Below are 144,179 nucleotides of genomic sequence, written 5' to 3' on the forward strand. Positions count from 1 at the left end.
TTCTTGTAAACACTGGTCTGTTCTTCTTTGTTTTAAACTTGATAGAAGAGGTTTTATTGAACTACTTTTGTCAATAATATATGTAAACCCTAAAATGTTAATAATTGAAAAAATGCCTTTTGTCCATGAATTTGTATGAACTGTTGCTTTATAGATTTTGAACACCAGTGTATTTTCAGAGGTAATAATATGGTTCCAAAACTAATTATGCTTGGCAAATGTATTCTTGTCCATAAAGGTAGTCTACCTAGTTCTGCTCTGCAAGGGGCATTGGTAGTTCTACTGGGTACACCTAAAATTCCTTAATAAATTTTATGTGAAATTTTTCAATAATATAATTTTAATCAAATTTGGTAAACAAACCCCCTATTTTACTAAAATACAGAAGGACTAGCTGATGTTACTATAGAGTCAAATAGTTTTCAAGTTTTAAAAGTTTACATGGGTTATCGAGTCCAATTGTTTTACTTGATCTTAAAGTAAGCTTTTCTAGGGCGCCTGTAAAGTGCGAAACGAAATCGAAACGAAACGAAACGAAATCGAACGAAACGAAATCGAACGAAACGAAACGAAACCAATCGAAACGAAACGAAACGAAATCAAACGAAACGAAACCAAAAATCGAAACGAAACGAAACGGAATTTAAACAAAACTAATATCAATTTTGACTACATAGAAGTGAAAATAAATTCATTGAAATAAATGTTTGAACCATAAAATATAACTACCTGTATGTTTCAGATTGTCGCTGTAAGTTTTTAAGCCGATTATCCGAAATTTGTAAAAATTATATAATTATGTAAATAAGTGACGTATATTCCTCTACCTTTTATTGTTTCTAATTTGTTTCATTAAATGATATTCAGACGTTGAGAGAGAGAGAGAGAGAGAGAGAGAGAGAGAGAGAGAGAGAGATGCCTTATCAGCGACATCACATAGCAAAGTATATACGCAAGTTTGGGAGAGAGAGAAAGAAAGAGAGAGATAGAGATATGATGATGATACTGAAGGGGACATTCTAACAACAATTTTCTTTCCATCGATTTGAAATATTGTAAAAATGAAACGATCGAATACAATGTGATTTAGAGCATACTGGTTGGTTACCAGTTTCTGACATAATATAAGAATTGTTGTAATACGTATAGCATGAATTTGGACGTCGTAATTTGACAAAATGTTTTAACATAAATCAAAGTATGATATGAAAAACGACCAGTACTTACGTATTTTTGGAATATTTTCCGAACACTTATACTTCCACTCAAAATTTCACAGGAACTGAAAAAATCTCGGGGAAGTCTCGTGAACTTTAATTCGAGCACCTCTTGATTTATTACATACTTAGGATAAAGTAAACATTCCGAACACATTCTCAGGGATGTAAACATTAAAAACGGGGGGAAACTTGGCCAAAAATCGTGATCATGTCCCTTTAAAACCAAAAACTGTGCTCTAAAAACAGTGCTGCTTCTTTCCATTTTGATACGGATTGATGCACTCATCGGTTGATTGCAATGAAATGATTATAAATTTGTTAATTTGTACCATACTGTATGGATTGCAAATTTTGAACGTTCGACTCGGTCAACATTTCCAAGAATGCATTACATACTAGTTCGAGATGCTTCAGGAAAGGTTCGAGAAAAATGCAAAAGGTTGTCGGGATTTCAATAAAAAAAACAAAACGGTTTTTAAAAAAAATTTAGATTAAAAAAAAATTTGTTAGCACGTGCTCACAGTGCTTCAATGTACTAGTAGCTACGCCACTGCGTTACTTAAGGTAGTCAATCCATAACTAAGGTGAATTTAACAATTTTGATTGATCTATACTACATCAAATACATATTTTAAAGCTATTATAAGGCTGACATAGACCAAACTTGGGTGTATGTATGTAGTCAATTAAATGAACTTTGTGCACTTAAAACTTTTTTAAAGAGTTGTCTGCCCTTTAGGAAAATTGATAAAGTCATTTTCTGAAAATATGTATGGTAAACTATGAATCATTTTCGCATATTCGAATACGGAGAAAGCTTTTGCAACTTTTTACCATGAGAAATGTGAGAAAATTACTTGTACTAAAGAAATATATTTAAAATTGCATTTTCCCCATAGACTTCAATGTTAACTTCAACATATGATAAATTTATAAAAATTAATTTTTTTTTTAAAGATTTCAAAGGTGCAATTTTATTATTTAATAAACCCCTTAAAATCACACTAAGATTTTAGTGATCAAACTTGCAATCTATTAGATATGAAATGTGATAGTTATGGATGGACTACCTTAATGAACGGAGCAAATTTATAGACCGTGGATTCCCAAATATATCTCATAAAACCAGGATTTAAAAATTGCAAACGTCATTTATTACTATGCATTAATATATTAAACATTTAAGAATAAAAAATTTCCGTAACTGCAGAGAACCAGAAAAACTAAATTATTAATAAAATGCGCAATTTTTTACACTTAAATATATCTCCTCTGCCTTTCGACGTCATGTAGAAAGAGTGTGAATCCTACGTAACTAATTGCCAGGTGAGTTAAACTCAGTTTAGTCGATGCTATGCTTGTTCCTGTGTAACTCACTCAGAGTTCCTACTCGAATTCCAGCTGAAGTCGCCCATTGATGTCCGGTGTTGTATAGCAGTGTTTCCCCCATAATAGCTTTTCCCCCCGGAAAACCTACTTTATAGTAGTCTTTCCCCCCGGGGGGAAAAGCTACTATATAGTAGCTTTTCCCCCATAGTAGGGTTTCTCCCACGTTTTTGGTTCATATTCTATAAAAAATAAATATGGAAACCCAGTGAAAATTAAAATCAATGTTCCTTCACTTCTAAGTTGCATATATATCTGCATTCATCTGTACAGGTTAAGTTTTGTTTTGCCGTTTTATTATTTTTTTTATAGACAATGGTAGGGGCCCTTAATGTTTCAGAGCCCGATGTTTGAAATCCAATTATAATGAATAGTATATTTTTTGGGGGTCCCATATCTCAAAAACTAAAGATGACCACATCATCATATTTTTCGGTCATTTAAAAGTAAAAACATCTTTTAAATATATATTTCTTCATCAAATCAAAAATAAACAACAAAAGCGCACATGTTTGCAACTTTTTTTTGCCAATTGATTAGAAGAACAAGCTTATATCTAAAACAAATAAGTCAGGTCTTAAAAAAATTGTGAGTTTTTTCTTCTAATTACCCTTGTTTCATTGTTCGAGGAAACAATATGGTACACAAGCAAAATCTTTATTGCAAAAAAATATTTGAAATAAATAATATGATTACATTTTTGGTGATTGAATCGTATACATGTATCTTGTTTTATATGGCATCGTTTTCAAAATTGTATATTTATAAATCACGTTGCAAAATAAAAAGCAGAAAAATTAGCATGCAGTGAATGATATTATATGCATAAGGGTAGTTCAGGCTTCGTTTTACATTTTCCAAAGTAACCAGCAAAGTTACCGATTTCGTTCTGGTTGTGAAGCCATTTCATTTAAAAAAAAAAGTAAAACATTTCAATTTCGCGACATATCATTGCGCTCTGTCTCTCGTTTGATATTTAAAAGTAGAAATATATGATTATATTTAACGGTATTAATTTAAAATTAGTAGCCTTTTGGACGAAGGGAGCAGTACGTTAATTTCCACTTCTTATTCCCTTTCTCCACAAAATTAAGACAAGATTGGTCGGTTAGTTTCTTTGGAGGAGCTTACACATATAGATGATAATGCATGGGAAAATTAAAGTTCCAAACCGGCGTAATTTCACTCAAATGTATTTTGACGTGTTCTGTGAAAAATGTCTATGTCATAACGTCGAAGTCATACCTGTAGATAAGCATCGATTAGATGAGAAAGATTCGAGGTATTCCGAAATCCATGTAAAAGGTGTTCCAAAAAGGTGTAACAAAAGGTGAAATAAATGGTGATGACACAGTAATGTTATGAAGGCGCGTGCCTTTATTCATATCAGAGGTGAAATAACCATATATTTTATTCTATGTGTTGATAAATGCCATAATTATCCTTTTATTATGAGAAATTCATGTCATATCAGTTATTGCAAATTATTGCCACCTATGGCCCGCCATAAACATGACCGGAATGTAAACAAGAGGCCCAGGGGCCACATCGCTCACCTGAGCAACAATTGCATTAATTCTGATCAAATTAGCATTACAGTATCAAAATATCCTGACAATTCAGTACAGTAGATCTTGCTAAAAAAAATTAAAAATCTGCCAATTTTATCCACCTCTTATTTTTTGGTAAATACCAAGCCCCTTTTGTTGTTGTAACTGTAAGAAGATTTTTCTCTATTCCTATATACCCCCCCCCCTCCCATTTCGTGGCCCCACTTTTCTCTAGGGAATCATGGTTTCATCAAACATAAATCTGCATAACCTGTGCTTTCACACTAAGTACTGAGTTTTGGACCGAAAACTTTCCCAGAATATGTTTAAAGATTTTCTCTATATCTTCCTATGTAAAAATTGATCCCCCAATTGTGGCCCCACCCTATCCCCTGGGACCATGATTTGAACAAACTTGATCTACACTATCTGAGGATGCTTCCACTCAAATTTGGGCTTTCCTGTCCTAATAGTTTTGAGAAGAAGATTTTTAAAGATTTTCTCTATATATTCCTATGTAAAACTTGATCCCCCTCTTGTGGCCCCACCCTACCCCCGGGGACCATGATTTGAACAAACTTGAATCTACACTTCCTGACGATGCTTCCATTTTAATTTGAGCTTTTCTGGCCGAATAGTTTTTGAGAAGAAGATTTTTAAAGATTTTCTCTATATATTCCTATGTAAAAATTGATCCCCCTCTTGTGGCCCCACCCTACCCCCGGGGACCATGATTTGAACAAACTTGAATCTACACTTCCTGAGGATGCTTCCATTTTAATTTGAGCTTTTCTGGCCGAATAGTTTTTGAGAAGAAGATTTTTAAAGATTTTCTCTATATATTCCTATGTAAAAATTGATCCCCCTCTTGTGGCCCCTCCCTACCCCCGGGGACCATGATTTGAACAAACTTGAATCTACACTTCCTGAGGATGCTTCCATTTTAATTTGAGCTTTTCTGGCCGAATAGTTTTTGAGAAGAAGATTTTTAAAGATTTTCTCTATATATTCCTATGTAAAACTTGATCCCCCTCTTGTGGCCCCACCTACCCCCAGGGACCATGACTTGAATAAACTTGCATCTACACTTCCTGAGGATGCTTCCATTTTAATTTGAGCTTCTCTGGCCAAATAGTTTTTGAGAAGAAGATTTTTAAAGATTTTCTCTATATATTCCTATGTAAAACTTGATCCCCCAATTGTGGCCCCACCCTACCCCCGGGGACCATGATTTGAACAAACTTGAATCAATTCTACCTGAGGATGCTCCCATTTTAATTTGAGCTTTTCTGGCCTGATAGTTTTTGAGAAAAAGATTTTTAAACATTTTCTCTATATATTCCTATGTAAAACTTGATCCCCCTCTTGTGGCCCCTCCCTACCCTCGGGGACCATGATTTGAACAAACTTGAATCTACACTTCCTGAGGATGCTTCCATTTTAATTTGAGCTTTTCTGGCCGAATAGTTTTTGAGAAGAAGATTTTTAAAAATGTTCTCTATATATTCCTATGTAAAACTTGATCCCCCAATTGTGGCCCCACCCTACCCCCGGGGACCATGATTTGAACAAACTTGAATCAATACTACCTGAGGATGCTCCCATTTTAATTTGAGCTTTTCTGGCCCGATAGTTTTTGAGAAAAAGATTTTTAAACATTTTCTCTATATATTCCTATGTAAAACTTGATCCCCCTCTTGTGGCCCCTCCCTACCCTCGGGGACCATGATTTGAACAAACTTGAATCTACACTACCTGATGATGCCTTCACACAAGTTTAAGCTTTTCCGGCCGAATAGTTTTTGAGAAGAAGATTTTTGAAAAATACCAACAAATTTTCAATAATTCTCAATTATCTCCCCTTTAAAGAGGGCGTGGCACTTCATTTGAACAAATTTGGCTCAGGTGAGCTAAAAAAAATAGAAAATCTGCCAATTTTTATCCACCTCTTATTTTTTGGTTAATACCAAGCCCCTTTTGTTTTTGTACCTGTAAGAAGATTTTTCTCTATTCCTATATACCCCCCCCCCCCCACCATTTTGTGGCCCCACTTTTCTCTAGGGAATCATGGTTTCATCAAACATAAATCTGCATAACCTGTGCTTTCACACTAAGTACTGAGTTCTGGACCGAAAACTTTCCCAGAATATTTTTAAAGATTTTCTCTATATATTCCTAAGTAAAAATTAATCCCCCTTTGTGGCCTCACCCTACCCCTAGACTATTGTTTAAACAAACTTGAATCTATATGATCTGGGGATGCTTTCACTCAAATTTGGGCTTTCCTGTCCTAATAGTTTTGAGAAGAAGATTTTTAAAGATTTTCTCTATATATTCCTATGTAAAACTTGATCCCCCAATTGTGGCCCCACCCTACCCTCGGGGACCATGATTTGAACAAACTTGAATCTACACTACCTGATGATGCCTTCACACAAGTTTAAGCTTTTCCGGCCGAATAGTTTTTGAGAAGAAGATTTTTGAAAAATACCAACAAATTTTCAATAATTCTCAATTATCTCCCCTTTAAAGAGGGCGTGGCACTTCATTTGAACAAACTTGAATCCCCTTCACCTAGTGGTGCTTTGTGCCAAATTTGGTTGAAATCTGCCCAGTGGTTCTTGAGAAGAAGATGAAAATGTGAAAAGTTTACGACGACGACGACAACGACGACGACAGACAACGGACAAATTGTGATCAGAAAAGCTCACTTGAGCCTTTGGCTCAGGTGAGCTAAAAAGGGGGGAAATTCCATTATATAGTCAGCTTTCCGTGGGGGTAAAACTGCTATACAGCCATTTTTCCGGGGGGGGGGGCTGCTACATAGCCATTTTTCCGGGGGGAAAGATGGCTAGGGGGAAAAGGCACTATATAACACCGGTACTATAGTCTGTCCTAAGTTATTGCTTTCATCACTTTTTGATGATTTTTTAAATAAAAATACACATACCAGTGAAAGAAATACAGTTGAAATAGATAAAAGGGAATGTATCGGAATCCAAGATATCTTCTTTGAGCAATTATCATTTTTCACTCATAAAAGTTCACAAGAACGAAAACAAATTTCTTACGGAGATTTATAATGGGAATTTTTACATCTTTTCTCCATTTGGATGTACTCGGGATACCTGGCGCAATTTAATGGCTGATGCAATGCAAAATACCCGTAGACTTGTAGATGTGTATTGAAACCTGAAGCGGTAGAGGGGGCGTTTCAAAACAGATTATCTGGACATTTTTCACATTAATGGGTGAACGTAGTTTGAGCACAAAGGTATTTATGATTATAGAAATATCAAGCAAAAGTGGTGGAAGCAAAAACTTGAGACAGAGTATAACACTGCCGAAGTGTTTGAGACTACTAGACGCATAGAGCACTCGGACCAATGACTGACACAAAGTTTGATTATGGCTGTCTTCCGTGCGGTATATATTTTTTGGAAATACTTCTTATAAATACCTACAATAGGCGTGACCTAAACTCCTTCCGTCTCCGAAGCGAAGAAAATCGACTCCCCCATGCGTTGGAATCGACTCCCCCCTACTTTTTGTCGACTCCCCCGCGTTAGGGGTTAATGTTTACGGTGTACAACTACCTAGGAAAAATCACGGACTGCACGAAATAATCCTGACGACGTCAGACTCAAAGTCTAACAGGAGACGATTTGGCTGTTTCTTTTAGATAACGTACTTACGTACATTAACAGTATTAAGTGAATTTTACTTACTTTTCATAATCAATTTATCAATTGGCTAAAAGAAAGATGTTAATATAAACAATAAAATGCTTTCTTTGAATATTCATTCGGGATATGAAGGTAGCGATCAATGTCGCTACCTTCATATCCCGAATGAATCACCAAAGAAAGCATTTTATTGTTTAAATGTTATATTTTAGAAGAGTTGCTGTAAAATATATTTTTCACCTAATTATTTGATTTATTTGCACTCACTGGCAGTGTATAACGTCAGAAGTGATGCTATTTCTATAATTCAAGTTTCCTCTTTTTCTCACGGAAAAATATAGTCAATTCATAGCTCTATAGAAACAGCCAAACTGAAATTTACACGCCCAATTTATCGATTGGTCGAAATCTACAGCGGCTGAAAGTGACAGGACTGAAATTGACACGCCCTGTTTATCGATTGGTCTGAATCTACAGCGACCTAAGTAAACTCACGGACTGCACGAAATAATCATGATGATGCCAGACTCAAAGTCTCACAAGAGACGATTTGGCATTAACAGTACTTTAGTGAATTTTACTAACTTTTCATAATCAATTTATTAATTAGTTAAAGAAAGATGTTAATATAAACAACAAAATGCTTTCTTTGATGATTCATGCAGGTTATGAAGGAAGCGATCATTGCAGTAAAAATTAACATAATTTTTCCTGCAATGTCGCTACCTTCATATCCCGAATGAATCACCAAAGAAATCATTTTATTGTTTAAATGAATGGGAAATATAGAGCGCATGCTTGAATAAGGAAAATTTTTTGGTCACTTATTAGCCCTGGCTAGATACATCTCTGATTAAAATATTTTGTTTGTCTATGTTTTCTGAAAGAAAAACTGCTTGAAAACAAGCTGTTTTATGCTAAAAATGCAAAAATGGCGGGAAAAGGTTGTCATTTCGATGTCATATTCTAAATTGTGGGCAGTTGAATCAAAATGAACATTATGTAAAAACATCACATATATATCTGTACAAAGAAAACAAAGAATTACAGTAAAATGATAATGTTCATTTTAGGGGACCATTTTAGGCCCATATCATATATAGTCCTTTGATAAAGATTGAACTAATAATACATGTAACTAAGATTTGCTTGATGGTTACACTAGTATCTCAGTTATTACTGGTCCCAGCTTTACCAAACTTGCATGGGTGGTGCGTTTTGTGATACTTATGCAACTGAAAGGCTTGAATGCCGAATCTGAGCCATAGGTTTCGGATGCTAGATGAGGTTAAGGTTTTTGAACTGGTTAAAGTTTTTAGAGCTGGTGCCCTTTGATAGACAAATCTTAGTTATTATTGGTTCAATCTTTATCAAATTTAAATAGATATTGCATCTTTTGATTCCGATGCACTCCAAAAGCGTGAATGCTGAATCTAAGCGATAGGTTTCAGATGCTGGAGGTTTAGTTTTTTGGAGCAGGTCACATGTTAAATAGATAATATAGTATTATTACAAATTTGCTTGGTTGATTTAACTATATAAATGAATCGCAGAGGTACTAGTAGCTTCAGATACAGAGCCTGATTGGTGTTACACTAAAAGCAAGAACGCACACTTTATTGTATGATGAGTTGGTGTTACAACAAAAGCAAGGGCACACACTTTATTGTATGATGAGTTGGTGTTACAATAAAAGCAAGGGCACACACTTTATTGTATGATGAGTTGGTGTTACAATAAAACCAAGGGCACACACTTTATTGTATGGTGAGTTGGTGTTACAACAAAAGCAAGGGCACACACTTTATTGTATGGTGAGTTGGTGTTACAATAAAAGCAAGGGCACACACTTTATTGTATGGTGAGTTGGTGTTACAATAAAAGCAAGGGCACACACTTTATTGTATGGTGAGTTGGTGTTACAATAAAACCAAGGGCACACACTTTATTGTATGGTGAGTTGGTGTTACAATAAAAGCAAGGGCACACACTTTATTGTATGGTGAGTTGGTGTTACAATAAAAGCAAGGGCACACACTTTATTGTATGATGAGTTAGTGTTACAACAAAAGCAAAAACACAAATTTTATTGTATGGTGAGTTGGTGTTACAATAAAAGCAAGGGCACACACCTTGTGTTAGGTGTGTGGGTGGTTACATTGTCTTGGTTTTTTCAGCAAAAATAAAATGTACCTATATCACACCTTAGTTTCAAAACTCTAACTTTTTGTGCCTTTTTTATAGTAGGGTTTTTAGTAGTTCAAATCAAGTTTGAATGTCGATAAAAAAAAATGCCGTCCTGGTCAGCTTTTATTGTTCATGTAAATTTTGATTTGAAAAAACAAGATCGGCTTAGATTTTATACAGAGCCTGATCTCCATTATCAAGGATGCTTAGATATCCTGGCCCTACTTTACTCAAATTTGCTTGATGTATATGACTGATGATTAATGATGTATCGCATGATTCAAAAATTGATACCTCGTCTCAGCGGGGTATGTAATCTTTAATTATCTATGTTTAGGAGATTGAACGCAATAACATAAACACGAAATGCAGATTATGTCTTGCGGGATTCTGAAAAAAAAAATTCGTTATCCATTTTCTGTTCTTTGGTGGGTGCTAAATTATGATGTTTTAATAAAAGAAAGCTTTGTAGAAGTATGCTTTACAAATTCACATAAAAGAAAAATGTTTTTGAAATGTTACAAAAACAGATATCTTCGGTGTTATTTTTCTTAATTTTGAAGAATCCATTGTACCAATCTACGTTTGTAATAATCCAATTAAATATATAGCAAAATTGTGTGTTTTTTGATGTCCTGAGATGTTACCTTTTGAATTAAAGGGGCATGGTCACGATTTTGGTCAAATTTTATTTTTCTGTTTTTATTATTTGCAATGCTTTAGGAATGCATTTCTAATGATCAAACGAAATTTGGGTGCAAGCCGTTGAATTTTAAGCAAAGATACAGGGCTTACAATTCTTCGTCATGTAAACAAGGCTCGTGCCCTGTTTTTGTTTACATTGGTTCAATATACCATTAAAAATCTTTTTAAAGCTGGTTTGTCTATCTAATTATCCATTTTAAGCATAAATAAACAGTTCCTAATGATTAACACATTCATTTTAGGTCTAAAACTAGAATTTTCACTTCAACATTCAAAATGTAAACAAACGTTTTGTTTACAAAACGAAGAATTGTAAGCTCTGTAACTCGCTTATAACTCATCAAATGACACTCAAATTTTGGTTGCCTATTAAAAATGCTTTACTGAAGCATTGTAAACATTAAAATCGAAAAAAAACATTTTTGACCAAAATCCTGATGCCCCTTAAATATCAGATGTGGAGAAAATTATATTTCTTATCAACATTCATAAATTACAATTTGAGGAAAAAGTAGTTTTTATTATAATCTGCTTGGAAGTGCAAAAAATTGCAATTTCCTATATTCTTTATTCTCCTAATGTAAATTTACCCTGAAAAGAATCAGATTTTAGATTTTTCACAAAAAAAAACAAACAACAAAACACCAAAAAATGACAATTCATAGGTGTCGGAACAGGGGAGGCTGGGGGGGGGGGGGCTTAGCCCCCTCCCCCCCCCCCCCCACTTTTTTTTGCAAAGTTAGACCTAACCATTAGACACATAGCATCCTAGAGGGTTCAGCCCCCCCCCCCCCCCCTCCCCCACACACACGCACACACACTTTTTCTCGCAGCAAACATAATTGTTCCTAAAGTTACCTTGAAAAGATTGAAATATTGAGAAGTGAAGTTGGAATCATAGGTATATAAGCCCCCCACCCCACCCCCCCCCCCCCCCCCACCACGTTTTAGGATTTTCATGATTTTGGGAATTATGTTTTGTTTTTTTTTGCTTGTCAAAATTTCTGAGGATTAGTCTAGCCCCCCCCCCCCCTCCCCCACCCCCCACCGTTAGTGTTCAATTTGCTTCCGACGCCACTGCAATTGGTGAAAATTACACATAGTTACGAAAAAAATTTTTTTATAAATTTTACGCAAGCAAAAAATAAAAAAGCAACAAAAAACAAAAACACCCCCCCCCCCCCCAAAAAAAACCCCACATCAAACAAAACAGCAAGAAAAGTCGAGTTTCCGAAATCAGCAAGAGCAAACATTTCTTGGATCAAGTAATTCATCGAATTAGTTTCAATCGTTAAAAGCTAAAACATAGTACGCTAGGATCGTAATATATAGACACAACCCCTTTACTACGATAAAAAAAAAAGTTATTCAACTCTGGGCGCTCCCTGTGCCAGATTAATGAGTGAAATTAATTAGATTTCTACGTCTAAATTAAATAACCCGGGGCTTAAACAGCGAACGCAATCTTTATGAAACAACGGACCTAGGGGCTATTTGGCTCATCTTAGCAACTGATACAATGAGCGTAAGTCAGATACCAAAAAGCATTGGTTTAAATACACAAGTACGTCCTTCATTCAAACAACATACATGTAATGCTCTCTTTACGATTAAATTAGGATATGACAGTAGCGACACTAGAGAAAAAATGCATAACCCGCTAACGCTAATGTTAGCGAGTCTTGGTGGTGGTGGTAGTGGTAATGGGGGAGAGGGGAGGGCTGACCCTTCATTCCCCTTTCACTCAAGAATGATTCGTGCCAAATTTTATTTAAATTGGCCCTGTGGGTTTGGAAAGGAAGGGGAAAAGGGGGAGGATACGCATCACAGGCATAACCAGACAATGAATAATGAAGAGATAGACAAGTGCACGCAGTAATAGTGATATTTTTAGTTGCCTCGTTTTACCATGCCCAAGCCCTGCTGTAATAGCGAATTTTTAATACAGACTAAATTAAATATCAAACTAATGGTTTTTTCATATTTATTTAAGGGGGGGGGTCTCCTATGATTAAAAAACTCCTCGTATGATGAACGAAGATATGTATAACAAATGCATATGTATATTTTTCTTATTTCTGTTCTAAAAGTCCGGTTAATTAAAAGCAATGCATGTGAAGTGTATTATTCTTTTTTGCCTTCATCATTTGTTTTGAAACGACTTCTGAAATAACCAATAAAATTGTGGATAATAAATTTCTATTGGTTGTATTTTAATTGGAATGCTGACAATTACATGATTGTCTGTCAATACAAGACTTCTTTTCCCTTATAATTATTTTAGTACAGAAATCTAAATTTATGGGATATAATTTAACTATTTGATTTAATTTTATTAACATATACGCGCATAAAACAGTTACGTTACAAACAAAATATTCTCTTATCAATATCTCGTTATATGACAAGAAAAGATTTCGTAAACACGTGACGTTTATCTGGTAATTACAATGTATTAGAAAATAATCTCGTTCTTACGAAAATTATCTCGTTCTTACGAAAACGATCTCGTTATTACGAGAAAATTATCTCGAAATTAACTGTAATTTTAACTCGTAGCATTTTCAAATAAAAGGATCGTAGATGTCATTTATACATGTACCTTCATCTTTTTTTATGGGATTGTCTTCATAACAGACGTGTAGCAAAATTTGAATTAAATCATTTACCTAATAGTGTATCAGTCCAAATACCCGTAATGTGTGAGACAGCTGTTTCAAATATATTATATCTTCATGTGTTAAAAAATAAATTATAAATGATTTTTTTAAATACAAAGTAGGTGAAGTAGTCTGATTGTCTCGCTTTAAACTCAAATTCAGTGAATGACCACACCTAATGAAATACTAGTACTCTCTAAGGGCTACTAAATTTTTTTTAATCAACTACAAATCTACATATTCCATGTGCAGGCACAAAATAGGACTTCAGATGCTGTGCCCCCCCCCCCCCCCCCCAAAAAAAAAGACAATTCGATATAGTCCATATTTAATAATTCCACCTTTCCATCAGATTTGATACAGTTTACACTGTTTTCATCAACAAAAATAAAGAAATTCATCTGGAATGTTAATATACTAATGGAATGATTTGTTTAACACCACACATACATAAACCAAATACATGTTCAACTTAATGCTTTGAAACCATAAATAGGGACAAAATACATATCAGATCAACAGTGTGATGGGTGAGAAAGATTTAACCAGAGGGGTTATAAACCCAGACTCTGAATTAAAGCATTATTTTGTTCATAAGAACGAATCATCAATGGTAATTCATCTTGTACAATAAAACCCTCATAATATTTCATAAAATAATCAAACATGCAAACAGTACATGTAATATCTAACAACAAATACATGAAAGTAAAAGTAAGTAATTGAATGAAAAACAAAATGTAATTGTAATTTACTTTCTACACATCGTCACAGTGCAGCAGCTGCATAATATTGAAATCGGTTTCGATGGAGGAAAAAATCTACAAATATATCATTTATATTCTAAATTGACACAAAATAATCCTGAACAAAAAGAGTTCATTATAACACCAAACTCATTATTAGATTATTATCAAGTTAATGTATATCCCCCCTCCCAATTTTTCTCCTTCAACATCAATGACTGAATTGCACTAATTTGATTTTCACCCTTAATAGCTGTCTGGTCTCTAATAGAATGGGAAGAACAATTTCAAAAGTGTTGAAAGATTTCATTGCATGTATTATTAAAGCAATATGAGCTGTATTTTTCAGAATTTTATTTTGCTGCAAAAACCTGCTAGTGTGATAAGTCTGCCTGTAACTTAAACTTTCATGATAAATAAGATTTGTAAAAATCATTAATTTTTGTCAGGAGAATTAAGATTTCACTTATATAAAGGAATATATAGCAGATCAATTTTTGTACAGGACGACAATAATTCAATTTTGCTCCAATTAAGGCTTCTTAATGGCTTTTCCCACAAAAACAGAGCTGACAGAAATTTAAAAACTATGATACTTTTTGCCATTTTAGTAGAAAATAACATTTTCTTTAAAAAAAAATTTCAACATGAAAATTGCAGCAACATTCAGCTTATAAAAAACTTCAGGTTCATTGTAGACCTACACAATAATTCTAATTTAACCTTTCTAACTGCCACCTACATCAGATATACTCCCTTATATATATGAGGGCAAAATCAATAAAACTAGTTTCTCAAAATATGCATGACCACACAGAAAGAACAGTTAACATTGTTTAATTCTTTAGTATCTCAGCACAACTGTGTGCGAATTGATAAAGAATTCAAGCACAAAATAAAATCATATATTGACAATCATAACAGACATAGGATACAAAATGCTGATAGTTTGTAATACATGTATACTGTAACAGCAGTCCACTATTTGACATCTGATCCGTTTCGTATTCACCTTGCAACAATTATACATCATGTCTTCTAGAACTATGATATGTTAACATATTCTCCAAATTACACAATGGGACTGAATTGGGAGTATAATTCAAAACTTGGAATTATAGAAAAAAGGGAAATAGAAAAATATAAGAAAATATGGATTTCTCAAGACACATTTATGCTACACACCAAAGAAAAAAATGTTTACATTTAAAACCTTTAACATGTTTAAATCAGTTGGCATCGCTTGCAAAATGACAGTGCTGTAGTAATAGAAGAGAACTATTCATTTGAATCCTTTGTTCATAAATATACAGATATACTTATATGTACAGTGTACCTATAGTAGGTACAAGTACTTCATGCACAATGCAATTTTATCTCCATCCTAAACCAGGCCATCCATAAAAAAATGTTTGTTTGGAATTGCCGACTGGAAGTTTCTAGACCCAGGAGGTAGAGGGAATTTTTTTTTTCAAACTTTTTCAAAAGTTTTACTGATTAAAAATTGAAAAAGTAAAAATCTCCATATATAAAAAAGTTCTTTATTTTTTGCTTATAAAATTTTATCATAAGGGGTATTTCAATGAGGCAAGAGGCAATTCCAAACAAACAATATTATAATTTTATTTTGGTCTCATACGAGACCATTCAGATTATGGCATATGAAAGGTGGACGGATAAGCGGAGATTCTACAAATGTGTTTGTACCCCGGTAATACACTTATTTTTCAAAACCTCCTTCTAGTTCTGATTTGACCAGCAGGCAAAGATATCTCTCCAAAATGAAAAAAACAGTGAGCCCAAAGTGATAAAAAACATTTTGCTGAAATGATCAATTTCCAAACCCAAGACCATATTTGTTAATAATAACATTGTCTCTAGTTTTGCGATTATCCCGCCACCGTGACTGACCAATGCAGACACCTGGGCCCCGCCACCAGCGGTCCAGATCGTGATAAACTAACGAGTGATTGTTCTCCCCCACTTCATGAATCATGGAACATATCCGGCACCAGAAGAACGTGTTGATATTCTCACCCGTGCCCTTCCATCGGAAATATTCGTTGTACAGAGTGTCATTCTTGTCTACTTTGTGAAGATATTCTGCAAGATCTTTGGGAGTTTCAAACTCGTCTACATGGATAAATGAATGATACGGCGCGGCCCTCTTGTAATCTTCAGGAGCAGCGCCCATGACAATTGGCAAAACATCGTTCCTAAAAAAAGAAAAACACTTACAATCAATGTTTCAACTTTTTTTCTATCATAATCTGTAAGACGATGCATATAAGGATACTCTTGTACCAAATGTTCCTCCTGGAATATAGAGGGAATAGAGGCGTAATATAGAGAAGGATTTCCGACATCAGTTTTTCTCTCTACATATATGGTAATGTAGAATATTTTAACTTGCCAATTGACAACTGGAATCTGACTCTTCTACTAAGGCATCAATTTTCAAAATTCCATCTCGATTAGCCTCAAGTACGCCCAGAATATACAGATTCCTCCCAGAATCCATCAATATTCCAGGCGAATTCCACCTCAAAAATTTGTACAGGCTAGTACATATACTATAGTTATATTCGTGTAACAATATTTATATTAAATTTTGCAAATATGTTTTCTTAAAGGAACCTATATTACCGGTAATCCAAAACATTGAATTCTGCGTGAAGTTTTTAATGACGTTACAATAATAACAGCACGCACTTACTGTTTGACGATTGTATTATTATAAACATAAAAAATGCTGTTATGTTAGTAATTCTGAATGATTTGCAATTTTTTAATAATTCTGAATGATTTGCAGTTTTTCAATGATAAATATCAGTAAGAAACAGCAATGTTAAAAATTTCACCAGGATACAAACTTGGTTTGTTCTTAATCAAATCTTTCGAAAAGCCCAAAGCAATCAAGTTCATATTCTGGTGAATATTAATGTAACATGCCATTTCTTACCGTAAGTAATTTTGCCCTTTTTTTATATATATATATATATATATATATATATATATATATATATATATATATATATATATATATATATATATATATATATATATATATATATATATATATATTAAATAAATAAATAATCAGAATCATGTTTTTGAAAGGATGTACATGTTCATATTCTGGTGAATATTAATGTAACATGCCATTTCTTACCGTAAGTAATTTTGCCCTTTTTTTTATATATATATATATATATATATATATATATATATATATATATATATATATATATATATATATATATATATATATATATATATATATATATTAAATAAATAAATAATCAGAATCATGTTTTTGAAAGGATGTACAATACTGACCAGTTACTGAACCTTACAGAATAAAACCAGACCCAACCAAATCCGGGTCAGCTTTCTGTGTCCACTGAGGGTCTGCTTCAAGTCCACTATGGCAGACCCATAGCTTAACCCCAAGCAGACCTCAGGGTGACCCAGAGTAGACAAAGAATTTTGCAAACTTGATTTCAGAAGCAGACCCTTAAATTGCTACTATTAAAAACTGCATGATCAAATGCCTCTACATGTGTATTTGGAGTATACAAGGGCAGGCTTACAGGCGGGAAGAAAAAAACACAGGTCTGCTTCACATTTCAAGCTTTTGGTGTCTACTTTGGTGTTAAGTTGTGTCTGGTTGGTACTGTATATATATATAAGTAATAAAAACAGACACAACCTTTAAATGTGTAATCAGATACTGTATTTTCGGTTTGTAGAACTGCCATTAACTACAATTAGAGAATGATATACAATTATTGAAAAGCCTTTTTCAGCATGTCAGTTGTGTTTAGGATCTATTCCATCAATAATTCACCACAATAGCAATATTCCCTATCAACACAGCAAATGTTCTCAATTTAGATAAGACACCAAGCCAAGCTATTAGCAGACTAATAAAGAAAAGCGTACTATCTTTATTAGAAAGCTGTCGCATGAATATTTCATGAGGAGGGGAGGGAGAATTAGCTTAAAGTGCAGGAACCACTTTGACTTGATCTTCTGACAATGTAGTATTATATTAAAATACCCAAAGAAAATAAAGGATTTTTCTTTCAAAAGTAGATGAGTTATACGACAGCCTAGCTTTGTGTTGAGCATTGGAGATCTAGAGTAGAGTGTCAAGGAATGCTAGAACCTGGAACCTGCAATATTATGATCAATACATTACGTTTACCTAATTTAGCAATGGATAGATAATCGATAGTTGAACTTGGACAGATGATCTTTCTGTCAGTGGTAGCAGCTCATACATGCAATGTACATTTTAAATTTTTACAGTAATATAATCTTAATATAATTTAAACTTCATGTCTAACAGCTTAATGTGTGCATTATGGCCATTTATTTATGGGTGTCTTGATAAAGATAGTTTATATTTTTGGGTTTCCTTCAAATTGAAACATAATTTAGAACTTTTCCAATAGATCTTCAGCTATGAAACTATCGATTCATTAAATGGAAAACATAATTATAAAATTAAAGTATGGGTTTTGATGGATTTTAAAAAATGAATCAGACTGAGAATTCTGCAACAGTTACTTGTGAATGATTAAAAAGACATTCATTGTTTCTCTATTAAATTTATACTTTCTGATGTAGTTAAATTTTTATTTTATCACCATGATGTACAATTTATGAATGAAAAAAGTATATATAGACATGTTTCTTCTCACTAATACTAGATGTAACAACTATAAGAAGTACAATATATATATATATATAAATATATATATATATATATATATATATATATATATATATATATATATATATATATATATATATATATGTTGGTGTAGTTTTGATCTTCATGTACTTGCATTGATAATTAAAGTACACAGGCCTACTGGAAAGGTTGCTTTTCTTTACATCAATATAATGCTCTTTTTACAAACCAATGTCAAGAACAATTAATGAACAGTGATTACAGTATGGTATGAATAGGAATTCTCTCTTATGACATCAGATGTGTTGTAACACTTGTTAATAATTATTTGTATCTTGTACCATACTGACTGGTCTGTCTGCAGTTATAAGGCAATCATACTTTTGTATAATGTCTTGTACTGAGGAAAGATAATACAAAAGGTTGTTACAATACCCAATGATTCCCACCCAGCCTCTGAATCTTGACCAGTCCTGTGTTAGTCTGTCAAGTTCCTGTGGCTGACCATCAGAGGGGTGCAGGATGGGAAAATGCTATATGGTGGCTTAATTAATTATTATTTTACACATGTTTTATTAAAAAACAAGTTTGTGAATTGTTAACGATGACATTGAGTCCCATTGGAGCTTTTGTTTTAAAGAGATATATAAACAAATTTTCACAAAACTTGATAGTACCTAGAAATACATCACAGCTAAAGCAGAGAGGCAAACATAACCCAAAGAGGATAGATTGGTAATGCTTTGTATATCAGGTAGCAGAATGGACAATCCATCAAAAGGATATTTGCCATTTTAGCATCAATTATGACTATGTTTTCATTATCATGTTTGATTATAAAAGCTTAACATATCAGATCACCCAATACTTACATTAAGCCATTCACAAAGAATTTCTCAGTGATGTAATCTCGACAATTGGAATTCTCAAATGATAAATAGAACTTGTAGTCTTTGGTGAGCATTGTAAAGCAGTCGTTGGCCTTATGTCGTGGACACCTCAATGGTCCGCAGGCACCGTATATATCCACTGGAATATACTTTGCTAACTCTTCCACATATTGGCGACGCCCATTCCTGGCACCACAATTGGAAACAAACCATGCAATTTTTTTCGTTTTGCCTGCAGCATAGTTCTTTTTGAGCGGTAAGGTCCTCACTGATTCATTAAACAGAGTGAAACGTTCATAAGGTGCCACAATCACAGAGTCATGGCGGTATGTTGCCGTCCAGTTAAAGACGTCATTAACGCCGGTCAACCCTGGGGTGTGGTATGGCGACTCCAGCATGAACAACAACCATATCTGATTAGGTGGCCTTGCCGCCCAGGGCCGAGATGGCGAGTGATGAAACATGACAATGTCAGCATCATTAACGCGACGTCGATCGTCTGTCACATGACAGTTTTGAACCGGACATTTCTGATCTTGAAATTGTTTTCGTCCAGGCTGAACTCCCCAAGACCCGTAGCCATGGTAAGCTAAAATCACTTTATCCTTAACTGATTCACCCTTCTTTTCCTTTTCAAGCACACTTTTTGGACGATGGGCCATTTGGGCCAAAATTCTATCATCATCATAATAGTCTAGAGTTGGCCAAAGGCGGGAACCTAATGGTCTGGGTTTTTCTGTTGTTGGGGGGCTAGATTTTTTAGCTCTGATGACGTGCTTGTGAAATGGACCCTGTGGGTCTACCTTGAAGCCATTGGGTCTTGTTTTGCGGGAGGCTATCCATGGGGGTTCCTTATCCACGCTGGTCAGGGTATTCTGATTGTACAACAGGAACACAAAAAAGACAACCAGTGCAAGAAGGCCATATGTCACGACCTTGCGCGGGTGAATCCTCATTGTAGCGTGCCTTCTGACATTGTCTCCTTCCTGGCCCCAGTCTCTCCCTACTGCTTGTCACTCAGTCTCTATAAAATAAAGCAATCATTGTAAGACATCACACTTATGCACACATGTGCATTTTTAAAAATTGCACTAAACTCCAGAGCACAATTGAATTCAATAGCTTGGTGTACTATTACTTCATCAATATTTGCTGAATTTCATCATTTTAAAAAGAGTTTGCTGTTGATTTGATCAATGAAATTTACTGGGTTTTTTTTGCAGTGCAATATATGACTGTATTGATTATAGCATTGTCCACAAGTTAACCAATCCTTGAAATTGATTTTCATTGAATCCATGAAAATTCAGGCCCTCATATGATGATGAAACTGCAAACAGTAATATATCTTTTTTGTATGTATTTCAATACAATTGACTTCGGCTCTATCTTGTCCTTATAAATTGAATAGCTTAAATTCCAGGTCATATTATTTTTAAAAAAATCATTAAAATACAATAAAACTTTTATAAAATCATTTAGTCAGGCTGCAATGGAATTTAAGTTGGTTCTTGGAAATTAAACTAAAATTATCTACATTTTTGTAAAATACTGTTCATCATGAGGAAAGATAATATGGGTTTTATGGAACCGAAATTTCTTCTTATTAATTAATAATTTTTTTTTCTGCAGTAGCTTAATTTAATGATTTCTCAAATTGTTATCAATCTAACTGTCCAATGGTGGAAAGGTTTTGTTGAAATATATAGTCATGTACATGTTTGTATTATAATAGTATTTATATGTTAATTCATGGATCCCACATTGTGATTCCATGTGGATATATCTACAATAGTTTTGGAATAAATAATGGTAAATAACTTTTTTATTTTACTTCAACATTCAAAATGTAAACAAAAGTTTTGTTTACATAGCAAAGAATTGCAAGCTCTGTAACTCAATTATAAACTCAAAGAATGACACTCAAATATTGGTTGCCTCTTAAAACTGCCTTACTGAAGCATTGTAAACATTAAATCGGAAAAATAATTTTTTACCTAAACCATGACCAAGCCCCTTTTAACTATTTTCTAAATCAAGGCACTTAATCAATATTTAAAATGAATTGTATTTTTATATTGTTCCTGTATCATTTTAAGATAACTTGTCTCCTTTCCCCTCCTAAAAAGTTGTTCATTATCCCATATATATTGATCTATTAAATGTTGAACCCCACTGAATTGTGGCCCCTGTGAGTCAATTGATTTAAAAAATAAATATTCATATCATCTTGTTTTCATATCAACAACCATTTAAACAATCATGTCTTTGACCCTACTCCACAATAACACTCACTCATGAGAATTCTTACCAACCAGCCTCATATATACCCAGATTTCCTTACATTTATGTTTTTGTGAACAATCAAACACTTATAAAGAGTTCATGAAATCAGGGACGTATATATACTAAAGGAATAGGCAACTCTCGCAAGTCTCGCCGAAATCACGCGGTACATGACTTCGTACGTCATTTTTAACTTGACATATCTATGATATTACCTGATAAATCGATATAAAACCTTTAAAAAACTATCTTGAAATTATTCTAGAATTGTTATATGTACTTTATAACCCTGATCTGATCATAATTACGACGGAGTTCTCAAAACCCCGAGACCCATTTTTGCCCCATTTCCGAGAATACGTAAAAATTGATTTTTAATTTCTTTGTATCTAAATTAGTTAACTACACATGAAAAAAAATGTATGAAAAAGCTATTTCTTTTAACAAGAGAAAATAAATAATGTAATTAAAATAGACATATTTTACTGGAATTAAACAGAGTTTTAAAAACTTGTCAAGGCTCACATGATAGTTTGGGAAGTAAACATGGTGAATGTAGAAGTTACCTCTCCTCTTGTATATATACATCTCTGATGGAAATCTTTAAAATGATTTCAAAGAAATCTCTAAAACTTTCTTTAATGAATATTTGAATGCATTAAAATACACAGATAAATAAATTCTTAATTCACATCTTGTTAAGATGGAATCCTTTCTTACAAGTTCTCCCGCACCATTTCCTCACATCTGAAGACTTAACATTAGCATGATGTCATCTATCTCCCTGAGAGAGAGATAGAGAGAGAGAGAGAGAGAGAGAGAGAGAGAGAGAGAGAGAGATTACAAGTACATTTTGATCTTTTGTGGATTGATAAAATCAAATGGACAGCATCTCTGTCGTTGGTTAGATAAAAGTACATGTATTTAGAAAAAACATGTGTTTCACTGTACCATTGTCAGATTGTGACTTACGTGAAATCATTGTTGATTAGTTCTGATCTTTTATTATCAAGCTGAAGCTTGTCGGCAATGAATACACTATGTCATGGTTAGAGTATACAAGTCTATATATCTTCTCTAACCCCGTCACAGCCTACACGAGAGAGAATGCAAATAAACCACCCGCTGTTTACATCGATTTCAAAATCGGTAAACAACGGCATATTAACAATGTGGCCTAATGGATGCGGTTCGTGACGAACCATTATAAATTAAGAAATGACCGATCATACTCTGATACTACAAAGATAATTAAAATTCACTAACCTTGCACCTTGCAAACCGACTGAAAACGATATGCGTTGAGCCATGTTTATATAGGCGACCCTACTGTGCCTATTCACCCGTGAAACTATTTTACCAGGTATTGGACAAATTGACCAAATTGCCTTTGTATCCCTGTTATCTAACTCACCTGCACAAAACTCCAACCGGTTATAAATCCATATTTGATGCAAGGAGGGCGTCTGACTTATTTAACACAGGTATATTGAGAATTGACGTGTACCTGGTATCCCTGCACTGTATTATCACATCCGCTAAGCCTACCTGTCGCAAACTTCCCCACAAGATCAAGTCACGTGGTTCTTACCGATTTTTTTTTAAAGCTCTTGTTCTTTTCTCTTGATACGTCCTAGTATAGTAAAATAAAATGATTAAAATCCAGAGAGAGAGAGAGAGAGAGAGAGAGAGAGAGAGAGAGATTTTTTTCTCAACTGCCAATTGAATAACATTAATTGAAGTGAAACTTGGTATTTTAGCCTTTGGTACAGGGAGAAAATTTAATCACGTTTGTTCATCTTTTTGGTTGTTAATTTTGTATAGCTTCCAGCTAACCTACAGTGCAGATTTGATAAAACGACACCGGGCCCTGTATATGTTTTCACTGTGAATTTAAAATGCGGGAGTGTATTCAATTTGATGATATACGGATCATATAAATAGCATCATTGTCCCCTAATATACATGTATATACCATGTAGAAAAGAGTAAATAGATTTGAACTGTCACACATCCCCCATGTCAGGAAATAAACACTTGATGCCATCTTTTAAATCCATTGATAGAGAGAGGGAAACGTGGCGGAGAAAGTATCAGATCCGGCCCGCAACGTGTGAATTTTGCAGTTGTTTATTATTAAGAGTTTTGTTTTCTGATGGTCTCCAGAAATGCATGCAATACTTGCAGTCTTCATTTGCATTGTGTTCATTTGAGTTGAATTTGATTTCATGAAAACAAAAAGAAAATATAAATAAAGTGTAAACAGCACTGATAGAGATGAATGTTACAGTTATCTTATGTACTTACATACAGACATAAGTAACAATTTTGTAAATGTCCGAGAGGAGTTGTTTCAACGCAAATTCACATGCATGTATATGTACTAATTAAGTACTTATTTCATTATAGTGATGAGTATTTCACACAAAACTTCAGAATCCATGAAAACCTAAAGGCCATTTCTGTCCAACCCACATATGAAACATGCAACATTCTCACAATGCCGTTTTGAAGCAGTATTGAGTATAGATTATTGAGTGTAGAACTAACCTGGTGACTTCTCACAACCTTAGGACCCTGATAGCGCCCCACTATGTACAGCCCGACATAATAACAATATGATAGAGATCAACTTCCTTACTGTGACCCCCCTAACAGCTGTCGTATGCTTCATCCATGGCCTTGTACTATGTACATGCACACTTACGGAAGTATATAAGTATATATATATATATAATTCAAACACTTACATTTTCCTTGACGCGCCCAACTCACTATAAATATATAAATATATACAGCTGCTGCTACATGTACATGTGAGATCTTTCGACTTAATGTTTAATTAAATACATGTTCAAGGGAAGAGAAATGTAAAAGTTTGAAAAAGTCATTAAAACTCCCCAGTATACATGCACATGTACATGCGGAGGATCCGTAGTTTTAATATATTCAACGAAAGGGTACTTTATCCATGCCCAGAAACGGTTTGGGAGGATGGTGTTAGAAGTAGTCTCTAAAGAAATGACACTCGAATTGTGAGAAATAGTCTGGTAATGCAGATACTGACACAGTTTATTTGAATTACAATGTTTATGAAGATAATGATGTATCATTATATTGCATTTGATTTTTTTTTCTAATTTTTTTGGGTGCAAAATTTAAATCACTTTGGATTTTTCTTCAAAGTTCGTATTTTTTTTTTTAAAAAAGGCGCTGCAATATGCATGTATTCTTATTATCATTAATCATTATTATCATTATAAAGCAATACCTATCATGTAATCATTTTAGAAAAAAAATCTTTATTTGGTAGAAACATTACATTAAATTTAGAAACTCGTCGTATATCATGTTAAATTATAGAATAATCAAAGAAATTTTAGTAACTAAGAGAAACGAACAGAATTGCATCTATATAGGCAGTGTTAGGCACCGGTATTGTTGAAGTCTTATCTAAGTATCAATTCAGATAAAAAAAATGAAAAAGAAAAAAAAATGAAAAAGAAAAAAAAATGTAGTTTCATAACCGCAACAGTCTGTGCACACAAATTGAAAAACGTGCGATCGATGTAAGAGTTACTGGTATGAGACTATATGTACATGTATTATATCATTCAAAATAATTTATTTAATGCTTATATTTGAAATTATTGTAGCAAATCACATAATGTCAACCTCGAAATTGTCCCTTCAAAACCCATGTTCACTGTTACGCATCCCCCCATAAAGTGGGATTCTGGGATTGTAAGCGGTCTAACCCCCCCCCCCCCGCCCCGGGATATACCATCAAATACACCGTATAAATTTAAACATTCAAGATTAAGATTTTTTAAGGTATAGTGATGTTAATGTTCATATAAACGAGTTGTTTTTTTTTAGTTCTGCCGCAAGCCCAAGATGTTGCGTTTACTTTTATTCATCACATGTACATTGTGTGTCTTAAAAATGATATCCATGTATGATGTTACGTTTGCAAGCAATGTTATTTTGAAAGAATTTATGTTTTAAGCTGTAATTTAGAAGAAAATAGTTTAAATCTTTAATTTTCAAAAATTTGAATAGTAAGAAAATGAAATATACCATTAAATGCAAATTGCCAACCAAAACAAAAAAAAGGGGGGGGGGGGAGGTGGGAGTGTCAGACATGAAGAAAAAAATAAAATCCATGCAGTCGATATGTATTAATTAGAATTTGATATGTTTAAACCTGACAAAAGGACACACAACAGCTTACCTCTAACAAATTCTTTATTAAATAAAAACAAAACAATTAATAAACGAGTGTAAAATTCAAATAACAACGAAGTAATTTTTTTTTATTCGAAAATAGCGTTCTCTATTCTATGAGGCGCATGGATGTGTGCAAATATTCCAGCATTAAGCAAATTGTATTCACATTGCAATGTTACCCCAAAATAATATATATATATTGTTTACCACTCATTTTTGTATCTTAGACTGTAATGCATGGGTATGAGTGATTTCGACTGATGGTTGTACAAATGTAAGCTGTACTAGTATACACGCACGGTGAAGGCGCTATATGTACGTAACATGCATAGAAAGTTCCATGTAAGCATGCGCAGTTTTATCTTTGAGAGCACTATAGTCGAGTGTTCATTTTGACAACGTGATTCCCAGAGGTACAGAATACAAATCAGCTGCAACGCCCAATGGGACGATCAACGCTTAGACGACATTCGTCGCCGTCAAATTAATTTTCCATGCTAAATGTTGATACATGATACATCACACTGTTTTGATGTGTTCATGTGGACAAGTTTTTTTTTTCCATTTACAGAATTAATTAGTCAAAGCTCGGGGATAGAAAATGCAGAGTGTGTGGGCTTTCACAAGGGGCGACAGGAGATTATTTACCTCCGTTTCAATGATCAGAATTAAGCACTAATCTGGATTTCATAATTGGCAAAATAAGCTGTAGGAAATACTCAGTACTTCTAAATGTATAAATTCAAATTTCAGAGTTATTGGAAGCACAACAGCTCAATGAAATAATTTTTATGGGCATTTCAAATATTCAAAACAAGAGAAATCCTAAATATATATATATAAGACTTTAGTTTAGCTTTCGCAGTTTTATTCAAGCACGTAGCAACAAGGAGGGGATATTCCAACATTATAGGTCACCTGCGTAACTCAGATGACCTATTGCAATTTGTCTTTTCATCGTCGTGTTGTCCGTTTATTATTTCACATTGTTAATATTTCTTCTTGAAAACTACCAAACAAATTGTTACTATTTATTGGCATCTCTATGGTAAGAGAATTCTAAATTGCAAAATTTATGACTTTAACCACCCTGGGCCTCATGAACAGGGCCAAATAATGGCAAATATTAAAAAAATATTTTTCTCTGCCTCCACACGTGGGGAAAAAATAATTGCATTGTTGTAGGCTACCAAAATTGTGAAGTTTCAGGTCCTAAGATGGGGCCATTTTGGCAGTATAGTAAAAGTGTATTTAATGTTCTCTACTCCGATATTTATATTTGAGAAAAACTAAATGCCTTGTTATGATGTCCATGAAGGTCTTTTTTTTTGGGGGGGGGGGGGGGGGGCAAATATAGCCATTTAGTGAACATGTATTTTTTAAAAAGTCACTTAAGCCCATAAAGTAACCTATTGCTGTCTTAAGTTTTTAACTTCATCGTGACAACTTTTATTTTCCTGGGAGATGGGGGGGGGGGGGGGGGGGGAGGGGTATCATAAACAAAGTGTACTTACTTATAATCTATTTCACTATTTCAACGCATGCATTCAAACTGCTACTAACCGGAAGTAGATCTATTGCTATAAATAAAAAAATTTAAAAAAAAATTAGAAGTTTTTTTTTTCAGGAGAAAATATTTTATTGATAGGCCTAGGTAGATCGAGATATTTAATAAAACTAAAACTGCATAAAACTTTGATCAGCTCAAAATATTCATAAAACGATTCCTTATTACTTATATTTATAACAGTCATTTTCAGCAATTGTATGATTAAACATAAAACAATTGTCATTGATAAAATGTATTGAACAATACATTACAAAATCGAAAAAATACACATACGAAGTAACCTGCGTTCGTGCACAAAATTTATTGAAGCTAGTTAGATCTTGATTGTACTTTGTCAGTACTGTATTGTTTATTGGTCAACAGCTGTACACCTCATAGACATAAGTATGTACGAGATTAATATACACATGTTAATACACATATAAACGTGTCACTAGAAAACAAAAGCAAGTTTATACATGGAGTTTTCTGATAACAAAAGCATTCTTAATATATTTACCTAAATTGCACAAATCATTTTTTTTTTTTTACATCAGTAGCTGATTAAATACCATCTAAAATATTCTAATAAGACACCCTATTGAAACAAAATGACTCAAATTCAGTTTTAAGTAAGACTATCACAATATTATTCAATCAACCCAATTTATTCCGATGCGAACCGTTTGATAAAAATTATCTCTTCTCGATTGGAAAAGAGTGCTTCCGAAGAAATTTGTTGAAAACATCACATGTGCATGTTAGTACTTTTAGCAGCTTGAAAGAAGATGGGGGAATAAGATAGCGCAAATGCCCATTTGGTTTTGTCGTAAAAAACAATTTCAAAATAATTTTTTTCCAACCAAATTTATACTAGATAATGTTATATTACAAGTTTACAAAAGCCCAATTTCTAACTATATTCAGTTTTGAATATTTTAACAAACGATAATAAAAAAAACCAACAATTCTAAAGTTTTTGTGGTATCGAACACACAACCTAAAAACCCTAGCTCTATAATGCTTTAACCACTGAGCCATTTCACCATATAAATTTAAACATTCTTTGTTAAGGAAGGAGTCTTTTATGGTTTTTGACTTTTCAAACGTAAATTTGATTAATTATTCATTAAACCAAGATGAAAGGAAATTAAAATAGTATATTTCTCTTTTTATTATCATACAACTTGGCATAGAAAAAGTAATCAATGTTTAAAATCTAACAAGGACTATATTTTTGGCGTAATATTGGCGTAGGAAAATATCACATGTTTCGCAATTCAGAATTGCTGCAAATTAATGAGTTTGTTTTAGCATTTTAAAAACAATAAAATTAATGTTGATTTTTTTTTCTAATGTGAACTAATGAAATGATACTTGGGTTTCAGAATATGTTTTTAAAATATGATTTGCCTATCAAATTACATTTTTATAAGCTTTTTAAAGCGCCGATTCTATACATTGATTTCTTTGACAAAAATCACTAAAATCAGTTTTTCTCTCTTATTAAATGGTCAATATATTAGGTTTTCTGTCAATTTATATCTTTATATAAAGTCTTCATTATACGTAAAAATCAGAAATATTTTATTATTGGAAGCATAATAAAATAATCGAAATTTCTTCAAAATTTAAGAAAATTAGAGGAAATGCGGACTAAGCAATATTAATTTTAGTATAAATATTTTTTCCAATTTAGTAGTATAAGCTGATAGACATTCTGATATTCTATCAATTCATTGAAGAATAGAATCTTCAAATCTTCAACAAATGTCTACAGAACTACAAAGAGCTACACTTAGTTTTATCATCCTTTACGTTGAGGAAAAAGGAAGTGACCTTGATCAAATTTGACCTTTATGCGAAAACAAAAAGGTCAAATTTGATAAAACTTATAGAATCACTTCGTAATATGATCCGTTTGACTGTGTCAAAATTTCATGAATTTCTTATTATAAGAAGTATGTTTGATAACGAGAAGACTCCTTCCTTAAATGCTAAATGCAACTTCAACCACGAATTTACGGACTTGTAGTATTTCTCTAAAACGTTCAATTGTCTGGATACAAAATTACATTTTAAAAGTAAAGTGGGTCATCTCTCCACGTTTTTGTTGATTGAAATCGGTTTAAGTTCCTTTAAACCTTATATAGACTATGGAAAAAATATGGAGCCCAGACCCACTCCATAAAATAAAAAGCATTGAAGTTCTAAAAATGACACTATTTGGAGGATTTTACACGCATACGCCAGTTAAAATCAATCTATTCTAAATATTTAACATATTTAAAGGTTATAAATCGATGTTTGGTTAATATACATTGTTTTCAATAATTTAGAAAGAAATTATGAGATTTGTTCATATTCTAATTTTAAATCTATCCCCATATAGGCAATTTACACGCCTAATTCACCCATCTTCAAATTTGGACGTCGTCTATACTGTGTGCGATTAAGACCAGTCCTATCTCTATTCCTCTCCGTCTCATCAATTGATATCCATAAAAACTTCAAACATGCAGAGGGCCTTTTTTATGGGCGCGTGCAGAAGTACAATATGCAGTTGTGAAGAAGTTGTTTGCATTCGATAAACAGATTGTTGGATAGTCAGATCGAAGAGCATTTAGACGACCATGTTAACATCCCCATTACATATACAGCACAAAGCCCCTAACCGCATTACAATCCCAGCTTAATTATACATCAGAAAAATACCTAGTTCGGAAGGAGCGGCTCCAGGAGAGGCTCGAAAGTAAAAATTTATCCATTTATTTATTTATTTACTTACTTACTTATTCATCCATCCACCCTTTTTTAAATTCATTTATTTATTAATTATTTATCATTTATTTATCTATTTGAAAGAAGTCAATTTGGTAAATGAAATACTGCGGGTTGTTATTTGAATGAATAGTGATGACGAAATTCGACTTTTCTAATTGAGATAAGAACCACAATGTTATTCTAAAGTCAGTGTTTCGTTTGAAGTGAGATGCTGATGACAATTATGAGTAGTGCTCCGACCGATTGTTCACAACTGATTGTAAACGCTCGGCATACTCTAAAACCTGGCTTGGCCTGGCTTGGCCCCATTGGCCTGGCCTGGCCTCAAAGTTGGCCTGGCCTCACTTTTGGCCTCAAAATTGGCCTGGTCCCAAATTTTGGCCTGGCTTCAAAAATTGGCCTGGCCTCTCACTTGGCCTCTTCAAAAATTTTTGGCCTCAAATTTTAAAATTTCTTTTTTTTCTCATTTTCTTAGAATTAGATTAAATTTTTATTGAATTCTTTTAGAAATTAAATATTCGTAAGGAACAATCATATGAAAATATATATATGACAAGATGACCGATTTTTCAAGTTGAATTACTTTAATCCATGTCTAAACACACAAAAATACCTATGACATGCATGTACAGCACTGCTCTTACTATAAGGAATAGATTTTGCCAATACTAAAAATTAAGTTGCCACTCCCATCTCCCATTTAAAATTTAAACACCATTTTAAGAGACTGACCTGATTGATATCCAAAACATTTGTAAACTGGTACATAGCATTTAAATTGTTATCACGGTGTAATGCACTTTAATATTTGCTGTTTGTTTACATTACCTGTCAACACCAATCAAGCCCAAATTTCCCTCCCTAGCAGAATTTCAATATCAACCTTTTCTGTCCCTAATCTGCTACACTGGGGTCAGATTCATTGCCTATCCTGTTGTTTAACATTTCACATGTCTAATTTAATTAATGGCATTTGTGAACGACCGCAACATTGCATCCTTCAATACCTTGACTCAGCAATGGTCATTAATCATCACCTCCTGGTTAGGGTAGAGTTTCATGCATGTGTTGCTTGTATATTTAGGAAATAATTGTTTTCCTATGGGGAAATGTCATTATCAAAATTTGTACAAAGCAGAACATTTTGTGATTTTTTATGTTGATTAGAATAAACAAATATTGGCCTCTTCCATTACTTTTTTCTCAAAGAAGTCGTTGGTAAAAGAAGAGTTTCATAGATATTGTCAAATCCTGAGAGCAGTGTGATCTAAATACATTGCAAAAACATGCCATGATTATATAATGGCAGGGCAAAATCACATTCTTAAGTTCTTAATAATTTAAATCAGACTGAATAAAAATCTGTTAGAATTGATTACTCAACATACTTGTAGTCATACACATATATTGTTAGTACTATGTTTTCAATTGTAACTATTATTTTTAATACACTTTCACTTTATGACACTATAGCCACCAAAAGGGATGTTTAAAGTGCATTGAAAATAAATCAATAAAAACATCAAATATGTAAAGAAAATACAAATATAAATTTGAGGCCAAACATTTATTTAGAGGCCAAATTTGAGGCCAGGCCAATGTTTGAGGCCAGGCCAAAATTTGGGGCCAGGCCAATTTTGAGGCCAAAAGTGAGGCCAGGCCAACTTTGAGGCCAGGCCAGGCCAATGGGGCCAAGCCAGGCCAGGCCAGGTTTTAGAGTATGCCGTAAACGCTCAGCAGCTAAAGCTCCCATCTCGGGAGAGAAGATATCCATTGGCAGAAAATCTATCTTTACATCTGGATGCTTCAATTGGTCTAGCTGTTGTCAACGATCGTCAATATGCAAGTTTTCATCACAGATTCCATCTCTGATGACTTCCAGACAAATCCCCGTCCTCTTCGGATAAATTCACGCAATAACGAATGTATAGATACATAGCATAATTATTCATTTTGATATGAATTTACATACTAGTATAATCTATATGTACTGTAATATTGGAATGCTACTTTTTGAAAAGTAAGACAACCTGCAAACTTTAATAAGGGGGGGGGGGGTTCTTATTCTCAGTACACTGCTCACTAGTAAATTGACATTTTAGTGTAATTAATACAGGGTGTACGTGGATGTATAATTTTACTCTACAGTATAATACCAAAAATTACGGATGCAGAGGAATATATCTTATCTGACGGACTAAATCGGGGTTGTTGTATTGCTAACACTTATGTGAGCAGTAAGTGAAAGAGATTTGAAACGAAACAAATCTTTCTAATAAAAAGTTTGATCCCAGATTTACTCAATCTGTCTCTATAAAGGATTTAAAAACAACGATAATTCTAACCTGGCATCAATCACTCGCAAGAATGTATTGTCAGTCACGAAGTGAGAAAAAATTACAATACATTATACTACATCTTGGAATTTAGAGTTGGCAATCAGTATACTGAGTCTTAATAACTAACTCCTACTGACGGGTAAATATATGTTTATCTAGAGATTATACCATAATGGAAATTGGGGTGCGGTCGACGGAAATTTTCAGTAGACAGGATAATCTATGCTCGATCTGGACAATTATGGCAATCTGTGTTAAAAACAATTTAACACCATAGTAAATGTTTTCATTAATACTTGCATTTAATATTACAATTTGTCGTGGGAGCAAAATATTAAAACTAAAACAAACCCTGTTTTGATGTGTGGACTAGTTTTTATGGTAATTACCTAGGTAACTATGGCCCCTCTACGGGAAAATCTAAGAAAATAAGCATCACATATATAAAAAATAAATAAAAGTTTTCACATTTTTCGCACCAATGTGAACAAAATGTGTGCCAATGGGTGTTTACTCAGGGTTTGAGTTCTCAAATTCGGATTGTTATAAAGTTCAATGTCATGAGTAAAATTTGTTCTAAACACATAAAATTCAAAATTTCTACTATATTATGGAATTACACTAAAAACATTTTTTTTTAGCCAAACAAAGGAATATCGAACTGAATTTTGCAGATTTTGTATTCCGCTAAAACATTTTTGGCAATTCTCAAATATTAAAAGTTAAGATTTCATATTGAGTATATATAATTTTGATTTTTTCTGTTGGTTTTAACTCACTTATACATTAAAATAATGGTATGGCAGAAATATTGAAAAATGCTTAAAACGATAAAAGTTTTGATTTTTGACCTCATATAAATTTTATGCCAACAGTTATGTTTTTGTATTATCATCATTAAATATTTTTTTTTTATAAAATTGGATAAAAAATGGGTAGAGATTTGAAACTGATAGAGGAAATTCGGACTGGGATATTTTTAAAAAATTGTTGGCTGAAATTTTAATGCTTTGTAATTTATTTGTTTATTCATTATTTAATTTTATTTATTTATTTGTTATTTATTTATTTAGTGCCACTACCATTCATAACATGCATGTATTTCATTTTTTTTTTAATTTTTAATTATTTGTAATATATTTTCACAAAAAAAAATCTCAATCGTAGTGTGAAATTCTATGGGATTTTTCTTGATTTTTCAAAATATATTCAATGGCCATTAACTAAAAAAGTAGGTCATTGACCTACTTTTTAAAAAGAGAAATATAACTTTACAATCAAAGGTCTAAAACATCCAATACATGGCTTTTTATTATCATCAGTGGATTTTTTGTTCATTCTGAGTAAACGTCATCCTTAAAGTGATATTATTAAAAATACATGTATTAATATAACTGCAGGGGTTTATCTATTTTTTTAAACACTTACCGTAATTGAATTACAAATAAAACAAATATAAATTGGATGAGTCGGTTTGAATGTTGTTACTTTTCATTTTTACAATGGCTAATATCAAAATGGACCCATTCTCTCTCCACTGCAATTGAATTCAATCAGAATGCTTCGGTTCTAGCGGAGAGTATGAGAATGCTTTTTTTTTGTAATTTGAAAATCAGCGAGAAGTGGATCGATATGTTTTATGTGGAGGGTAACGGACGAAGCACACTTAGAATTCTTGGATTCTCGCGATCCCACTGCTGTAGTTTGTCCTTAGGAATTCACTATTTTAGGCTATTGGGAATCTTTGTTTTTGCTCCCGTTTCATAAAAATGTGTCTTAGGATCAGCATCATCGCGTGTATTATGTTTAATAGGATTCCTATGCACCAGCAGATATGCAAGGACATGTATGCATACACTTGGCTGTTTGGATAAAATCACGACATCAATATTTGTCATGCTAATGATAATCTTAACCCATTGATACTGGTTACCAAAGATTTAAAATTAGTTTGTATAACTCCAGCCAATATAAGAATTTTACATGATAAAAAAGAAAGACCAATATTTCACACATTACATACACCTACCATAGTCTCAAGTTGGTGATAAATCCATGGAATGACTACAACTGAACTGGATGTAGCACGCACAGGGTGGACAGATTGAATCCCATAACAAACTGCTTCACCAAACGACCTTGAGAGTTCGAAAGACACAAATTTCAAGGTATTTCCGTTCCTCCATCCCTAAACCACAAGTCCCGTTAATACCAAGACTGATCAATGCATCTCGGCAACGCTAGGCATTGAATACATGTATTGACTTTATAATATAGGAAGCGCGCTCTCTACAGAGAATGGTCAGGGTGATCTGACGAACCCTTGTAAAAAGCCTTTCTGTGTATCAGTCTCGTCATCGGGATTCCCCGCCTTCTGTCACCGAGATCCCCTGGGTCATCACTCTCCTCCAACACAATTAGAGATTATAATGTTATTGTACAATCACATCACCTAGGTACCAAAATGTCGAGAAAACCTCACTGATGACAAAGCGCAGACTTAAATGCTAACATTTTTACTTGTAAATTTATACGTCCATAACATAATAATTGTTTTAAACTGATTTCTACTAGAAGAATGATCAGCATTGTAACGCAAGTCAATCACGGTTGCTTATAGAAGCCTCTGAAGGAGAAGACAGTGGGTGGAAGATAATGTGCGCAATAATTTAAATAACTTAGGTTTTTTTCTAAAAAAAAATATATAAATAAACTTTGTATTTAGAAATACCATGTGATTTACTGTTTTATGATATTGGTAAAAGGAATATTAGTCATTAAATTATTCTTAAGATGGGTCCATACTCCACATTTTCTTGTTAAAGAGATGAGTTTTTCTCTCTTGACATTATTAGTCTAACATCCAAAATAATCATATCTTTACTTACTTTTCAAACCATAATCGCCACAATATGTTAACCCCCTTTTTCAAGACAAGTTTCCAGCCAATATCCATATTTGCCGTTTTTAATACGCTTTTTAAGTAAAAGAAGTTTTAAATACATGTACATGTATATAATTTTAAATCAAGTATTATGCAAGAGACACATTACAGTTGTCATTTCAATTGATGAAGTAATAAAAAGAGATTTTGGAGGAAAAGAATACTCAAAAGAAAAGAAATATTATAATAAAATATCTGGATATATTTTGTTGATTAATTCACTAGTTTATATATATATATATATATGTTTTGAAAATATTGGAAGTGTTTATTTGTAGTTTTATCTATCTATCTATCTATCTATCTATCTATCTATCTATCCGTCCGTCCGTCCGTCCGTCCATCCATCCATCCATCCATCCAAATAGTGCATAGTTCAGAGCCTGTCATTAATCCATTAATGTTAATATCCGAAACTGCCGGATGCACAATAGTGACAGATAAAAGGGAAAAGAAAAAAACGGTGATTTCTGTTTACACTATTTCAAATTGTGTGAGCATGGTAGTGATATTCTCTAAAATCTTACCGTGATCGATATCGCGACAGGGCCTGGCTGTCTTTATAGTGTGTTTATACCAATTTTGAAGTCCTGCCTTGTTTCAGTCGCGGCAGATGCTGTCACCGTCTGTATCATAAAAGATACGATTGTCTCGTGATAAAGTCAATTTGTCATCTGAAAAACATGTGTCGCATACCTCTACACGGAACTACGTAAACATATATATGTCTATCATTCAATTTATTTTCTCAAAATATTAGAAAATCCCATATAATCAAGTAGGTTGCTCATGCTAGACATTCGTGTAATCTGCATTTATACTGCAATCACGATGTTTTCATTCTAAACCGCTTTTAACCAGGACAAATCCTATAAGGTCTTTTCTAATACGCTAGTTGTGGACTTGTAAGCACACATAAATGCGCACACCCATTTCACTTGATAACCTATATACCTGCCCCTCCACATAGAGAGAACTCATGTTTTCATTTGAGAATTTTATTTTTAAAGTTTATTTGTTTTGAAAACTTGCTATTTTCTTTACTTTTTAAGAAAAATAATTTCCTCATCATCTCCAAAACTAAAAACTTGTTGCAACATTGTGCTATGCATTATGCAACTTGCAGTACCCTCAAGAGTTTAGAGGCGACACCAATAATTTTCTTTCGTGTAGCGGTATAATGATCATTAAAACGGTAATGAATTTATGAGCAGTTATTGAACAAATATTATTCAGCTCATAGCTTTTAAATGATCAATATTTTCAAATACAAATAAACGTCTATCTCAATATTTAATAAATATGGACAGAATTTTGATCAAATGTCAGATAAAAAGGAGTTAAATGGGCAGGGTGGCAACATTTTTGTTTTGCTGTAAATATTTAAAAAAAATGGATTGAACAACTTTTTGTTCGTATACCTTTAAGTTTTCTATAATTTGCTTAATAAATTTTCGTACAAATTACTTATTCGCTGTTTAAAATCGATAGATATATATCTGTATAGTTGTATTTCGTGTAGCATATGAAACTACATTTAACTCCTGCATGGCTCTAGTCACTATAACGTGAGGGTCCAGGTGGAGCCAACCATCTGTGCACGTTATACTATAGAAAACAATTTTGTATCAGCGGATCGATTTCCTGTAAAAGAAAAAGATTTTGTCTTTGCAAAAAATTAAGAAAGTAAACTTTGTTTCTAAACCGTTGCTTTAATCGTTGAATTTATAGTATGACAAAATAAAAATTTCATAAACTGTTCATTGGGGCCTCAGGTCGTTATCATTGTATCGTAATAACAAAGCTTTAGAGTCGGACTACGTGTAGGTGCTACATGTAGCTGACTATGTTGAAGAATGTCATAGATTGATGGATGAATTTAACTTCCTGTGTTAAGGAAGCTGGATGATCAACAAATCAACCGTCAGATATACCCCATCATATTTTTGGCTATAAACTGTCATTTGGTAAAGCCAAATATACTGTATACACACACACACACACACACACACACACACACACATTGTCCTATACCAGACATCTTTATCAAACGAACTATACAACATCTCTATACAAATTACTCTATAAACAACATGTCTGTTAGTCAATTATGATGAAAAGAATACTAGTAAACAGGCATGCTGAAAACCAAACATAGTTTTTAGATGTTTCAACAAGTAATCCAGCTAAACTGTAGAACGGCAGACGACATAGTATTCCGGTTTTCATAACACTAGATATGTAAAGAAACCCTGCCCAAACAAAGCACTTGTGACAACGAATATTTTTTATGTAAAATGCAAATTAACAGTATTTTGATTTACAGATTTTGCGTCTGAATTGACACATTTTCAAGGGTTAAGAGCTGGCAGAAGGCCTTGGTCCATATGTCAACAAGGGAAACCGGGTATAAAATGCTGTGTGTCTTCTTGTTTTCACAGTTTTGTCGCAACAAAGGTGATAGTTTGGATATACTGAAATCAACCAGTTCCTGATTAGATGCTCTTTCAGAGCTGCATTCCTCTTTTCTCGAGTGATAGAAACATTTCAGCAACAATCTCTGTAGGATTCTAATAATCAAAATCTTAACCACTTCGAACAGTCGTACTTTACATGGTGATTAAAAAGTTCAACCGGTACTCTATCGAAGCTATAAATTCCACAGTATAGAGCCATATTTCTTCTAATGAAATTTATTGCTTTTTTAAATTTATTTATCAACAGGTTATAAGTCACATGCAGAATTAACATCAAAGCCCATTTTAAAAGTAAAATAAAAGAGTTAAAGGGCAATTCATTTTGCCAATTAAATGCAAAGAATACTTAATAACTTCGACAATCTTTTAAGGAGACACTCCTAAGATTTAGATAATTTTCCTTGATAAATTATTTCTTTATTTGCATTTAAACCTGTTAATGCCCCAAAATTCAGGGTGCATATTTAACCGCAAACTTTTTTTATTGGTGGATTCAGCTTACCGCTGGTGCAGACTTAATTGCAGAACAACTTATCAGAGAATGAAAAATTTACCTGGTTACTAGTGACTGTCGGAAATTGGCCAGGGGTGTTTTTCGAAAGTGTAGGTATTTGTGACAAATCATACATACATATGGTACATACTAGTAAATCTGTAGCTCTACGAAGCAAATTTGCGTTAGAATATGAAACATAGTGCAGAATAATGGAAAAACTTCGTTTTCAGTAACATTTTTTATTATAGCAATCTACGTTAACATTTTGCATTTACATTTCCAAGAAAATCTGAGTGTATACACCCATGGTATAACAGGCTGTTTACATCCCATGCAGAACATTAGTTTTTCATTAATAACTTTGTATTCGATTGATTTTATTAAACGGTATTCTTTGTGTAAAATCTAACATTTTCAGATGACGTATATTTTTTTTCTCAACAAGTGTTTAGAAACTTTTTACCGTTCTTGAGATATCTGGACAAGAAATGTTCAGAGGCCGACACTTTTAAATTTATCTCCTTATCGGGGTCGTTTAATGAAAGTTTTCTTTGTACTTACAAAAACAAATATTTATTTTTTACATATTTCGTTCCTGTATTACAGAGAAAGTCACTTCCACACAATCTGCAATATTCAACATCAATTTTTTGAAAACTTCTGTGGAGTTGTCATTTGACAAACAGAAAAGAATTGGAACACAGTTATTTTCTGTTTATTTCTAAGGCTTCGAGGGCTAGTGTTTGGGGTAAATTTACCCCAAAAAACAACCGTGATCTGTATAGTTAATATTAAGGATTAGAATATGAAAAGGTGGTCTAGATAGTGTTGGGGGTGAATTTGCCCTAAATAATAACGTTTTTGAAAATGGGGGGTGGGGGCCAGAGTGAGACTCATCGAAAATCTTGACCAAAAAAAAACTGAAAAAGAAACATCCCAGAATCATGAAAATCCTAATCCGTGGGAGTGTAGCATAGTCTAGTTTATCTATAATTTCATTTTCTGTCTCCCCCCCCCCCCAAAAAAAAAGTTGGGGACCAAATATATTTGGTTATATCAATAAATGGAAGTCACATACAATAACTTGTGTCATCCATTCTTGGGTCCGGAGCGGAGGGGGAGGGGGAGGGGGAGGGGGGGGGGGTCACCTAATGTACAATGTACAACATTCTTATTAAGGTTACCTGTATGTTAAATTCATAATTCAATCAAAATGAAGTTTCTGGATGACCTCTGGTGTTTTTTCTTATTCAATATGAGGATCTAAGGTCATCTTATTTTATGTTCTCTCAATACTGGGGCAGTATGTAACATTCTGTGTTGCATTCTATTAAAACAGGGACTAAGTCACCTAACGTGATATCTCAATATGTGGACCCGACAGAAGTCACCTTTTGACCTTATGTGCTTATATACCTCAACCTATTTTATTTAAAAAAGAAATCCTGGAACTTTAAGCTTATTGAGTCAATAAATAAGCAAGTCGATGTAAACATTAATCAGTATTGAGTTGTATAACATGTACATATAATATGTATTGTAATTTGTAATACATGTATAAAATTAATATATAATATCTAATAATCAATTAAAAATTGACAAACATATAAATTCAATGATGACACATTAAATATTAATTTACAATAGACAAATTATCTTACAATTGTCGTAAGGAGTGAGTATTGTCAATATTTCAACACCATATGGTGAGTTGAGGTAATGAAAGAAACGGGAGGATGGTTAACATTGCACCAGCTAGTTTCTCTGTTAGTCACTTTCCAACACTGTGTTAAAAAGCACTGTTTCCAAAGCTGTCCCAAGAACAATACCTGCAACAGAGATCAATCCATCATTCACATCAGAGACATATGTTCTTATTCAAAGAACATACAAAAATATGACTCAAATGAGAGAGAAAGAGAGAGAGAAATTGCACTTGACAATAAAGATATGAACAAAATTGTTTACCTCCAGTAATGAAGAGTGATACGATATTTATACAGAATTCTCTATCTTCCTCTGGGTACTTGTCTTCATGCAGAAGTAGATAAAATATATTGACATAGGAGGCTCCGCCCAGCAGACCCACATATATCATTAAGGCCGGTAAAAGATACACAGGAATAAATTTATACTGAAAGAAAAATTTATCAGTGGATGATTGAATTATCCAATGTGTTGGTTTTTTTCATCTTTTAAAAATTTCAATTTAATAATTCAAATCTTTTTCATTTATAAGTAAACAACATTGAAATGATGACCATCTCAAAGGCCCTGCTTAAATGGAAATTAGAATAAAAAGCGTCTCAGAGAATTTTGCTTTGACCTCGACCTATAACTTAGAAATTTTCCAGCTGGCATAAAACTTTTATCTAAATCTCATTAACCCTTACATACAGGCATTTTTGTTCAACCTGAGCAAGATTAAGCAAATGGGAATAATCTATGGTCTTAAACTGATTATAGAGAGATCTGCTATGATCTTCACATTAACTTGTTCAAATTATAAAGTCAATGCACACCATTAACTCAAAAGCTCTGTTAACTTGAAGTAGGAGTCAAATAGGGCCAAGTGGAATATTTTTGCTTTGAAAAAAGAATTTTGTGTGATCCAATATGACCTTGACACTTGACCTACAAACATCATTCAGGGTCACTGAACACCGTACTCTGTGAGAGGGGCTCTGATGATCTTACATGTACATCAAATATCCACAGAACCATGTTCAGAAATTGTAGCACTGATAAAACCTCCACTCTCTTGATTTGGAATAATTGCACCGAGGACCTGGACACAAACACTCCGGCCTGAAACAAATGTTGGAGAAATGTAGTTGACAAACATAAGTATAGTATGTAATTCTATTTATTTGGAACTCTCCTGTGTTATATGAGATACAAAAAAAAGAGCATCATATATGTACCTTAAATTTACCAAAGAACACTATGTTAAAGTCCAGAATGTACTAAGACTTTCTGTTTTCCCATGTACTTGTACCTGATAGCAAAAAGAAAGGGCTGCAAACAGCTCAGGACAGCCTTTGTTATATTCAGACGCGGGTCGCACTTTAGAAGCACAGCCTTGAGCAACATACTCAAACAGATACACTGCACACAGCTAATAAAAAACAAAAACAAATAATGCACTCCATTTAAAGAATGATTGTTTATCATGGGAAAAAAAAATTCCTGAAAAATCTTTTCGCCCTCCTCTCGTAAAAATTGATACTGACATTTAGAGAGAGCCACCAGACAAGTCCCCAACATCTACGCAACCGATGTAATGTCGACTCCACAGTCAAAGCTCCTTTAAATCAGATTAAAAAAAACCCATGGTTCAATATCATAAAACAAAATATGTTTCTATTATTGACAAAGTTGAAATTTTTTATCATAAGATTTTGTAGAAAAAAAATTGGTACATGTATATCATTGGTTTGCAAGGTTTTATGTTGGAGAGAGAGAGAGAGATAGAGAAAGAGAGAACCTTCATCAGAACCATGTAAAAGTGACCTCTCCTCTTCATTTAAAGGTTTCTGGATGGATGGATCCCCTCTGTGGAATGTGTCGTCAGTTTTCGGGGCTTTGATGATGACAAAATATGCAATCAGGTATACTGCTACTGCTGGCAGAGTCAGAAGGAATGCATACCTGATAAAATATATTCATGAAGATTAACCTATACTTCTAAAACGTGCTAAACATCTTTGAATTTCCTTACATCATTTTAAACTTGCGACTATCAACCTATGTAAAAGCATCAAGTTGTTATAATTAGCTGCCTGGTTTATACATTTAACAGCAGAACTGTAGTTTAAATAGAAAAAAATCAGGTGAACAATAACATTTTCATAAAAGCAAACACATGAAATTTACTACATGTATGTACAAAAACCTGCAGGTTTTTGCTGTCAAATGTTAACTTTGAACCACTTTTGGTGCCCCTGTGTTGTTTTAGTGGACTCTGTTTCATCAAGAAGCCCATGGACCACATTGCTTACAGTTTAGATTCCCCTTTCCATGGCCAAGTTTAAGAGAAGAAGTAAAATATGTGATAGATTTACAGATGGAGGGACAGACAGATGGCTATCAGACAAAATTTGAGCAGAATAGCTCACAAACTAAAAAGGTATGAGCCATAAATTATACATTAGTCAAGACTTACTTTGTCAGAGTTTTCAGCTGAGATTTGTCATTGCTTTCTCCAATCGAACAACCTTAAATTTAGAAAAACTGGAAATAAGTTAGATAACAAAACATTAAAATTTTATTGAATTTAACATATTGGTTGAAATATTGAGTTTTGTTGTAACAGTTTCATGCAATTTGCATGTTACGTATACTATAAAATGAATAAATATTGCTCTCTCTCTCTCTCCCCTCTCTCTCTCTCTCTCTCTCTATATATATATATATAAAATCATCTAAAGTAAATTGTCCATCAATCCTTGCATTTTTACATGTAATTTGCATGTAAACTGTATAATAAGTAGTAGTTACCCCATATAATATTGTTAGCTTCCTGATTTTATTTTTGAAATACTCGATGGGCATGGTCATAATGTCGCAGGGGAACGTAGCGTAGAGACCAGTGCCAAATTGTGACAATAGTAAGACTTACATTTCAGCAATCCAGTCTCTATCAGACTAATAATGCACATGCAGAAAAGATTCAGATTTAGCTCACTTACCAAAGATGATGTAAATGGCTGATCCTAGGACCCCAGCCATGCCCGTCCCACTGGACCAGGCATTGACGCATTTACTGGGAAAAAGACGGAGGTATCCGAGGGCCACACTGAAAATCAAAAAACATGGATGCAATCTCAGTATAGCGTTCATGTTTGGCACTTATATAGAACCATTTTAACAAGACATTGGACTTTCGGTAGGATGTAGCTATCGAATCGTGCGTCAAAACAAGTTAAAAATGACTCTGGTTTCAAGTGAAATATACAGAGTTGTGTAGTTTTAGTTCAAAGGTCAGACATATTGTGTCAATTTCAAAAAGCCATGGCTGCGTAGCCAGCGAGGAAATAGACAGGCCTACGTCACATTGCAGTTTGACACAACTACTCAAAGTCCAAGCTCTTGTTAAAATGGTCCTATAAAGCTAGCTGGCTTACAGCATGTCATAAATATTTAATGAGTTTAGAGCAGCTGGAAGATGTCAAAGGCTATTACTTACAAAAATAAAGAACACCAAATGAAACAAAATTTTCGACAGATAGTGCTTATTCAAAATTGCTAGTAAATGATCAATGCACACACCAGTATGTTATTTTTACTACTGATTGATGTTTTTGAAGAAAAACAAGAGGCCCATGTGCCACATTGCTCACATGAAGAACAATAGGTATGAGGTATAGGTATAAAATCAGCTTAATGGAGTCATAATACAAACTATCTGGACAATGTACAATAATACATGTAGATCCTGTATAAATAAAATCCATTTCCCCCTTGGATATTCTTATGTTTATAAGTATTAGTCCCTTTTCTAACAGGATGATTTTATAGTCATATCACATGCTGAGTATTGCAGCTCTCAAAAAGATCCTTAATAATTGTTTATATATGGGATATAAACCTACATCTAACTCTGAACCTTCTTGTGAGGCTGAAGAATTGTTTGGGCCAAAGTCTAAACAATTATAATAAAGAATCATCTGGCTGATTTGTTTCTGAGAAGAAGATTTTTAAAGATTTACTCTACATATTCCTACCGGTATGTAAAACTTTGACCCCCCCCCCCCCAACACCTACTCCCAACTTTGAATATACATTACCTGAGGATGCTTCCACACAAGTCTCAGCTTTCCTGGCTGATAAGTTTCTGAGAAGAAGCTTTTTAAAGATTTACTCTATATACTCCTATGTTAAACTTTGACCCTCCATTGTGGCCCCACCCTACCCCCGAGGATAATGATTTTCACAACTTTAAATCAACACTACCTGAGGATGCTTCCACAAAAGTTTCAGCTTTCCTGGCAGATTAGTTTCTCAGAAGATTTTTAAATATTTACTCTATATACTCCTATGTTAAACTTTGACCCCCCCATTGTGGCCCAACCCTACCCCCAGGGTTCATGATTTTCACAACTGTGAATCTATATTACCTGAGGATGCTTCCACGCAAGTTTCAGCTTTCATGGCCTTATGGTTCTTGAGAAGAAGATTGAGAAGAAGATTTTTGAAAATTTCTCATTAATTTCTAATTACCTCCCTTTGAAAAAGGGAGTGACCCTTAATTTTCATAACTTCCAATCCCCTTTGCCTAAGAATAATTTGTGCCAAGTTTGCTTGAAATTGGCCAAGAAGTTATCGAGAAGATGTTGAAAATGTGGAAAGTTCACGGACAGACAGACGACAGACAAAATGTGATCAGAAAATCTCACTTGAGCTTTCAGCTCAGGTGAGCTAAAAACCCTAGAATTTTTATGCTTTTATATGAATTATACATTCCCACTTATTTGCAGTGCTAAGTTATATATATATCTATTCAGTATTCTACGTGTACATGTAGGTTTAAAAAAGGCAAGGAGGCAAGAAAATTCAAAAGAAAATATTTGGATGATGTTAACAGGAGAATTAAAAGATTCTGAGTGACTTCTTCAAAAACATATGCATGTACCTAATACACATTAAGGTGCACACAGATATGATTATACAACTTACTTTTCACCAAATGCGGCTGATGAACCAACAACCACCTAAATTATAAAAATTTACCGATTTCTGAAAAATTTTATAATAAATAAATAAAATACTGATCTTAGCCAAATTCTAAAATACAAGCTTGGCCTCATAGGAAAAATCAGATATTCAACACGTTTACTTCCTTTACTGATACCCTGTAAGTTGAGCTACATGTATACATCAGATCAGCATAGGTTTTAGAAAATAATTATGCTTTTGAATATCAAATTTTGCCATTTTATGAGATTGCAATACCAGAACACATTACTTTCCTGATCAAATAAATGGCAGCTTATGCATTTTCATTTTATATTATACATGTACTTAAATATATAGGCCCCATTCCAAATCCCAGGAGAAATGAGTGCCATAATATCTGTAAGAACTTTTATTTTTACAACAAGTCCCTATCATACATGACATGAGGTGAAGAAAAAGATTTCAAAGAAAATCAAATTTGTTTCAATAATTTGGATTAATAGTTTATGAGGCTTAAAGGATGGAGTGCTGTTCGATTTATAATTATTTTGAATTTTTCCCATTCCTCCATTATAAGAACATTTGCACATTCATTCAGAGGTGTGCTGATGCCATTTTAGCACTGAATGCTTATTTTTGGATGTCGTTAGTCCTATAACACACCATGCCTTGCAGACAAATTGAATACCATAATACGTAAGCACTGTATGAAAATTTGTCTGCACCGTTTGGTGTGTTATAGGACCGACGACATCCAAAAATAAGCATTCAATGGTTATGTCGCAGTTGTTATTTAAAAGTTTTATATATTTTGTGTATTAATATTTGGCATGCATTGCCAATCGAGCGTGTATGAGAGGTGAATGAGTGAATGTATGAATGAGTTTTGGTTAGTCACGTGAGGATTTTGCTTACGGGTGTATGTTGACCACATATTTATTCTTTACTACTATATTAGCTGATCAATAGAAATTTACGACTGAATTCATTAATATGCATGACTTTACTCACTTTAAATAGCATAATCCAGCCAATTCCCTAACCCCACGACTTTTATCTTCATGGTACAAACAGTGAAGTGTACCTTTACCTTACCTGTGCAAGATATTTCATATATTTTTTAAACTCATAGTTCTGAATACCTGGTAAGCTTCTCTTAATTACCTTGTAATTGAAATATCATTTTATATTAATTGTAAATTACTTTTAATTCATAAAATTAATATTCCTATTTACCGTGTGATGTTGCGTATGAATTGTGTAACTGTGAGTGTGAGTGTGTTTGTACTTATAGGTTTTATTCATCAATATAATCCTCGAAATAAAGAACCAATGTATAGCTGAAATCAGTACCACAGATTCAGCATTATTTATTCACACAAGACCCTGCGACACTTATATTTATGCGGATGTCTATTTGTAAGAAATATTTGTGTATCGTCGCTTTAAAGCAATTATGTTTACATCAATCAAGCATGATTCCCTTTTTTCTTACAGAAATTGATTGTAATTCATAGTTCTGTAGAAAATGACATGACTGAAATCTACATGCCCCGTTTATCAATTGGCCGAAACCTTCATCAACCTGAGAAAAATCATGGACTGCAGGAAATAATCATAATGATGTCAGACTCAAATTCCCATAGGAGACAATTTGGCTGTTTCTTAATCTAATGTATTGATGTACATTAAAAATAATTTATATAATTTTACTTTCTTTTAACGATGAATTTGTTAAAAGAAAGATGAAAATATATAAACAATGAAATGCTTTGGCTTTGCAGTTTTTTTTGTATTGAGGAATATAGATATGATTTTTAAAACAGCTCATTTTCGTAGGTAAAAATAATATTTTTTTGGTGAATAAACGCATAAATTTTGCAAATAAACTTGTAACTTTTGCAAATAAACACGTAACTTTTGCAAATAAATGCAAAACTTTCATGATATAACATGTAATTTTCACAATATATTCTGTAACTTTTGTGAATAAACTCGAAACTTTCACAAATAAACGAGAAAATAAAATACCGGTATATAAATGTTGTCATTATATACAAAAACCCCTATGAAAAACATGTTCAATTTTAGATAAAACAAAATAATCCTATTATATAAAGATGTAAATGAATCAAATTAAACTTCATACATATTGATATAAATTCAGACGTAGGAAATGTTTAAAATCTTTTCACATTCTCATGGGCGCTTTATTATAGAAAATGACGCATCAACATATTTGCATTATAACAATTTTAATTCGAATTAAAAGTCTGATTAAATATCATTGTAGAATTGAAAGGATTTCATTGTTCAAAAAGTTATAATATATATGTTATTTTGCTGCAACATAAATTAACGTCTAGTGTAATATCAGAAAAATAAGTCAAGCTGTGAATTGAAATAAGTTTAATCTATACATTTTTAAAGCTATTGTTCAAATCTAGATGACATAGATTTGTCCTCTAAATTAATCACATATGTCATTTGAAAATCAGAACTAAGATTTTAAAGATTTCTGACGGTTGAATTTATATTAATTTTAAAAGAAAAAGACAATCAATGAATGCCTGTTTGAACAGAGGGTCGGAAGAAACATGAAAAATGATGCTCTAACTCGGTATCTACTTGGAACATCTATTAACATCTAAAAGTGTTATGAAGTTTTATCAGATTTATTAATATCTCCCATACAAAAAAAAAGCACTAAAAAGTTATACCTATGAGCCCTTAAAAAAGTTACAAAAAAGTCATAACTAAGTTAGCACAATTTGGAACCATCTGATCAATTATGGTTCCAAATTAGCATCAAAAAGTTATACCTATATTGTAACTTTTTGCTTAAGTACAAAAAAGTCATAACTAGAGTGTAACTATTGACAATTTATTTTTTTCATAAAAATAAATAGGTATAAAAAAGTTATCAAAAAGTTATAATAAAGTTATCATTTAGGTACAAAAAAGTTACAAATTAAAGTTACAGAAAAGTTATCATTTAGGTACAAAAAAGTTATACATATAGGTATAGAAAAGTTATCATTTAGGTACAGAAAAGTTATAGATGTAGGTACAGGAAAGTTATACATATAGTTACAGAAAAGTTATCATTTAGGTACAGAAAAGTTATACGTATAGTTACAGAAAAGTTATCATTTAGGTACAGAAAAGTTATACACGTAGGTACAGAAAAGTTATACATATAGTTACAGAAAAGTTATACATATAGTTACAGAAAAGTTATCATTTAGGTACAAAAAAGTTATAGATGTAGGTACAGAAAAGTTATACATATATAGTTACAGAAAAGTTATCATTTAGGTACAGAAAAGTTATAGATGTAGGTACAGAAAAGTTATACATATAGTTACAGAAAAGTTATCATTTAGGTACAGAAAAGTTATAGATGTAGGTACAGAAAAGTTATACATAAAGTTACAGAAAAGTTATTGTTTAGGTACAGAAAAGTTATAGATGTAGGTACAAAAAAGTTATCATTTAGGTACAGAAAAGTTACACAGAAAAATTACAGATGTAGGCAAAAAATATCTATCTGTATCATAAACTTCAGATAAAAAAAAACCCCAGGTACATGTACAGGTGTTATACTGATGAAAAAAAAGTCCCTAATGTTGACATAAACTTTTCATCAAATTGTTTTTGCTCTTGAATAGGAATTTAAAATCATATCTGTTCATGTGAGCAGAAGAACACAAGTCAATGTTTATGTTAATCAATATGTTTACTGAATTATATTTACATCTAATGAGTATGCTTTCCTCCATTTCTTATGGAAACTTATAGTTAACGCCTTGTTTAACGATTGGTCGAAACCTATAATGACCTTAGAAAAATCATTGAAATAATCAGGATATCAATGCAGACTCACATTCCCATTGAAGACAATTTGGCTGTTTCTTTTAGCTAACGTACTGATGCACATTAAAAATAATATAGTAAATTTAACTTACTCTTTACAAACAATTTATTAATTTGTTAAAAGAAAGATGTAAATATAAACAATATAACTTTCTTTGACGATTCATGCAGGTAATGAAGGGAGCAATGATTGCAGAAAAAATTTACATAACTCGCTAATGCGGGTAATGTATTTTTTCTGCAATGTCGCTACATTCATATCCCGCATATGTCACCAAAAAAGCATTTTATTGTTTACATAATTATCTCAAATCATTACAGACCCTATATGCAAGTTTTTTAAATAAAGCAATAATCTGACATAAAAGCATTTGGGATTACATGTGTGTCTAATGTTCTTGCTAAATTTGAATAGAAAGTTTGAAAAACATTATTTTGTAAACCAAAATTTGACCAAAACCTTCATAATTAAAGCATGTTTAGGTTAAATTCCTAACATATACTAGCATGATTTTGTTCCAAACATACTAGTATGATTTTTAAAACAGTCCTGGTTCTAGATGATACCAATGACCTGCAGTAATTTATCAGCAAACAACTGGATCTGTTTCTTGAATCTGTTGAACTTCCTAAAATGTATAAAAAAGAATGTTTCATTATGGCAATTTCTTACTACATGTACTTTCATTGTAACTGTTAAAATCCTTGACAACTACCTTATACTTAAAACAGAAAATTATATAGCATACCAAGTTGAATATATATGTGACCAGCACCTGGCAGGTGAAAACTGGTTTCTGTTTACATGGCTGCATGTATTTCTATGGGAACGGTTGCTCTTGCATATGATCTCTTTCATAGTATTATCCTCGTCCTCCATTAATCTAAAAGAAGGCAAATTATTATTAAATATCAGTAAAACTTTTCAATTCTCTGTTGACCTAGTACCCCCCCCCCCCCTCTAAAAAAAAGTCAACATTGATACAGCATGCAGTTGCCATTATATTCTCAGATTTACAATAATTCATTTACTAAAAGATATACATAATATATGGTTAAAAATTTAAAATCTGTATATCTTTACTTGATAAACACACACACTTACTTTTTTCATCTTGTATTAATGATGTATCTTCAATCTGGTGTACAGTCTGCTAGCCGGACTTGGTTGGGATTTTTTCTGCAATACAATGATACTCTTTTTAAAAGAGTCGGCCATAATTTGATTACATATAGAATGTACATCACTAGATATACATGGCTGCATAGACTTTGATATAGATGATAAAATCATGCACTTCTTATTAGAATTCTAGAAATATTCCAAATGTAATTCATTTCTAAGTGCAAAGCAATAATATAGAAATTGAGATAAGCAAACACAAATGAATTATTTAAAATGACTTGTTTGTACATCAGACTTACCCTGAATGGAAATGGTCATCCACAACTAAAGCCATATCATGTCTATCTTTATGAAACCACTGCTTGCAGTTTCATTACTACATACAACACGCTGTGATTCTGCATATTTCTTGAAAAAATCAGGAAAATCTTCACAACAACTCCTGTCTTCTTTGCCCATTTCAAAATTTGATGGCGGAATGGCAATTGTCCAATCAGAATTCACGAAAGTCAAAGTTTGAAATTTTGACCAATCACGATACAGCCACGATTAATACCGGGATAAATCTTTAAAATTTATTTTGGTTAAAAAACAATATTATTTACTTAATATTATCTTAAGAATTCTGCATTTAATTGAAACAAATTTTAGTAATATTTTCTTTCCTTACAACCTGTTAGTTTATTAACCGATCATCAAAACTGGGCATTTCCGGTCTCAAGAGCCGCCATTTTGAATAATTTGAGGGAATTTTAAAAACTAAATCAATTTAAATACCAATGCATTTTTACAATTGATGAATATGTAAAACCAAAAATTATAACACTTTATTTAAATAAAACATGTTTCCCAAAGTTTATAACACAGTCCTTATAGCTATGTGCTGTTATAAATTACGATGAGAGATAGGCTTGTACTGGGATAACATACAGATGGAAATAGCAGTACTGTTCTTTGTTAACAGCATGTCTATTAATGAAATATGTGAATAAATATGATGAACCCATCTCATAATAACAAACAATGCTACCACCCCTTCCCAACCCCCCCCCCCCCTTTCTTCGCATGCATTCGATGTCGTTGGAAAATTCTGAATCAATTTCTAAAAATCTACTCTATTCCTTTTCTTCATGGGGTAGGCCATGAAAAGTTGGAAAAATTTTCAGTGATAATATAAAGTTGATGCTACCCCTTAGTATTTAACAGTGTTTAAACGAAATTGTAATATGTCTAATGATGTTCAAGAGACCGATAACAAAATAATGCTTGCAGGAGCAAAATAAAAAATGTCTGCTGGTCAAAACATACACATCAACTTTTTATCTTAAACAAACATCAGTGTCATCACAGCACGACTAAGCATGACCTCTTTAGACACTTTACTGTTAACCTGGGATGTGTGTGCGTTCAGGCGGAAAGTGATTTCCTGTTTCTGCCTTATAAAAACAATAAAATTTTGGACAGGTGTTTGTGTTGCAATTGATGGACTGGATTCCCGTTATAATGGTTATGTCATTGTTTTCAAACAAATCTTAGTGATTTTACTACCCAGTGTGTGATCAACCTACGATCTACCCCCCCCCCCCCCCCCCCCCCCACTTATCGTGATTTTTATAAAAAACAAAGATATAACGATATTTTATATTAGTTTTTAGATTTATTGTGATAAAAGTCTACTTTAGACTTGAACCTCTTGGATAAGATACTCTTAAATTTTTAGTGTAAAAATGACAAAGTCCAAACACATTCACAAATTGACTAAGTTCAATGTAGGTACATTTTAGTTATACTGAAAAGTTTCTAAGTTCAATGTAGGTACATTTCAGTTATACTGAACATTTTCTAAGTTCAATGTAGGTACATTTCAGTTATACTGAAAAGTTTCTAAGTTCAATGTAGGTACATTTTAGTTATACTGAAAAGTTTCTAAGTTCAATATAGGTACATTTTAGTTATACTAAGAAATTTCTAAGTTCCATGTAGGTACATTTTAGTTATAGGGCAAAAAGTTTAAGTCCAATCTAGGTACAAAAAAGTTATAACTTTTATGTGCCTAAATCTTAGGTACATAAAAATTACACTTTAGTTACAGAAAAGTTATGACTAAGTGTAACTTTTTTTTGTATGGGCTACTACATGTATAAGTAAAAAAGACAATTTTGTCTTCATACATGTAAGTCAACGTAACACGGATAACATAATAATAATGAATAAAAAGTATTTCATGATTTAAAACTAAAATGTGTTTGTTTTCAATAATTGTTCTTCAAAAGGTTTTTGTATGAATTGACAATATTAAAATAATGGTTTCACATTAATTCGCAAAAGTTTCATGTTAATGAGCGAAAGTTTGGTGCCTATTCGCGAAAGTTGCGCATTTATTCAGGAAAGTTATTTGTTAATTTGTGAAAGTTATGCGTTATTTTTCGAAAGTAATGTGTTTATTTGCAAAAGTAACGCATTTATACGTTAAAGTTTCACGTGAAAGCAACTCGTTTATTCATGAAAGATTTGTGTTATATTGAGAAAGTAACTTGTTTTATTGTGAAAGTTTGGTGTTTATGCGCGAAAGTTACGCATTAATTCGTGAAAAAAGATATTATTTTTAACAACAAAAATGAGCTCAACTGGCTTTCGTGAAGAATCCCCATCCCATAAGGATGTTTTGTACCAAGTTTGGTTAAATTTGTCTTGCAAGTTCTAGAGAAGACGTTAAAATATGTGAAACACGAAAAGTTTACAGATAGACAGATGACAGGGAAGAGATGATTAGAAAATCACTAAAACCTTCAGTTCAATTTAATTAATTTTCTGATATTTTTTCTTCAATACATTGTTTTGACCACTGAAAATACTCACAATGCAAACTAAGGCAAACCAGAAGTCAAAAGCAAACGCAACTCCTATTAGACCTGGAAAAGAAGCATGGCTTTGCATTTTCATAAGTAACAAACACAGATTTGGTAAAGTTTGCTGAGAACTGTAGATTCCAATTTAAATGTGAGGAATTAATATCTGCGTAAAATAGCGAGAAGCATGTCTCACGAATTTTAAAATCTCTTTTTTATTTTTCAGACAGACATAAACTATTTGAAAATAAAAATTTGGTGTTTGCGTTTTTTATATATTCTTGCAATTCAATGCAAAATTTTTGAATTGTGGAATTAAGTTCTCGCATAAAATAAGAAATCTACAGTATATGAGTACATGTATTTACTTACCAATTATCATCAGCATAGCGTTCACCACATACCTAATCCAATAGGGCACTTTCAGAAGAAATAGACCGTTGATGGCTATACAAAAGAAAGGGAGAGAGGGGAAACTAACAGTCCAAAAAATTATACATGTAATACTAGTCCAACAATAATTGTCCAGGATCAATTAACATGTACATTAATGTCATATAGTACTATGGTTTAATCAATATTTGTGGACATTAATTTTCATGGATTAAATGAATTTCAAGTTTCAAGGATACATGAATTCATGGATATGCAATGATCCAATCAATACAATTTCTTGTTAGAAATGAACATTCAATTTCATGGATCAACTCAACAGCTAAATCCATGAAAATTGCCAGTCAACAGATACAGATGAAAGCACAGCTATAAACAATGTATTTAATACCTTTAACTATCACAGACAAAGCTACATTGGCTCCAAAAACCAAACCCACATCATTTTTTTTGCCAAAGCTGAAAAAATAATACTTTAATGTTATTACATGAAATTCTGAAATTGATAACAGGAATACATTTAAACCAGACTACTGCCAACAAAGTTTAACATAATTTCATTTCCTCCTGTCTTAAATGGTATTAGAGTAAAACACACTTATAGAAACATGCTTATAATAAATCGACATTTATAGTGAAGTGATTTTCATTCCCTGTGAGTTTTAAATATATTGTAAGTATTGATAATTGTTATAACGAATTACATTTATAACAAAGCAAAATCGCCTGTCACTGGCACTTCATTATAAGCGTGTTTTACCATTTATGGTTATCCAATTTAATCAATAATATGGTACATCCTTGTACATATCAAAATTGTTTTTCTCTGACACCTTACTACATGTATGTAGCTCTACACGGGCAATGTTGCCACATATGACGATCAATGACATATAAATTGCTTAATTTTCATATAAGAATTATAAGAAGTTCTAATATGATACATATGATATAATTCTGTTATATGATGCCACATTTTTATGATATCATATTAACACAATTATGAATTAAACAAGTGTCCTATGGGCCACATCGCTCACCTGAGGAACAATAGGCATGATAAAATTAGCTTAATGGAGTCATAATACAAACTGTCTAGACAATGTAGTAAAATACATGTAGATCCTGGATAGATAAAATCCATTCCTTACTACATGTATGTAGCTCTACACGGGCAATGTTGCCACATATGACGATCAATGACATATAAATTGCTTAATTTTCATATAAGAATTATAAGAAGTTCTAATATGATACATATGATATAATTCTGTTATATGATGCCACATTTTTATGATATCATATTAACACAATTATGAATTAAACAAGTGTCCTATGGGCCACATCGCTCACCTGAGGAACAATAGGCATGATAAAATTAGCTTAATGGAGTCATAATACAAACTGTCTAGACAATGTAGTAAAATACATGTAGATCCTGGATAGATAAAATCCATTCCTTACTACATGTATGTAGCTCTACACGGGCAATGTTGCCACATATGACGATCAATGACATATAAATTGCTTAATTTTCATATAAGAATTATAAGAAGTTCTAATATGATACATATGATATAATTCTGTTATATGATGCCACATTTTTATGATATCATATTAACACAATTATGAATTAAACAAGTGTCCTATGGGCCACATCGCTCACCTGAGGAACAATAGGCATGATAAAATTAGCTTAATGGAGTCATAATACAAACTGTCTAGACAATGTAGTAAAATACATGTAGATCCTGGATAGATAAAATCCATTCCTTACTACATGTATGTAGCTCTACACGGGCAATGTTGCCACATATGACGATCAATGACATATAAATTGCTTAATTTTCATATAAGAATTATAAGAAGTTCTAATATGATACATATGATATAATTCTGTTATATGATGCCACATTTTTATGATATCATATTAACACAATTATGAATTAAACAAGTGTCCTATGGGCCACATCGCTCACCTGAGGAACAATAGGCATGATAAAATTAGCTTAATGGAGTCATAATACAAACTGTCTAGACAATGTAGTAAAATACATGTACCGTATTTTCCCGACGATAAGTCGGTATTTTTTTTCATTGAAGCAGAGCACTCGACTTATCGTCTTGATCGACTTGTCTTAGGCTTGAGGTCAGAAAATTGTGAAAAATAGTATTAAAAATTTTAGTTTTATTCATCTTGAGCTGGCTGTGTAATAATCTCAGCGAGATTCGTCGAGACTGAAATTTTTTTGACGGACGTCTCTTCCGAATCTCAGACCAGTGCCACACAAAGTGATTCGGGAAAATTTGCCCCAACTTCGGCCGGTTGTTATGTTAGAAATACGCTGAATTAAATCTTCTGCTCGCTTCAACTTTTTACTTTGAACATCCCTTTAACTCCCTATCAACATAAAATGTTAGGTTCCTACCGTTAAAAGATTTATATCCCACAAAATATGAACTTGTTTATTTTTCAATTCATTTCCACACTCATTCACATCTCCAATGCTGAAGAGTTCCAGTCAAGGTCACAAATAGCCTGTTTCAGAATATTTCTTACTCAAAGGTTTCAACCTTATCATTTTATGAATATTACATTATGAAATTAAAAGGATTAGTTATAAATACCAGATATTTCCTTTTAATTTTTTATAAATTCCATATTTTATTTTTTTGGCAAAAAACTTGACATCCAAATGCTTTTATAAAGTTTCTATTTGCCCATTATTGTTTTCTATGTAAAACTACGAATACGACATATTTTGAAACAGGCTATTTGTGACCTTGACTGGAACTCTTACAAAAAAATTTCAGTCTCGACGAATCTCGCTGAGATTAGCTGTGTAATTGAAAATTACGTTGTTGAATTCAATGTTCATCTTTAATTATTATCATTTTCACTCATCTGTTAACACTAGAATACATATTAATAACAGTTATTGAACAATGGTGCATTGTCTTTAATCAATTAAAAGTTTTACCGTTCCATTTTTATAAACACATTGTCACATGATTCCATATATCACTATAGTGGGAAGATAATATTGCGCAGTAAAATTGAAACCAAACTTGAATGGAAAAAAATATTGCAGTAGGTCCGGGGAATGTTTTAAAGTTTTATTATTTTATTAGTAAAGAGTTGTTAGTGGAAAGTATAAATAAGAAATATTTTACGGTCAAAATCAATCTTAAAATACGTAATCGGCAATTATCAACTCTATTGTTTATACGGTAGACTGATCCCGGTTGTGTTAATTATCTTGCTAAGGCTGACATCTATACGGCAATTTCACTCCCTGTGTACATAAAGAGTACCGTTATAAGAGTGATTATAGTTCATTAATTAATTATTGTCCAATTCTTTGATTATTGTTAAATAAAAAATTTAGGAAACGTATGTATGTCGTATATCGTCAATATCAAGTCGTACAAATGATCGATCTATTCTAACAGTGTCTCTGTAAAATAATAGCGTGTAAATGTATTACTGGATACAAAGTAAACAAGTTTCATCAAATCATAGTAATTGCTAAGCTTTCTGCACTTGAGATCCCCCTTTTGAAGTCCGACACGAGACAGGTGCATGCCTCTGACACCGGAAATTGTTAAACAAACATTGACCACGCGCCGAGTCAACAGGTGGCTGGTTACGTAATGGCGAATACACTGGCGATAGTCAGAGTGGATAATTATTTTAATGCATGGGAATAAAATATTTCTGTCAAAGTAAGTTTAGTTTTGCATAACACGCGATATCGGGAATTGTTTACAATGCAAGCGACTTTGTAGATGTTGTCGGTATTTGAAAATATGATGCACAAGTATAAAGAGTAATTGTTTAAATGTTAATCATTAATAATAATTGGTAGCAATATCGGGGACATCGTGGCATCAAACACTGATAATGTTACACCATTTTGAAGCGATAAGTTCGACGTGTCGTCTGAATCGACGTATCGTAGGATTTTGTTAAAACTTTGGCTAAAAATGAGCAATTCGACGAGTCGTCCGCATCGACGAGTCGTCGGGAAAATACGGTAGATCCTGGATAGATAAAATCCATTCCTTCCCCCCCCCCCCCCCCCCGGATATTCTTATTTTTATAATCAAGTCCCTTTTCTAACAGGATGATTTTTATAGTCATATTACTTGTTGTGCATTGCAGTTCTCAAAAAGATCCTAAACAATTGTTTACATTTAGAATATAAACCTACATCAAACTCTAAACCCCTTGTGAGGCCCAAGAATCGTCCAAAGGCCAAAGTCTAAACAATTTTAAAAATCAGCAATATGTCAAAATGCTTGCATATAAGTAAAACCATACAGTGTATAATAAAGTTTTTGTAAATAATTGAAATTAATTAGTTTTACATGTATGATATCAGCATGATCACAGTAAAAGAACAAAATGTTTGAACCTGTCTGCAATGGTTTTGGCTGCAGAGGTGACAATGACATAGGGTAAATTGTTGATGGAGCCCAGTAAAAATAGTCCAATCTGAAATTACAGGACAGAGTGACAAAATAATAGCGAGCGCAGCTCGCCGGCGCGCAGCGCCGGCGCGAAGCGAGCTCTACCGGCAAGGCGTGTGTGAATAGAAAATTCAAACTAGTTGCACATTCATTCAACGGATTTTTTTGGCGTCAGTAAATCGGACCAGTAATGCATCGTTTTAATCGTCCCAGTAGTTCCCTGTAATCATGGCAATTTTTATCACTTCACACTCTCACGAGAATTAGCAAGACAAATTTAGACAGTAAAAACAATAACGATGTAAGCGACATAGTCAATGTTACCTCTAAAGTTCACCTCAGTACACTTTCAATCAAAAATAATCGTGTGACGTCACAAACGTTTACACATTGATCCGATATATTTTTTCGGAGTCAGTAAATTTTGACCCACAATTCATAGTACCAATGGTTTCCAACCTCACGTTCTAACATCACGTTCTCCCGAGAATCAAAGTAAAACCTTTGAAAAGCTTATAAGATGTGTAATTTTAAGAACATCATGCTTTTTAAGTAAATAAAACAGTATACTTCGCATACTTTTATTTCTCAGGGGAGTTTTAAAGAGTAAGACGACACTTAACCAACGTCAGCTTTGACGTCACAATAAGCACTGATAAGGGGAAATTACTCTAATTGAAGTTATTGTAAATCTGCTGAAATGACCAAAATCCTCTCAAAATCTTGCAAAGGCTAAGATAAAGAACAGCTGACGAATAAGGACATTTCTTCAGATACAGGAAACAGTTGTAAATTGCACTAATTTGGATGAATGCTCACTAATATTTTATTCAATATAATTAAGGTAATTTCCAGAAACGTAACGTTATACGTAGCAGCGCCTTTTTTTAAAGGGGGTGGGTGGGTGGATGGCAGCCTCATCCAAAAAATCTTTGCAAGCAAAAAGAAAAATAAATCATGAAAATTCTAATCCTTCAGCTCTTTAGCAGTTCAATGGTTTCTTTATTTTCACTTCCATTTATTACATGCAGGGGGAGGGGGGGGGGGGGGGGCAACACCATGTTCTTTTAACATGATAAGCAAATATTTTTAAGCGTAAATTAAAAATAAAATTAAACATTAATTTTTTTTAAGTGGAGGTTCAAATCCATGGTAAGTCGATTTTCTATATATAAATTGACAAAAATGAAAAACATTTTAGCATGGGGGGGGAGCTCTATGATGAGTCAAGTTTTATATGTAAGTTTAAGAAAAAATGTCTACTGCAAAAAAAAGGGGGAAATCAATCAATCAATCATAATCACAATCACTTTAAAAGAGGAGATGCAGTGCAATGAAGATTTATATATTAAAATCTTTATCATTTAACAACATTGTATCTGAGATTAAACTATTGTTATACATATAAATAAATAAATTATAACAAATCTTATAAACTATGAATAATGAAAATTTACTGAAAAATAGGTATGTTTTATTTTTTGGCATTCAAATTTCACGTTGTTAATTTTATTTTATTAATTTATTATAACTCATTGTTTGATCACATGCTGTGCTCGCCCCAACGGTCGCACCGTAAAACATATTACAAGTGAGTTATAGTGATCATTCCAACATACAAATATATATACAAGACCTTGAGTGATTCAAGGAAGAAAGAGATTATTTAAGGAAATTAGAATTTGTTCCTTTTTCTATCACTTAACTTCACAGATTTTACTTAATTATAATAATAAACAATGTTAACCAGCTAAATAAATGTGGTAGAGGAAGCTAGCTTTTGTTGAGTTAACAGCCATTTTACAAAACACATGTACCATTGGATTATAAATACAAGACTATTTTTCCTTGTAATCTTAATATAACTTATTCTTAATTCACTTAAACGAATGATAAGCATATACATTCCAAAAACTAGCATTAAAAGTCTGTCCCTTGTAACTGATTTGGTTCCTTTTTGTCAAATCTCTTAATGAATATGCATGCCTATCAACAAATAACAGTTTTAATCATTGACCAGGAAAAGCTGCAAAATGATGGACCTACCCAGTTTCTCAGAGAATGTTCCATGCTTTCTGTTTGTATTTTTCTTCATCTATTCTTCAAGGTTAAAAAATGTGTCCATTAAAGTGCTTGTGCCTGCATGTATACAATAAATAAAAATGTTTTTTAGGGCAAACAATAACATTAAAATATAGAGTCCAATTATTATTCTTTTGTGATTACATACATGTATATATCAACTGTTGTACAGATACAAGGAGAGATACTTAAATAAGAATTGACTACATTATAAACTGACAACAAAAACTCAATTAAAACACTAACAAAAAATTTTTGTTTTTTTTTTTGCTTGATGTAATTAAAGATCTAGAACTTTTTTTTTTCAAGAAAGGCCCAAGTTGTAATTTAGATTTACTACATAAATTTAATAATTTTGGACTTTCCAGAGAGGGTCCATCCCCATCCCCCAACCCCAGAACAGCACATGATGCAGGTAATAAGTAAGCACTAGTTTATATGGGTGGCCAGGGAGATCATAGAGTAATTCTGTGCAGCTGTTTAAATTACTCCAGTGCATGATAACACACACATAATTATATTTCTCGCCATTCATACTCCATGGCCTTAAATGTCTAACTGCAAGAATCTCTTCGATTTTTTAAAATATCTGATGTTCAAAATAATAAGGGTGGGGGGGGGGGTACATTATTGCTGCTATTTAATGTCATCTGCACTCTTATAACATTAATGGTATTGCAGAGAATAAAACTTTTTTTTACAATAATCTTAAATTAGAGACCCCATCACCCTTAAATTCTTTGTATACTGATGATGAAACTATACTGGTAATTGTAGATGGTAGTACATTTTATCAAATATTCCTTGGCTGCAAACAAAGATAGCGGCCTTCTATCATTATATATAGATGTATGTCCCCCCTCCCCCCCCCCCCCCCCCCCCATTAACACTTGAATACGCCGCGCTGAAACTGAAAGGGACATGTCAACTTTATGGAGGTATTAAAGAATAGATTTTATGGCACAATTTAACATCATACATGTAACATGACATCATACCTTTTAACTCCTTTGCCTATTTTGTTGTTTTTGCTCACATGATACATAAGATAAAATGAAAGTTAAATATTAAACACCGAGCCCGATGTTTACATTTCGGCATCCGGTAAAATAAGGGAGGAAGGCAAAGTGGGCTAGTCTCGCTTACCCCAGACTCTCGCCCTCGAGACTCTCGAGAGCGAGAGAAGTCTCGAGAGCGAGAGTCTGGGGTAAGCGAGACTAAAAGTGGGCCTGCCCCCATACCCATCCACTTCACGCCTTTCTCGTTGCTATAAATTTTATGAAGCATTTCATAAGCATATATCAGAAAGAGTGTTTTATTTTTAAGGAAATATATGATGTTACTAGACTGTGACCCGTGCGTGCACGGGCTGACATTGCATATATGCATATGATATCGGACATTTACGAAATAGGTACATCAACACACCGTATATTTTTTACATTTACTTAACCAAGCTTTAGGCCTACAATAAATAAATACACTGAAAGCATTGGTAGAATTGAACTGGCATTCCTTCTATTGCCTTTTACGTTAATTTTCTTGAAATAATGGATTACTTTACCATTACATGAGTAAAGTAATGCATTACCATTACTTTGTGAAAAGTCAATAAGTTTTAAAAAAGTAATTTAAAAACTAAATAAAGAGTTTTTGTAAATATTTCATAAATAAAACATGCTTAAAATATTTACAGGTTCATGTTCATGTTCACTATCAGGTTTAAATTTTATGACTTATACAGGATTGCTGTTGCACTTGTAGTTCTCAAAGTAAGGTTGGTCCCGTAACATTTACACGCTGATGGCGGAGTTGACAATCTCCGTTATTTATGTCTCTGATTTTCGGAGTATGATTTTTAAGGTCAGAGGACACGTTCCTCGAGAATCTTTTTTGTATCTCCTCGTAATAAAGAGTTCCAATAAAAAATATTAATATTATAATAATTATTTTAAAAATGATTAAAATTAAATTGGATGTGGTTATGTGTCTAAATGGCCGAATGGTTAGAACCGTGGCCGCTCACTGCCAGAAGCGTATAGGTTCTAGAGGTCGTGAGTTCAAAGCCCTGCCCGGCCGTGATAGAGTTCCAGTATAGTGAATTTTACTGTGCTGTTAGTGTATATGTATTTATATTTACATTGTATATCAGTAATTCAAGTGTATTTTTAATATAGGAAATTGCATACTCTAGTATTATGCAGAAATGCCTGGTAAGGTACCCTAATTTTTTGCAAAAAAGCTTGTCAAAATAGTAGTAAACCATCAACAAGTTCCTGGAAAAAGTTATATAAAATTGAGGAACGTGTCGTCTGACCTTAATGAAAGGAATGGTTGTATCATAATTCGTGTAGGTGATGCACAAGTTTACACCAAAAAGTAGTAAGTGGCGAACGGATTTATTTTTACCTATTAATTTTGCATGAATCACAAATGAAGAAAATCGTGTCAGATAAGTCGGTCTTAAAAATCAAAATGGCGACCGTGACAGATCTTTTTATTGTCAAATTCTTGGAATCTTATTGTATAAAATAATATTTCTAACGTCAGGTGCCTGTGTTTGTTATCAGTATATAAATGTTCACTATGTTTGTTAATTCAGCAGTTTTAGAGTTTTCGGGGTTTTCATAAAACTTTTATTACGGATACCGTCCGACTTGTGGATTTTCCCTTGGATCACAAAATTGAATAAATCTAATGATTAAAATTATCTACTTTGATATAGTTGTTTGATTTTCCCGGTTAGTAGTAATTCTTAAAATTTTGGGGTCTTATTTTACATAATATGCCGTTGTTTCAATTTTCTACAATTCTGAAGGCCGGGATTGAGTAAAATTTAGACAAAGTATCAGACAATTGCAAAAAAGCCGAATTAACATAGATTGTAACAAATAATTCAAACTCATAAATTTTGAAAGCATATTCGAGGAAATCCAGGACAATTACACTTTCAAGACTCCGTCTTTCAGTACTCTCAGTACTTTGATTGCATATAGTTTTCAATATCAGAACTACACTGTACTTATATTATATTATGATGAAACAACACATTTCACCTAATATATCATCGTCAGTAGTAAAGGTTTCATTCATTGTTTTTGGTTAGTAAATATATTCTGAGTTTGGTGCTTGTTCCAAACGTAAAAAGAACTTTGTGTTTTCTTCCCCGCAATTTGTCCATTAAGTACGAGATCTTTTTGAGTACATCTTGTTCTACTATCGTATAATTCTCCTAAGGTAGAATACTACACCAAAGTTTTATCCCAGAGATCGTTAAAGAATCATTTCTTTAACATGATTTCGTTGTGTAAAAATGGATATGCGATTAATTATTTTGTACCACTTTCTTTTTTCTTTTTTAAAATAAAAGGATATCCCTATACATCCATAACAACAGTGTATATACAGTGTATTGTTACTTATTAGGTTTGTTACTGATCAATCTACAAAAACCAACTTAGTATTTAGAACAATACCATGACGTCATAATTATGGATGACGTCACAGAAATATTCGTCACAAGTATAAGTCATCACAAAAAATTAATGTGTTGATAGTAGCCATGGCTGATACTACTGACTTTTATTTAGTGGAAGAAGGAATCAAGCGGAACAGAGATTCCATACGGTAAGCAGTGTCATTGTTCCGAGTTAATGCTCAATGCAGTCCAAGACTTGACGCGGTAAAAAGACTTGATACGGATTAACCTTCAAAAGGACTATACGGCATTTATAGAAACAATACTTCAAATGATGATTAGAAACAAATACTTGATACGTGACAACTTGCTCGGTACGATAAAAACAATGACTAGGGTATAATTACGGTCTTAAGTAGATAAGTTATTCTTGATATTTAGAAAAAAAATTGCAGAGTTTTAAAGATCGTGTAGGAATGTTTATGTACTTAGGTGAGAGTACTTCCTATAAATATTTTTAGGACGGACTGTTCCTATGGAAAAATTTAAGTTTTCTATCGGATTGTATATGTTGTTCAAAAGTAGTAGTTAAAAATTACAAATACATTACATCTGGTATAAATCTCCCTTAGGAATTATCTTTTTAATATAGGATAATATTTTTCGAAGGTGAATATCTGGTGAATCACTTTAAAAACAAAGTATGCATGCATATATAGTCCCCCCCCCCCCCCCCCTGAAAATACATCATAAATGGGTGCAAACACGCTGCTATCGTTACACTGTTATTATGTTCTATGTATACCTTATATTACATGTACTAGATACCTGATCTATTATTGTTCAGCCTCCAGGAGGAGATTGGATTGATGATATGGAATCGTGCACACGCAGAGCTGAGCTATTTACAAGAAATAGAAAGCTGGAAGGACAGAGTGGCGAGTGCAGGCACAGGTATCTTAGATGTTTGGAACTGTTTTTAATTTTGTCCAATACCATATATCAGAATAACGAAAATAAATATACTAAACTTCAATTTTTCTTGATAAAAGCATGGTCAATTAATTACATGCATTTTAAATTACTTTTGAACCTATACACGACTATGATCAACCACATTAAATGCTCTAATTTTGACCCATGTTCATGCAAGGGGTTGAACATGTCTTAAATGAACGCCATTTGAACATACACAAGATACAGTTTTCTCGTTGTCAAACCAATTATTGGAAACAATGATGGCTAATAAAAAAAGGTAATAAAAAAATCAATGCGAGTTTTCATTCATACACGTAAGAAATATACATGTACAGTCTTAAAAATTCAAGTTTGCTAATACATGTGCGGATCCATAATTTTTTCCGGAGGGGGGGGGGGGGGGTTGGGGTTCGAAGATAATTCTATTTGCCGGAGGAAGGGGGGCGAGGCATATTTTTGGTAGATTTATTATATGAATTTTTCCAGGGGGGGGGGGACACTGGGTTCGCGGATCCCCTTCCTCGACCCCCTCTAGATCCGCGCATGTTAATACTTTTATCTCGATGTTTATATAAAAAAGCCTAAACTTGTTACAGAAAGTCTATTGTATTCACTGCAGTAACAGTGATAGTTTTTTTTTATAATATCATACAAGTTTCAGTAAGGGTATGTCTTTTTTTTTTCTTTTCAGATAGAGATGGCAAGAGCGTGTTTGATTTTGTGAAACCTGCTCTGATAGGCGAGGCCGATCGTGCCGCTGAAATCCACAAGAACATTTACGACAAGTTGATGTCAAGCAAAGGCCCCTACCAAAACATCCTCAAGTCAGTGTCAAAAATTTCTCTCTCTCTCTCTCTCTCTCTCTCTCTCTCTCTCTCTCTCTCTCTCTCTCTCTCTCTCTCTCTGAGGAAATCTATTTCACTGCATAATTAATAATATGAGGTTCAAGGAACTGAAATCTGTCATTGTTATCCCATTTTTAAACTCATTGTAAACCCTCATCTGCCAAATATATAAAAAAAGGAAAATTTCCCACTCTCTTAAAATAATAGACAGTACGATAATGAAACAGGTCCATTAAATGTATTGGTTGATTGTTTCGTATCACTATGGAGGACTGAGAAACTGAGTGTAAAGAAATATCCTTGTTTTCAATATAACTAACAGCTGGAAAATACATGTGTATCTTGTTTGCATCCAAAAATTTAACCACTTTCTTTAAAAAAAAATCTAAAAATAGAAACGAGATGAAGTAACTAAGATCGAACTAGTTTCAGTCTCTTATTTCTGAAATCATATTTCAAAATATGTGCTTCTACAGTATAGATACCTTTTGGGTGAATCAAATGTCGAGCTACGTTTTTTAACGTTGGAGCTCTTTGGATTATCGCGCTTGCACAGTTACCGATGTAACTGTAAGTGTAATTTCTTACAATTTACAGGCATACCAGGCAGGAACAAGAAAAGAACAGAAGATCGAAATTGAAAGACATCGAAGAAGAGTTTCAGATCTGCAATGAACGACGCAAAGAGCTTGAGCAACTGGTTCAGAAACAAAAGCAGGCAAGTTGAACAGAGGCCTTCATTGCTGCCACATTTGAGAGAGAGAGAGAGAGAGAGAGAGAGAGAGAGAGAGAGAGAGAGAGAGAGAGAGAGAGAGAGAGAGAGAGTTTTTCGTTCGTTTGTAAGGTGTTTATAACATAGGACCAAGGATGATGTCATTAACTTCAAAATTGTTACGTTAATAGAAAACACCCTGTTTGATTTTCTGGTGAAATTTCAATTATTTATCTTTTTTTTTTTTACAAGGAAGTAAGAGTAAATGTCTTAATAATTTCCGAAAGGCCCTCGTATCTGATAATTTAACAAAACTTCATTCCAAAGGTATTGAATGGTATCCCTTTTAAAACAGGTTCAATTCTTGGATTATTTTGATTTGAACTAGTGTTTGCATATCAAAATATTCAAATAGCATCACTTTTTAGAACTCACCGAGTGAGTCTGTATTCCATCATTTTCTAGTCTAAGGTTTAATAGAAAACAAACCAATTTTAGTTAAGAAATATACGAAGTGATACTAGTAACCCACTGTTAATTAGTAATATCATTTTGTATCCCGACAATTGAACGTTTTAAGAAAATAAAAGAAGTCCGTAACTTCATGGTACGGGTAAAGTGGTAAGCTAGTGATAGCTTTTAAATTTAACGCTTTGATGTGAATGAAATGGCTTCATTGGTATGAGCACCAGACAGAAATTGACTTTTTAGGTGACCTGAGTAAACTCAGGTGACCTATTGCTATCCGTTTTCATCCGTCGTCGTGCGTCGTGCGTTTACAATTTTACATTTTTAACTTCTTCTTAAAAACTACAAGGCTGATTGTTACCATTTTTAATGTGAGGAATCTCTATGGTAAGAGGAATCTAAATTGTGAAATTCATGGCTCTACCACCCCCGGCGCGCCACAGGTGGGGCCTAATGTGCCAAAAAAAAGAAGCCAAATTTTCAAAAATCCTCTTCTCTTCTTCTACATGTGAAGAAAAAACTGGTTGCATAGTTATGATGTCCATGAATCCCTCTATCAAAATTGTGAAATTCATGGCCCTGGGTCAGGGTTTCTGGCTCTAGGGTGGGGCAAATATGACCATATTAATAGTAAAAATGTATTAAATCTTAGAAAATCTTCATCTCTACTCCCATAATATCATATATATGTTAAAAACTAAATGCATAATTATGATTTCCATGAAGCCCTCTACCAAAATTGTGAAATTCATGACCCCTGTGTCAGGGGTTCAGACTCTAAGGTGAGGCCAATATAGCAATATAGTAAAAATGTATTAAATCTTAGAAAATCTTCTTCTTTACTCCCAAACATGTGGGCAAAAAACTGAATATATGGTTATAATGTCCACTAACTCCTCTACCAAAATTGTGAAATTTATGACCCCTGTGTCAGGGGTTCAGGCTTTAGGGTGGGGCCAATATGACCATATAGTAAAAATGTATTGAATCTTAAAAAATCTTCTTCTTTACTCCTAAACATACGGGCAAAAAACTGAATACATGGTTATGATGTCCACTAACTCCTCTACCTAAATTGTGAAATTCATGGCCCCTGGGTCAGGGGTTCAGGCTTTAGGGGGGGGGGGGAATGGCAATATAGTGTTTATGCATATACTGTTTTAAAAACTTCTCTATTCTCACACATCTGTATGAAAAACTGACTTCATAATTATGATTACCAGGAATTCCTCTGCTAAAATTTTAAATGTCATGTCCCCTGGAGTATGGGTTTTTGCTCTAGGGTAGGGCCAAAATGGATTTAAAGGTGTTCATGCATATAATGTTCAAAAATTATCTTCTTTACTCCCACACACCTGAAAGGAAAACTGAATTCATGATTTTGTAGACCAGATCTTTAAGTTTTTCGCCAAAATTATAGGTTTCATAGTTTCAGGCAGGGAGGTGGTCGTCATTACAAATTTATAGTTTTTTAATCTAGAATGAAACCCAATTAAATGAATATCTGAGACTCCTCAACAAGTTTATGTATAGGTCATATGCTACTCAGGTGACCGTTAAGGCTTATTGGCCTCTCGATGCAATGATTTTTTTTTGTTTTTCTTCGTGTTTGTTAATTTTTTTAAACTGACTGTACAATCATGTAATTAGAGATTGTGCTTTTGCAAATTGTATAGTATTATTGAAATAGATTTTAATAGAAATTTTTTAAATTTTCATTGTATTTTACCATTGAACCAGAATATGCGCCATCTTATTCATCCATCTTTTTTTAACTCCTGTAATAAAGAGTGATGTTCTAGTTATACAGAATTCTTTATCTCCTCCTGAGTACTTGTCTTCAATTTTTCTATAGAAATTTTCTATGTGAAACGCCTGTTGATATTTTTTCATTTTTTTTCAGTCATTGGAAAGTCAAACTTTCCGTTTAAGTGATTTGGAGACGAAGCTTTCCAAAAGAAGCAGAATTGCGGATGGCAGACGATCTGCAAGGGGGATGCGCAAACTCGACTCCATTAATGCGCAAGTTTCTCATTTGCGGAAACGAATTGAAACAACCTCTTCAAGTTATATGAATGATGAAACGGAACTGCAGTCTTTAATTGGCAATAAAAAGAAGGTTATTATTGGTTTTTTAAAATTATTATTTTATTGTTATTAATAATCAATTGATTGTAGCTTATACTGTGATTTTTTTTATGTGTATCACTGTCCAATGCAAAATATCTACATTTTTAAGATTTAACTGATAACAATTCAATTTTGAGATGTACATGTACATGTATCAGGTAATGAAGAAGATGTTTCAAGACTTGAAGGAACTGGACCAAGAGAGACTGTCGGTGACGAAGGAAGTGATTCAGCAATACGTCAAGCAAATCAGCCCGCCCTATGATCTAATTCGTGAAAGGTAAAACACAAATGGACGAACATTTATATTTTTATAAGTAATAAGATTGTAGCGTAAACTATCAGTAACGTTTTACATTGTGTACTGATTCCATGTCGATAACATTTGAAAGCAAAAAAGACGGGAATATTTTACCTCGGACAAAAGATGAATTTTATGATTTATTTTTAAAACATTGAAAAACAATTACGTAATTTTTTTTTTTTTTTTATAAAATGGTACATATGAATTGGGAAATATTATTCAGATCCCGCGAGGTTGCAGAGTCCATTAAAGCCTTACAAACCGTTGATCTAAAGGAAGTGCACGAACAAAACTGGAAAATTGCAGAAGATCGAGCCAGACTGAAGAAAGCAGGGCTCACCATGGGGTTTGATGTAAGTAAATTATCAAGGAGTGATATCGGTATTTCTCTTCTTTAGTTCTGAATGATATTTTTGGAAAAATAGAGTTAATTCTGTAGAATTTTGAAACTGCTTTTGCTTTTTATTAGCTTAAAGACGTTGCTATGAAATTTGATAGATTGCTTTTAATTGGTATTGTAGATGTTCTTGGTCACCAATCCTTCCCTGCAAACTGAAAACACAAAACTTGCAGACCTAGAAAATGGGGTCACGAACAGGTAATATTCTTAGGGTCGATAATTCCTTAACACTATGCAGATTTAACAAAAGTATTTCAATTAAATGACTCTTCTAAATAATCTGAATTCTGTTGTTAAATGAATTAAATCTTCATTGATTGAAAATGGCTAAATGTTAACCCTAATTCAGCTTGTCAATATAGCTGTATGATCAAAATTGGATTTGTTAAGAAATAGGATGTAACATTATCAATATGAATTTTGGCATATCATAAAATATTTAATATTTGATGTACAGCAAATAAATACAATGGGTTGATTATTAATTGAACTACATATTCGCCATCGTTTTATTTCCGTCCCTTTTTGCACAAGTTGTCAGCGTACTTCTAAGCCTGGGCAAATTTAAATGTCTCAAATTATTTCCATTTTAACACAACTGTGTCTGGACGAATTCAAGACAGGACCAGTAATGGGGCGAAAATAAGATAGCCCGAAAATAACCCTTGTATACAGTAGTCTACGATATGATATTCTTCGGGTTACACAATGTAACTCGCTTCTTTTTTGTGAATCACCAGTAAAAGAAAAGCTAGCAATGAGAAAAATCCATGCCGTGAGCAGAAGGAGCCGCCCACCAAAATTGAGAATGCCCGAATCATGGCAACATGTCCATCTACCTCAAACACCAAAGGAAAACACACCATGAAGGGTCCGTCAATGCTTGTCACGGGTGAGGTTCTTTTCCGTCCCTAAATATGCATTTACCCCTCAGGTCCAGGGGCTTGCACCATATAGCATTCTAAGATTTTGACTTAAAGATAGTCATAAAAATCCTAGGACCCGCCTAAGTCCTATATAACTTATATCTTATGTCTTATACCGTTCCACTTAAGCTGATGGAAAATAGCATCGTGTGACCACACATTAAAGACTTGATTAATTAAGTACCCCATATGTTAAGAGCTAGCCCCACGACAAAGAATTGTTGCCGTTTGATATGAGATGGTTTGCCGCTGTTCTACACCGTGATTGACTCTTTTAGTGTTTTATTTTTAGAGTTGCCTGATAACGATGATGACATTGAGACGATCGAGCTGCCCCCCGACAACCGGCCCCGACTCCCGGCACCTTTCGCCGTCAAGGAGTTCCTTGTCCACCAAGAACCACTAGGATCAAACCAAACGGAAGACAAGCGATTCACCGGCAAGCTGGAGCAGGAAGACTCCTTGGATGAAGACAGCGATGAAAGTAGCACCGGCGATGCGAGCGCAGCGATGCTGAATGATGAAAGTGGCAATGAAGACGAGGGTTTCGATGACTCAGCCTACTCAGGAAATCGTGTCATAGAGTTTGGTAAATGTAGCTAGGCTTTCAGTTTAAAAACTTGCTGTTTGACACAAATTCTAGCTGAAGGACTCTAACTCACCGCGAAATTACCATTCAACAGAATGGTGTATGCCAATTTTATCAAAGAAATACAATAAAAAAATGCAATCTTTTTTACGTTATAAATTTATTTCAATATTTGCTAAATATAGATTATTATGTATCAAAACAAATTTTCTACTTTCTAGTTTTTGCTCGTAAATTTTATCCTTGGCGTTACGCCAAGGATAAAATTTTCTACTTTCTAGTTTTTGCTCGTAAATTTCATCCTTGGCGTAACGCCCACCAACATATTTCGCAGTTTGGTGTAGAAAAAAGGATCCGTGTCAACTTTTAAATAAGATGTGTACATAAGAACATGTGTATGGTTTTCAGATAAATAAAATCCTTGCTTGCAATCTCATTTTTGAAGTTGACAAATAACTGGAAGAACTTTTTGAATTTGTTTCTAGATCCCCAGACTGTCCGCCTCAAGTACTCTCGCACGAATACTCTCCCCGAGCCACATCCCACCTTACCTAACACGGTAGATGGCGACATAGGCACCGTGAGGGACATCCGGGTGATTGCCAACCAAGACTACAAGGCCCGCAACTGCAACGAACTCACTCTCAAGAAGGGTAGATAATCCGGTGTTTCGACTCTTTGCATATTTTTATTAAATTAATGTATATACAGAGGCTGCAAACATACGATAGATAGTATTTCGTCATTCCTATTTGATGCAATACGTCATCTTCATATTCCTATCCGGTTTGATGTAATATCTATACAATAGAACTACTTCACAAGACCTTGGACTTTCAGTAGAACGAAGCTATCTATTTCTTGCGTAAAAACAAGTTAAAAATGACGCGGTTTCAAGCGAAATATATGCACCGATTGCGCAAGTCTTAGCTCAAAAGCCAGACAAATCTTGTTGATTTTAAAGAGCCATGGCTAATTGGCCAGCAGTGAAATAGACAGGCCTACGTCACATTGCTGTATGACACAACTACCGAAAGTCCAAGCTCTTGTTAAAATGGTTCTATATATGTTACCGGCCTCTGTGATTTGTTACAATGATTTTTATGAAATACTGACCGATCGTGAGCTTAAATTTTTATATATTCCTTGATCAACATGTTGTCAAATAATGAATTTTTCAAAATGGTCTTTTTGCAATTTTTTTTATTGATTAGGGCAAGTTATTAAGCAGAAGATAGGAGAGAATGAGGAGGGGTTCGCCTATGGATGGACGCGAGAAAGCAAGCTGTCCTCAAAGCAATATGGCTGGTACCCTATCAACATAGTGTCATACAAGTGACACCCTCATCCCACAAATACCATCCTAAATGCAGCACAATCTACCATAAATATTTATGAATAAATATTTTTATGATATTACAAATTTACATATGAAAATATATATGATATAATTATATTTCATCTGTAATAAGAAGATATTTTTTGTAAATTTTTAAAAAATATATCAGATGAGATCTGTGTTTTGTATAAATTAAACAATGTGTTTTGTACTTTTCTTCTGATTTCGGTGATATATGCATCCGAGTGTATACAAAATTTATTTCACAAATGTATTAAGAAATTTTAAAAATAGAAAAAGAAAATCACAGTTTTGAAAAAAAAATTATGAAATATTTGGGAAATGGTCCTGTCAATAATGTTATTAGAAGTTATGTTATGATTATGTCAATCATTTGATTTCTCGGGTTAATTTCAACAACAGAATAAAAAAAAATGATGTCATTCAACGAATAAAAATGAAATCAAAGTACGTGAAGGTAGAATTGGAACCCGATGAACAAAACTAGAAAAACAGATTGTTTATCTTTAAAGATATTTATTTTTAAAAGTGTAATTATGAGAGTTTTAATGACTTTAGCATACCAGAGTTAAGTAATATTTTATTTCAAAATGAATTAATTTGGAGGACAATATAGTTTAAGAATGATACTATTGCAGCGCTATTTAAATCCAGGAACGTACATTTTTGGACAAAATCGGAAGTCATTAATTGATATACATGCATATACACAAAATTGTCAACGTATACACAGTTATACCAGATATTAAAACCTGACAAGCGGTGACAGAACTATGCAACCATAGTTTTACAACTTCTCTACAGAGTTACTTCTGAGAAACGGGAATATTCTGACTTTGTTTTATGTTCTTGCAATTTACCCGTGAATGCAAATTGCTATCATTTGCTCTCACAGTATGCAGCTCGGCCATTCCAACAAAGGGATTTATACAGTGTTCAACTACAGTCTTGTACAGAGTTGACCCATGAGTAGATCGATTGTAACGTGGACGGTTTGTAACCTACTCTAGACCCAAGACCATAAACTTTAATATACTGATAAAAGCTTTTGAATTCTAAATATAATAAATCATTTTGATAAAATTATAAACTTAAATCCCATCGAACCGAAATCTTTTGTTAAGATCCTTGGTTAGTGACACTTAAAGAAAAAAATAATACATGCACTTATAGAACCATTTTAACAAGACTTTGGACTTTCATTAGGGCGTAACTATCTATTTCTTGCGTCAAAACAAGTTAAAAATGACGCGGTTTCATGCGAAATATGCACCAATTGCATAGTCTTAGCTCAAAAGCCAGACAAATCTTGTTGATTTCAAAGAGCAGTGGCTATGTGGCTAGCAGTGAAATACAAATGCATGCCTACGCCACATTGCTGTTTGACACAACTACCCAAAGTACAAGCACTTGTTAAAATGGTTCTAACACAAAACCCATGTCAAATAGGGAGATTTTTCTATAATTTCGCAAGCAAGTAAATATTCATTTTAGGTCTTACGAAGAATGACATGTTAAAGGTAAAATACTAGTACTTCTTTTCATTTTTAAACAAAATGTATTTTCTACAGTGACAAATAGGTTGCAAAGTCATATATAGGGAGGATATCTATTTTTATCTTGGTCTTAACAATAATTGAAATTTACTATATTCAGAATGAACACCAATGCAAAAGTCGAACGGGAAAGAAGTACACGTGTATTAGTTAACCCAGTAGTTAAAAAAAATGATACCGGTATATTGATTCATTTGATTACTTATAGTAAGCATCTTTTTGATATTTAATGAATATGTACCTCAATTTTCTTAAAATGTCGTTGGTATGTTGCAGTGTAGGTATACTTGTTGACAATGCTCATATTTTTTTGTTTTCATTTTCTAACGTTTTTTCGATGACATTTGATTTCTTGATTCATTCAACCTCTAAAGTCCATATTTTTCAAAATGCTTTTAAAGATTCAAGACCTAACGCATAAGGAATAAGGTAAGGACTGGTGTTCAGGAATTCCCTTTTAGTGTTTCTTGTCTACGTAACAAGGGGAATGGTGTTCTCTGAAACTACACCCCAATGTTTTTGTCAGAATTGAATTATTGCTCTGCTGTATTTAAAGTACACCAACAGCTTACCTAGGGGAAACTATGTTGTACCAATTACAAAGATGACCTATATTTGTCACAATTTTGAATGAAGTGAAACCAAATGAATCAAATCTAAGAGTACGTAGCCTAGTTATTTTTAACGAGGGTTAAAAAAAAAAAGAGAATGAATTAAATCCGTTTGGTAAGTACACCTCGTTGTTTTCTGAGCTTAAAACATGACGTTGATATTCAGCTCTATCCAGTGGTAGCGTTTGGTCTGAGGATGAACACCACGACAGACATGTTGTGTTTGACGTGCATGACGTCACTGCCCCAGTCACCATCAGGTGCTCGCCTGACATCACTCACGTTTAGACTTTAACCAGCACATACCATAGATAGATATCATCTGTCTGACATATTGAAAATTAATGGCCCTCTGAGCAAAACGTTTAATTATGTTTTATTGGAGTATCTATATTACGCTTTCAATTCGACCACACACTATCTCAATGTATATTGATTTTTCACATGGCTTTTTAAAGATATACCGATTGCATTCATCATTGTTTTGTTTTTATTATATATAGATACTTGTACATTTGGATACTAGTATTGTAAAACAGTTAATTGTGTGGTGAACTTATATATTTTTTTAATGATTAGAAACTCTTGTGAATCGAAATGGAAGTACTGGTCTGACTGGCTAGCGCTTCACCCTACTAAGTAAACGGGTAATGAAGATGGAGGGCTCCAGCCCGTAGTGGGCCTCTTTTTAACTTTTGGAGATTTCCAAGAAAAAACTATACATCTGTGACGCTAATATAAGCACTGTGGTATGCTTTGGAGTTTTTTCCTCAATATACTTGTTTTACAAAATTTATGTATGAATTATGGACTATAAGACGTTACATATGTTACATATGGCAATGATTTAACAAGATTTGCTTTGTTTGTGTAGTTGTGTATTGATAATATTTGGTAATGAAAAAAATACCAGAGACTCTTATATAGGGTATATGGGGATCTCATTTAAAAATAAAATGTCCTAAATGCACAATAGAATCCTTGTCATATTATTTATGCTTTAGTCTTCAAGTTTCAAAGCAAAAATTTATAAGAAAGAATGAATAAATAACTATAAAAAAGAAGAACCAAATAAGAAATCAACGGGTTATGAGGAAGGAAAGGCACCCTTCTCTTTATAGAGCGGTCGACCTGTCGTTGGAATTCTTGTGTGACCTCCTCAGTATACCCGAATGTAATGAAGTGGCCAAACAGACAAAGTCCGAATAAATCGCTAAAATGTATGGTGCAAATGAAAAAAAAAACTCGTATGAAAAAGTCGTTGGTTAAGGTAGGTTAATCCTGGAGATATATTTGTTGGCGGGACTTTCAACAGAGTTGTTGACCTTTTAATCTAATTTTGTTTCGTTATTTTAAACCGTGAGCTCTACAAGACAAATTAAAGTGGTATTACCTGTCATAAGTACACGTCACATTAATCAATTTGATCCGTCCTCTATCATAGCATCAAATGACGAGGAAGGACCACTATGAAATGCCCACACGTAGTACTTAAGTTTTGTCAATTGTTTTTTGAAACATATTCCACACGTGTTATAATTGAATTGAATCCTGTCTTGCTTGCGGGTTGTTTCGACTTGAAACAGATATCAATTTGACAGCAAGGCATCATCATGCCATGAATTGAAATATCAGCATAAAAATTTAAAATTACATTTTATTATATTTTAGTTATGAGGTTTTTAGTTCTCCTAGTATGATTTCTGCGTGGTCAGTCATTTCCATAAGCAAAGCTTTTTTGAATTCACAGACTATGTATAAAGCATATTAGGTCAACTACAAACCATGTAACAAATATTTCCTACTACCGTGTAAAGTATCATCAAAAGCGTTAACAACATAAGGTAGTTTTGAGGCGTTACATTAAAATACAATTATACATTAATATGAAGTGTCATTACATCATAACTAATCAGACACGACTGTCTTTCATTTATTAAATATGAAGGTTTAACTATTAAGGATCTGACATCGATGCAGTTCCGTATTTCCTTCGCTTAATGTTCAAAACTAGCCATTCATGGTCAGTGTGCATTCTCTAATCAAAATGAGTATTTTAAGCGTCTCCAAAACAACGGAAAGAAATAGTATTTTATCTTTGACGTGTCACTCGTTGTAAGACCTACAATGCACATTGCGAAATTATAGAATCTCCCTATTAGACAAGATTTCTGTTTTATAGGTGTTTTAATTTTTGTCTTTCCTCGTCATTGATCAAGGAACTAATTTTATTGTAAGATTTTTGTTTTGTGCTTAAAGTTTACATTTTTAAAGTCAAAACTTCATATTTATTATATTTAGTACATGAATCATTTTCAAAATAATTTTCAAAAATAAAATAATACCTTCATAATTTTGTTTTCTTTCCATTATTTTTTTTTTTTATTTTTGCACATATTTTTAACTCTTCTATTTAAGTAACACATTATATTAAATAGCAAAAATAACTATATTTCAATTCACAGTGGTAAATTATGAAAACTTGAACTTTTCAAAACATTTTTGATTTCAAACGTTGACCTAAGCATGCCATTATAGATTTTGGTCTTGTATCTAGAGTGGATTGCTGACTGTCCATGTTACAGATGACCTTACAATGGACCAGCTCTGAACAAGACTCTAGGTGCAACCATATTGGATAAAATCACTTTAATGCAAACGTTAACATTTCAATTAACTGAATGGAAGAGATGAACCTTGTAAATGCAAATGATTTTAATTTTCTTTCCAATTAAATTTGATTTTAATATATGTACAATGTACGATCAAATATCATAATTACACTGGATATCTGAAAACTGCATGCACATTTCAGTTCTCCTGCGTTGGTGACAGACATAAAGTTTAATAACACAATTTGCTGCAGGTTTGATCAATATTTTCATAAAGTAAAATTACAACACTACACATTCAACTATATTTATCCTTTTGTTCTCAGAAACTTATTAAGCACATTAAACGACATATCTTTAAATTTTGGGGTGCTGGTAGTTCTCACTTGGACATGAACTGCGTATGCAATGCTCTCAGAATGCTCGTTTTAATTGCATTTGTTTTAAAAAATTTGCAAGGCAAAATATTCATGACAAATTGTCTTAATATGTGGAATTTTGGAAAAAGAACAAAACAATATTTAAGTTAATCTAGTCCGTCAGGTCACGTTTTCACTTCAAAGAAAATCCTTGCAACGATTTCGCATGGCGCCATGAAATTAATTAAAACTATGGGTACGGCAACACACAACAGTGACAGAGGAGAGATATATATACAGAGGAGAGTTACTGGGTCTCTGGCTTTGTATAAGTACTAAATTTAAGACTAAAAATGGGAACAATTATGATAAATAATAATATCTATTCGCATATAAAACAAATGTTGTGTTGTTTAAGAAAAATAAAGTACTGTGTTAATCACCTAGAAATTTGTTGGTGAATTTTGGAAAAGCGCAAACATGATATGATTTAAGATGCACTACAACACTATACAAGCGGGACACAGGTTAGGTTTAAGCGCCAGTTGCTAATCAACAAATCATGAGTTTGAAACTCGATTTTGTTATTATGATTATATACTCTATATTAAAAGAAAAACAAACACTTTTTTTTTTAAAGTTTTTTTTTTCAATTTACTATCATTTAATTTGTTGCTGAGGAATTCAACTAAAACGGCGATCCTGATATTTTTTACCTTTTTATTGCGTTATTCTGTTAAACATAAGAAAAATAGTGGATGATTATACATGTACCATGTACACTTTCCAAGATTAGTTAATAACTTGGTATTATCCTTTCTTTGTTATTCAAAATATTATTCGACTATAATCGATTCAGAAAAAATTGATAAATTCAGTGAAGTCATAGAATGATGCATATGAAGATCATGAATAACATAATCATATTATTCCTTTGCAACATTTGACAGCAACATAATAATTAGGATATAATTAACGAAGAATTATGGAGTGATGATTTCGGTCGGGGCGTGGTCAAATCCAATAAAGCCCGAAGGGCTTTATGATAGATTTGACCACGCTCCGACCGAAATTATAACCTCATTATGCTCAAAGAATGTTTCCTTATTACTTATATTTATATTTTTTCCAATTTGTACACTTTATAAAACAACATTATTTTAAACCGCTATTTTTATCAGTTTATGTAGCACATACTATGTATGTGCTACATACTACATACTACATACTACGCGGCGCAGCCAATACTGTTTTTTTGGTTATGCTATAAGACACGCCCATTTTGTGTCACTCGTGTTTTATGAAGTTATTGGGTTTTAGGGTTCAAAATTGATTCGTAATGTTATCTCAGAGAAAGACATTAGCGACACAAGCTATCGGCCTTTGTCCACACTATCACGAAGCCCGGTAATCTTGTACACGATCAAACACACTCAACAGTTATTCTTTTATCAATTGTATCGAACGTAATGCAATGACGAGTAGTAACGAGTAGTTAAGGTTAGTAACCTTATACGGATCATTAATCATATATTTGTCTATTTAAGGTAACCACTTTGTGCAATTCATTGACCACTGTACAGAGTGACGCATTAACATCACCGCAAACCCACAAATAGTCCTCTATTGTGTTACAGCAAAGCTTACGTTGCGTCAGGGCCCTGCTACTCTTACACCACCTGACTTCCATATGTTCATGTATGTGCGACATTGAACTCTATATCAAGATCCTTTCTAACTCGCTTGAGATGTTTACAGAGTTTACAAGAAATAAATCTTGTTATCCTTTCTGGTAAATGTTTTGCCGGTGACTAGTTGCTGATAAGTTACCTCCTAACTATATAGGATTTACGACAATGTCTAAGACAGGTGAAACTGTTTCAGGCATATGTCACGTAGGAGTCCCTTGATTAGAACGCCAATAAAAATTTTAATTAGTAGCGTGATTTTAATTCTTGCTGACGGCACCATCTAAATCAAGCCATTACATTTATAAGTTACAGAAGAGTATCTTTTTATGCAATACTACAGAGTTCATTGATTAACCATTTGATATTCGATTGTGAATTAATTATCAAATTAGAATAATGTCATTTTTATTCGCAAAAAACCTTCTATGCACAATAATGGCATTGTTTTATTAAAAAGGCCACTCCTGTTTTTTTTTAATAATTCAGAAAACCGCATGATATTAAATCTGATCCACCTTGATGAAATGTCACTTCTCTTTAAGTGAATGAAACAGCCGAACAAAAGTGATTTGCAAAAATCTCATGCATCGTTAATAAGACTCTTACTGACAACTGCAATCAATCAAGCCTTAAAAAGCGCTCTCTCGACCCTGTTTATTTTCTCCTTTACATGTTTGATTCTTCAGTTAAAAAAATGTGTTCCTCGTGTTAAAAATAGATTTTATTTGACTACACTAAAATATTGCAAGAAATGTAACAATAACAAGCAAATTAATGCAGTTGACATATAAACAAACAAAACCAACAGCACATACTGAAAGGATTCATTTGTTACTATTAAAAAAACTTGGAACAAACAAGTTTACATCTGTATTTTTTCCAAATTTAACCAACTTTTGTAAGTTAACAAATGAGTGAAAACTTCATAAAGCTGAAAACGTTAACCCCGGTTAATCTAACATACGATAATTATTTCCATGAAAACAATAAATACGTGTAATATTTTAATGACCAGTTGAAAATGAACCAAAATGGTTTCATTTCACCAACAGAAGATTATAATCGAGAAATATCATATCGTACTCCTTGGAAAATCTAAATCGGTTCCATACCACTTTGTCTGCGGTCTTTGACGTCACGCCATAAACCAATCAAAACAAAACAGTTCAATTAATCAATCTATTAAAAAAAAACCCTTGCCAATAGAATAAATTGTGTAATATAGCACATTAATATATTTCAAACCATCAAGATCCGGGGATGTAATGATTAACAGTTATCTTTTTTTTTTAGAAATTCACACACACACACACACACACACACACACACACACACACACACACACACACACACACACACACACACACACACACACACACACACACACACACACACACACACACACACACACACACACACACACACACACACACACACACACACACACACACACACACACACACACACACACACACACACACACACACACACACACACACACACACACACACACACACACACACACACACACACACACACACACACACACACACACACACACACACACACACACACACACACACACACACACACACACACACACACACACACACACACACACACACACACACACACACACACACACACACACACACACACACACACACACACACACACACACACACACACACACACACACACACACACACACACACACACACACACACACACACACACACACACACACACACACACACACACACACACACACACACACACACACACACACACACACACACACACACACACACACACACACACACACACACACACACACACACACACACACACACACACACACACACACACACACACACACACACACACACACACACACACACACACACACACACACACACACACACACACACACACACACACACACACACACACACACACACACACACACACACACACACACACACACACACACACACACACACACACACACACACACACACACACACACACACACACACACACACACACACACACACACACACACACACACACACACACACACACACACACACACACACACACACACACACACACACACACACACACACACACACACACACACACACACACACACACACACACACACACACACACACACACACACACACACACACACACACACATATACTTGCATTATGCCGATACTCACTACATCAGACTTTACACCTGAAATTCACTACACTATGTTCTAGTTGTGCTATTCAATATATATTAATATTTTTAAGTAATATAAGACATCTTTTTACTATTCTGCTATTTGAAATAGGCAAAATCTCTTTGTAAAAGTTTATGATTTTATACCTGATAGTCACTACATGAGGTCACATGACTCATTGTGAATACACACCAGAAACTCACTACAGTGTGTATTTCTTCCTAATTTACCCCAAAGTCAATACATCTAGCTAGTCATGTGATCGATTGAAGATTCAAAGGAAATTTACCACATAAACCATTTATTACTGAACACAGAGAGAGAGAGAGAGAGAGAGAGAGAGAGAGAGAGAGAGAGATCTAATAATTTCAGCAAGCTGCAAGATGAATTATTTTAATACTAATTCTAATACTCAGGCTAATCTAATCAATTCATTATGGTATACTCAAGATGCATATATTGTCAAATTTGTGGAGAACAATATATACTAAGTGAATTCTGGATAAATAAGATTAGACTGCATTTCAGACTTTTCTCCACATATGCACGTTTTCTATTTAAACTACATTATATTTAGCACCAGACCCTACTTCGATACAAAGAATCTTATGTAAATTACATATATAATTCAATTATGTAAATTCATTCAACATTTTATGTTATAAGTATTGTAATTTGAAACATATACGAGACAGTAATATTTCTTGTCAAAGGACATGCACAGTCTAGTACCATTGCAATTTGTATGCTTTTATTATCTGTTTTGCCTATAAAAGACACTTTACACTATCACTGTATGACTTAAATAATTAGGATTTCTTGCTAATTTTTATGCACCCTATCAGGACTGAATTTATAAGAAAATCTAATTGAATTGAAAAGTCTTCATGTGTGTTTCATTTCCGTAAAAACATATACTGTTTAAATTAAATAAATTCCTATTTGCCACTTGCTTTGTAAAATCTAGACCTGTGGACTTTGAACACTTCTTCAAACAAAACATAAATCAACTGCAGAATCTTAATTATAATTCATTTTATTTCAGGATCAAACAACTTTAAGCTAAAATTTAAAAGTACATAATTTCATAGTAATTCATTATATATGGAATTTTGTTTATGAATTCAAATAATTTCAATCAATCATTGACATTATCATGCATGATGCGTGCCCTTCATTTCTGATCATATTTTATCAATTAAAATATCAAATAATGTCTACCCATTTCTGCCATTTCAAAATGTTTCATGGAATAGGAAGTAGAATAACAGACAAAAAAATAAATGTACATTTGTATAAGCCAATAAGCATTTGTCACAAATGCATGCACCCTGTATTAAATTTAGATACTGGCATAATGTTATTAACAAATTGATAATACAGCACAAACAGTATGCATTCGACCTTCATTACGGTAACATAATTATAACACATAGAAATTTAACGTTGCGACCACCTGGAATTTCATTTTCTGCAACTTCTCAGATGAGAGGTATTATGTTTTTGACAGCAAACTTCACATTGCGCCAAGTGAAGCCTGATAATGCCTTTTCCTTCCTAATGGCGTTTAAACAGTCAAGCTGACCAGGAGTTTTCCCTAGTTTGATAAAGTTATTAAACTGTCGCTCCAAGGATGCCTTTCTACAGCAGTCCATTTGTGACGTTGAACACTGGCTGTGAAAAAAATAAGATTTTATTATTTTAAAATTGCTGTATCTTTATCATATTTTTGTCATTAAGGTTATTTGTTCTTCAGCCCAAATGTATAGTCTTTATTCAAAAATTGGTATCCTTCCTTTGAATGTTAAAACTGTATGAAATATAGTAAAAAGATATTCATTCATTCATTGTATCCAAGAATTTAAACAAGAGGCCCAGGGGCCACATCGCTCACCTGAGCAACAGTTGCCTTAATTCTGATCAAATTAGCATAACAGTATCAAAATATCTTGACAACTAAGTACAGTAAAAACTTGAAAATCTGCCAATTTTTATCCACCTCTTTATTTTTGGTAAATACCAAGCCCCTTTTGTTGTTGTACTTGTAAGAAGATTTTTCTCTATTCCTAAATAGCCCCCCCCCCATTTTGTGGCACCACTTTTCGTTATGGAATCAGGGTTTCATCAGACTTAAATCTGCATAACCCGTGCTTTCACACTAAGTACTGAGTTTAGGACCGAAAACTTTCCCAGAATATTTTAAAAGATTTTCTCTATATATTCCTATGTAAAAATCCAAACCGCCATCACGGCCCCGCCCTACCACTAGGGACTGTGATTTCGCAAACTTGAATTTACATAGTTACCCAAGGATGCCTCTACACAAGTTTAAGCCTTTCTGGCCAAATACTTTTAATAGTCTTAAAAAAGAAGATTTTTAAAGATTTTCTCTATATATTCCTATGTAAAACTTGATCTTCCAATTGTGGCCCCACCCTACCCCCCGGGGACTATGATTTGAACAAACTTGGATCTACACTACCTGAGGATGCTTCCATTTTAATTTGAGCTTTTCTGGCCTAATAGTTTTGAGAAAAAGATTTTTAAAGATTTTCTCTATATATAATTTATCCCCCATTGTAGCCCCACCCTACCCCCAGGGACCATAATTTGAACAAACTTGAATCTACAATACCTAATTTATATGCAATTCAGTTACTGTCACTAATGGCAACTGGCAGGTGGTGTCCGTAAAAAGTTTTAAATTTATATAATCAAAGATAATACCTTGTCCTTGAGCCTCAGGTTTTGCATGGGGTGGGCATGATGATCTCTCTGTGCTTAGCTTTTTACTTTTACATGGAACTGCAATACAATATACAATGTTAATTACATCTCGATAAAAATTCACCTCAAGTAGCACAAAAGGTATGAAATTACACAGCATACACTATTTACTATTAACTAGAAAATGTAGTTAACTATGCTCTAAAACGACCATAACTTTTAACCTTATAGGACATCTTTGTACCGGTAACCTAGCCAACAAGCAATTACTGTGCATGTACATTATGTAATGTGTTGAATTACTTAAAGTACTTTGACCAAATAAAACCTCAGGTTATGAAACTTACAGTGTAGTGTTTTATCCTAGATACATTAGAAAAAAAAATTGGGAATAAAATACAAGTATGAGGTCAGAATGTCCACTGTACGGGATTGCACAGTTGGCAGGTTGAACAGTGCACACCCTACTTATATTTGAAACATTTGTTGCAATACCTTCTACTTTAATAGGCTACCTAACTCTGGAATATTAAAAAAGATCTGGATCTAATCAACTGAATGAAAAGTACCTTCCATAGGGGATGCAGTGTTGGAATCATTATCAACTTCTTTTTCACTCTCTGTTTCAGTATCAATAGTTTCTATATTGAAGAAAAGACACATCAATGAACAGCCTTGAAAATTCTTGGGGAATAGACAGAAAATAAAAACATGATTTATAAACACACCTTTGTCAGCGAAATCAATTTCATCAAAGTCTGCTTTTTAAATGTGCATGATTAATGTATATTGAAAAGAAAACTCACTACGTGTGTGAAGATAATGTATATTGGCAAGGAAACTCACTACATGTGTGTGGTAGTTATTAAGGAATAAGGAATCATTCTTTCAGTACATGTATTATGGGGTGATAATTTTGGTTGGGGCATGATCAAATCCAATGAAGCTCGACGGGCTTTATAATGGATTTGACAATTTCCAGCAGTTGTACAATTAAATATTTGAATATAAATAAGCAAACCCTGCTTGCGCCCAAATCATACGTTATTTGAATTTAATGGACTGTATAGTACAAAATCAATTGTGTTATTATATAAATAGTGCCTGTTTGGGAGGGTAACAGTTGAAATTGACACCCCGAGAAAACCATTGTCAACCGACGCGAAGCGGAGGTTGACAATGGTTTTCGAGGGGTGTCAATTTCAACTGTTATCCTCCCAAACAGGCACTATTTATTTTGTTATACTGAATGTCTTTTTTAAAATTTTTAAGAAAATTTTACTGCTTTTATATAGGAATAACTTGAATTCTACAGCGAACCGTATGCGCATAATTTTCGCGCATATAACATTTTTTAATGTTACCCGTTGCCAAGTGCGTTGCTAACGCTGAGGGTAATAGTAAATATTATTAACTGCGTCTTAACCAATCCGATTTCAGTATTTAACATGAAAGTATAACAACATATGTTATCACAAGCAAAAACACTGAAAAAGTTAATTTAAATGAATATGGACAAGGAAATTTACTACATGTGTGTGGAAATGTATATTGGCAAGGAAACTCACTACATGTGTGTGGTAATTTAAATGAATATGGACAAGGAAACTCACTACATGTGTGTGGTAATTTAAATGAATATGGACAAGGAAACTCACTACATGTGTAGTAAATGTACACTGGCGAAGAAATTCACTCATATGTGTGGGAAATGCATTCAAAATGGAAAGGAAATTCACCACATGTGCAGGAAATGTGTACCAGTATTTGTTATGACATATGTTACACATAAATATTAAATACATTTTAATACATGTACATGTATCAAATCAAAATGAACACTAGAAACATTAAGTAAAAGTAACCTTCATTGTTCTCCTCACTGTCCTGGTTGACATCAAATGGGTTATCATCAAATGGATTATCATCAGGTGAATCTTAAAGAGAACAATAGTTGTAACAATTTATTATTAAATTATATCGTATTTATTACTGTGCAGTTCTGAACTACATGTACTCTCGCGCAGTAAACTCAATATTATACAGGTTAAAAATTAATTGATTCACTGATTATACTAATTCTTGTTGTAAAAAACAATTTGAAATGTTAAACCATGTGCATTTTTTTTTTGAAATCCTTTTGACATTTAAATCACATTAACACATGAACAATTATTAAAATTGTCACATACTTGTCGCCAAGGTAGGTTGGCTTCCCAATAATCATATCTTAACTCTTCTCCAGCTTTAATATCTCTATTTGCAAAGAGGCAGAGCCTTGGATAATTCTCGGTAACCAAAAGGCGCATAACACTTCCTCGTCCTTTATATACTTCCCCTTTCTTTCAGTGTTAGTTGCATCAATGCTACAATCAAAAAAAGCAATTTTATAGATTTTTGCAGGGTTGCACCTGGTATTTAATGAAAATGAATTTACACATATATGTGTGAAAGTGGGACTGGTTTGATCATCGGTGGCTATATATAGCTCAGTTGGTAGAGTACATATCTAGTGATTCTGGATGCCCTGGTTCAAATCTCTGTTTGGCCGTCATTATATTTCCAATCCTGTTACGTATGTATGGTGTTATTTTAGTCATCAAGCAAAGATGTCAGAATGATTTATTCACTGAATTATAGTGTAATCATGGTAATAGAAAATACCTAATCATTGTATAAAACTTTTTATCTCATGCTCACTTTACTTTCCTTTATAAAGTGCAAATAGTTATACAGGATATCATTTTCATCTCCATATTTAGTTGAAATGTACGTAACAATGGTTTTTTGCCAATTCTCAGAACTCATAACCTGCCGCAAACACTGCAATTTCTAAAAACAAATTGCCAGGGTGGTGAGAATATTCAAACACAATTTTTTTTTATTAAATTCTAATTAATTTTCTCTCATCAAAATCTGACCTAAATTGTACAATTACCAGCATCTAGTAAACTGTATATGGATATCAATTTCACATTCTCATAAGAACCAGAAAAAGTTGTACTACAAAAAAACTAAAATAGGTAAATAAAACAATTGTATCTCTCTCTCTCTCTCTCTCTCTCTCTCTCTCTCTCTCTCTCTCTCTCTCTCTCATAACAATCACAATAAATATATTATATTTGCTTACCACTTCAGACCATTCCACTTAAAGTAAAACATATTAACTAGTATGTTTTATTTTGCACTTCTTTTCTCTTTCTTCTGCTTCCTTGGGCACAATTCTCTCTCCAACATATTCTACCAAAAAGCTTCCTTTTGGAAAATTTTGAGTTGCAAAAACCCTATATCCTTATAATAAGAAAAAAAATATTGGTGAATATTTTGCATTACATGATTGTACAGTGTGTTCACAAATCATGTACAAAACTTAATTTATTTATAAATGCCTTTTATTATGGAATTATTTGTATAATTGTGATTATCAAATGCAAGGGGCTAAAATTGTTCCAGAAACTAATGACATTTTTCATTTAAGGATCTGCATAATCAAGGGAAACAAATGTGTGAAACTGAGTAGATTGGTACATAAAAACAAAGAAATGATACTATTTTCTATTACACTAGACTCTGACCCGTGCATGCACGGTTTGACATATTGCATATGATATCGGACATTCAAGAAATAGATACATCGACACACCATATTTACATAACCAAGCTTTAAGCCTACAATAATGCTATTAAATTCACTATACACTCTGCTTAGTTAGAATAATCTAACTGTGTCTCGGGACAGGCCTTCACCACAGTTGAAATGCATCTCATATACCCGTAATGTAGCAAAAAATTGCATAATCGCTTCGAAACGGTTTTGGAGAAAATTATTGAAGCTGCATTGTGATTAACAGTCAAATTATTCATAACAAACCATTTTGAGGCTGTAAATACCTTTCTTCTAAAAATTCAATTCATATTAATGAAGAATTCAACACTTTTTTACCAATGTTTTTTACTCACTTCGAGTTTACACAACATGTTGACATTCAAACTCTCAGGATATAGCAAATTTTCAATGAAAATTTAAACATATGTGTATTATCGTTTCTGAGTTTATCCATGCAAGTGTGGTATTGTGGAAACATAAACTTAATAAAGAGCCTCCCGTGATTTACCGTGAATGGAATGCACATGCGCAAGATTGTAGAATAAAAAAAATCCAGATGATTCCGGATTTTTATAAGGAATTTTAGTTGATTATTAATAAGCGAAGCTTGATTGAGAAAAAATAAAAACAAACTGGTAATCTTCAAATACCAATGATGTTTAAAAAATAAAGAAGAAAAGACAGTTCTCTTCTGATTTCTCGATATTAAAGCCCAAAAATTCGAGTCTTTTATTTTAATGTATAGTAGTAATAGATGTGTATCAACTCACCAATTCTTCTGTTGATCAATTCAACTTTTATTGCATCACAGTCCAGTCCAGAACGACACATAAATTCTGCCTCTCTTTTAGGGCTTATTCGTTGTTTCTAGCACATAAATAAATTACTCATTAGAAAAAAGTTTAATTTCAAAATATGCAAAATCTGTCTTTTAAACTATATCACATTGATTTTAAAATCAAATTATCTTAAGGCCTTCCATTTTGGTTTGCAAACTCCTTTTCAACTATTTCAAGATCAAAATAAAAACTTTATTAATATTACTTATATAATGCACACGGTCATAATCACTTGTCCGAATTGACAAGAAGGTAAAACAGTTAATGTAGAGCCAGCTGACACTGTGCATACATAAAAAAGATATATTACATACATAAATTAGAATGCTAATTTTACACAAACAGTCCCTGAAACATTCTACATTATAAGCACACGCTGAACGGAATCTGGTGAACGCTAATGAAAGGTGAACGATGAGCGAAGGCAGAGTGCACATGAAGCGCTGAACGATGAACGGTGAACGATATGTGAACGCAACATGAACGATTTATTCGGAGTGTCTCGATGGTTATCCTTACATTGTATTTTGACGGAAATCAGGAAAAACATGCTAATAAACTACACGTACAGTGCTGCTATCTTGAAATTTGACAAAACAGTCCTATCCTATCGACTATCCTGCAAATAATATCTATCCTGTATTATCTTTAAAGTTATACCATACCATTAATGCATGCTTAGGAATAACAGTTAAATAAAACCAAATTTAAGACCATAATATTAATTTTATCAACAAATAATCGAGTAATGTAATGATAAAAATGTCTAAATAATACATAAAACCATTGTAAATCTATAAATTAACACGCATTTATGCTTACTATCTTCATTGTAAATCTATAAATTAACACGCATTTATGCTTACTATCTTGAGTTGATCTGTTCAGTAAGACAGTTTATTGTCGAACATGGATATGTTTGTGATTTGGAATCGAAGGAATTATTATTTGAATCGTGAAAAATACACAAATACAATGTCTGTTTCTTATATTTATATATATATATATATATATATGTGTCGAATCGTTAGTTGTTTGAATTCTTCTGTTTTTAAACGACTGGACTGACTATCTTAAAATGAATCATTAAATATTATTTGTGTATCAATTTATCGCTGTATTGTGTAACATAAAATTTTCACAGTAACTGCATACTTAAGCCATTTTCGGATCAACAAAAAAAATGCCTGTTTAGGAGAGTGATAAAAAACAACAACAGCAAAAAACAGACCTGCTCAAGAATGTGTACTTTAAATTCCACGGATTAAATTCTAATTAAAATGATGCTTTATGTGTAATATTAGTTTCCTTTCACCTTAACGCAAGGTTTTTTTCCTCATTTTGCTGAGATCGATTCTTTCATTTTTGAAGTTCCGAATGAAAATGAATGAAAACGGACTGAATTCGAACGGTAAGTGAACGGTGAACGATAAGTGAACAAAGGTGAATGCACAATGAGGGCTTTCTGAACGGTGTGCACAAAAGGAGCAGAGTGAAGAGTGCAAGTGAACGCACCGTGAGTGCACGGTGAGCGCACGGTGATTGCACGGTGAGCGCATGGTGAATGCACGAAAAAATGGGAAAGTAGATGGTTTAAGGGACTGTAATACTTAATACTGCCGCATTGTTTTTTTTATTATCATAAATTTGATAAAACCATTGATTAATTCACTTTTCTGTTGTGATAATTTCGCTTACAAACAAAACAGACCGAGCAACTGATTTTGTTCAAATTGCTGATAAAACAATTTGAGCATATATTGTGACTGTATGACAATTATAGAAAACTTCAATATGTCACACTAAGCAAAAACAAGAATAAACATCTAAATATGAGAATTTGAGATATCACCGGTAAAATGTTTACTTAAAGAATGAGAGATATGCACACCCAAATAACTTTAACATATCAATGGTATTCGATACACATGTACTGTTGTTTGAAATATACCTTAAAAGTTCAACTGACGTATGTACAATGTTAAAAATTTCACTTACTGCAATTTTCCCCCTTGAATAAGCTGCCATCTTTTTAGTTGACTGCTTTATAACTTACATAAGCTAGAAAAAAGAAGAAGTTGTACATGAATGCCAATACAAATTAAAATGTGAGTTATATGAGATGCCATACTTCATTAATGTGAGTTATGAGATATTATACTAAATGTATATAAGGTGGATAATTATTAACTTTTCACCTTAATTATTATTATCATTATCACCTCATGCTGACTATTGATTTATCACATGAAATCCAATTCAGTGAAAATCACTATACATGTACATGATGTGTGTGGAAATGTATATGGACAAGGAAACTCACTACATGTGTGTGGTAATTTAAATGAATATGGACAAGGAGACTCACCACATGTGTGTGGAAAGGTATATTTGCAATGAAACTCACTACATGTGTGTGGTAATTTAAATGAATATGGACAAGGAGACTCACTACATGTGTGTAGGATTGTACAGGTAACTCTCGATAGCTGGAAGTCCATGGGTCCAAGGAAAAACTTTGAAGTTTCAAGAGTTCGAGTTTTCAAGAGTTCGGAATTTTCTGGGTTGACCAATGGGTTTTAAAATTAGTCTTACCGGATTTATGATTAATCTTACGCTCATGCTTAAACAACGTTTTCTTTTCAGTAAAATATACAGAACTGGATGTTTTTAAAACTAAATTCAAACAACTATTGAATAAATTCATAATAATTATTTATTTTATGCATCATATTAAGACCAAATTGCTCAGTACTACTGGAGTGCGAGACGATTAACATGTCATAAATGTGATAATTATTTACTGAGTATCACCCATTGTTCCCACCGTAAGGGTCCTTCACCAGCTGTAAGAACTTGTTCAGCAATATAATCATTACAATGACAATGATGCTGATAAGCATACTTTTAACAGTTTTATAATTCTAAAATTTGACCATGCCGGCTCAATATTATCGTTTCATCTCAATTAATTTCTCATTTTCATTGCGTCTCCAAATTATCGTAAAACGGTTGTGATAATTATAGATTAGGTATTGGTATAGTCAGTCATCAAACAATTATCACCTTGCAGGACAAGTGCCGCCTGAACAAACAACTCGTGACACAAGTCCCGCGTCTAAGGTGTTATTTAGGTATAGCGCTTGGAGATACACGGAGACTTTGAGGTATCGAGAGTAAGAAACTATAGATTACGAACGGGACTGCAGTTTGACCTAGAGAGATCAAGCTAGGGTTTTCGAGAGATCAAGAGTTTGAGAAATCAATAGTAAATTTGCTTAGTTATATAGGGGAAAAAATCGGGACCCTAGACTCACTTCCAGCAATCAAGAACTTCGATCCAATCAAAGTTCGAGCCATTGAGAGTTACCTGTATATTGGCAATGAAACTCACTACATGTGTGTGCATGGTAATTTAAATGAATATGGACAAGGAAACTCACTACATGTGTGTGGTAATTTAAATGAATATAGACAAGGAAACTCACTACATGTGTGTGGTAATTTAAATGAATATAGACAAGGAAACTCACTACATGTGTGTGGTAATTTAAATGAATATGGACAAGGAAACTCACTACATGTGTGTGGTAATTTAAATGAATATGGACAAGAAACTCACTACATGTGTGTAGGAATGTACATTAATTGGCAATGAAACTCACTACATCTGTGAGGTGAATTTATACTGGTGTAATTGGGAAACTTGCTATAAGTGTCTAGGAAATATATATTATATTGGCAAGAAAATTGACACTACATGTGCATATGAAATATATAAAATTGTTGGCAATGCAACCAACCATGGTAAATGTTGGTTGCAAGAAAACTCATTACACAAGGTGGGTTGATTCACATGTATAAAATAATGTATATGTTATTCAATTGAATCTTACTGCACAAGATTGGTAAAGAGGCAACACACAGACCATGAATATCAGGCATTATTACATGATTGTCCACTAATGCGCCAAAAGTATGTCAATTTTTTGTTTTTCCCTATATATTTCATCGAAAACAAGACTTTTTTTTAAAAGGTTTTCAGGTCAGATTATTGGTCAGATTTTGAAGAAGTTGATATTGATTTCCAGCATAGTAGATTCAATTTCCACTTGTTGTCGTACATTAGTTTTTGACAACTCATTTGTAAAATTTGAATATTTCAAACTCAACACTGATGTATGAGCCGAAAAATCTTACTTTGAACTGTTTATATTAAATTTCAGTAATAGAAGGTTGGAAAAATATTCAAATAAGATGCAAAAAGAGCTAGAAAAATTCTTAATGTATCAATCCAAGTCTTTTCAATGTACATGGTCAAAGGGTTTCATTTTAACAATTCTAAAAAAAAAAAAATTTCAATTAATATATGGTGAAAAGAAAAAATAAATTGACCCACTTCTGGCACCTGAGTGTACATACATGTATATGTCCCTGATTTCCTGAACTCAAGTATAATTTAAGCTGGTCGATTGGGGAGGGGGGGGGGGGGTGCATAAAAAAAACCCATTAGAAAACCTCTTTATTTTTAACCATATGTAATTTACATCAGCTCTAGTTTAAAAAAAAAGAAAAAGCAACCATCTGGTTCTTTTTGGGGGCAATCTCAAAATACAGGTATATTTTTCTATAGGAATATTTAGAGAATTTTCATTTTCCGCACTTCGTAGCAGATTTAAAAAAATACTACAATAGAGATTTTCTTTGAATTGTGATATCGCGATTAGCAATATCATTTTGTACCTTATATGTAAAAAATACTAAATTCAACCATCTAGTTTAAGTGAGGGTCATCTCAAAATATGAACAGTTGATAAATTTTGCTATATACATGTATTTTGGGTACATGTATTACAAATGTAGATTAATTGCTATGATGGATTCATTCAAAATGAAGCAAAATAACCCTGGAGATACGGTCGCCATCATTTAGTGTATACAATTTCAAAGGGTTACGATTTTTACTTTTTCTTTTTTCCTAGCTTCATTTTATCATAATGTCGACATATAAAGCAAGATCAACGGCAATGCTCACCTACCAAACCACAGAAAAATTGTTGAAAAAAAATTGTTTATCATGTGTTTATTGTGTTCAATTTAATAAATGTCTATATCTATATAAAAATCATAAAAGGTTGAAAAACACTGTATTTTACTCGATCAGAATGCACAAAAACATGAACCATGCAAACTAAAGTCAGCCTCAACCTTAAACCAGATGAGAATTGTGCAGATTAAACAACTCATTTTAAGGTTTAATTGATTAACATTTTAGACAGAAAATTAGAAAGTAAAAATGCTCATATTCATAAATTGTCAGTCCAACCAAATTGAAATTAGACCATACAATTAGACAACTCATACATCATGCGCACACTATACCGAGAGAGTTCTCCATACATGTATGTATTTGTTTTATCTCTGTAATATAAATAAAAAAGGCTCTTGTAATTTTTAAAACAACAATTTGGGTCAATACTAATATCAAATCTCCTCTTGCTTGATCTTAGATTCAGATAACCACAGACATAGTCAAAATGATGTACATGTAGCTAGCTGGGTGTTCAAGAAATAGACAACTAGACATGAACAATTCATGAATTACATGTATTACCATGATGACTTCAATCTAATGTTTCAACATGTGCCCTATTTGCAAAACATCCTTGTTTATTCACCTGCCATTTTTTATATGCATTGTTCCATCCAGATATACCACCCCCTCCCCATCTAGAATTTGAATTTTTCCTTTAAATGTACCACCCTCAAGTCATGAGATGAGCTGCTACAATCCCCTCCCCCTGAAATAGTTTTATGTGTTTGTGTCAGAGAGGAATTTAGTGTTTTTTGTTACCAATATTCTGGGTTGGATTTCTGCAGACTGCCCCCAATAGGCATTCCTGTATCTTGCTATAAAGTGATGTGAAACTCAGAAAGGGGCTTATTTTTAAGGCAATTTGATTCATCATCTGATAGTCTATAGAAAGATAGATTAAAAACTGGATGGTGCACCTTATTCCTTAACCACAGAAACTGTTTTTGATATCTATTTTTACTCTTTTTCTTCACTTGACTTTAACTTTTTAGCATCCGAATTATTATTAAGCTAGTCAGAAACTTCAACTTAAAAGTAAATGTCCCCTAGGCTACCTCTTTTGTAATTTATAGTAAATCTTTAATTTTATTCATACAGTCGTTGACCAGTTCCGAATAGTTCATATGTTGAATAGCAAATAGTTATGGAAATAAAAGTTGGAGAAAAAATCATTACCTTTAATATAATACACTTATAAAGCTTGTTTAAATTTTGCAGTAGTTTCATTTTTTGCGGTCATATACATGTACGTATTCAATACTACAGTCTTACATTAGTCAACCAATATTAAACTTTTGCTTTGCCAGGTCATTGCAACGTTATTATGTGCATAAAATAGTCTGTTGACGCCTTATATTTTCACATGTAACAAGATTTCTTCTATCAAAAGTTGTTTTGGTATTATTCTTACATACCCATATAAGCATGCAGGATATAAATTTTAAAAAATGCAGAAGGATGAAAAATCTTATTAAGCTGCCATTTTACAAATTCCAAAAACTCAATTTGTTTTTGTCTGTTTCAGGATTATATGAAGAAATAGATTAAAACAATAATTCTGGAATTCATTAAATTTTCTTACTAAGTCTTAAATAAATCATATTGAACCACAGTAATGATAAATGGAGGTGCGGCAACTGTACTCCGACAAGATATTAGAATTTAGAAACTACATGTAGTCTAAAGTATTGTTATAGTGATCTTGTTTGTTAAATCCATGCAAATTAAATTAACTGTATAGGTTAAAAGAATTGCCAATAGCTGGTTGGTATGCATCAAACCTCTTTTTCAATAGGTTCAATTGATGGTGTTTAAATAGGGCGAAAACTTTTTATCTGCATTCGATTTCCATGGAAACAGCTATGCTATTCAGAACTTACTGATTTATTCGTAAATGGTAAAATAGCTTCCAATATAAGTTTTTAGGACAAAATTCTAAATAAAGCAATATTGCATTACTATCAGCAATAATATAGCGTACATCAGCCAAAGAAAAAAAAGATTTCAAAACAACACCCAGGAACATTTAAAGCACCGCCAAATCTATACCCTATTCAGTACTGGTCAATCTATAGAAAGAATAATCTTACCGTGACCAGGCTACGCTCAGGTCACAGTAAGAATTCGTCCCATATACTTGCAATGTAGCAGCTGCAAAGCGGATCTGCTTCGCATCGACTTTAAGTCTGTTAAAAACAATCTGCAGGGGTAAAACACAGCATTTATATTACAAACCTTTTTGAAAATGCATATGTAATTAAGTCCACAAAATATTCATTATTAATATAATGGGTCATACAAAGGCATTTTGATAATATATCTGTGGTAGAGTCAGGTATATTGCATTCCTACTAGCTCTGGCTAGTGGGTTAACCCTTTATCTCGCTCGGTAGAGTGCTTGACTGGCATGCCAGAGGACCCTGGTTCAAACCCCAGCAGAGGCAAAAAGTGTCTCTGTTTGAATTTGCCTGCCATTTTGCACTCGAAATATCTCGGATTTTATCATTAACATGGCGACCAGTGATTTCATTGCCAAAACCGTTTATGTGGTAAAATGGGATTATAAATGAGCAACATTGTAGGTATTTGAGACCAATCAAATGAAAATATAGGCAAGATACAACCGAGATATTTCTTTTTTCATTTGCTACTAAGAAATACAGTAAACTGGTAAAGGGCACAAATTCTATCATTTAACCGGGTTAGTTGGACATGTGTCATTTTAAGAATAGACCATTCTATCTAGTCAATCGACGGTAATAATTATTGTTTATCATTGCATTGCATCGATTTCGTTGATCAAAATCATACTAATATGTTCCAAACATTTCTCATTTATTTAGAAAAATAATTTTATGAAAATAATACAAGAAAAAAAGAAATGTTATTTAAAATGTCAGTTTTTAAAAAAAAAAGTGTTATAACCAAGCTATGTAGCTAAATTAGGAGATTGTGCTGGACTTGATCACGTTACATTACAAGTGCAGCTGTTAAACACATCCACATGCTGACGAAACGCAGAGAGGTTCTACACTTGTTCACGCGTTCAACTTCTCCTACAAGATTGTCACTAATTATTCAAACGACTTACAGTTCTTACGTAGCTTCTTTTCCTTTTTGGGGGGCTGTAGTAATTCGTTTAAAGCATGCAGCATGGAGGGGTTGTTTTGTGACATTTTTTTTACCGGATATGTCGTAACACTGTCAGGTCAAGTCATACACAGACCAATTCGTATACAGGTCAACTCGTATACAAAGAATTGTTCTCATATGTATTACAGGCACTCAAATCAATAAACTTCAATTTAAAAAAAAATAGAGGTAAACTTCAATGAATTTGAAAATGAAGCAGAGTAAAATTGTTTAAATAATTACCTTGTTAAAGATTTTTTTTTTACTTTTGGAGAGTGTTTACAAGATTCAGTATTTATTTAGCTCTCTTGTAGGTTTTTTGTTTTTGTTTTACAAGTTTGCATTGATGTCATTAATTATAAGGATGAATATGGTGTAAAAATTGATCCCGAAAGATTTGGGGGGGGGGGGTATTGTTTTTATAATGATTTATTAAATTTTAAAATGAAAAAAAAATGAGTTTCCTCATGGGGATCAAACTTCATATATATCTACATATAGGATCTTTCCTTAAACTTATTAGAACTATTTCTTTGTATCAATGTAATGAAAGATAAATAAGGGTGCAAATGATAATAATAATAATAAAAAAAAAGATTTAGAGAGTTTTCTAAGTGATTTACTGCATGTATTAAATTTTAAACATTAAATTAAAAATTATTGGTTTCCTTATGGGGGTGTAATTCTTAATAAAAGGGTTTTCCTCAAACTAATGCTGATTATTTGTTTGTAATAATGTCATTAGGGGGAATTAGGGTGTACATTCTGGTCCTGAAAGATGCATGTGGTTTCCTAAATGTTTAACTATACCTGTCAGATCTTTCAACGATAAAAAGAAAATAATGTGTTTCCTCATATATGGGTCATAGTTTATGATAATAGGATTTTTAAAAAAAAAGGATAAAAGGTGTTTTCAATTTAATACTGATTTTTAACATTAAAATGAAAAACACGGTTTTTCCTTTGGGGTGCAATTTGTAAATGAGCCTTTCCCTTAAACTAATACTGATTATTACTTTGTATTAATGTCATTAAGGATAAAGGGTTTAACATTACTGATTTTTTAACGTTAAAATGAAAAGTTTGGGTTTCCCCATGGGTGTTTATGTAAATAATAATAGGATTTTTCCTAATAATTATTCTAATAATCATTTCTTTGTTTTAATGCAAGGAAGAGTAAATTATGGTGCAAAAATTAAGCTCATGAAATTAAAGGGTTTTTATAAGTGATTTACCGTACTGATTTTTTGGGGGGCATTAAATTGAAACTTAGAGTTTTCTCATGAGGGTGTAATTTAATGAAAGAATTAATATGTGATTAATATAAAGCAACAATTTGCTAATTTTTCTTGATTGATTGAAGAGAACTTTGCTAAGAAACTCCACAATACTATTAAAGCCGTTGAACAGAAAATATTTCTTTATTTTGGATAAAATGTGTTGGGTGTAAATTTGAAAGTTAAGAAACATAATGTTTATTTCTTCATGATTAATTGTTTGTTGTGAATTCCAAAAGAGAATATAATTAAAAGATTCCCCAGTTAAGGCCTATGAAAAATTGTTGACCCCCTTGAGGAAATCCATATTTTTCTCCTCTTGATAAAAAGTATATACTGTAGAGAGTCTAAATTTGAAAAGTTCCAAGTTAATGTTAATTTTTTCTTCATTATTCTTTAATTACCCGAACTAATAACAACACATTTTCACAATTAAAACCCCTAAAATGTTTAGAAGAACATGCAGGAGGCACATAATTCTCGATTGTGCTACATGCAACTTGTTAAAGTCTAGAGGAAATTCTAACTTTTTGAGGGTTTATCAAAAATTTCAATGGTATACTAAAATTGTAATGAAATAAATGATTATTTAAAACACAAATTAGAAAAAGCACACACTACATGTGTTTGACTACTACCGAAATTAAACCCAGTTAAACGTAAAAGAAAACCATCTTAACCATCTACAACTTTATGAGGTGACACACACAAAGACATGTAAATTTTCCTTAATTTAGCTGCAGAATAACGAAAAATCAGATGTCGCATTTAAACAAATGATCTAGAATGATTTATTCGATAGAAAATTGGTGTAAAAATCAACAAAAGATTAATTTTTCATGAAAGAAATAAGTGATCGTACCTTCTTTTGCGTTTCCATTATTTCCATAGGAAGTTGAATTTGCGCATGCGCAAATGTGGCAAGGGGGCAAAGTGTGTAACATCCCCATTAAGACTCGATATCGTGTGTAACAAAATTCATGTGTAAACCGGAAACTCACACTTTTTATAATTTTGTATTTTCTGGGTAAATCATGGTCGAAAAACCCGATTTACGGGGTTCTGCAAACTTACTACACGGATTTGTGTCGTAGGTTTTGAAAATGTAGTAAGTTGCACGTGTGTAAACTAGTACATGTCGTAGGTGTCGGCATGATACAAACGCACACACACACACACACACACACACACACACACACACACACACACACACACACACACACACACACACACACACACACACACACACGTGCACAAAGTAAATAGTCTGGATTTTTTCTCATATTGAATGCGGGCTTTTTCAATACAGTTTGACTAAATACATAAAAAGCAATGTCGTTTTTATAGTAGCATACTGTAGTCTAATTATTTGTATAGAAAGGTTGAACTAATGTTATATTTTCATATCGAAGAGTTTCCCCGCATTACAAATAAGGTTTACTTGTTAGTTGCTGTTATGAATTAATTACTAATACGGTCGAGTAGAAAGATTGTGTGCGTGTTAATGTTAAAATTGTATGATACTCATTAGTTCAGTTGATTATACAAAGAGAAGAAACCAATACTCTTTATTACATATAGTATTATTGAATGTTCTACCCCTTCTGTAACCCTGTTCTCATTTTATGAAATAATTTCACTTCAAGTCTACATTAAAAAATATCGTATTTTTATTAATAGTGAGTGAATAACAACAATTCTCTATAAAAATTTAAGAAAGATGTTTAACTTAAAAGAAACCCTATGGATCAGTGTTAAATAGAGTAAGGTGGAAATGATAGCTATGCTTTTCTCAGAATTTCAGAAACTTAGTTGCTTTTAAAAAGTGAATGATTTTTATGAATGATTAATCTATATTTTTTGCACATACTTTAACTTTTTATATATAATCATTATTTTGAAGAAGTTCATGTAAGTTTGAACACATTGCATGTTTGTTCAGTTGCTTAACTTAAAATGGAATCAAGTGTAGGCCCTATGGTTACTTAATGTTACAAAATGTTACAGAATAGTTAAGTTATCTTTGTATCTATATAAGCGATGGATTCAGGTTCATTTTTACCGGCCCCATTCCTGTAATTAATTTAATATTTTTCCTTGGCGATAAAAAAAAAAACGACAACACAACATTCAGTTTTGGTGACAAATTTTATTGATAGAATGTTGTTTCTGTGAAAGACCAAAAAGACGTGTTGTGTGTCGTTATAAAGTTATAAACTCAATAAAATGGTGTTGGTCGCAGTCTCCTGTTAATATTTGAAGTTCACTAAAAAGCGAGTGGAAACGTTTCCGATATCATTTATGGCGACTGGAACGTACTGAATGATTGTTTTATTTCGGTGCAACAAAATAAGCAAAAATCCACCCAAACAAATGTACAGGTAATGTATCTATTTCAGAGTTTTTTTCATGAGCACGGAGAAAGAATTCGAAGTTAATGCTTACGATCTATTGGTCTTTGATCTTCTTTTGTCCTTTCTTCTGTTTGCAACACAATCAGAGGATGAACTGAACGAGCTGTTGCTACACTATAGCAGGGGATTGCTAATGTAATCAACAAAATGACTCACGAACAAATCAAAGCAACAAAGTAATCAAGTTGTTAATTATTTACCAACCTGAATAACAGCAAGAGAAAGATGATCTTTTGTAACTATTTTAATCGAGCATTTGTCATTAATGTGATCTTGTTAACAAGACTGAACCTTGCAAGGTTAAGAAAATCCCAAACGGTGTTGTCTTTGGTCAATGTCATTGCATCAATGAAATTTAAAATATATTTTTGTTATTTTTTATTGATTTCTGACACAATATCTATAACAAATGCAAATCTTATTTTGCTTTACATTTATTTTAAATGTTAACCAACAGAGAAATATCTAATCTGATTAGCGTCTTTCAAGTATGTTCTTTATATCTTATTTTTCAGTTCAGTACAGTATTTCTAGTTCTAGACGGTTCACCTTTCGATCTGTTTTAACCCATTTACAGTCATGGTTGAAAATACATCACGTTATATTCCTTGTAGGACTTTTAATTTGATGATTGAAGAATCGATATTCTTCAAATCGTCGATTCGTTTCACTACTTAAGTTTTGAAAATAAAACAGATTCGTCAAATTATCACGAAATACTTGTCGCTTTCAAGCAATGATTCAAGTTGTTTTTAAGAACGAATAAATACCCATAAGATATTGTTCGGATAGTCTAAACCTTTATATTCTATATTGATTTGCTGTGCATGCAATGCAATTATGTGTGGATGATCAAATGTTGTTAACTGGCCCTTCGCGAATTCTTACAAATAACAACTTTAAAATGACATAACGGGGTTGTGAGGTGGAAGAAAAACAGTCTGACGAGCAAAAAGAAGTTCCAGAAAAATGAATCAGAATTTAAATAAAGACTATGAAAAATGACTTGTCTCCTTCCCAGACAATTTGAACAAATTAAACAAATGCAAATTTTATATCATTAGCACCGTAGGATTTTACATGCATTGAAATAGTAACCTAGTCATTTTAGGGCTTACTAAATACATTCCCTAAACAACAGAGTACATTTTTTCATCAACAGGATTTAAGTTTGAAATAAATAAGTGACAGCTTATTACCAATATCTCATGTGATATATTTGTGTTCTGCACACGACTTTGATTATTTCTCTAGGAGATGAAAGCAATCGATAATTGAAAGGAGAAACATATTTTGGTAATGACTTCATGAATAAAGGAAACGTACTAAACAAAAGATATCGCTCATTTGTTACAACATGTAAACATCTGATGTTATGCACCATATCACTCGATCTGACAAATAGAGCATGTTTGAATAAAACAAAACGCATGTCAGGTATAGTATTAATTTTTAAGGGTTGGATGATTTTAAAATATATTTGTTTTTTAATTCTTTTTACGCAATAAACAACAGCAAAACTAGAACCACACGTGCGGTCAGGTGTAAACTAGTAATGTCACGATTTTATCAGCTATCGGCGTACCGTTGTACTTTAGAGATGTTATGATAATGGCTTCAAATGATTCAAAAGTTAAAACACAATGTCTATATATGGCAATTCTCACATAACACGCATTTACTTATTGTCTTTACCTGTACCGAAAAGTGCTGTGACAACTCGACCTCATTAACCTATAACAATAGTTTACCTGAGAACAATACCAAGTCTGAGAATTAGGTCGAGTAAATCAATAAAATCTGGGCACCGCTTCTCTGATTGGCTCTCTAGACAACCAATCGTAGAGTCTGGCCTTGGTATTTTACAGAGGCATATCAAGGAGTGAAAAATACTATTAAATGGTGCAAAAATATGGAAAAAAATGATTTCCAAAGTTTTTCCTTCACCAATATTTCGAAAGTATTTTCATTCAATAATCTATCATTTTAATTTCCAAACTAAGCAGAATAGTACATGCTACCTATATCTCCCTTTCCGTTCCTTGCTAAAAAATTTATCTCGCTGACAGGTTTGCATGTCAACGTCTGCATAGCACAGGTATGCATTTAAAAACAGCATTGTTATAGCCGAGTCATAGAGGGCGTTCATTCATATTTACATTTCACTCGCCATTGCTCCTGACTGAGAGGTCACGTCACACATACCCCGGCTAGCTTGGGGGAATCTTAAAAACATTGATTGCTTTATTGCAGCATATCAGCAATGAATTGAATATTCGTCTGAAGTATTTTCAGGTGAAGGGGGTTTATTTTTGGATCTTTAAATAGATAGCATATGACAGATAAAGGATATCAAGGCTAGGTTGTATTGCATTTGTATTTACAGAATAATAAACACTATTTTTGTAAACATCGATTATAAAAGTTCCATTGATAAAAGAATGATATATCTATACGGTTAATAATTGAATTCAATTTTATTTTTCAATTGCAAAAACCAAGCGTCTTTAAACAGAGTTGCATGCATTAATGCGTTATTACATGATAATAAAGTGAAAACACATTAAATTCAGACAAAATGAAACTTTTTTGTTTGAAATAGACATGAATAAGACCTCATAGCTGTTTCCATGAAAAAAAGAAAGAGATACAATTGATTGAGCTCTCACAACCAACAACCGTTTTATGATTGCTAAAAGAAATCTGAAATCTTTACAATAGACTCCACACGGAGGCAAAGTCAAAGGTAGTCGTGATGGTCTACATCAAAAATTGTTTTTGATCTTTACTTTGAAACTATAAAGCTTTTGAGTGAACAGCAAAATTAGATTTTAGATATCATACCGGTGATATCCACTTATCTTGTTTACAATGTCCCTTTTTGTTGTCAAGTTATTAGTAAACCCCCCTCCCCCAATTAAAGTAAAGGACACGTTTTCATTTATGACTACACGAAATTTCACCAACATACATGTAATTATAACCGTAAAGTTTTAAAATTGGGTTTATTAGGGATGCTTAATATACAGAATATAAAGCGCATGGACTAATACCCTACAATCTAATGTTCTGCGAATCTTAAGACACGGACTTGATATGTTTATGAACAACTTAGCTGTTCTATATACTTGATTGTTCTTCGTTCAGTATGAATAAGGCGTTCTTCTAAACCATTTTCTTTATTATGGTAATTTTATTCTCTTTAAATGTACATACTACGTTCAAAATCATTATTTGTAAGGTAATTATTTTTTTTTGGTTGTCAGTTATTCTGTATAATCGACATTTAATTTACTTAATTAATCATAAATTAATGTTGCTTGTTTGCTCTTTATATTCCGAAAGTTCTTATGATCTAGTCCTACACTTTTGAAGTATTTCTGCTGCAATGCACATGCGCTCTTACGGTCACGTTCTTAAGAATTCAGCCTTAAAAAGTACCAGATTTATGTCTAATTACGGTCGCTTTTTACATCCTTGATTTAGTTTATCTTGTTCTATTACGCATGTAGTATTCATTTAGATACCTCCAAAATGTTACTGCTTGTATTATAGCATAGCAATAGAATTAAACTTTTTTCCATCATATTACTACACATATTAAACAATTCTTACATGGCTCCATCAAATGAATTTGACAGGAATTCTGTCATCGTTTAGCACTGAGTAGATTCTTTACTGACAGCCAGTAGACTAAAACTTCAGGCTAGTGTTGCTATAACTGTCAAATTGCCAACGTATTTCAATATGTCTTTTGTAGACCTTTGAGAAATTGTAATTTCCAACATATGATATCATAACGAGTTGTTACTGACAACAACAACAAATGCCATGAGTGTGCAGTTTTGGGAATGAACCGTATGTAATATCGATCATGAGGATTTTAAGACAAAGTTTTGTTTTGAATATCCGACAAATTTTTATTGTATGGTATGCTTGCAGTGGGACTGTGTCTTGTAATGTGACATTATTAATGGCACGAGTTAGTGGAGTGTCACTGTACAGTACGTGTACGTTTAGATACTGGAATCTGGGAGGCAGTTCCGGTGTACAGTTTTATGCTGTAGCGCTGCAATCTTTTTGTACTTCATATGTTTTAAAACTGGCACAAATTGGATGCAGATATCCATCTGCATTGTGTTGTTCTCTGCGTTTAAATGATTCATTTCAAGACCAAATGGGTTTTCGGAAAATTTAAGGTTTCCAAAGCGTATACTGGTTGCATTGGTCTTCTTCAGAATCACTTAATATCCATGAAATAGTCTTGGACAATAAGTTTTGTCATTTGTAAATGATTGTATGCTCGAGCTCATCCATTTATTTTTACCAATAAACTAAACCTCATAGTTAGTCAATGATATTTGTCCTCCTCCTCCTTCTTTTTTTTTTTGGGGGGGGGGGGGGTAGAAAAAATAAAGCAAGTAGCAGAGTGAGTATTGAAAAACCTCGCTAAATCGTTCACCCATTGGATTTTTACTAAATTCAAACATTGAACTGCTTTATCTTAACTTGATTAAGTTCTTACAGAAATCAATTCATGTTATTTTGTACTTAACTGTGATTTGGATTAACCTGTACTTATTTTTAGAAATAAGTTCCTAGAAAACACTATCTTTTTTTATTTTTTGGCAGTGTCTTAGATACAGTACATAAACAGCTTTTTATTATTCATGTGAAAATTTTTATTTAAATGAAGATTTAAGCTTGACTATAAAACCCGTATATTGTCTTGCAAAGCCTAATTTCCTGTCATACAGAATAAGTTTCAAAAGACAGTGCAAAACTGAATCTGATTTCAAGACATTCCCTGACCATTTCAACATATTCCAAGTGGAAAACCCTAAAGAGGATTAAGAAGCAGGATTTTCCGAAGAGAAACTTTCTGACCTGGCCTTGGGTAATCAAGCACATAGAACAAATTCTAAATACCTTAAAAAAATTTATGACGTGTAAATAGTTTATAAAAATGAGATTTTCAATAATATCATGATCCCAAATTGATTTTTATTGTCCCGGGGCATTGATCAAGATGACCATTCAGAATTAAAAAAAAAAAAAGAGACTTTTCATGAAATATCAAACATTTATATACAGATCTCGGTACCCATTGACTTGCAAAAAACCTTTTTTTTTCTACTCGATATACTGTATGATTTGTATAGTTTGCTGTTTTGCAAGCATATATTTTTAACCTGTTCTACAACTGCTTTTCCTACAATATACGTTAGACATGCATTGTCACAGTACAAGAATCTCTGTATCATAATTATCACTCTTTAAACTGATTTTTGTAACAAAGTGTTTCATATTACTTTAAAGAGAATTTTTTTTTTTTTTGCAATTTATACAATATATTTTAAAATATAGCTGAAACATAAATCATAATAGTCAATTGTAAATTCTTTGAAAATTAAATGTTTTAATTTAAAGGCATCCATTTATGAAATAAACATTTTTAAAAGATGCAAATGAAGAGTGAATCATTTTCCTTTTTATTATAGATGATGTTTAAAATTGCAAAGTTTCGGGAATAAAAAGTGTTTTTCCAATTTATTATGAATATACATTGTAAGTAAATTTTGCTTTTTTTTTTTTTTATAAAACGTGACACTTGAATTAAGTGTTATCCTAGATCAATAAAAGTCTGTTTTTAAAACCATTCAAGTAAACTTCATTCTCACGGTGAGCTATTTATAGACTTTATTAGACCGGGTATGAAAGGGGGTTTCCAGGACTGACATTCGGCAAGTTTTAAACACGCCAATAGCAAAGCGTAAATTCCTAACTGAACACAGTTGATATAAACCCCTTTATATTTAGCTAGGCATAAAATCCAATGAGACTTCTTAAATTTAATGTCTGTTAAGAGGACTAGTAAAACTTGTGCCCAATCATTTTGACATTTGTCAATATCATAAGATATGTACACAATTGAATTTGAACTGTTCAATATGTAAATAAGAAATACCTTCGTCAATATTTTTTGACCTCTTCCCAAATTCTTGTTTGTTATTACTTGGACATTAAAAATCTTGATAAACATGTAGTAGACCTCTTGTATTTTCTAATTATAGTCCAAAAAACTCTGATGTGTTGGAATAAACTCCGCGAAGCAATTACAATTTTGTTTGGGAAATACATGAAGAAAAAACCCCAACAATCTTGATTTCATTGCTGTAAATGACAGTGATAGGCTTAAGATAAGATGGACGAAATAGACATCCTCTTGGTGATTTAATCAAAACAACTACGAGAAAACCGCAATATTTTGATTTGAATCAATTGCGCTGATTCCATATACAGAGCTTGTTTGTCACAATTACATCAATGATTGAGTTTACATGGCTGATGAACACAAAAGTTCAATTATGAACTTTGTTGTCCGATCATTTTATATATATTTCATATCTAATGCTCATATAAAAACAGAATGTCTTTTAAATATTCATAATAAACATAAAAATTTAAAAAAAAAAAAAAAAGATGAACAGATTTAGACAGTGATTCCCGTAGTTTTTAAAACTGGGAAATTATGAACTTTATGAAATTACATGTATAAAGTTTCTCAACGTTTCTCAAGTAGAGTCAATTACAGTTGCCAACTATAGGTAGATGAATTTGAAATTTGTAAATCTTATTTATAAGAAAACGGATTTATGTAAATGCTTATTTGTTTTAGAATTCTTGCTTTTCATGCACCCTTGTATATTGACTGATGAGCTGTATTAAACAAACAAAAACTATGGTTTACACTAACTATATTAACAGTACTATTTAAGTGATTCCACACATCCGGTGTACGTGAAATACAAAATTTCAAATCTTCATTTTAGTTTGGCTATAAGTTAGTTTAACAGAAGTGTACACGTTAAATATCCAATTAATTATTTTTTTATGTAACACATGTAATTCGTTTCTAATACTTCTATATATACATGTATTTAATACATAGGCTAAATAATTTTATTTATTCATTGAAACATATGTAATCTTATAATTCAAAAGGGGTGTGCTTTGGTATTTCATATGAAAAAAAAATAAACACGGAAGAAGGTGAAAAAAGTGTGTGTGTGGGGGGGGGGGGAGGGTGTACTCCAACAAGATTGTTACGTAACATGCAATCATAAATGAATAAGAGACAATCATTTGTAGTATAGAGTAATAAATCAGCATTCCATGATGAAACAGTTCACCGATCGCAGAGTTCGGGAGGTATTCGCCTGTCAGTTCAGTCCCTAGCGCGGCGTGTAGCGAGGAATGCCAACAGTTTGATGGATTGAAAGCAAAATAGGTTTCCATGATAAATTAATCAATCTTTGCACTTCTGATAATCAATCCTTTCCTGTTTTGTGAGCTCTCTCTCTCTCTCTCTCTCTCTCTCTCTCTCTCTCTCTCTCTCTCTCTCTCTCTCTCTCTCTCTCTCTCAATTGTCAACTTTGAAATTTCAACAAAAGTATATACAAAAACGTTCGCTGCTCTGCGAGGGAAGCAAAATTATTTACTAGAGATAACTACCTAGGTGCCCACAGCATATTCAATAATATTCTCAACTGCATGTAAAAAGTATTTACATGTATCACGTGTTGTACAAAAGTCTATACAAACTACATGTATTTTCTGTCCAAAACCTAATCATCCAGTAATCAAAAATAAAAATTAGCATGGTACACTATTGTCTGACTATCATCACTGTATAAACTATGACTTTCATAAATCAACAAATTTCTCGGGTATTATGTTGGAGGTTGAAGACAAAGAACCTTTAATAAGGTTTTAAATGCTATTAGAAGTCATCATGGTTCTAAAAATACCAACGTCCTTGAAAAACATATCTGTACTTTCGCTATTTAATTAATGAACTAATTACTCCAAAATAATAGTGTCCACAAACGTTATGGCTGTAATAAAATTTTAAGTGTATGTATAATTAGAGCATTATTTCAATAATTCGCACATTTTTCAAACCACACAAAGAATTAGCACATGACATTGATATACTGAGAATGTTCTTGGAAGTACTGACAAATTTTACACACACGCTATTGTGAAATAAATAGTTTTTCTATACAGATACGACCCCCATTTGACTCTCCCAATGTTAACTGTCTGCGTTAAATGTCGACAACTTAGATCATTTCTGTACCGATACAAAATAAATCAAAGCTAGCGATTCATGAGATGTTGGGTAAATTCAAATTCGCGGTCAAATTGCTTTAAACTACTAAATCTATTCAATGTAATTACAATGCAATTTGAACGTTATGGGGTTTACATCTTACATTTGTTTTTATTTCAGTAGTTACAAATCAGTTTATGTTTCATAATTTTGACAAAAAATAGACCAAGGTGTCTCAATGTGGTATCCCTCACCGCACTATTATTTACATAGTTTGTAGCTGATCCAATATTGTTTATACTTGGTCAGTAAACTCCATATGGGACGAGAGACCCTAGGTGTACTTCAAATCTTCAAATCATGTAACGCTACATGCGTTTCGTTTGGGCCTTAGTACTTTTTAAAATACATAGCACACTTGTAGACAAAAGGATGTAACGTAATTCACATTTGGGAAGATTTTGTCCGTCTGCTGAAAATATAATAATTAGGTGCGTATTTTCTGAAATTGTTGAGACTGTTTATTATACATTTAAATTTACAAACAGCTGTCTCCTTGGGTCATTTTTACCTTCGGTTTTCGTGATAAATCTACCAAAATTCTAAGCTAACCATATTTTCAAAATACGCACCTACAACTTTAAGGTAAATTTTCATAATCTAGACACTGGTCCTCGTGTCATCTATAGAATTCAGCCAGAATGTCAGAATTCTAGTAACTGAATACTCTTATTTCTGTTTTAATACTAGTAATGGCAGATACAAGTACTAGTTTATTACATAGTTTATCGAATACCATAGTTAATGGAAGTAATGGTCCATTCTTATTTATCTCGGCTTTCGGATAACAATCATTAAAATAAGGTATTTTTTTACCCTTTGGGTGGAGGTCTGTCTGTCGTTTTGTTTGTTTAAATTTTTGGTCAATTTGTAAAGTATATTTTAGGTCGAGATGATTTTAAAAAAGGATATAAAATGACTTCCTTCAAAATTTTATTTTTTGAAAATTCAAAAACTTTCCTATAAGCAATGTAAATCTAATGTTTACGCAAGGTATGATAGATCTAATGGTCCTTACATGTTTTACCAGATAATTTCATACATATATTCCATTTCTTTAATGTCGGCTGTTAATCTGCCGGACTTTCTTCACGTATCTAATTAATAAATATGTATTTTCAAAAATCGCAAATATCGAAACAAGCAGACTGCACTTGAATTGACTCCACATCACGTCCAGGAATTAGGAAAGAAGAGCGGTGCGCGTCTATTACCTCTGAAATTATACAGAGTTTCCGCATATCCTTCGCATAGCTTTTTAACGTTTATTATTAATTTATGATAAAAAATGTCGAAGGCGTCGAATTGTTTTGGTAACATTGAATTTATAATTGTTCTGTTGTAAAACAGCAGGCTGCTGTACTCTACTGTATATAATCTATATATGCGTCACTCTCTTGCCAAGATAAACATTAACTTGATCTACCAGTAAGTAAGGTACCATTGTATTTTAGACAAGATCACTTTACAAATGCAACTGCATGATGTTTACAAAATAGTTTACCAATATTCTCCAGATGTCAATTTGGGGTTAAAAAGTGATATAAACATTAAAACAAAATCAAAGATGTACTAGTAATTGTGATGCTATTCTTATAAAATACATCATAAGGCTTTGGACAAAAAGACTAAGAGACGAACAGAAAGACGGACTGATAGACAGAGACAACGAGTCGGACAGAAAGACCGAGACAAAGGGATGGACAAAAAGACAGAGGCAAAGAGACAGACAAAAAGATAGAGATAAAAAGCGGACAGAAAGACAAAGACAAAGAGTCGGACAGAAAGACAGAGATAAAATGACAGAGATAAAGGTACGGACACAAAGACATAGACAAAGGGTCGGACAGAAAGACCGAGACAAAGAGACAGAAAGAAAGACAGAGATTAAAAGACAGAGATAAAGGTACGGATTTAAAGACAAAGAAAAAGGGTTGGACAGAAAGACAGAGGCAAATAGACAGACAAAAAGATAGAGATAAAAAGACAGAGATAAAGGTACGGACAAAAGACAGAGACAAAGAGTCGGACAGAAAGACAGAGGCAAATAGACAGACAAAAAGATAGAGATAAAAAGACAGAGATAAAGGTACGGACACAAAGACAGAGACAAAGGGGCGGACAAAAAGACAGAGGCAAAGAGACGGAAAGAAAGACGGAGATAAAAAGACAGAGATAAAGGTACGGACACAAAGACAGAGACAAAGGGACGGACAGAAAGACAGAGGCAAAGGGTCGGACAAAAACACAGAGACAGAGGGACCAACAGAAAGATAGAGACAAACAGAAAGACAATAAGACAGAGACAAAAAGTCGGACAGAAAGATAGAGATATAGAGACAGAGACAAAGGGACGGACAAAAGACAGAGACAAAGAGTCGGACAGAAAGAAAGATTAAGAGACGGACAGAAAGATAGAGATAAAAAAGGCGGACAGAGAGACAGAGAACAAGAGTCGGCCAGAAAGACAGAGACAAAGAGACAGAGACAAAGGGACAGACAAAAAGACAGAGACAAAGGGACGGAGAGAAAGATAGAGATAGAGACGGACAGAAAGACAGAGACAAAGACACAGAGACAAAGGGAAGGACAAAAAGACAGAGAAAAAGAGATGGACAGAAAAAACAGACAGAGAGATGCGTAGAAAGATAGAGATAAAGAGACGGACAGAAAGACAGAGAAAAAGAGACAGACAAAAAGACAGAGACAAAGAGACGGACATTAAGACAGTCAAAGAGACGGAAAGAAAGATAGAGATAGAGACGGACGGAAAGACAGAGACAAACAAGGAAAAAAGTCAAACACAAAGAGAGGGACAGAAAGATAGAAATAACACCAGCCAAATTTGTTAAATATAAATATCAATAGGAAAGAGGCTTGAGATATATCTGAAGCATTGTAAACAATAAAAATAGAAAAAATAAAATTGAACCAAAACTGTGACCATGCCTCATTAAAAGACGTACATTTTACCTAAAAAGGACCACAAAAATACAGCCTCTTAAAGTGTTAAAATTCATGTGTCGGAAAAATTTATACAAATTCACAATTATTCAACTATCATCTGAGCGATTTAGACTTCCGGTTCGTTTTCGTCAATTTAATTCTCACCAGATACTGCATGGTAATTATAGTACACTATAATAGACTTGGTACTAAATATGCATACCGTATATATAACCAATCATAAATATATACAAAACTGGCCAACTTTTTGTTTTACATATTATATGCATGCGCGGATCTAAAAGGGGGGGGGGGGTGTTTGGGGTCGGGGGGAGGAAGGGGGTCCGGACACCTTAATAATATAATAATATTAATATTAATTAATATAATAAATTCACACAGTGAAATACACTTTAAACATATCGTAATCCATTTTCGACTAAAGTTTATATTAATGTCTGATTAATGGTTTCATTACAAACAATTAAATTAAAATTGATTGTTGATAATGTATACGTTTTTTCATGCATATATTAAGTGCTATTTTAAAGATTTAATGCTGTTGAGAAGATTAAAGTTGAAGACATCAAACTTTACCACCTTGTAATGAAGTCTTAAGATTTGTTGCTTATCGGAATAAAAAAAAACCCAAACAGAAGAGTTATAATGAATGGAAAATATTAACCAAAATTAAATCCGTCAAAATCAATGGTTTACCTTGTAGGCTCAAATCCGCCAAAATTTCACTGTAGGAAAACCATTGACCGTAATATATATAACGGTCATCAAAACATGTCGGCCGAGCTTATCGGTAGGACTCTTTAATTCAATATTTCTTTCATTTGTTAGCATATCTGTGCAACTTCGAATAAAAATTGAATGTAGGCTACTGAAAACTTGCTTATGGCTGTTATATATCATTTGAATTAAAAAAAAAAGATAATGCTGTTGTACGACATCAAAGTTTTTGAGAATGTAATTTATATATATTACGGTCATTGGCTTTCCTACAGTGAAATTTGTGTCCCGCCAAAAAACCCGGCTATGAGTACATGTATATGCTACAATCTGTTTAGGGGTTCTAATCTAAATTGTGTGGAGCTAAGTATAGTAATCTTCCTAATTAAAACATTTTTGTCATTCTGAACAATTTAAAATTGTATTAACTTCAAAATACATGGTTTTTTCCCCCGCATAATTGTTAATATATATAATGATTTTAAAGATCATGGAAAGCATCACATTTCATTTATAAAAGAAAATCACTTTCTACATCATACAAGTCACATAATAAACATATTGTCTTATTTTTGTTTTCATTAACTAATGTATAACTACCTTCTTCGACCTTTATTTGTAATAGACGGTCTACAAGATATCATTAAATGATTGTTTTTGTATGAATACTCAGTAAAGGTCTCAGTAGATGATACTGTACACAAAAAATGGTGTACGATATATATCGATAAAATACCTCGCCTGTACAAAACAACCTTATCAAATTCATTCTCAGTTTTAGTACACTTATCACCATTGTTTCTTTTTTTTCTTCAACAAATGGCTTTATTATGCAGTTATTTTTTATTTTTGAAGTCAGTATTTTAAGATTTGGAGTTTCCTTCAAATGTACACGACACTTTATACCTAGTTCATTCCTAGTTATCTTTCAAAACCTTGGTCTTTTTTAAAACTTAAAACACGTGAATACATAAGAATGCATAACAGTGGGTCACGGGCCGTCAATAATACCTTACCCTACCCATTTGCGAGAAACATTGCCACCCCAAATGGTCCGGAACTAATAATTTGGCAGCTCATTCAACAAAAAGCACAATGCTTCCTGAATAGTATACACAGCAACACGAAAAAGGAAGATTTACCTATTGGTACAACTCTCATCTAAGGCGCGATAAAATCAGCCATTAAGACAAGGAGTTACAGTTTTCTCTATCAATCGGTTGATTTAAGCCTCTACTTTAGATCTCATTTGTAATTCGTTTAGATGGGCTGTGCGTTGTAAGGGACTATAATTACATGTGTATAGACCAATACGTCACCGTAAATCACCAAAAAGGGCCAACGATAGATAGATAGATAGATAGATAGATAGATAGATAGATAGATAGATAGATAGATAGAGAGAGAGAGAGAGAGAGAGAGAGAGAGACAGAGAGAGAGAGACAGAGAGAGAGAGAGAGAGAGACAGAGAGAGAGAGAGAGAGAGAGAATTAAATCGTTATGCAGTATACTTATGGAGTGTTTCTTTCTTAAAATTATTGATAAGCACATTGAATCAGTTTATCTTGTTTGTCACAAAAAAATTTGTCAAAGAAATTGTTAATTTCTTTACTTTACATTATTTGTAAACAAATATAAGACTCAAGCTTTGTTTACATAACATCTTCTTTCCTCTGTATCTCTCTTGTAACTTGACATTTTAACATTGAAATTTTGAATCATTCAAAATACACAAGTAAAATGGCTTACTTGTGTATTTTGAATGAATACATAAAAATCAAATTTTCATAAGTAGATTGATACAGTCTAAAAATGACCACGACCATCGAACGCTCATAATAAGATAAATTGGGCAACGTAAAATCATTTACTTCTGCATTGCAATAAACAGACTTATTATTTCCTGGGCTTTATCCAGGCCACACTCAACGCTAAAGCATTCTATTTATCCGTCAAATTACAAATTTTAAAAATCTTGACATTTAATTAAATATACTACGTACATGTGTATATACAGTGTCTGGTTGTCGTGCCCCTGTATGATAAAGGCGAGCATTGTGACGTGTGGGGAAAATCTTTGATTAACATTGTCAACACTTAGCTTCTCTTCAACAAATAGACGGTGAAGTCCCTCTTGATCGGGCGCGCCCAGACTAACCAATACTAGAATGTATCAATAGATGCTGCAGTTGGTCACACGTGACGTCATCTCCTACTTATAGCCGGGCCCCTCGTCGGTCATCAGACAGTTCACACTGCGCACATCATTTATAATCCGCAGTTTATTCGTGGTTTTCAGAAAATGTTGACCAGGATTAGGCGGTTACTTCATGAATTGTTAAATTAATGAACATAAGAGAAAAAAATGAACACCGCATTATACAAATATACACTATATGTAAATACACACGATATTTTTTCTCTGAAAAAGTATGTTGATTATCTGATATGGAACTTTGATCGTAACTGTAATATCTTATATTTTGTTTAAGTATTTTTATGCTTGTATTCTTTTTACATTTTCAGTCTTCAAATTTTCTCTTACGATCAACTGCTGAGTATTTTAACAACTGCGGAAAATTCATTTGCTAACTTTTTAAAATAAGTTCTTTTGAGCTGTTTCAAATAATTGTTCCTGTTACATGCTAACATGTCATTATATACATAGTACAGAATATAGTTATGTCATAGTACAGAATATAGTTATGTCATAGTACAGCACATACATGTAGTTATATACGATATTAAGTCGATAAAATGTGACTTCTTTAAAATTGCAATAATATATACTGATATCAGATACATGTATGTACCTTAAATGTACGTGTGAACAGATTCACACGATAAAACCAACTTAGTTATGGTCTTTCATTTTAAATTATCGGATTCACTATCTTGAAAAAAAAAAGTGTGCGTGTGTAAATGTATGTGTGAAAATTAATAAGCGTGTGAGATGATGTCGCTAAAGCCGGAAAATATAATCAAAGCCTTTTCTTTATATTTGTGATCTCTTGACTTGGTCAGACTTTGAAAGGACCAGATTCACCGGTTTTCTTGAAAATTAATATGCGTGTGGGAGGATGTCGCTAAAGCCGGAAAATATAATCAAAGCCTTTTCTTTACATTTGTGATCTCTTGGTCAGCCTTTGAAAGGACCAGATTCACCGGTTTTCTTGATTGAAATCTTATATTGTTAAAATATATTATAATAAGTATACTGTTACATCACCACACCGTTTATTTTCTTCATAAAGAAGTGGACAGATATAGCCTTTATCAACTTCTATTCACGACCCCCCCCCCCCCCCCCCAAACAGTGTAAATATACACGCTAAAAAAAAAATAATAATACGGGTTCCAAACACACTCATAACACACTCTGACACGGCGGACGTGTTACAAACAGAACATACAGAATGGTTCACAAAAAAGGAAGCTGGGTGGTTAACGAAGTAGCCAAAATAAGATTTTTATTTAGTCAGAAAAATTCCTTACATTTAGCGTTAAAATTGAACATTTTGTTAATCCCTTTACAGAGCTCTTCTTTTTAGGAGAACAATATGGCCAAGAAATGGCCACAACAATCCAGCCCTCTTAATCAGGCTTTGGTGATGGTTATGAAAAACGTATAATTTAAAATGGTAATTATAACTAAAAAAGTAATTATTAAAAGTTTAAATTGTACGTATTCTTCAAAAATGTACAGACCAGAGTTGAATCTTTTTTCATACATTTATCTGTTTCATCAATATGCTGGGATTAGCGTAAGATGTTAAAAACATTTAGCGAAGTCAGTTCATGCATCATCAACATTAATACTTAAAGCGAGCTCTTGAGCAAGAACTTACAGGAAGTGGATTCCATAAACCGGAAATCATGATATGACACACTTGATTTGATTTAATGGGGAAACACCTCGTCATTTCTCGATGGTGCTAGGCTAATGTCAACAACATTACTCAGATGTGATTGGTTTGGGTAACATTGAGCATTTTTGAAAAGCGGTACAATGATTTACAGAGAACCGCAATTTCAGGGTGTTTATTCTCCGCAAATGCTGCTTTAATCTTATATTAAGTTAACTTTAGTTAGCTTAGTTTACTTTAGTTAGTTTACTTTAAAGATGAAGACCATTTATGAATATGTGTTATACTAAAAAAGAAACACAGCAGATTCATATATTTTGAAAGCCGCACATAAGAACTTAAGCCCTTTTCACAATTGGCGCACGACCACTTTACACCACTTTGCGATCGAAATTTTTGAGACAAGCACACTATTCAGACGCGACCGAACGCGATCCAAATTATCGCAGTGCAACACACGAACATTTGTACGAAAGTTTTACAACGTAGTGTGTACTCGCAAGAGTGATACACGATTTATAAAGATCGTAAGATAAATCGCTGGTGTTCATGCGTCTGTTTTGCGACCGTGAGACTGTTGCTCAACGTGTCTCATGTAATCTTGCAACGTTTTACTATCATTGCACGACTTATCAGCCTAAATACATGTATTCCATGCTTTGCTACTAGTATGTATACCCTGTATAAATATCTCTGTTTCAGAACAAAATTTACAATATACATTTATTGCATGATGGTGAGGGAAATACATGTGTGAAGATTTATTCCCTGAAGTAAAATCATATTTCCCGAGGGCTTCGCCCGAGAGAAATTTGTTTTTTCTTGGGAATAAATCTTCATATTCCCTGAACATTAATGCAATAAACGTTTTATTATACCAAGCAACATATGATTACACAAGATACGTTGATTTCTAATAATGTTTGACTTTTCAACAGTCGCAACATTAACGTCGTGATTGTTTAATTTACCATAAAACTGTCTCACTTTTCTTTCATAAATCATAGATAGTTAAGTTGGTTCTAAGATATAAAGAGAATTATAATGATTAAATATTTTTGATTTAGTCATATTTGTCTTCATCGTATGTTCATATCGGCTTTTTCATTCCTATGACATCGCCCTGTCACGTGACTTTCTAGACCAATAAGATATAATAGGATAATCATACTGAGGTATAATAATAAATGCCGCTGCATATCTGTATCTTCTTGGGCGGTATCTTTTCTCGCTTTCAACTATGTCTACTGAGCATGGGCGGTGTATATACCCCCTCTGACTCGCACGATCATTCGTACCATGGAACGCATAATCGCACGTCCAATCACATTGGTGCACGTTCAATCGTCCGATCACATAGTCTCTCGCGCGTTCATATCGTATTATCTTTCAAAAGTTGCTTTCATTGTACAACAGTCGCATACAGACGCAAGATATATCGCAAGATTCAAGGCGTTTACATCGTACAATGCTCGCTCAGATCGTGCGAATACTTTTTTCATATGCGGTTATTTCGGCAACAATTAACGATTCATATCTAATTTTTTCGGTCGCACGAATATTTGGTCGCTTCTGCTCGTGCGCCAATTGTGAAAGGGGCTTAAGCAAATGTAAATATTTCCAGTTTTTTTTTTAAAACTAGGCCCGTCCTTGAAGAGTTATCGTCCTTTGTTTTTAATATATCAAAAATCAATTCTCAATTCACAAAAACTATAAGGTAAATGATATTATATATTTCAAATCAAACGTACTCACTGAGATAAAAAGGATCTTTTCGTTTCTGGATTTCTCGGTACTTTTTGTATGGTAAAACTACCATTCATCTAAACTTAAAAATTAAGGCATTTTGCAAATAAACTACAAAATACCTGCACCAGAGTACTTGATTACACCTTTTATATTTCAACACTTGCGTGGTGACGTCCGTAGGGTATAATTGAATATTTACTGATAAATTATTATTGTGAAATCAATCAAAATCCTACTTTCATTTTCCAGCCCGAAATAGCAAATATGACAGAGTAAGGTGGTGGACACGCTTTGGTGGATCCAAGTCAGGGAGAGTTTGCATCAAAATATAAACATGCAGTGAAATAATATTGATTGATTACGTAATGAGTGAATACATCGCTCTGCGCGCTGACTGCGTGCACAAGACTTTTTTTACTTCTTGGTAGGTTTAAATTAATTTGTACAATTGTATGGGAAACAAACAAGAATTTACAACTAATAAATAAATGATTAAAATATTGTTTTGTTTTCATTAAAAGATACATTGAAACATAACTACTTCTAAACAATTTGTGAAGGACTAGGACAAAACTTTTAGTAGTCTGGTCTAAAAAAAAGATCCGTTATTAGTTGTTAGAAAAAATAGAAATGATGTGCAAACATCAGAACCAAATGGCACGAATTCCATCTACGTCCATCGATAGGTCTTGGAATATTAGCAAATACTACTTTTTACATAGTCATCTACATCCAGTTTGATAATTACTACATCGCTTGCTATTGTTCAACAGCCATTGTTCGAGTTTTCTTGGTCTTGATGACAACGCACTAGAAACGCCGTGGGAGCGCGGTATAAACGCAGAAGAAACGTCAAGAGAGCGCGATGAACACAGCAACAGCTCTTTTTGGGTCGCTGTGTGAACGCAGCCAAATGAAAAACAACTTGTTCAAACGTTGTGGATGCGCAGTGAGAGCGCGATAAATACGCAGTGAGATCCCAAAGGTCTTTAAGGACTCCGTGAGGCCTCCGTGCAAGCGCAATTGACTTATCTGCGTTCCTTGAGCGCGCCAACGGAGCTCTTGTGGCGCTGTTAGAGACCTTACGGCGCTGTCACGGCGACCTCACTACGCTTCTACGGCGTGTTTATAGAACGCAGAGCCACGGCGCGCGTATTTTGTGCATGTTCAAAGTGCACGCCGTCTCATGGCGTTCTTAAATGTTCAAGGCGATCCCACCTCGACGGACGAAGATGCCGTTGCGTTGTTACGGCGCTGTAAGAGACTCTACTGCGTTTACCGTGGCGTTTTACATTATGACGCAGCGGGATCGCCGTGAGGACGCAGCGCCGGTGTGACAGGGGTTTTACCAAGAACGCGGATTGACCAATTAACGAAAAGTGTAGGACGAGTTCATCATGCATCGCAGGCAGATACCTTTGATCGGGCTTCTATTAAAACAAAAAAGTAATAAATAAGATGTAACAATTGATGCGATTTTAGTAATAATGGAAAGAACTTTCCAGAACGGAGTGTCCAGAAACGGGTTGACTAATTGACATCATGGTGGAAAGTGTATGGCGATTTAACCATCGCCCAGATACTTTGAATCTGACAACTTTGGTTTAAGATGTGCATGAAAATGGATAATAATGCATAACCTAGCATGTTTTAATTTTATAATTTTTTTTATACCACGACAGAATGGTTGTAAACCTTAGACATCAATTTGTTAACATTAATGAACAGATTATTGTATTCTACGTCTATAAGTTTAATGGGGATGGCCCTTCCAGATTGTTTTTCAAAACAGTCTTTTATCTGAAATTCTTATTTGGGAGAGTAATACAAATTATAATGAAAATTGACCAAAAGAACCAAATTTAGAGAGAGGTACACTACCCATTCACTGATTTGTAATAAATACAAAGAAAAAGTTTATTTTTTTCAGTCAGCTGTAACAAACAGGATTAAGGCCACGTACATGTATATATTATTAATTTCAGTTTAGATTTTTCATCCCTGCCCGCTTCTCTAAATATACAACAATGCAGTTTGTTTTTTATTTCAATTCTAAGGAATAAGATAGGGGAAAATCGGATAAAGTATTTACAAAAATGAACAAAAATATGGTTCAACATATTTTAAGCATAATATGATAATAATGTGTAAAATATTAATTCCCGAACTTGCGCGGGGTATCATCTAGTTCTTTCTAATTCTATGATTAAGCAGCGGTAATTACGCTTATTAAACTTCACCCCCTTCCGTTATTTATATCTTTTTGGGAGTTGATTTTAATTAACTCTCCTATGCAGTTACTCTGGCAAACCGAAACTGAAACAGTGTTTGGACCTAAGCACAAATCATCACCGCTGACAAAAGTTAGTTCTTGAAAATAATCGATAAATTCGATAATGTACGCTGAGGCATTTTTTAAAAAGGAAACTTATTTATTAGTTATTTATAAATACCTAAGAAATAGTCAGATTTTAAATAGTACGAACAATTTAGAAGTTTTTTGCAGTCGTATGTATGAGTTCAATATAGTCTCGTTCAACCATCGGCTGTCTCGTTCATCTCCGACAAGCAGAGAGTCAGTCTATATTTAGAGGTCGCATCATCAAGCTATCACGTGACCTGGTATCTCTTACTTGTCGGAGATGAACGGAGACAACCGAAATCTAGTTGAACGAGACTAGAGTTCTTGAAATATTTCGAATACCGATACATAGTTTGATGAAATCAATTCTATTTTTGAATATTACACAACATGATCTCGAAATTCTTGTCGGAAAAGTCCGAGGATCCGTATTTTAAAAATGTGCGTAATTCTAATAGAGATAATAAACTAATTGCCAAGCAAAATAACAAATCGTTGATTTTAAGATAAATAATGATCGATAAAATCAACTCCCGTCAGTACTTCAGTACTTTGATTTTTTCTTGTCTGCAATATCCATTGCATACAATTATGTTCCATAAGGTACATTTATACCTGATATAAAATTAAGGACACTACTTAAATATAGTGAAGTATGTCTAATCAAACAGTACAACACACTACATGTACTTCAGGCCGCAGTATCCTTCTCACTGCAGTGTTTATACAAACCTACCATGGTAGAATTTAATATGAAATATATCATTGTAACTGTACACACGAGCTCTAATTCTAAACAGAACAAGAATAATCAAAATTAACTGTATTTTAATACTAGGGTAAACAGTAGGCCGATGGTTGCATATTAAAAAGAGAAGATTCGGCGAGTCAATCGTAAGTATTGGTAGGAAACTAAGACTGATCGCCTATCCATCGTATTGAATTTCATACAGTCAGAACATGATATTGTATATATATGATACTAGTATATAGCCTACTTTTAAGTGTATTTAGTGCAAACACTTGTTGGTTGTTTTATTTTGATTTTTTTTCTATGAAAATTACTAAAATTTACACCATTAATCAGCTACTTTAGGCGATTCCAAGTTTCTTCTATGTTTAGCGGTCACCGTGAGATCAAATACTTATCTTTCTATCAGGGGAAAAACATCCACAAACATCAGAAAAACACACATGATTATTTAGTGTATCAATAGAAGAACATTTTCCTTTTTTGAGTCTTTTCTTTAAACGGTACCCCCCCCCCCCTCCCCCCACACACATCTAAATCTCAATCTCGTGCACTGTGCACAAATGGCATAATGGTAAAACAAAGCAAATTTAAAAATCCTAGTACATGTATATTTAAGCATGAATTTTACACTTACATTTTATTTGGTACATGTATGAGAGGTTTTTTTAAAATCTTTTTTAAAATTTTTCATGCTTCTAAACCAATCCGTTCTCGAACTCTAAACAGAGAAAAAACTTGGAATGGCCTTACCATACTTGTACCTACTTGTTTTATTATGAAACTCTTGAGAGGTAACGACACCAGACAATGCTGCGGAAGGACTCCTTGTTTTTTGTAAACAATTTTATCTGATATGTCAAGAGCTAATAAAATTAGCCAACAAGCATTTAAACGTTCGGAAATAGATTTTTAAAAAGTTAATAGATCAATGACGTTAGAGGTTGACGTAAAATGGTGGGTAGGGGTTGAACAGCGTTTAGGGATAAAGATAATTATATAAGTATAAAGACTCCATTGTAACCTGTCAGTTTACATTCCTTATTCTGATTTAACAGTTAATATAATAACATTTAATCTTAATTATTTAATGAGCAACAAAGACTGTCTGCGCAAAAAAAAAAATGATAAAAGATGAGCATAAGTATTTTGCAAGCTGCCGAAGATAATGTGAAATAAGTACTTTTAGTGCGTCCGCATCTCCCATTGTAGTAATTAGTTAAATCCAGCGTAGGCTTCTTCATATATAAAGGACAAACGAATGTAATTTTTAAAAAAATCCCATTTTTTACGCTATTTCAGAGCAACATGTGCAAATTCGTTCCTCAAAAGGTTGACCATGTTATATACCCGTCTCAATTCTTAATGGTAAAATCCCACATCTAAACTGAGCCAAAATTGATAAAATATTAAAACATATATCCAAAACTATATTATTGTCTCTACCAAAAACTGAAAACTGTTTTGATTAAACTATCTCAATGACCACGATCAGTCTAGAGTCAAAATAATCATCTTAATCTTAATAATGATTTTTTTTATATCAATGCACAATTTACATGTAATTCTACATATGTTGTAATCAATTTCAAATACATTTCTTGTGATCTGTTCATTTTCAAACTTCAGGACAAAGCTCCATTCCATTATCGATTTACATTAATTAATCCAACGTCTATATTGACTAATTATCCATCCAGTGACTGTAAACTGAGAAAGTTGGCGCAAAACGGTATAACCCAAGAAAGTAACGAACAGCTTTGATTTGAATATTATCGATCGAAATTTGTTGAACCATCGGACACTTGATGCTTAGTCCAACACTGATATGACACAAGTGTAGAATAGTTTCTTGTATGAGTTAAACCTATCGTTTTATTTCTATGTTTTGAAGAGAGAATTTTCCAAACAGCCCCCCCCCCCTCCCCCAGTGCTGCTATAGCTAGCTACATGTAGCTATATAATTATATTTACATCTACCAAGTATTATTTCCTATATCTCTTACGGAAACTTATAGTTAATTCATAGCTCTATAGAAACAGCCAAACTGAAATCTACACGCCATGTTTATCGATTGGTCGAAGACTCCAGCAACCTAAGAAAAATCACGGACTGCACGAAATAACCATGATGAAGTCAGACTCAAAGTCTCGCAAGAGACGATTTGGCTGGGTTTTTTTTAGCTAACGTACTAATGTACACTAACAGTAATTTAGTGAATTTTACTAACTTTTCATAATCAATTCATTGATTAGTTAAAAGAAAGATGTTAATATAAACAATAAAATGTTTTCTTTGATGATTCATGAGGGTTATGAAGGTAACGATCATTGCAGAAAAAATTAAATATTTGTATATGTTTAGGTTGTATTTTTTCTGCAATGTCGCTACCTTCATATCCCGAATGAATCATCAAAGAAAGCATTTTATTGTTTAAATATCACAATGCCGAAAGTGAAACAATTATTAACATTTCAAAACCTTGTGGAGAAAAGGATGATCACGTCATTGAAAGATTAAAATCATTTAATCGTGTTAATAGCCGCCATGTCAGCTCAATGTAATGAAGTTAATGCATAAATCTCATATTTCATTAGTTCAACATGAAAAACTTTACACGTATATAATATCTATTTTTTTCTACTATCTCTCTTGTAACGATTTTTCCACCTGGGTAATCATGACCAATGTTGCGTAAGTGCGTTGTAGGGCACACTGTTGGTGCGTTTGCAAATATGTTACGTGTATTCAAAGCACACCCCCCCCCCCGTCCCACCTCTAAAAAACTCATAAAAACATTCACCAAAAAAATAGATGAGCCAAAGTAAAACATAATTCTCGATGTTTCTGGCTGTCCATTTATTCTTCATTTGTGAAGGCCATTAAACAAAGGAATATAAAAAATGCGCTTACGCCTAGATGAATTTTTCGAATAAATTACGATTTTTTGACACGGTTAAAACGATTTAAAATAGAACACAAATGAGGTTGTTGTCCTAAAAGCTATACAATAGTGACCCAAAAAGAACAGCGCGTCTTCAGATTCATAAACTTTGAATTCAAGCCAGTTTTTATGCAAAGAATGTATCTACTACATCTAAACAGAGACATTTATAAATGAACAAAGATATGTATTTTGTAAATTATATGGAATAAATGGCAAACTATATTCTCCTTGCATAACGCTCTCGTCGTGTGCGCATGTCATCGATTTTTGTGAAATTCATATTTTTTTAGGTTCAGATTGTTTAAACTGGGTTTTTTTATACAATGTATATACACTGTATTTATTAAAGATTTTATGTGGATGTGGTTATTTGACTAGGCCTTGGAGTTAAATTTAGATCATAAATCATGAAATGACTTTTGAAAAAAAAAAAAACAATAAAAAAATAAAGTTGCATCTTTGCTAGACAAGGGTTTCCGGTCCACTCTGCTCCCCATAGATGCATAAAGTTGCATAAAAAGTGCTTTTAAAAAATATAATTGCATAAAAAAAAATGCATTAAAAAAGAAATAAATTGTAATGACAAATGTATTTATGGCGTTAGTTATGCGTTCCATAGTTAGTATTACATGTATAAGCTGTATCAATGAACGACATTTCAGACTTCCGGAAAGACAGCACGCGTGGTAGTAACCAGCCGGTGTCATGATGACAATAAGGTGGGAAACCCTCCAACTGACTGCTCATCCTCCGGATCAGCTGCGGTTTTCTATCAAGTAATTTACGATATCATAACATATAACGGTATACACATACTAACATATAATGACTGGAGTATTTCCTTTTTGTCATCGCATACCCCCATTTTTTAACATTTTTGTTGACAAATAAAATGAGTGTGTTAATATTCCGCACAAAACTTGTTTTATATTAAAGTATCGAACAATATTGATTTTTTTTTTCTATCCCAAATTTCCTAATTAAAATTTCTTAACAGTTGCAAAGGAATGATATTGGGCGATAAGAACAATAAGTTAGTACATGTACAGGAAACTGAATTTTAGAATAAGAAAAATCTCTATTAGTGTACATGTAAAGATGCATTTACATAATGTGTAATTATAATGCACTTATCTAAACAAATAAAAAATTGTAAAATGTGCATTATGTGAGAGTATAAATCAGGTTTTTTTTAAATTATACTTTTACCATCACTGAATTAAACACTGTTTTATCTTGAGCAATTTTTATATCGTGCACGTTTTGGTTAAAAAAGAAGAAATACAAGTACTTAGCAGCGAATTCAATATGCAACGGTCATACATTGTACAAAATGAATAGCAATAAATGTATTTTTTCGGCAAACACATCGCCCACCCCACCCCCAACACACACACTTACACAATCTTCTGCTGCGCCCCATATATTATACGGAAGTTACTAGTGATCCATATATGTAAAGGTTACAATGGTTACTTCAAATACTTTGAAATCTTGGGGTCAACTTATGTAAATTCAAAAGTATAAAAACAGACACCAATAAACGGCGTCAACATTTTTTGTATAGGTACTTGATTATTAAAAATTAATTGTGCTTATCAATGCATTTAATAGCAGTTTTTAAGTGTATAGTAAAAGGAATGTGTATATCAATACGCAGACATATTGGTCAAATCGTCATGGCTACATGAAAAACATTTTCGATTTTTAAAGAAACAATGCAGAAAGTCCTAAGTGGACGTATATATAGATATATATGGGGGAAATTTTAGAAAAATTGACCGATCAACTTTCAGTAGGCAATGGAAATACAGGTAACTCTCGATGGCTCGAACTTCGATCCCTCGAAGTTCTTGATCGCTCGAAGTGAGTCTAGGGTCCCTATTTTTTTCTCTATATAACTAAGCAAATTTACTCTTGATTTCTCGAACTCTTGATCTCTCGAAACCCTTGATCCCTCGAAGTCAAACTGAAGTCCCGTTATTCATAATCTATAGTTTTTTACTCTCGATACCTCGAAGTCGCCCTGTATCTCCAAGCGCTATACCTAATTAACACCTACTTGGTCATTTAAATTGCTCCAGGCGTTAGACGCGGGACCCGTGTCACGGGTTGTTTATTTAGGCGACACTTGTCCTGCAAGGTTAGAATTGTTTGATGATTGCCCATACCGATACCTAATATATAATCAACACCAACCGTTTTACGATAATTTGGAGACGCAATGAAAATGAGAAATTAATTGAGACGAAACGATGATATTGAGCCATGGTCAAATATTAAAATTATAAAACTGTAAAAATTATGTTTAGCAGCATCATTGTCATTATAATGATTATTGCTGAACAAGTTCTTACAGCTCGTGAAGGACCCGTACAGTGGGAACAATGGGTGGTACTCAGTTATCACATTTATGACATGTTGATCGTCTCGCAGTACAGTAGTACTGAGCAATCTGGTCTTAAAATGATGCATAAAATAAATAATTATTATGAATTTATTTAATAGTTGTTTTATTCAGTTTTAAAGAAAAAAATCTATTTCTGTATATTTTACTGAAAAGAAAACGTTGTTTAAGCACGTGCGTAAGGTTAGCAATAAATAAATGGCTGAATCATAACATCCGGTAAGACTAATTTTAAAACCCGTCGGTCAACCTGGAAAATTCCGAACTCTTGAAAACTCGAACTCTTGAAACCTCGAAGTTTTTCCTCGGTCCCATGGACTTCGAGCTATCGAGAGTTACCTGTAAGATCTTGAGAATATGGGCGAGCCTCCCCCCCCCCTTTTCAAATAAGGGGCCTTATTTTAACTAGATTTTAAGTTACGATGTCACGTGCCTGTGATCGAGGTATAAACGTCACGAAAGAGTTTGCATTCAAGTTTAATAATGCAACTAAACATATATCTTTTGCATAGGCGTCGGAACCGGGGGGTCTGGGGGGCTTATTTGCAAAATTAGACCTAACCATGAGGCACATAGCAGCATGGAGGGTTCATTCAGCCCCCCCCCCCCCCCACTTTTTCTCGCAGCAAAGATGAAATAGTTCCTTTCTTGTTAGTTAAGAATTCATTTTTTGGGAACCATAATACCCCCCCCCCCCCAACGGATTAGGATTTTCATGATTTGGGGAATGTTTTTTGTTTGGCTTGTCAAGATTTTTCTGAGGATTAGTCTACCCCCCCCCCCTTTCAATTTGCTTCCGACGCCACCGTTTTGAATTATGCATATTTGTGTGTTTTGGGGGTTTGCCAGTTGGTTTTGCCAGTTGATACTACGATCTTATCATTTTACATTGTACAGAACTAGGCATGCAATCTGAACACTGAGTGAAAACGTAACTACATCATTATAGAGCAAAAGAATATAAATTTAGGTAATTTTTTATTCATTCTAATATGCATGTTTAGTGACATGATATGTGTAACATGCAAGCATCCATCACCAAATCGTTTAAATACCACTGCATCGTGTGACTTATAGTAGAGGGGCGTGCTTGCTATTGGACTCGTTTCCGGTCCTATGTCACAGAGCATTATTGAGCCGATGACAGAATAATTGTCTCGGGGAAAAAAATCACTCAAAGGAATGTAATAAAATAAAAAAAAAAAGTTTCACAGAAAAGTAAAAAAAAATGTACTACGTCTTTTGGTTCCTTTTTTATTTGTAGCGAACCAAAAAAAAAAAATCAACATACAGCAAGTCAACCGTCTCTCTGTCTCCCAGGATGGCTGTCCCGAATTAGAAAAAGAAATTAGAATAGGAGACATGAAACCCACACGACTCGAATAGCAATCACATTCCTACATTTTATAGTTCTAATCATGTAGATTTTATTTCGTTTCATTTTAAAAAAAAAGTCTTGATTTCTTTTTTATGTATGAGTAGTTTATAAAAAGATACATAGAAGAAGTTCTATAATGGTTAATTAAGAGAAATGTATAATTTACCATTCTCAGGTTTCGGGGCTGTAGATTATTTAACAACAGATGAACGTACTTGTAGTTCATGTGTACACATCAGAGTTTTGCGGTCTGTTCGTTATATATTAACATATTAGTTATAGAGTTCACCTGTCACTCTTCTTGTTATTCTGAGATCAAAAGCGTAGTGAAAATATTAGGCATCAGCATTAACCTTTTCCCAATGAATACGATTTTCGATGTGCTGCGTTCTTGGTCTCTCTGTGTTTGGTAGTATCTAGACGTACGAATTGTGAAATACTTTCTTGTGCCAGTCAAAGCTTGGCCCTGAGTGAGTACAGCATCTGTTGGAACGATCGTGTCCATGACAGGTTCTACATGTGCACGTTCAGGAGAGAGGGTGACCCTGCTTGGCGTCGATCGATTCAGTCCAAGCGTGAAGCCCCGCCAGCGACACGTCTGGTTGGGGCTTGGAGTGGGTGGTTGAATGGTTCTTAATTCACCTATCTGGCGAGAAGATCGGCGAAACATTATTTTTTTTTTATCATTCATGTGAACAAAAAGCCTTATTGTTTATCCTAATATTATTTGTTTCGATATCAGAAATATTCTCACGCAGTTGCATTTAATATTTTTAAACTTTTCAATCTTTAAAGATTAACATGGAATAGTGCGATACTGCATGTGCGATTATTTAAGAATTTGGGTCGAAAAAAGGCTCAAAGTTCATATAGCAGGTGATAAACAGCTAAAAAAAATACACATACAAGTAATTAAGAATTTAACTTTTTGATAGACTTTAACGTCTTATCTCTTATTAGTTATTGACATTCAAAATGTCTGAAAAGAAGTGATAGCCATACTGTCTTAAAAAAAGTGAAAGTCATGCAGGGTAGCGATGTCAAATGAATATTGACCGGTTTAATAAGTAGTTCAATTCAATTCAGTTCAATTAATGACTATTGAGTAGTGACTTCGACCTGTCGATTGAGTAGTGACTATTGAGTACTGATTTTGACCTGTCGATTGAGTAGCGACTATTGAGAAGTGACTTTGATCTGTCGAATGAATAGTGACTATTGAATAGTGATCTTGACCTGTCGATTGAGTAGTGACTTCGACCTGTCTATTGGGTAGTGACTATTGACTTCGAACTGTCTATTGAGCAGTGACTATTGAGTATCTTAGTGACTTCGATCTGTCTATTAAGTAGTGACTTCGACCTGTCAATTGAGAAGTGACTATTGAGTAGTGACCTCAACTTGCCTGTTGGGTAGGGATTGTAGTAACAGTAATGAACAAAATACTAGTAGTCATATTGTCTTTTGACAATTTTTAGTCATACAACATGTATCTTATGTCTGAAGAGTAATTCTTACAAATGTGGATGAAGTAATTGGGTTTTTTTTTATTTCTAGTTTTATGTTTTCCTAAGAAATACTAATCTGATACTAATTTACTTGAATTCGTTCACCAGATGCGACAAATTATTTTAACCTATTGTGTACACAAATAGGTTGTACATACATAATGCCCCGAAAGAATATAGTTTTATTAAACAAAAAACAGTCTTTTATTGTTTAGTTGACCCTCTTTAATGTAATTGATTCATTTAACTTCACTTATCAACACTCGACTCTTTGTGTCTGGTAGAATTAGTATGGAAATCACTAATCACTAGCAGTGAAATACTGTAGATTTGTAAATGTTAATTTTCAAGCTGACTAATACCATTGAAAGGTCTGGACATGGGGTAATCAGTGCAAACGCGTCTGTGAAACTATGAGCCCTGTCAGTCCTTCTTTAAAGAAGTGTGTGTGGGGGGGGGGGGGGGGCAGGAAAGCGGAGGGAGGGGGTAATTATGTTTTATCTGAATGCAAAATCTGATTAAAAAAAGATATTTTATTTCATAAAAAAACACGAAGAATTAATTTGTCATCCTTCCTTTCATGTATAAGTTCCTTCAGTATAGGTTTTAAAGATTAAATCTTTAGGAGGGCTGGGTGGTCGCGGCATTTATAGACATTATCAATCTTCTTTAAAAGAAGAGCTCTGTATAAGATGGAGGAAAGTATTCAAAGTATTTATAACCTAAAATAGTTTAATGTTTCTCTTACAATGTAACTTAATAATAAAGGTTATGGCTAAAAATCTTATTTAGAATCTGACGGGTGATTCCTTGAGTATCAAGCCGTCTTAAAATATGACAGACTTTGGAACGGCCAGTTTTATAATTAGCTGATATACTTATTTGGATGCAGAACCCAATATGCAGGTTATGAAAATAGATAAATAAAAAATAATAATTATCAAGAAAATCAGGGCTGTTGATTTATGTTTGATGGTTCAATCGTTTGGTTTATTTAGAAATGATTACCTTTTCTTATAATTGGAATATTTTTTTTCATGCATACTTGAATAGGTGCACTAGTACTTGAATGGATGTTACAGTAATTGCTTACTAGTGTAGAACATCGTGGCCATTATCTCTTTTGGAAAACACAAACGCCTTTAAAGACATTCACATCATGATAAATAGAAATATGTTTGAAATTCGGTCAGATAAAATTGAATCCGCCCTTTTTAAGTGTTTAAGCCTTGATAAACTTTTGTATTAAGATATTTCAAAAATCAGTTGTTTCCAGCATTTTATCAATACCGGGCCAACTTCGTTTGGAAACGGGGGGGGGGGGGGGGGGGGGGGGGTGGAATTTTATCAACAACGGTTCAAGGTAATGCTGTCATAGAGTTTCATGAAATGAAAGGTTCTGATAAATCGCGGATAATGCTTGGTACGTGTTATGCAAGAATCGTGTCAGCAAATTGGGCTGGGTGGGTCGGGTGCACTGTGTACCTGTAGTACCAAAGGTGTACAAGTCTACACCTATGTAACATGATTGACTCGTTAATTTCCCGAAGAAGATCAAAGATACGCACCTGAGCCCTCGATACAAGCTGTTAATGTAATTTGTCTATACCCAGAAGTATGTATATGCGTCATTTGTCAGGAGAGAGAGAGAGGGAAAAAGAGAGATTTCTTCTCTAAACATAAATAAATAGTAAATTTGATACTTTTTTGACATCTGCAAGAAAAACGTGTTTGTTTTGTAAAAAGTCGTTTTATTGACGTTTTTCAGTTATAAAATCGGCGCGATAAAATTCGATCGTTTAATGTAATAAAACATATAAATGATTACAAAATAATGGGTACTATAATTTTTGTAGTGTTTTGTTATTTTTGGAATATTGAAAACTCTTAATCAAGTGAAGTTTAATGCTTCAGAAAGTCATCAACAATAAAGAGTTTTGTTTCACCCAAGATGCGATGATTTTACAGTAACACATGTTTGTAACTCTATAATCGTATGTTCAATGTTACCTCGAAAGAGGGCTAGCATGGGCTATGTCTGCTGCCCGATCCACCATAAATTGAAATATATTTCATTGCATAAAGTAGTATTATATTGTAAGGTAATTCAGGTTTTTGTACTATCCCTACCCCCCCCCCCCCCCCCCAAAAAAAAAGAGAGAATGAATTGCATAAAACAAACTTATGTCAGTGTTTAACAGGGCCGAAGTGTAGAAAAATAAAAAAAATAAAAACCTGAATTATTTACCAGAAATAATTTAAACTCAACAAATATGAATTTATTACTTGCGTCACGTAGCCATACGTCACTATAGTTAAAGCCCTTGTTGACATCATTTACGGCCCCACATGTAATGATGACCAATAAGGTAATGCGCAGGTACAAAAGTGCCGCTACAGATGAAGCAATTAATCACCACACCTAATTACAAGTCGGCATTAGCATGGTGCAATGGTTGCTCTCATTAATTGTCGGTATGTTTGCCTTTATTAGGGGGTGGACTACCGCCATATCCGTGTACGTTGTAGGCGCCTTTAGCACAGTCGGCCCTGTTAAACACTGACCTAAGTGTGAACTACAAAAACAGAGTGCCGAAACCAATCAAGAGGTGCAAAACTCAAGTGTCCATGCTCAAGATGGAATTTTTTTTAGGTATGACCTTTAAACAACAAACAGCCTTGCTGTTTGAGCTCAAGTTTCAACACGACTTCTTGAAGCTAGTATGCTTCAAATAACGCGTATCGCATGCTATGCAACGTTAACTTTATTGCAGAATACATACATGTATACATGATATATACACTCACGCGATTTTTTTTTTTTTTTTAGTTTTTTGTTTTATATACCGAATCGCAATTTTTTTTTTATTAAAATGGCTTAGAGGAAAAACATGAATTAATAACAAATATACTGTAACGACGCAGAGAATGAAAGTCTACCCCACGACTTACAATGTAATTCAATGAATCACTACATGCACATGATGCAATAGTTCGATTACTTGGTCATCTTCATTCTTATAAACTTGTCAATAAATTTAACTCTTTCACTTTCAAGTATTGCAGGATTTATATTTTTAAGAAAAATGAAAGCATAAGCATCTGTCAATATGAATAAATGCATGCTTACTCAACACTGTAATCGGCAATTGGCAAGTTTTTTTTAAACCATTGAGTAAAAGCAAACAAATTCAGAATGGTCCCCCACATTGGACCCGGTTGCAGACAACCTTGAAGAGACTCATTATCTACATTGAATTAGCGTGTTGTATTAATACTGTTACAAACAGCGTAAATTTACTCAAATTACTCAAAGAAACTTTAAAAGTTTAATCGATATATATATATATATATAGTTTTTATTGAATTTTTAATCATATCTTTATGCAACAAATGCATATGCACAACACAGTCGATATTAATATTAACATATATTTCACTTACTAGTATTAGTGTACATGACTGACTTGTTAGTACATTTGTAATTAGGGTCAACCTGCATTAAAGTGTTTTAATTTATTACTTGCTTATTCGTTTCTCTTCTTTTTCATGTTTATTTAAAACGGACGTACAGAATGGAGAAGAGAACAAAACAACAAATGCAATGCACGAAAACCGTATGCACTTATATGTAAGAAAGTACCGGGGCATTAATCCACATGTAAATGAAATCTTCGCCATCAAATAAAATACAAAGTAGATATCTTCTAATGCACCGTCTACCGCACGCATACACGGACATAACTGCGGGTAATGGCGAAACTCAATATTGGTATAAGGAGTATGTCTCCGACCGTCGGATTAACAGGTCTGTGTTATGATACGAAATGTACGCAGTAAGGCCCTGAGCAAAATTTTCATAAAATTCCGCAAATAAAAACAAATTATGTTTCCTTTAGATGATTTTTCTATAAACATCGTATTTATAAACTCAAATAACGTTTTCCTCATCAACTTTTTGTGCTGAGGCTTTAAAGAAATAATAAAAAAATAATTTAATATTTTTGTTTTCACCATGAAGACATTGATTTTTTTCAACTTTTTAAAATGTCCACAAGTTGAACACACGCCAAGCCCCCCAACAAATGATAATAGAAATTTGGTAGTCTTGACATTAACAGAAACCCCTGATTAAATCCCCCTTTCATACACTGACCTTGGTGTACGTTTTAAATCGGATAGGGAATTCCCCGAGAATATACCCGCCAAAAAACCATGCACGCCATCAGAAGTTAGTTAAAAATAGAAGAAAGAATTTCCAACATCATCAATATTGCATAATTGTTGTTCTTTCTTTAACGTACACGAAGTTACGAAGTTGTGCATATTTTGATAGACCGTTTTTAAACGGCTTATAATCAAGTTAAATACGTGTTGCATCTAATCAAACAGATACATGAACCATATAACTCAGAACTTAATACATTGCAGTAAAGTTACTGGCGAGCTGAACTTTGACCATATCATATCCATAATATTAATAACATTAACCCTACATCTTTAGCTGTGATTGTAAGCTGTAGATAGATTAGACCGCATGCGGTATTTCTCCATATCAAGGCAGTAAATATAACCAGTAAACAAAATCGCTACGTATCAGTTGATAGAGAACAATAAACCTCGCCCATCGGGCGTGAACGATAAAACTGGTCATTTACGGGTATTCCAAGGTACGGCTTTTCCAGGTAAAGCCACCACGACCCTTGGACACCTGAACTGATTAAGATTGAGGGTGGGTCGTGGAGTTACACTATGGACTGTTCATTGAGCCAAAAAAATAGTACTTCCATTGCAACGGTGAATACACATAAACATATAATACACGTTATTCGCACGAACATTTGGTGGTTTTTTTTTTTATCTTTCACAATTACCCAATTTCTATCAGTATAAATTTTCATAATTAAAACAACCCTTTTAAGACAAAATATTTAATGACGTTCTTAGATCGCGATCTCCGTGGAAACGATTTTGTCACAGATTACGAGAAAAATGCATGCTGTAATTGATTTTTCCCTCTAATGCTAAGCAGTCTGCTATTCTTTCGGGGGAAAGTGTTCAAATATCGATTGTGTAAAAATTCAAGAAGAAAAAGTGAATATTGTGAGTAGTCTTGGTTCGTTTCTCTCCATCCATTTCTGCAATAAATTAAATCACGCACGCTGTGTTGGCTTTTAATCTCGATCTTCTTGCGGGCTGTCGCGAGATTTATTATCATGGATCATTGTATTAGATGACAGGTCAAGAAATGAAGGTAGACAATACAGCAGTCACACAAATATACACACTCACTGTAAGCGCTTTACAAATGACCTGAATTTGTTACTCCAGTCGCATTGAAGCGTCACATCGCCGCTAGCCAATCAGCTTTCTCTATCCCTCTTAGGGAATTTCCCTAAACATACGGCAAGAGAACGATCAATGCTAGAGACCACGTGACCTCAGTATTATTTATCTACACAAAACGCGAATACACATCATACTGAAATAAGATGTGGAGTGAAACACATCTTTTAAAAAAACTATTTAATTTATTAGCAACAAATGTGTGAAAGAAACCAATATTTTGAATAATATTCTGTGCAAGGTGTTATCTGAACATTTGCATCATTTATTCGCATAACGAGGATTTTAATTTAATCTTTCTTGATTGATTAAGGTGAGAATAATCTTTATTCAATAACTGGATTTTGTTTTGTTGAAAAGGAGAATATGTTTGCTTTATTTTCACCGTCTTCTTTGCGGAATATGGAATAAGAGCAAGTGTTCAGGGGCAGCTGTCAATTGTTACATTAGTTTGTAAGCAAGATGTTGCAGTCGTACATGTAACGTTGCAGGACTAGTTACTCTACATCCTTAGTGTCATGGCTGGATTTAGGAGATAAATTACCCAGATACACATGACATTTTTATTTTTGCCACCCGTATCACAACGACTTATGCGAATATTACCTATAAAATTGTCTTCTTCTTGTAGTATTACGCTATTATGGACTTAAAAATACATAAACTGCACATTAAGTCCTTGGGCTATTTACTTAAATGATGTAAGGGCATATAGGATTTGTAGATTTTCAGATTTCGTCTTCGGATTTACGGGTAGAATATGGTTGTCAGTATATCAATCAACCCTGGAGTGATAGACCAAACATGGCCGCAACGGTACTGCACTGCAACTGTTATGACCAGGAGTCACATAGCATCGACTCCAGCGAGCATTATTATTTTTAGATTCATAAATTCCCCGGGGTGGTAAAACACATGTAAATCTGCATTTTGGCGTAAAAAGACACGGTGACGAAATTTGTTGACGGGTGAGGCCCGGCCCACCGAGGCTCGGTGAGCTTGATCCTTATTGGATATTAATGATGACCGGTGCATCAAGGGGGACGGGTACTAATATAAGGTGTGATTTAACACAAGGGGCTAATTACAAAATACCTGGCACCTTGACCAGACCTTGCAATCATAATCTTATATTTGTCCAAGAAGTTGACCAGTGGAATTACGTTTAGTTTTAGTATTTGAGGGTAGTCATGGAATGCCTTATGGAAAATTTGGAATATTTTCATTTCAGGTCCACTTTTGACGACATTGAATACATATCTGTTTTATCAGCAGACGATATCATTGAGATGTCGTGTCCAACCCAAGCTGTAAGTATCCACTTCATTATGAAGTATCTTACTTTTAGGAAAAGGAAGAGCTTTTAAAATTTTCATTTTGAGATTATTTCATTTTTGTTATGATACATATGATTGTAAGGTTGATTTTCTGATATTTGACAGTTGCCCGACACATTTCCTCACGATTTGTCGGAATCTGAAATCTCATTTTACGCAAACGAAAACATGGATATGAAAACTGAATTAGTCAGCGAGCCCCAAACTCCCCAGGAATCCATCCCTACCACCGTCAGCCGCATGACATTCTCCGACATCTTTCACAAACAAGGTAACAGCAAAGCTTTTTCAACACATTGTAATCAAGAGTTTGAAATTACCTCAACCATTGACCAAACCATTAACCACGTGCCGATTGTTCACAAGTTCCTCTTTATTTCAGACACATCCAGCTGTTCAGACAGTATGGACATGCTAAGCTGGACTCAGAAGCATCCTCAGAATTGGAGTACGTTAGAGGTCCTCGATTGGTTATACTATGTTGCTGATGCCAAACACCTTGATATTGCAAAACTACGAGGAGAACAATTCAACTCTGTGACTGGAAAAGAACTTTGTGAAATGACTCTCGGTCAATTTATTGAGCGAGACCCAGAATACGGACAGCAGTTTTATGAAATGTTCCGAAGGCATGTTAACGAGGCCCAGTTCATCACCCCCCAACAGAGCGAGGTCGGCACGGACACGTCAAGTCAGCTGACGGACCTCGTCAACGCCCTCCTCTTCCCGTCCTCCTCCTCCTCATCTTCCTCTTCATCTGAAGACATCATGGAAATAGATGAATCTACGAGCAGTAAGTGTTATGATTCAGAGTATTGCAATCAATTAAAAACAAATATCAACAACAACAACAAGACATGACAGTTACATAACGGTTGATTCATCATTGTATGTATTGTGTTGTTATTCTTAATTTCAGAAATGTTAGATAACAACATAGAGACGGTATACGACCCCACGCTAGGCGCCCCAAAAGTCAACATCTGCGGGGAGTGGTACGATATCGACAGTGACCCAGCCCTGTTCCCGACCGATAATAGTTGTCCTACTTGGGTCGATCCTGGATACATTAGCGGAGGTGAGTACTAGTCTCCGGAAATTTACAACAATCATTCAATGTCGATGCATGAAGATGATGCACTTGTTTTATGATCCAAAGTGAAATGATCAGGAAATATTTAAAGTGCCTCTCCTTAGATGTCATTTTCTGAAATGTAAACATTTTTTTTTCTTGTTTGATTAGATTCAGAAATTGGAAGTGAACACGACAAGAACGAGTTATCTGTGAGCGCTGTGTTCTCTGACGAGGAGATGCCAGAACCAAAGAAAGTCAAAAACAGGACCAGAAACTCCTCCAGCGTTTCAAACGACAGCGGCATCGTGGAGCCAGAACAGGAGGCAGAAAGGGTGCCAAAGAAGTGCAACAGAGGCAGAAAAGTGGGCCAATGTAAGCATTTGATTTCAAAATCCTCACGTTATAATATTTTTCAAAAACTAGAAATGCAATACAACATCTAAGTGAACAAAAGTATTCCCACATTGATTATTGTATTTCCCTCTCTATTATAGCTTCAAAAGGAAATCATTTATGGGAATTCATCCGCGATTTGCTGAAAGATTCCGCCTTTAACCCGACTCTTCTGCGCTGGGAGGATAAAGAGACCGGGGTGTTCCGGTTTGTGCAGTCCGAGGCAGTTGCGCAAATGTGGGGCCGCAAAAAGAACAACACGAGCATGACATATGAGAAGCTGAGCCGTGCTATGAGGTAAATACACATCCTTTGTGTTCTGCGTAATTTGTCCTCGTCTTTTACATTGTCCAGTGGTATACATATATATATATTACATGAAAACGCAGGCATGGTTAAAATAAATGGGATTTAGATATTTATCTTTACATGGATGCATGGGTTTTGGTAAATGTAAAATGTTGTGTAAATTCTTGTCCTTGTCTATCGTTGATGCATGATATTTAAATAAAATCAAAGGGAAACAACATAACATTGCGCGCAAGGACTCCATCATTGATATGTGCAAACACACCAGAAACTTAATCCTCACTTTTGATCGACAGGTTTTGCAGATCAGCAGGCTATTTTGCAGACGTACCCAAAAACGGAAAATTTCCAAAGAAATTATGCTTCCGTTTCGGGCAAAAGGCGCACGGCTGGAAAGACCTCTAAACTCGCTTTAGGTTAATAATTTTTACGTTTGTTGTTTGCGCACTAACCGCTTCTTTATGCTTGGATTGCTTTTGTCTCTCTATCTAGTTTTTTTATTTTCTTTTTCCAGCATTTAAACTGTTCACCGCTGACCTCTGATCTTTTTGGCTTGTGCATCTCTTATGTTCTTTTTCCTTTTTATAGAGTCCTATAATCACTTGTCTAGCAATCTGTTGTTTTTCTCTTTTTTTTTCATGTTCTAGTAAATTAGCCATTTTAATATTTCTCCTTAACTTCTATAACATATATAACTATATTTGACTTCAGTCTTTCTCCTATTCTCTAATCATTTTCTGTTAACTTTGAATAACATTGTTGGTAAAATGATCAATGAATTCTAAAATGTGAAATTGAAATTTAAAGATAAAATTTATAACCTTTGAATAACCTGAAATAGGTAAATTTGATTTAATGTATGATTTTGGTTTTTACAGATATTACTATAAGCGAGGAATCCTCGATCGAGTGGACGGGAGGCGTCTGGTCTACAAGTTTGGACCCAATTCCCACGGATGGAAAGACTGAACAAGTCTCATTGGTGCAAAATCAAAATTACTTCATGACGTCGACTGCATCAATTTGTCGGTGGAAGCGAGTCGCGGAGACATGCGCAGTTACCAGTTCAATGACGATTCCGTCATGGCGCATGCGCAAAAGAATATCAGACGTCCAGACATGGCACAACATCCTGTGCCAAGAGGATACCAAAGTTGTTGTAAAAGTGTTCATCAAAAACTGTGCATTAAGTCATCATACTCATTGACATTATAGTTCTAGATGAAAATACGTATGGATGTTTGTGTGTATAGACACATATTTACACATTCGCCAAAAAATCAACACAAAGTCGTTACAGAAAGGCAGCTACATTAAAAAAAACTTCTTTAAGAATGCGTACTTAATTGCTAATGGGGAAAAATGACAATCCATTCTCTTATCTGAGTTACAACTACTTGGTTTTTTTTTTAAGAACTGTGTCTTTAAGAACAATGTCTTTAATAACAATGTCTTTAATAACAGTGTCTTTTAATGATCTCTTAACTGATGTGACTTTAAAAACAAAATCCAAAAATAGTCTCCAGGAACATTGTTTGTAATGGACCTGAAGAAAGAAGAGCTTGGTGACTGACAGGTGCGAGCTCTCCCAACATCCAAAAACTAGAAGTCCCACACTGTGCTATAATTAGTTAATTAATTTATTGTGTAATTTATTTATTTCATATGACAAATTATGTATTATATTAATTGTTGAAATCTATTTTTGTACATTTGTAAGAAAAATAAAACAATCATAAAAAATATGACATCAGTTGGTTTGTGTTGTGTAGCAAGAAAAGTAACTCATTTTCATTTTATTACGTCACCATTCTTGAATGATACGGTTTTTTTTAAGAAGAAAAAACCATGACTCTAAGGTTCCACTTTGAGGAGTTTTAATTAGATATACTAAATATTTAAGGTCGTTTTTACTGTCGTACCCCCCAAAAAGATAGCTTTGTAATCTTCCATGGTATAATCACTGTGGGGGGGGGGGGGGGGGTATCGCCATCAACATCTGTTTGTCAACAGTTGGTTTTAATTTTTAATATTATGAAGAATATGGAAGGAAAATAGGGCACATCCCTGTGTAAAATCGTTAAACAGAGACAAACAGAGAGAGATATATGAAATTTGATACATAAACAATTATACATAATTCGATTTTAAGCACAATATCAATTTGTTCAATTCTAATATTTTTATTGAAATATTTTCAAAAATGAATCGACCCCGGATTTTTAGACTTTGGTCTTGGTTATCGCATCAAACTCCGAGTATGCCATTTTGTTTGCATTCTCTTTTAATTGTATTTGCACGTATTTCATCATAAGGATTGAATTGCTTTTAAGTATTAAAAAGCAGTAACACCAAACAAATGCATATTGGCGCAACGAAGTCATTACAGAAATGTAAAATTCAAATCATGTGTATGTTTAATACAAAAAAGATTGGGAATTGAGCACGTGTAATAGATTCGCGGCCGTGCAGACACAATAACACGCTACATGTATACGGGGAAATTGAAGATTAAAGAAATAAGAAGAGTATCATAATGATCATAATTCAGTTCGACATGTTTTTTTTTAACTATTTTTCAATCAATTTTTATCAGTAAGAGGTTGTGTCTAATGCAGTGCATGTTGTAACAAATTTTCCATTCTGTAATTCAAGTATAAACATGTATATTTCATTGAATAGAACCCAAGCACAACAGCTGCAGAACATAAACATTATGAATAAGTCCACCTAAACTCAGCCTATATATAGATATATGAAAAGTGTTATGCAATTATGAATGTTTCGATAGTTGGACAAAGTCTGCAGTTGACGGCATAAAGTTTTGTGTTGAAGAAACCCTTATCAAATCCGGACGATATGATACCAGACGATAAAACTGCTCATATATTATGAAATATTTCAAAGATGCCAAATTGCAATAAATATAAGTTATTTAAAATCTAAACTTAATGAGCAAACCCCACTTCCCCACTCATACACGTGTACACAATGCATCTAAAGTAATAAAATATTATGCGACAAAACACTATATACTGAAAAGTTAAAAACAAACAAACCCTAAGTTGCATTTGATCTTGACAAAATCAAAATCAAATATTAAAATCACAGTCTAAACAATAACCTAAGGCGAGTGAAATAAACAAGTCAGTCATGTTTTCGCGCGGAGGGTGATAGTGAGAGGACCAGAGGTATCGGAAAAATCATTAAATCTTTCTTAATCGTACTTAATCCGTGTTAATATCAAATCAAACGCAAACATCATGAGGAACAAATCCCGATAATCATTAACAGATGTTATCGGGGAGCAGACATAAATCATAAGTAAATACCCAGCAGATTGGGTGTTAATTATAACCCGTCTATTTCAATATTTACCTTCATACATATCTTGAAGGAGGCGGGCTCTCTTTTAAGATTTTTATCCTTTAAAAAGCGCCTCGTTTTTATTTTTAATGTTTGCAAATTATATTTATTACATATACATATCATATTGATTTATTTACATGGATTTATCTTTTTATTGATCTTTCAAGTGAGTTAACTTTATACAGAAAGAAATACAATCTTGTGTTGAAAAGAAAAAAAAACTACATCTTTTGAACCAAGTCACGTTCATCAATAGTTTTCAGAGGCAGAAATAAATACATACAACTTCCAATTAGACACAGACGTAATAAAAAAAAAAATTCACGAATAAAACAAACTTCCACATTTAAACAAATATACATGTAGGTATAAAAGGAAGAAATACATGTTTGTTAAGACACACAAAAAATGTCATATATGGCGACTTCAAAATCCTTTATGATATTAAAACTCAGAAATTGTGAACTGTTAAACTGACGAACGCCGAGCATCAGCTGACTTGAACCCCTAAATTAAATGTGGATTACAAGAAATCTTTTATTAGAAACATTTATTTGAAAATTCTGCAGTACCTTAATGTCATCGAATGTGTTAATGTAAGCCTCACATAACTTGAAGATAGAAACTGCTGTAGTATATATAAACACGAAATCATGAGGAATTAAGCTAACAAATAACTATCACTAAAAAAAAACTCTACAGAACTTTAAATATAGTAAATAAATACTGTAAATATTTTATATTGTAAAGCAAAAGAAATTTTAGTTTGAAGATAATTTTCTTTAGACTTTGATAACAAAAGGATTAGACACAAGCTCTAAAACGACTAAGAACGCCCTCTCTTTTTTGTAATTATTGATCATGAAAAGTTTTGCTCAATACATAGGATAACATATTAGATTGGAGACATAAGAATCCATGTTTTGCTGACGTTATATATAGTGCCTTGTAACCCCCCCCCCCAAAAAAAAAACAACCCCAACCTGCATCAATCCGCATCACACAAGTTTTATACAGTTTATTGTTATTTATGAAATCAATTTGTCATAATTTATCAATTTAATGATAGAGAATTGAATTATAAGAAAAGAACTCAGGGATTACACGTACAGAACTCGTATTCCTAAAAACTGGTTATTACCGCTTTTTTATAAACCGATTTGCAGTTCATAAAGTATATACCGTCCAACTCCGGTATATTCTCGTATAAGTTATGTACTAACTACTAAGTTTATTTCTATAAAGACATATAATGTATATATGAGTATGTAGAATACTGTATGTAGATAAGTATGTGTGTACATGTTATAATGTCTGTTTTCATTTCCATCCTGCAACTCTTTCTCTCTTGTGATGTTTTACATGCACATGTCTGTGACATTGTATATAAATAGGAAGCAACTGCACAAAATAAGCTTTTTCTTTAAAATGCCAGTCTATAGAAATAACGTATGTTGGTTGTTTAATGCAGCTTTATTTTATATTATATAAATAGTGCCTGTTTGGGAGGGTAACAGTTGAAATTGACACCCCGAGAAAACCATTGTCAACCGACGCGAAGCGGAGGTTGACAATGGTTTTCGAGGGGTGTCAACTTCAACTGTTATCCTCCCAAACAGGCACTATTTATTTTGTTAAACTGAATGTCTTTTTTAAAATTTTTAAGAAAATTTTACTGCTTTTATATAGGAATAACGTGAATTCTACAGCGAACCGTACGCGCATAATTTTCGCGCATGTAACATTTTTTAATGTTACCCGTTGCCAAGTGCGTTGCTAACGCTGAGGGTAATAGTAAATATTATTAACTGCGTCTTAACCAATCAGATTTCAGTATTTAACATGAAAGTATAACAATACCAAATGTATGTGTTTCGAAATGTACATGTATTGCCTTTTAATGCCATAGATGTCTGTGTACTTTATATATGAATTCACTGATTTAGTCCTTATTCATACTATGGCTACAAAATCTGTCGTTTTGTTTTAATAAACTATATAATGTTCCTGTTTGAATTGTACATATATCATCTTTATTGCCCATTGAGGGCCCTTCAGTGGTAAAAAAGGATAAGACGAATTAAAATCAATTGTTTGTATGCAACTTCATATATCATATCTAAGTCTGGCGATTGGTTAACTACAGTGCGCAACAAATAATTTAATAATAATAACCAACTGGTTATTATGGGAGAAATGTTTTTTTAAAAAATCAACACTTCTTAACACTCTTTATGCATTTAAAAGACATGCACAACTGTGAATTGTCAGAGCTTTCGTGATATATGCGAACAAAATGACATTTCATTTTGAAAGGTCCAACATATGAGGTGTTAAGAAAGAGATGAATTTAAAAAGCGTTTTCGTTATGTGAAACCTAGTGTTTACCTACTAATAAGGTATAAACTTAGTGTGGACAATACAAAAAGGAGAGAGAGAGAGAGAGAGAGAGAGAGAGAGAGAGAGAGAGAGAGAGAGAGGAGAGAGAGAGAGAGAGGTGACACGTGACATTGCAGTCTACGATTACGGTCGGGAACATGACATGTTGCATCACGTGGTCAAAGTAGTTCATAATGAGGGTCGGAACGTCTGTGTGTTGACAACATCAAGGTCGATGATGTCTGGGGTGGAGCTACCTTGATGTCGTAGTTTTTCTTTATTCAACCAAAAATGATAAATAAATAACTGTTCAAATTTGATTAAAATAGTCGGCAAACCACCACAAATCTGTTTAAAGCCTAAATACTGCTATTTATGTTCTGTTTTGTCAGACATAATTGTTTCTTTGGTTTTAGATTATTTTGAAACTACATCACCAGAGAAATAAGCCCGCAATTAAAACAACGGAGAATTATTCATTGGACTTGCCCATCTTTTTACAAGAATTTATCTGTAAACGAACAGTCTTATATCATCCCATC

At 33.4% G+C, this 144,179-nt stretch overlaps 4 protein-coding genes, 1 long non-coding RNA gene and 1 pseudogene across 11 annotated transcripts; 2 read left to right on the forward strand and 4 right to left on the reverse strand.

The window, feature by feature from the left end:
- Positions 1 to 13,710: 13,710 nt before the first annotated feature.
- On the reverse strand, positions 13,711 to 36,412 carry LOC128156734 (glycoprotein 3-alpha-L-fucosyltransferase A-like). Of its 6 annotated transcripts, none has more exons than XM_052819050.1 (3): positions 36,392 to 36,412; positions 19,715 to 20,756; positions 13,711 to 16,356 (listed from the first exon to the last, which is right to left on the reverse strand). In XM_052819050.1, exons 2-3 carry the CDS (start codon positions 20,686 to 20,688, stop codon positions 15,972 to 15,974), a joined length of 1,359 nt encoding a protein of 452 aa, XP_052675010.1. In that variant the 5' UTR covers positions 20,689 to 20,756; positions 36,392 to 36,412; the 3' UTR covers positions 13,711 to 15,971. The 6 variants fall into 6 exon arrangements, with proteins under 6 accessions (XP_052675010.1, XP_052674990.1, XP_052674982.1 ...); XM_052819030.1 differs by lacking the exon at positions 36,392 to 36,412 and adding an exon at positions 34,950 to 35,164; XM_052819022.1 differs by lacking the exon at positions 36,392 to 36,412 and adding an exon at positions 24,569 to 24,709.
- A 2,640-nt stretch (positions 36,413 to 39,052) lies between these two features.
- Positions 39,053 to 61,447, reverse strand: LOC128188231 (battenin-like). Its single transcript, XM_052859162.1, has 15 exons — positions 61,313 to 61,447; positions 60,279 to 60,371; positions 58,178 to 58,257; positions 54,151 to 54,218; positions 53,739 to 53,813; positions 53,377 to 53,429; positions 45,516 to 45,550; positions 43,529 to 43,635; positions 43,003 to 43,054; positions 42,325 to 42,488; positions 42,071 to 42,144; positions 41,836 to 41,955; positions 41,535 to 41,645; positions 40,806 to 40,971; positions 39,053 to 40,666 (listed from the first exon to the last, which is right to left on the reverse strand). Exons 2-15 carry the CDS (start codon positions 60,300 to 60,302, stop codon positions 40,605 to 40,607), a joined length of 1,191 nt encoding a protein of 396 aa, XP_052715122.1. The 5' UTR covers positions 60,303 to 60,371; positions 61,313 to 61,447; the 3' UTR covers positions 39,053 to 40,604.
- On the reverse strand, positions 48,195 to 50,856 carry LOC128188237 (uncharacterized). 2 transcript variants are annotated; one of them, XR_008244137.1, is made up of 4 exons: positions 50,817 to 50,856; positions 50,497 to 50,571; positions 50,141 to 50,275; positions 48,195 to 50,020 (listed from the first exon to the last, which is right to left on the reverse strand). It is a non-coding gene; the product is annotated as an uncharacterized LOC128188237 (long non-coding RNA). The 2 variants fall into 2 exon arrangements; XR_008244136.1 differs by having other exon boundaries at positions 50,497 to 50,846.
- Positions 61,448 to 63,855: 2,408 nt separating the features above from the next.
- LOC128162574 (uncharacterized) lies at positions 63,856 to 72,604 on the forward strand. Its single transcript, XM_052825824.1, has 12 exons — positions 63,856 to 63,941; positions 64,580 to 64,686; positions 65,402 to 65,534; positions 66,153 to 66,273; positions 68,639 to 68,854; positions 69,024 to 69,145; positions 69,393 to 69,522; positions 69,691 to 69,767; positions 70,310 to 70,461; positions 70,788 to 71,084; positions 71,570 to 71,737; positions 72,299 to 72,604. The coding sequence occupies exons 1-12, from the start codon at positions 63,877 to 63,879 to the stop codon at positions 72,421 to 72,423; spliced, it is 1,713 nt and encodes a 570-aa protein (XP_052681784.1). The 5' UTR covers positions 63,856 to 63,876; the 3' UTR covers positions 72,424 to 72,604.
- Positions 72,605 to 83,195: 10,591 nt separating this feature from the next.
- On the reverse strand, positions 83,196 to 96,956 carry LOC128168296 (N-lysine methyltransferase KMT5A-like; annotated as a pseudogene).
- A 37,945-nt stretch (positions 96,957 to 134,901) lies between these two features.
- On the forward strand, positions 134,902 to 139,634 carry LOC128155655 (ETS homologous factor-like). The gene is made up of 9 exons (XM_052817472.1): positions 134,902 to 135,088; positions 136,007 to 136,085; positions 136,218 to 136,383; positions 136,495 to 136,905; positions 137,032 to 137,190; positions 137,356 to 137,559; positions 137,682 to 137,877; positions 138,186 to 138,305; positions 138,768 to 139,634. The coding sequence occupies exons 2-8, from the start codon at positions 136,065 to 136,067 to the stop codon at positions 138,292 to 138,294; spliced, it is 1,266 nt and encodes a 421-aa protein (XP_052673432.1). The 5' UTR covers positions 134,902 to 135,088; positions 136,007 to 136,064; the 3' UTR covers positions 138,295 to 138,305; positions 138,768 to 139,634.
- The last annotated feature ends 4,545 nt before the right edge of the window (positions 139,635 to 144,179 follow it).

This window comes from Crassostrea angulata, chromosome 1 (assembly GCF_025612915.1).
Source record: "Crassostrea angulata isolate pt1a10 chromosome 1, ASM2561291v2, whole genome shotgun sequence".
Classification (NCBI taxonomy): Eukaryota; Metazoa; Mollusca; class Bivalvia; order Ostreida; family Ostreidae; genus Magallana; species Magallana angulata.

Bases quoted from the DNA above. Each gene is read 5' to 3' on its own strand.
- LOC128188231 (XM_052859162.1), bottom strand. From the start codon at position 60,302: ATGGAACATTCTCTGAGAAACTGG. The intron at 42,145-42,324 runs GTTCTCTCTTTC...TCTGATTTAAAG, and splicing joins TTTACATGGTTCTGATGAAG to GAGCTTTGACTGTGGAGTCG. The intron at 41,646-41,835 runs GTACAAGTACAT...CATTTGTTTCAG, and splicing joins CCCTTTCTTTTTGCTATCAG to GCCGGAGTGTTTGTGTCCAG.
- LOC128162574 (XM_052825824.1), top strand. From the start codon at position 63,877: ATGGCTGATACTACTGACTTTTATTTAGTGGAAGAAGGAATCAAGCGG. The intron at 69,146-69,392 runs GTAAAACACAAA...AATATTATTCAG, and splicing joins TATGATCTAATTCGTGAAAG to ATCCCGCGAGGTTGCAGAGT. The intron at 69,523-69,690 runs GTAAGTAAATTA...TTGGTATTGTAG, and splicing joins GGCTCACCATGGGGTTTGAT to ATGTTCTTGGTCACCAATCC.
- LOC128156734 (XM_052819050.1), bottom strand. From the start codon at position 20,688: ATGAGGATTCACCCGCGCAAGGTCGTGACATATGGCCTTCTTGCACTG. The intron at 16,357-19,714 runs GTAAGTATTGGG...TTCTTTTTTTAG, and splicing joins TTCTTTGTGAATGGCTTAAT to GAACGATGTTTTGCCAATTG.
- LOC128155655 (XM_052817472.1), top strand. From the start codon at position 136,065: ATGTCGTGTCCAACCCAAGCT. The intron at 136,086-136,217 runs GTAAGTATCCAC...GATATTTGACAG, and splicing joins TGTCGTGTCCAACCCAAGCT to TTGCCCGACACATTTCCTCA. The intron at 137,191-137,355 runs GTGAGTACTAGT...TTGTTTGATTAG, and splicing joins TCCTGGATACATTAGCGGAG to ATTCAGAAATTGGAAGTGAA.